Here is a 109086-nt window from a genome sequence, read left to right as displayed (position 1 = left end):
GATTTTAATTCCAAATTATTTTTTTAGCTTTGTTTCAAAGAGACTTAGGCAAAACATGCTTTGCTTCCCCAGAACCTCTTCCACTCCCATTGCCCTCTCTGTTCACGGGACCCAATGCCTGGAAAACGAATAAAGATGTATCGTGCCCAGCCGTTCGGTTTAACCACCTGCTTCAAATACCTGGCCGAGGCTCAGCTCCGGCGCAGCTCCCACTTTACCAGTTCTAATCACGTCACAGGGGCACGTGGTTCCAGAGACCTCGCCACCTCCCACTCAGGGGCGGATTGTTGACAACCTCCGTCGGCGGGTCACGTGACCTTACGTCATTCCACCTCCAGCGCCTGAAATCTCCAGCCCCGCCTGCGCCCCCCTCTCCCAACTCAGCCGGATCTAACCTAGCGGGAGGGGACGCAGCAGGGTATGTTTCGGTTTTGTCGCCTCTTGGCCCACACTATCTCGTCTGAGCCCAGAGAATACTACTTTTCCAGTTAGCTCAGGGAGCCCAGATGGCAGGGCCTTGCTGAAAAGCCACCGCAGGAGCTCCCCCGCGTGCCCGCCCGCTTCCCCCCACCCCTCGCGCCGTGGTAGCGGCGGAGGGCGGAGGGATCCGGAGGCGGCGGAGGGAGACGTCATTGCGGGTTGTTTGTGCAGCCTCCGTGGCGGTGACCCGCAGTGATTCGGCCGCCGTGCCGGGGGTGGGGGGGGCCGCGCGGGACTCTTTTCTTTCAGACGGACCGCGGGGCAGCTGTGGAGCATGTCGACCCCCGCCCGGAGGAGGCTCATGCGGGATTTCAAGCGGTAAGGCCCTTCCCCTCCTCCGCCCGGACGGCGGCTCCTCCCCCCAGCTGCGGGCCGGCCGGACCGGACAGGGATCCGGGACGCCTTCCTCTGGGGAGTCTCAGAGGGCCGGCTGTGGGCCCCGGGGAGCGACCGAAAGCCAGTTCTGACTCTGCCCCCGACCCCCAAGCCGTCCACACTCCCTCATTCTTGTTTTCTCACTCCGACACCCCTTCCCTCCCCAAATGTAAAAAAAAAAAAAAAAAAAAAAGGCTATGGACACCTCAGATTCCCCACTGCCCGCTTGGGCCAGCTGCTTGACTTGTCGCCTGCCGTTGAATCCTTACCCCCGCCCCTGAACCCTGCGGCACCCCTTCTCTCCACCCCAAAAGGGAACCCTTGCGGGAGCTTCTTCCTCGCTGACTCCACCAATGAGCTTTGTTCCGCGGGCCTGCGGTCCGCTCGGAGGGGCAGGGTGGAGGCGAAAAGCACAGCCCCCCCCCCCCCCCCTTTCTGCAGAGAGGGTGGGTCTGCCCCGCGAGGTCCGGAGGTGGTTAACCCCATTCTCCGAAACCTGACTCTCCCCCCCCCCCCCAACCCCCCGCACCCTCCCTCCCCCGCCCGCCTGCAAGGACCTTGAGAACTGGCTTAGCCCTGGGACTCGAGCTGGCACCTCTGGCTGCCAGGACCTTCTGGAACTCCGCTCCGGGGCCTGGGGTAGAAAGCCCTATCTATAGTCTCCCAGGTCTGGAAGAGTGCCTTCCCCAGGCCGGCGCTAACCCGATACTCCCAGGGCCTCCTGCTGTAAAGTAGGGTTTTGTGAGGAGATGGAAGGGGTGGTGAGGAGGAAGTGACTTTTTTTTTTTTTTTTTCAGTTGTTTACCTTTTACCTTGAACTATGGTGGCGGAAAAGGAATAGAAAACTTAGCATTGCAGTCCTCTGTTTTGCCCTGATTGAGACGAAATGTGTATAGTATAAAAACTTAAATCAGCGACTCAGGAAGTGACCTCTCAACTTCGCCATTGTAAAGTCGTTAGTGAGACTTTGGAAGCCATTGTTTTGGGCTGTGACCAGTTTATCATTGAATCTATTTGTAACTTAGCCGGTTACCTTTGGTGGGCATCAAGCATCATCATTCCTTGAGGCTGACTAAAATAACTGTTTTTATGTGGACTAATTTGAAAGTGTGCCACATGACAAGAACTGCATATAGAGAGAGAGTATAGCGTTTATTTTTTTACTGAGTCTTTGAAAGGAGATGCCCTATTTCATGTAAAAGTCGTCTTCAAAAGCTTAAAATCAGCAATTTCAAATTAGCTGAAATTCAGATGAGTGAAATTCAAATAATAAAACTTCCAGTTCGTGCCTCTTGTTACCCTGATTTGCTGTGATTTTCTGCTTTATTCTGAATTGAATACAGGTTACCTTTGGTAGTTTTCCAAGGGTCTTCAGGTTGCAAGAATTTGACTGACAAATGTTGGAAGATAGTTTTGTATTGAGTCTCCTGTTCTCAGATAGTTTTAGTGTTAGTGCAGAGCCTTTAAAATGAGGATCGACGGAAAACCAAACAATCTTTGATTACTCTAAAAGCCATTGCTAATTGAAGCAAATGGATAAAGTAGCTCTCCTGCCTGAAACTACTTTCCTAATGAAATTTAATCAAGTGTTTTCAGTCCTTTAGTGGTCACACTAAGGGTTTTTTTGTTTTCAGGAGGAGGAGGTTTGGTGGCCATGTTGCACAAATAGCCATTCTTAGCACTCACACAGTCTGCATTACAGCAGCAAAATTGATGGTTCTGTTCAAATATTTTTGCACTTGAGGTTTTTTAGTTTTGGTTGAGGGCAGTCAGTCTTACCTATCTATCTATCTTTCTATACACACACACACACACTAGTTCTTGAAAAATATCTTAATCTTGATGGTAATTGAAGAGGGATACTCCCAAGTCCTTTAGTATTTTAGGTGATTTGTAGTAGTATCTAATAAGTATGTACCTGGGCAATTTTTTATTTCTTATTGTGAGATGGTTTATTCCAGCTCAGCACAAGAGCAAGGAAATAGGTTTTGTTTGTGTCTTAAAGCAGAGAGTATAGAGTCTATAGGTGTTTTATTTGGCTGCCTTAGTGGCCCAAATGTTCAACTTTTAAAATTACTGCTACGGATTTCTAGATTGCAAGAGGACCCACCTGTGGGTGTCAGTGGCGCACCATCTGAAAACAACATCATGCAGTGGAATGCAGTTATATTTGGGTAAGTTGAAAGATAAAACAACTGATAGGCGGGGCGAGTTTTTAAAAACGTGCAACTAGGAAAAGAGACTGAGGAGAAATGGGGACCTTACAGAAACTGCAAGGTAAATTAGAAAAAACATTCCCATAAAAGTTTTGTCGGTTACATAAAACTTATTTGCATTTTGGTGTTAATACATGAGATTTTATAGCCCTAGTTGTTTTACTCAGTGGATAGAGCATCAGCCTGTGGATTCAAGGGTCCCGGGTTCAATTCCAGTCTGGACACATGCCCAGGTTGTTGGCTCATCCCCGTTAGGGGGCGTGCAGGAGGCAGCCAATGATTCTCTGTCATTGGTGTTTCTATCTCTCTCTCTCCCTTCCTCTCTGAAATCAATGAAAATATATTTTTAAAAATACATAAGATTTTATAATAACTTTGGGTTTTGCCTTATAAAAATACCATTTGAAACTAAAGGAGAAGAGATAAATGAATGATTTTATACAAAATATGCTAAGTAAGTGTTTATATTGTATTCTATTGGAACCATAAAAAGGCTAAGAACAAAAATCATTGAGAACTTACACAATGGCAAGATTTTAAATGAAAAATGTTTCATAGCCCAATATAAAATACAGGCATACCTCAGATATAGTGTGTGTATGGTTCCAGACTACCACAATAAAGAAAAATTTTTTTTCTTGGCTGGTAGAGGTCCTTCCTTTTAATTAATAAAAAAGGCAATGCCGAAACCGGTTTGTCTCAGTAGATAGAGCGTCGGCCTGTGGACTGAAAGGTCCCAGGTTTTATCCCGTCAAGGGCATGTACCTTGGTTGCGGGCACATCCCCAGTAGGGGGTGTGCAAGAGGCAGCTGATTGATGATTCTCTCTCATCGATGTTTCTGACTCTATCCCTCTCTCTTCCTCTCTGTAAAAAAAAAATCAATAAAATAAATATATTAAAAAAAAGGCAATATCTGTGAAGTGCAATAAGTATGCCTGTAGCTGAATGAAGCCTTACATTCTACATATATATTGCATACATGCTTTTTATTTTAAAATTTCCTTATGCCTTTTCTTTGGTTTTCCCAGAATTTATCTTTTTTCTTATTTCACTCTTTTTTAAAAACTAGAATTTTGTGTTAAAACTTTAATTTTAAAGGGGAATCTTTTCATAAATAATTCTGAGTTGCCTCTGAATTAGTTACAAGTAAGGGTCTACCTTAAAAAATAGTGGGAAAAAGAAGGCAATTCTCCTTCTAAAGTGATTATTTTAAATCCAGGCTGTAAACATATTTCTTTGAGACCTGAATATGCCTTGCAAGTAAACTTCATGCTGCTGCTTAGGAAAAATGAAATTGGGGTATATAGGCAAGGAAAAGATTTGAGCAAAAGAAACTGGCTTTCTTGATTTAGTTATATCTATCTATTTTGAACTAGAAACGCTCTGTTGAAAAATAGAACACACCTGCTCTGGCAGAGCGGGTCAGAGCTCATCCAATACATAACAGGTTTGGGTTTGATTCCCAGTCAGGGTACATACCTAGGTTTCAGGTTTGATCCCCAGTCAAGGCTCTTGTAAGGCCCGGTCAATCAAAGTTCCTCTCTCACATTAATGCGTATGTCTTTTCTCCCTTCCTCACTAAGATTGATGAACATTGTATCCTTGGGTGAGGATTTTTTTAAAAAGCAGAACATGCTGCTTTGTTAACATGATTAAACTAAAGGGTATTGATTTCCATCTTACTAAATTAAAATAGGACCTTTTCTCTTAAGAATGCACATATTTACAAAATAACTTGTTAGTATTTAGGAACTGGGTTCTTTTTGTGCTAAAATCATGTTTTTTATTTTTGTATGTGTGTTTTTTGTTGTTGTTTTGTTTTTGTTTGTTTTCTTTTAAAGCTACCCTAAAAGGAAAACTTAGAAAATAAAAGTTACCTTTTATGCCTACATCGGTAAAAATGTAGGCCTAAGTTGATACTAAATTAACACTATCTTAAAAACTCCACGAATTGTCAGGATGAGCCCCTCCTTTTATTTGCATTTATCCTTTCCACTCTTGAAAAATCAGGAAAGAGCAGAATGAAAGAATGAAAAACGTGTTTTAATCAGAAATCTTCTTGTTTTCAGACCAGAAGGCACACCCTTTGAAGATGGTAAGTCATTCTCCTTATTTTTTCTACAGTGTTAAGAGGTTTCTTAGAAATAGGAAATTAGGCCCTAATTGGTTTGGCTCGGCCTGCAGACTGAAGGGTCCCGGGTTTGATTTCGATCAGAAGCACATACCGTGGTTGCAGACTCCCTGGGCCTGGCCCTGGTCGGGACTCTTGCAGGAGGCAACCAATAGATGTGTTTCTCTCACATCCATGTTTTTCTCTTTCCCTTTATCTCCCACTTTCCCTAAAAATCAGTGGGAAAATATTCTTGGGTGAGGAGTATCAACAACAAAGTAGGAAATTGTAACACCAATGTATCTACTTAAAACTATTTTCTACTTGATCTATTGTTAATAGGTCAAATTAAAATTAAATACTGATACATAGTTTACAAGACTTTCTCCTCTGTACTAAGTGGTACTTCTTGTATTTTAAAAAATGCCATTTAATCTCTTGGTGAAAAAGTGGAAATTATTAATATTATTAAATTCTGACCCTTAAGTATACATCCTTTTAATATTCTGTGTGATGAAGTGGTAAGTATGTATACAGCACTTTTCTTGTATACCAAATATGACTATCTGGAGGAAAAACACTTATGCAGTTGCTTAAGTTGCAACTTGAACTGCTTTTTTTTCTTTTTTTAAATATATTTTATTGATTTTTTACAGAGAGGAAGAGAGAGGGATAGAGAGAAACATCGATGAGAGAGAATCATCGATCAGCTGCTGCTTGCACACTTCCTACTGGGGATGTGCCTGCAACCAAGGTACATGCCCTTGACTGGCATTGAACCTGGGACCCCTCAGTCCTCAGGCTGATGCTCTATCCACTAAGCCAAACCGGTTTTGGCAAACTGCTTTTTTCATGGAACATTCTTACTTGAAAGAATGACTGACAAACTGATTATTTAGGTTTGAGTATTTGGCAGGTATATTCTCAAAAGTGACCTGAGTGAGCTGTTAGGTCAATGAGAGCAACTGGACAGTGAACCAATATTTTCCAAATGTGAATGATATAAAACTTCATAGATATGGTTTCAGATTCTACATTGCAACTAACCTTTAAAAACTTACCATTTCTTTGGTGTAATATAAAAAAATACCTAGTTATCTGAAAAGGCTATGAAAATACTCCTTTTCATTTACATAATTGTGTGATGCCTGATCTTCATGTTCCTCAACCAAAACAGCATATTGCAACAGATTGAATACAGAAGAAGAAGAGAGAATCCAGCTGTCTTCTGTTAAGACAGTCATTAAAGAGATTTGCAAAATATGTAAAACAATACTTCACTTCTCACTAACTTGGTGAGAAGATACTTGTTTTTTCTCATTAAATGTTACTTAGCTAAATGTGTAATGAATTTATAGTTCTTAATGATATATATATTAAGATTTTTTCTGAGTTATAATTCTAATATAACACATTGATAGTTACAGCCAGTGGTGTACTGGGGGCAGCTTATACTGATTTGTGAGAACAGATTGTTAAAAGTTTTGGGAACTTATTAGAGAGCTAATATTTAAAATGAAATTATTTTTTGTTTTTGGTGTAGATACCATAAAATGGTATGCTATTGCATGCATCTCTTTCCAGCTTCACATTAGTGACTTCACATTGAAGCTTGGTGGAATGAGAACGTAAAAAGGGTCCTGAGCCCTAGCCGGTTTAGCTCAGTGGATAGAGCCTGCTGACTGAAGGATCCCTTTCAGTCGGGGTTTGGCCAAGGTCATGTACCTCTGTTGCAAGGCTGGATCCCCAGTCTGGTCAGGGCCAGTGTGGGAGGCAACCAACCAATTGATGTATGTCTGTCTCACATCAGTGTTTTAATTTATATAATTAGGTGATTGTCTCTTCCATTCTAAATTTCATTGGAAAAATAACTTCAAGTGAAGGTCAATAAAAAAAGGGGGGGGGGGTGCCGAAACCGGTTTGGGTCAGCGGATAGAGCGTCACCCTGCGGTCTGAAGGGTCCCAGGTTCGATTCCGGTCAAGGGCATGTACCTTGGTTGCAGGCACATCCCCAGTAGGGGGTGTGCAGGAGGCAGCTGATCAATGATTCTCTCTCATTGATGTTTCTAACTCTCCCTCTCTTTTCCTCTCTGTAAAAAATGAATAAAATATATTTTTAAAAAAAGGGGGGGGGGGCCCTCCAGAGATCCCATAATAGGGGGAGAACTTAAAAATAGCTATTTCATATTTGTGTTTGCTTGAGATTTTTACATAGTACATTTTTGTAATTAAAGAGAATTAAAATGTAAGCTTTAAAAATACATATGTATAAGGTTATCTTCACTAATTAACTATACATTTCATAGTACCTATATTAATATATCAAAATATGAAGTAGATACCACCTTTTATTTTGCTTATATCTTTGGCCTCCCTAATTCCAAATTTCCAAACAAAAAATTATAAAGAGGTAGAATTGGAGTATCAAATATGATGAAGATAAAAAAGAAAATATTTACTAAATACATGCCTCTTAGGTTAGTAAACTGAAGCCAGGATCTTAGAATTGAGGTTAAGGTTTTTGTTGTTTAGATTATTTTTAAAATATTTTTTAGTATATTATTTTTAAATTTTAATTTTTTAGTTATAGTTGGCATTTAAAAAAATAGCATTGATAACATAAGGGAAAGAACTTTGTAGAGACACTTGGAATGGTTTAAGCTTACATTGACTCAGGAATAAGTTTTTCCAGTGGGTTTTAGTTGGAGAACCTCACTAATTACTCACTTTTTTATATATATATATATATATATATATATATATATATATATATATATATATATGTATATTTTTTATTGATTTTTCACAGAGAGGAAGAGAGAGGGATAGAGTGTCAGAAACATCAATGAGAGAGAATCATCAATCAGCTGCCTCTTGCACACCCCCCCACTGGGGATGTGCCTGCAACCAACATACATGCCCTTGACCTGAATCGAACTTGGGACCTTTCTGTCCGCAGGCTGATGCTCTATCCACTGAGCCAAACCAGTTTTGGCTAATTACTCACTTTTAAGGTGAGTATCCTCAAAATAAAAAGACTTTGGATAGTGAATAAACACAAAAGAAGTCTAAAAAAACAACAACCCTAAAACCACTAGTAGTGTTATTTCTGTGAAATGGATTTGGAATTAGAGTTGAGAGTTCTTAACTTTTCTGTTCACTATGAAGAGATTTACTTTGTTAAAATGCATAATTTAAAAAAGTGCCTATGCTTCTATTGACCAAAAAATACTGATATAGACTGACCAAAATATACTGTGTTGATCTATAACCAACAATAGTAGTTACACTTATGCTTTCCAGTACTGATTCTTGGCATATTTAAGTGAAGGGATTCTTATGGGACAGAACAGACCTTTCACATTAGCTCCCATGTTTCCAATCTGAGTCCTTTGTTATGTGGTAATCACCAACTCTCAAAAATCCTCTGGGCATCCTCCCCCTTCTAAACTATAATGTCTCCAAATGTGCATTTTAAATTTAGTAGCTAGAACTAAATTGCCTTTTTAAAATGTAACAGTTGTTATTCCCACCAATAGTATGTGAAAGTGTTAGTTTCCTATGCTTGCCATTACTGTGTGTTACCATACCAGTCTGACATAAGTATATTAGTATGTTTCATATGCTGAGCCAAAATTCACATGAATTTTTATGTGGTGCAAAAACTAATATGGGTTGAAAATTCATTGATGAAGAGATTTAAAAGTTATGCTTGTCTGTACTATAATTACTTTGGTTTGTTTTCTATCTAGGTACTTTCAAACTAGTAATAGAATTTTCTGAAGAATATCCAAATAAACCACCAACTGTTAGGTTTTTATCCAAAATGTTTCATCCAAATGGTAAGTCACAATTTTGTTTGACTTTGCAAATGATAAAAGGGAGAGGAAAAAGGCTTGTTTTCTTCGTTCTAGGTCTTACCCCATAGTTCTCACATTAAGGGCCCACTTGCAGATGTTTCCAAATCAGTATTAGTCACAAATCTTACCAAGGTTCCAAATTTGAGATAAATTTGTTTTTGTTTTAATAACTTCTGATTTTAAAATAATATCTATTTGTAGAACTGTGAAAGGTGTTGAAAAGAATTTGTCACTTAAAATTTAGCTTTTAAAAATATAAATAAATGATTTTACAAAATTGGTATATTCTGAATAAAGTTTAAGTACCTAATTTTTTATATACTATGAACATTTTCCCTTATTAAATATTTCCACACCAATTTTAGTGGCTACAAAATGTTCTGAGTTTTAACTTACCTAATCAGTGTCCAGTTGTTGGTTTTCAACATTTTTTATGTTCTTGAAAATAAATCTTCTCAAATACTACTCCTAATATTTCTTTAGAATAAGTTTTTAGAAGTGGTATTATTGGACCAAAGGTTTGTGTTTTTTTAAGGCTTTTTAAAATACAGTTTTAGCCGAAACCGGTCTGGCTCAATGGATAGAGTGTCGGCTTGGGGACTGAAGGGTCCCGGGTTCGATTCCGGTCAAGGGCATGTACCTTGGTTGCGGGCATATCCCCAGTACGGGGTGTGCAAGAGGCAGCTGATCAATGACTCTCTCTCATCGATGTTTCTAACTCTCTATCTCTCTCCCTTTTTATTGATATTTTAAAAATCAATAAAATATATTAAAATAAAATAAAATACAGTTTTACATTTTTTTCTCATTCCTGTTTTCACTTTGAGAAGTTTATTATTTTTCATAAGTGATTGCTGAGGGACCCTTTTGTAGTTAAATTTGTTCTTCCCTGACTTTATGATTATAAATTACTGTCTGAAAGACTTATTTTCCAAAACATTTAAGCTCTCTTTTTGTAACCTTTTGCTCATTTCAATGTGATCTTCCCCATCAGTTAACTTCTTTTCAGGAGGCACATATTCAGACGTCTTTCTGATTGCATCTAGTCTAGTACTGCAAACTGCATGAGTGGGCTATAGGCAAGTGGAGCTCCCTACTTAGAGGAGTGTTATGTTTGTGTATCTTAAACCAGTGTGACTGCCCAATAATAGATTTAATTTCTTTTGCATTTTCCTTCCAGCTGCCGTTTTTTTTCTTTTAAAGCTAAGACAGGTTTAATTTTAATTTTTGTTTCTATTTTGGGGAAATTCCCAAGTTGCTTACTATTCTGCTGTTGCTTTATCCTGGCTTAGACTTTATATTGAATCAACCCAAATTATAGAAGGGGGCTCTGTAAATAAAGGTGGAATAGACTATAGAATATACAGGGAGTATATGTTTATGAGTATAGGATTAATAGGCTTATGGGGAAACTATATTATTATTTTTGATCATTTAATATTAATAGCATCATTTCCCTTTTTTCTGCGATCAGTACTTTTTTATTGTTAACTTCCTGGTTTACTTTATTAACATTTTTATTGAAATATAATTCATGTACCATGCTCTTCACCCATTTAAAATATACAGTTTAGTGTTTGTTTTAATAATTTTTATTGATTTCAGAGAGGAAAGGAGAGGGAGAGAGAGAAACATCATTGATGAGAGAGAATCATTGATTAACTGCCTCCTGCATGCCCCCTACTGGGAATGGAGACTGCAACCCAGGCATGTGCCCTTGAGCGGAAATCGAACTGTGATCTCCTGGTTCATAGGTCAGTGCTCAACCACTGAGCCATGTGGCTGGGCCAATTTTAGAACTTTTTTTATAACTCTCCCCAAAAAATTCCATGGCTGTTAGCAATCCACAGACTTATTTTTTGTTTCTATAGATTTACCTATTCTGGAGATTTTATATAAATTGAATCATGTAATATAATTGGTTCTTTGTGACTTACTTCAAAGCAAGCTAGTGTTTGGGTTTCGTCTATGTTGTAACATAATTACTTCATTTTCTACTTTTTAAAATATATTTTTATTGCTTTTCAAAGAGAAGGGAGAGGGAGAAAGAGAGAGAAGCACCAATGATGAGAGAGGATCATTGATAGGCTGCCTCCTGCAATGCCTCTTACTGGGGATTGAGCCTGAAACCTAGGCATGTGCCCTGACTGGGAAGTGAACCCAGGACCTTTCAGTCTGCAGGACGATGCTTGATCCACTGAGCCAAACCAGCTAGGGCTTCATTTTCTTTTATGATGAATGATATTCCATTGTATGGATATAGTACACTTTATTTATTCATCGGTCCCTAGGTTTCTTGTTCACTTTTGATTACTTCTCAAAAATAGTTACTAGTTCAAAACTTAATCATTTAAACTTCCATGGGATTTACAAAGGTGTGATGATGATAAATCATTTTATACTTCAATGGGATTTACAGAGGTGTGATAATACTTGCTCTGGGTTTCCTAAATGTGATGTTGCTTTGGATTTATAGTAAGTAAATGGACTTGTTTTTAAGGTGAGTTTTAGAATGGATGGTAATGGATAAGAAGGATAGAAGCGAGGACAGAGCCCTGTGGAATGACAGCATTTAAGTATACTTTGCCCGTCTTCCTCCCTCTCTCCTACCCCCCAAAGAAAGCTGCATTGTTTTTATATAAAGTGATCTGGCTTTCTCTAAAGACTTCTAAAATTTGTTAATTACTGTTATTTTTTAATTATAAAAGGAATGTATACTCATTGCAAAAACAATTCAAAAAATACGAGAAAAGGTAAAATAAGATCTTTCATAATCCTATTATCTACAGATATTTAAGTTTCACTTTGACATTGAATCGCAACTGTGTATACCTCAAATTAAGATATTTATAATTTTTTACTATAAATGGAATTATGTTATCCTGTGTAAATAATTGGAAAATTACGGTATTAAGGTAATATACGTATTGTAGATGTCTTTCTACATTAGTTAACATAGGGCAGATGTGTATCATTTCTGTTGACTAATGTGGTAATGGTTATATGAATGTAGCATTTTTTTTTAATTATTTTTTTAATATATTTTATTGATTTTATGCAGAGTGGAAGGGAGAGAGAGAGAGAGTTAGAAACATCGATGAGAGAGAGTCATTGATCAGCTGCCTCTTGCACACCCCCCACTGGGGATATGCCCGCAACCAAGGTACATGCCCTTGACCGGAATCGAACCCGGGACCCTTCAGTCCCCAAGCCGACGCTCTATCCACCGAGCCGAACCGGTCCCGGCTGAATGTAGCATTTAGCAGGTCCCCTCTTTATGGGCCACAAGGTAGTCTCCAATTTTTCACTCTTATAAAGAGTGTTATAGTGAACATCTATAAGTAAAACTTTGTATGTTCATGATTATTTCTTTTAGAGTAATTTCTTGGAGTGAAGTTGCTGTGTTAAAAAATAAACTTTCCCTAGCCGGTGTGGTTCCGTGGCTAGAGCGTCAGCCTTTGGACTGAAGGGTGGGTCCCAGGTTCGATTACTGGTCTGGGCACATGCCTGGGTTATGGACTCAATTCCCAGTGTGGGTGGGGTGTGCCGGAGGTAGCTGATCAATGATTCTCGCTCATCATTGATGCTTTTCTCTCTCTCTCCCTTCCTCTTTGAAATCAATAAAATATATTTTTTAAATAAATACTCTCCCCACCCTCAAAGCTTAATTTAAGAATATTTAGAAATAGGGAATTTAAACAGATTTGCTGTATGGAGTGTTCAAAAGTTTTAACTCCCACCCAGCCTCCTCATGAGAAGGTACAAAATAAGAGACCTTATTTAGGACTGGTTTTCCTGTGAGAATGGAGTTTAGTTATTGCCTAATATTCAAAACTTCTGTCTGGGCCAAGCATTCTATTTGTGGTAAAGATTTCTCTTAATAGTTATGACAAAGTTAATATGTAACCAGTTTTAGTGTTGTCTTTGCAGTGTATGCTGATGGTAGCATATGTTTAGATATCCTTCAGAATCGATGGAGTCCAACATATGATGTATCTTCTATTTTAACCTCAATTCAGGTAAGTGTATATTAAGATGCATCATAATTTTTCAAGACTCTGTGGTATCCAATCAGCTCTTTTAGGCATAATCTAAAGACCAAGTGAGCAAACTAACTTTCCCAACACTGAGGTGGCAAAGCTCAGACGAAAAGCCTATGATTTTCAGATGACTGGTCTGTTTTTTCATTTGAGACCACCTTAGATCAAATCCACAATTATTTTCCTGTTTATGTGTAAGTTAATGTTTTCACAGGCCAAGTATTATTTGTGCCCATGAAGTATAGCCAGAGATTGTGGAGAAGAATAAAAATATCTCGGGGAAAGATAAAAGATTATTGCTGCCCTGGCTGGTTTGACTCAGTGGATAGGGCATCGGCCTGCAGACTGAAGGGTTTCAGGTTCGATTCCGGTCAGGGGCATGTACCTTGGTTGCGGGCATATTTCCAATAAGGGGTGTGCAGGAGACAACTCATTGATGTTTCTCATCAATGTTTCTAACTCTATCTTTCTCACTTCCTCTCTGTAAAAAAGAGTCAATAAAATATATTAAATAAATAAAATAAAATAAAAAGATGATTGCTGGAAAAAAAAAAAACAAACCATAGGGACCTCAAAAACCTGCCAAGTGCCGGGAATTGAGAATACTGCCCCATCTAAGAAATTATCAATACTGAAATAGGGTAATATGCTAATTAGACAGGACATCCTCCAGATATCCTTCTGGACAAAGCCACAGTGGTGGGGGCTGAGGTGGAGGCAGAGGCAGAGGCAGAGGCTGTTAGGGGCAATGAGGCCGGCAGGCAGAATGGTAACTATTTGCCAAACACTCTGGCAGAATGTTTCACAGTGGACCTTGAATTATAGTTTCCTGAATGGGGGGAAAGAGGTATGTTTTAGTTATGTGAATTTGAGAGGAGCAGAAGTAATGTTTTGGTTTGTGAGTTTTTAAAACTTTGCTTTAAATGGGGTCATCTTTTTTTTTTTTTTTTTTTTTTTTTAGTATATTTTATTGATTTTTAACAGAGAAAGGGGAGAGAGAGAGAGAGAGCTAGAAATGTCGATGAGAGAGAAACATCGACCAGCCGCCTCCTGCACACCCCCCACTGGGGATGTGTCCGCAAGCAAGGTACATGCCCTTGACTGGAATCGAACCTGGGACCTTTCAGACCGCAGACCAACGCTCTACCACTGAGCCAAACTGGCTTCGGCATTGGGGTCATCTTATAAACATTGCTTTTAACCTTCCTATTCATCCCTTTGCTGCTAGCTAGATATGTTTTATTGATTATAGGAAACAAGATTAACTAACTTATAGTAAGACATTTGCCAAATAACTACAATAATAGAGCTTAACGTTGGAAAAGGTTTGTTGCTAAGCTATTTATAGGTGTTGTATATTAACCAAATCAAACTACTTGCTTCCTATTTAATGTTAGTAGGCTGAAGAAGATATTCTTTTCCAATTTATTCCAAAGGTCTTAAGGCATTGAGATTGATGTTTTAGAAGCTTTTCTCTAGCAGTAGGTATCTTCTCACTGTATTTATTAGGCCATATCTGAAAAGTATTTAGACGTAAAAATATATATGACATACTAATTTCTGCCATTTTATATAACTTTTGTGCTCCTTATCTGACCCGTTAATGCAAAGAACAACTCTGCAAATTTTTTTTTTCTCTTTCCTTTTAGTCTCTGCTGGATGAACCCAATCCAAACAGTCCAGCTAATAGCCAGGCAGCACAACTTTATCAGGAAAACAAACGGGAATATGAGAAAAGAGTTTCAGCCATTGTTGAACAAAGCTGGAATGATTCATAATAGACAACTGGTCTGTTAATCTTTTTCATCATTGTTGTGTATAACTTACCTCTCAGTAGAAAGGCTAACAAATTTTAAGTGCCACCAGTTTTAAGGATTCTGCAGAAGAAGAAAAGTCCTTCAGTTTAGAACCTATAAAAGCTTGTGTATCTTGATTAATGTACTTTTTATTGCATGGTGTGAACTAAGTTATTGCTTACATAAATTTGTAATATATCCTGTTTGTATTTTTTTCCAAGTGTATAATGTTGGTGTGGAGTTTTCATGACAGAATATACACATTTTGTAAATCTGTACTTTTTTCAAATATTGAATGCCTTATTTTTGAATTCTTTAGATTTTTAAATTGGAGAAAAGCACTTAAAGTTTTTTATATATGAATATTACATGTAAAGCTGTTAAAATACATAACTTCAAGAGACTTTGTCACTTATTTCCGTATCTATGTAGGAGGGGTTAATAAGTCTCTAGCTCTCCATCAATTGATAGTTTCATTCCAATTTCAAAAGAACAGATTTATATTTTATCAAGAAATTCTTCAAATTTGATTCTAAACACTTATCTCAAACTTTATTTTGAATGCACTGTATTGGTTTCAATTGAGCAATTATAAATTGGTTTGTTCTGTCCAACTCTGTACTTAGGCCACTTGTTACTGTTTTTTCATGCTCTACTTACTGTTAAACTGTACCTCTTGTGATTGCACAATTTGCACCTCTACCACGAGGAATTAGCACCTTTACCTTTAATGAGCAGAGAGCTGGTGCAACTTACTTGCTGCTTGATAGCACTTTAAAAGTCTTGATAATAAAGAGAGTAAAACCATAAACATTTACCAAACATCCGTACCCCCACTATTAGCAATGAATAATTAGTTGCAGTGGACGAGCAGGACAAACATTTTTTAATCTCCTAAATTGTATAAAAGTTGTACTGCATCTAGTTTACTGGATGCATTTAAAACACGGTATTGTAGAAAGCTAATACAAAGCCATCCTATGCCTTCAGGTAGGATAGAAAATGAAAAATATAGAAGTAAATTCTGTTGAACCACTGTGTAGTCTTTCTAGTAGTTAAAACGGCCATTTCAATAATCCCAAGAGTTGTCTTGTTATATTCCTACCAGTTTAGTAAGCTCAGAGCTTTTTCTCTATTAGAAGACTAAGATGGCAATATCTATAGCTTTTAGTAAACAAAGTTTAACATTGGAAGGATAAGTGCTGATCGTTTCTTTTAAAGTTATTAGTGGCAAATTTGGGGGTAAGTGTATGGTTTTATAAAGTATTTTGATATAAGGGAGAGTTCACTCACTGGAATTAATGGCCAAAAAGGGGGGAAAGGTACTTTATTTTAAGATACTTTTTGGTCATTTTAAATGTGGGATGCTTTTATATTCGGCTCGAAAATTAGACTTTCAATAGACATTTATTCTAGTGAGGGAGGTGACTGATAAACACACAGTAGCAATGAGAGTCTTCCATCTCACTTCATAACATATTATTTAGATACTGCTTTGAAATCTATTTTTATCTTTAACCTGTTTTCCTTTACCTATTTTAAACTGAAACATTTCAAGTATCGATAGAAAATTATAAGGGAAATTATTGAAGAAAATACGTGCATGGGTAGGGTATCTAGGCATGGCTAGCTATCAGGGCTGATCAGGGCCTTCCTGCTGCTCGCTTGGGCCTTCCTTCAGGTTGCAGGCCAGGGCCTTCCTTTGTTTTGCACCACCCCTTGGTGGTCAGCGCATGTCATAGCGAGTGATCTAACTCTCTAGTGGACACTTTGCATGTTAGCCTTATATAGAAATTATATCTTACTTGGCAAGGAGTCAACTCTGACTCCTAAATTCAGTGCATACAACTCACACCTAGTCTACATTTCCATTGGAGAAAATTCTTGGGAACGGTCTCTGAATTACTCCTAGTTTTTTCTTTCAATTTAGGAAGCAGCTTATGCTAATGAGGACAGTGCAGCAGCTAACTACTGTTTGTGCATGGCTAAAGATGGTGGTGATTTTATAGCATCCTGGGCATTTCACATCCATGAAGTGGGAATTGGGCTCCGTACCAGGCATTTTTCTTGTTTTTTCCTTTTGGAGAGGGATGTCATGGGGAAGTTGTCACTGCTAGAAAGGCCAGATTTCTATTTCTTTGGTTGAGAATCAGATGTAAACCTTCAATTTACAAGGTTAAGTCATATTAAAAAGAATTTACTTTTAAACTAAACACAAATTTTATAAATTTTGTATGGCAGGAGGCTAGGATTATTTGTTTAGGTATGAAGGTGGATTCATGTTAAATTTAAATACATTTGTGATGAAATTCCTCTTTAACAATACATAACACTCTACAAGATGCTATTCTAAGAATTCTGACATACTTGCATCTCAGAGTCAGTAATCCTGAGGTGTAAGTATCAAAGATTAGCAAACTAGGTACAAAGAGATTGACTAGCTCTAGATCAACTAACTAGCTAGTGATAGAGTTGGGATTTGAATTTAAATATTCCATCCCAATTTAAGAAAATACTTTTGTTGATGGTTGATTTAGAGGTATGTACAGATTGGTATCTGTCCAATGCAAAGGTTTTCCTGACCACCATTTTCTACCTCTTTTTCTAGTATAAAGTCTTTATACAGGGATATTTTCAGTTCTGTGCTATAAAGGACTATATCAATAGACCAAAATTTTTTTCCTTCCTAGAAATATCCTTAATCTGTACAGCCCCTAAAACATAAGATCCATTAATAGGATTAACTTCTAGAACTGATCTAAAAATTATTAATATAGGTGAAGGTAGTAGGAGGAAAAAGTTATCAAAGGTACCTTATTTAGTAATATCTTTTGTGCTTAATGAATAAGGCACCTAAGTTTATTAATTTAGTACTCTTTTAAAGAAAGAACTCAGGCTTATTGCACAATTTAATTACATCTAAGGCATTTTGATCTCTGAATTCTTCCATGTTTCAAGAGCAGAAACCAAGTTTTTAGGTCTTGGTGGTGGTTATTACAATTTCTTTATATTGCATTCAGCAATGCAAAGTCCCAAAGAAATCTGTTGTGGGGATTATGTATGTTAATAGAAAAGTCAATGAAGTTGTTAAAGGTAAATGAAGTTGTGCATAGGATTGGGTCCTTGTGCCAAGATGTGCCCTCTTCAATTCCCACGTAGTTAGGGAAAACAGCTGTTGTCAAATAAGGGGAAAGATGACTTACCAGTTATTCTAGTATAAAACAGCAAAGATATGTTGAAGGAATTGACAGTTTTCCTCTATCCTTTCAAAAAGAATACAGAAATATATGCCATTCTTTCAGTAGTTTCTCTACACCATCACTACAGCTTTTTAAAAAAATTTTTATTACCTTTTATTATAGAAACAGGAATAAAAGAAGTTAGAAAATATATTGTCCTTCCCATAGGTTCATCATCCAGGTTCACATTTTTCTTTTTCCATTTTCTTTTTTTTCTACCTGACTTTTTTCTTTCCATCAACATGTATCCTTTATGGCCTCTTCCTTCTCCACCCAAACCCTCAGACCTCCCAAATCACCACACTGTTGTCCATATCCATGAGTTCTCTCTCTTTTTTTTTCTTTTTCTTTTTTACTTCACCTCTACACCACACCCCACCACCACCACCAGACAAAGAAACCATATGATTTCACTCATATGTGGCATTTAATGAACAACTACCAAGCAAAATATAGACAGCATTATAGCTAGGGAACAGTCTACTACTTTTTAAAAATTGTCTCAAAGATCCTTAAACCTCAACACGGCAAACCAGATTTTCTAATCAGCATTTCCAGCCATGACCCCTCAATTGAGGTCATCTGTACTTTTTCCCTTCTTGCTGCTCATAGTCAATATCCTCAACCATACACTCATAAACCATGAGTGATATGGATCACTTAATTTCTCCTTGGTTCTTACATATGTTGGTCATTTTCTCATCCAGCCGGTTTAGGAGGTATAGAACCCTTACTCTGAATTCTCTTGACATATTGCTTGCCTCTTATTTAGTTTATTTTCTAAAGGGCGATTCCTCCTTTCCTTTGGGGGTTTCCCTAAATGGGGTTTGTCTCCACATTTTTGCTCTCTTTCTGGCCCTGGGCTCCCTGCTTGAGACCCAAGGGGTTGAAGCCCCTAGTGGTGCAATGATCTGGCACTTGCTAGACCAAACGCTGGGTCTGCCTTGAGTTGCACACTTTTATTGTCTGCTGAGTTGTACCTCTCTCCGCTGGCTCGGGTCCCTCAGTTGTCCAAATTCTCACGGTGGGCAGGGGCGTGTGCATAGTTTGTCTGGTGTGCAACTTCCTGTGATGGCCCAGAGCCCTCTGGCATGCAATTCACAGTGTGACCCCGGCACCCAAGACAGGATGACGCCTTAGAAACCCCTGGCAGCGCACATGCAGCATGGTCCTGTGACCTGTGGCTGGGCATACCAGGTTGGACCAGCAGCTCTGACCGGGGCCAGGGGTAGAGCATGGGCCAGTTGACAGCTCCACAATTTGAATAGAAAAAGCATGCCCTTCTGTAGCCCTGGGTATGGAACCTGGTCCAATGGGGTAATTGTGGGTGCTCATTTTTTCTTTTCATGTATATGTAAGTTAGTTGAGACATTTCATATATTCCCAGGTTGGCCTCAAAGGTAAAACAGGGCAGGAATGAAGTGAGAGTTCACTAAGTGCTAGGTGCTTTCACAGACAGTTTTTCCACTGAATCCTTCAATAAAGATTAAAGGATCAGCCCCACTTTGCTGATCGCTACCCTGAAGTGAAATAACTTCAGAAGCATCTCCTAATTCTTATCTATGAGGTTCAGTTAATAAAAAAAAAAATGTCAAAGGGAAAGGAAAATGCAGCCCTAGAGGATGAGATTTTGGTGTTAGCATTCACATCAAAGCAAAGACTTTCAGCTCACACAGTTCAAGGTTGACCTTACTACCCTTCACTAAACCAGCAGAGTACCAAGACTTGCCTTAGGCCCATAACTGCATCTTCCTGTCAAGCAAATAGGTTGGAGGGCCATAGTCAAGGATATTTTTGGTTCATTAGCCTACTTTTCCTAAGCAGAGAAGGAAAGATGGGGCTTGGGCTACAACTAGTACTAGCGTTACATTTTAAAGAGGCATCCTTTTCTGACAGCACCATTGGAAAGAAGCTCTGGTTCACATGATCTAAAACAGATAATTAACTCCTTCAAATGGGAGCTTAATAATTTCAGTTTTCACTGTGATTTCCAAGGACATCTGTTCAGATGGTTACCCCAACTCCTCAGCTGGTCCTCTTATCCAAAGGCCAGGCTTCAAGCCCACCTCCACGTCACAGGAACACATACAAAGGACTCTGCCCTTACGGCTGGCGTTGTGCGAAAGCCCAAACCAGAAGAGGGCAGTCAATACTGCCGTCCTAGCCCTGGGAGTCAGGACTTTGAAGGGACAAACTTTTTTTGCTTTTCACTTAAATAAAAAATAAACAGGCATTATCACTTGCTCTCTATTTTAATGAAAAGCGAGCCACGAGATTCTGTTTCTCCACCAAAGAATTTGTGTGTGTGTCCATGACAGCAGAGAATTTTAATTTTTCTTACTATATTTTTATTGGCCAGAGAGGAAGAGAGCGAGAGACAGAAACATCAATGATGAGAATCATTGATTAGCTGCCTCCTGCACAACTCCCACTTGGGATCGAGCCTGCAACCTGGGCATGTGCCCTGACTGGGAATCAAAACTGGGACCCTTCAGTCCACAGGCCAACACTCTATTAACTGAGCCAAGCCAACTAGGGCACAAAGAACTTTTTTAGTGTGCACTCTATTTGTTGAATGAAACAATATCCATTATGAACACAATTCCGCTTAACTTCTAAAACATTTGCCTCTTAAGATTTGACTTTAGCCCTAGCTGGTTTGGCTTAGTAGGTAGAGCGTTAGCCGGTGGACTGAAGGGTCCCAGGTTCAATTCCGGTCAAGGGCGCATGCCCGGTTGCAAGCTTGGTCCCCAGTGGGAGGCTTGCAGGAGGCAGCAGATCAATGATTCTCATCATCGATGTTTCTACCTCTCCCTCTTCCTTCCTTTCTGAACTCAATAAAAATATATATATTTTTAAAAAGATTTGTGTTTACTTTTATTCCTACAGAACCAAAAGGTGTCCCTAAACTGATCAAGAATGACCAGATGACAGAACTCCGACCTAGAAGTTGACAATCTCCTTTCAGACATGAGTACCCAGCAGAGAATTTAGAGCTGGACAGCGGGCAAACACTGTTATTTGACATACGGGGTAATATAAACCTCATTTCAGATACAACAGTGTATTTTCATTTACTACTACAGATAGCAAAGCATCAGGGTGGTGATAGTGTTATTCCTCCCAATGCCTGTGGAATAGGTAAGCCACAGATCCAAGTGGATCCTGGAAAAGTTCAGAGGAAATCTTTCCCCTGCAAAGGTAGAGGATTTATCAGGTGGGCCACAGACTCCAAGGATTCCAAAAGCAATTTTCTGGATAACATGAAAGGGTATCACTATTAACTGAGCTCCCTAAACTGTCCTTGTGCTTCTCACAAGGTATTGAGATTTTTGTCTTTCACAGAAAAGATCCTCTTAGTCATTATTTGAATGTAATATTACACTATGTATCTTCCTAAGATATCACTTGACCCTCACCCCGTCTAGGGGAAGACTATATATAAATATGAAGAAGCCAATATCTCGTAGCTTATACCTGGTGCGAGCTCCTGTTTGAAAGCTAAGAGTGGACCATTTTACCTACACCACAGGAGTGCTGTGATGCAAAAGACGATTCCAATACCAGAAAAATATGAGGATAAAATTATAAAATCTTATTTAATTTTATAGGTAAGATAGCGATGGAAGTCATAAAGACGAGAAGAAAAAGAAGTTGCTTAAAGTGAAATAATGAAAAACATGCAAAATGGTATTAGAAAATTTGATTTTGGTTAACTAGAGAAGTCTTCAAAAATAAACTGATGGGGATGGGGTGGAGAAGTTTATCAGTCAGTACACAACTTAAGCTTGCTGTATGCAAGATATATTCCTGATGGATATTATTAATTTATTGAGACATTATATCTTTTACAGAAAAAAGAATCCATCATGAAAAACCCAAGGAAAATGCATTTTAAAAGTGAATAATCAGCCCTGGCTGGTGTGGCTCAGTTGGCTGAGTGTCATCCTGTGCACCGTGAGGTCATCAGGTTCGATTACCAGTCAGGGCACAAGCTCAGGTTGTGGATTCGAGCTCCAGTAGGGGGTGTGCAGGTGGCAGCCAATTGATATTTCTCTCTCCTTTCCCTTCTTCAAAATCAACAAAGACAGTTTTAAAAAGTGATAACCACACTCTGATTTTCCCACTTTATAATTAGATTTCCTTAAGCCTCACAAATTTGTGCAAATCAGAACGAGAGAGACTAGGCTACATTTAAGGAAAAGAAGAGGTTAAGGCTTATTAAGCATGTGCTTGGCCCTCCATCTTAATCCTTGCCATAGCTCTGGTAGTAATTTCTATTATCTCCATTTTTTCAGATAAGGCTGGGGAAGAGAAGTGGCTTTTCCAGAGTTAAAGATCAGAGATCATTTCTTCCAACTGGTCCACTCTAGTGGTTACTAGAGATGAGCTCAAAGTTGCACAAAGATGACTCCCATCCAAGGAGTGCTGCCTGGCCTTAAGCCATGGCAAGGGTCATCCCATTTCTCTGCCACCAGACACCATGGTCCCACAGTCCGCTCTCGTTAGCGCTTCTGGTTGTTCAAGTACCAGGGTTTTTCAGTAGGTTATGCTAAAGCAGGATCCACTGTCTTATTTACTACTATTCTCAGGACCAAGCACCCTAATGAGTGAATCCTGCTGTGATTGGCTATTACACTGCTGTCTCCTAAATGATGCCCCTCTCTCAGTATTTATGCTTAGAATAAATACTTAATGGTGGATACTAAATAGGAAAAAGGAACAGGAGAGGGATAAAGAATAGATACATTAATTAAAAGGGAGAAATTAATAACAAAATTTCAGTGCAGAGCAGCACTGCAATAAAGAATTTATTTGTGCTTGGCAATTCCTCAAGTCTAGTAGAAGATAAGAGCATAAGGCTCCCTCCAGAAAAAAAAGTGTGGCCTTTACTCAGCAGCTGGGAAACCTAGAGAATCTATAGATCAACTGGCTACCTGGACTCAACTTTGGAATCTTGTCAGTTTTAAAATTAAGATTAGATGCTCTTTTGTAGGCTGCCTCTTCCCATGAGCTGATGGGTACTTAAAACCTATGGTTTGATTCTCTTATCTCTTTAAAAAAGATGAGTGTGTGTGACAGTGGAGTATACGGATGGTGTAAACTTCAGATAGGAATAGGAAGTAAAGGTCTGGTTTGTGAGGGGGAAAAAAGGACCATAAGACCAGAATCACTCTCAAAGGTACATTGTTGAGAAATCCAAAGTGTAAAATCCATTACCTGCCATTATTACATCAACATAGAAAAATATGCATTATAACAAAGAATTTGATATTCAAGAACAAAATAAAAAAGCATGATTTATAAATACATAAATATCCATGCATACTTTTACAATGATAGCTACTGGGAGATGAGACCTTTTAAAATACCACTTTCATCCCAACTGCCTCTTTCCTACATGCTGGTAATATCAGGAGTCGTAAGAGAGCTTCTGTGGTCAAAGCCACATTCCTCCTTTCTAGCCTGCAGCTGATAATGAAAATGTGATGGATCTTCTGTCTTAGCTTTGACGCTGGGGGGAAAAAAGGAAAAGGTTATGTAGTTATGTAGTCCAGTGAATCAGATTCATAAAATATAGCAGTGATGCAATATTTATGTACTACCCAGATAGTAAGTAGACTCAAATTATTAATATTTTACTACACACAAAAAAATTCAGAACTATGACCATACCATCCATTTGGAAGCCAGAACCTAATTTTATTTTGTCATTTGTGATCTGTAAATGTTCACAATTTAATGTGATAATGGAAATACTTAAAATATAACTTTTTTTTCCTGGCATGCGTTGCAATGAAAGGCTCTAAAAGCAGAATCACATAAACACTTATTGTTCTACATTTAAAATCTGCTAAATCCAGATAGTAATTCACAACATTCCATATTTAGTCAGGATATTTAGGAAATGTGAAGGTTAAGGTTATGTATTTCTGGATTTCACACTATTAGAAATTGTCTTGAAATAATGGCGAAATGAAGCAGACATTATTTCTGGGTACTCTCTAGCACCTTTGGTAAATTTTAACATGGCTATAGATAACTTTTAAGCAGGTGTGAAGAAATCATTTTGGCTGTCACCCTGTATTTGAATGGATTTCCTTAACATTTAGCAGTGTGAATGAATCAATCTAAGAGTGTCTTTTTAGTAATCAGAGTTTTCAAGGTATGACCTATATCCTAGCTAAGCCTATCGTATCAGTCTTTTTGAGTAACTTAAAAGCAGCAAAATTCCTCAGCAAAAACAAAAAATATAAGAAGTCTTTCTTCTTTTAGGAGAATGAAATATCACCTAAAGAAACTAACTTCAAAGGGAAGGAGATTATTCTCTAAATTGTCTCTCAGATTTCTGATAAGCCCAAGACAACAACACCATAACAGTTGCCATTGGCTTTGGTTGCTGCAAGTCTGGTCTTTGACACAAAGTGTTGATATGTGATCCACTCATCCTTGGTACCAGACAACAGGCTGGCCTATGGGGTCAGGCAGAGCTTTTCTGGCTTCTTGTAGCAGATAAAGGGGAAAAGGTAGCTCCACTGAGCATTTATCTTGGTGATGCAAGACAAAACTGATTTAACTAATCTGACAGTGTGTGTGTGTGTGTGTGTGTGTGTGTGTGTGTGTGTGGAAAAAAAAAAATTATATATATATATATTCACACACAAATACTCACCACCTTAGAATCATATCTCCCTCCTTCCACCAAGCGGCTGCTCCATTACCCTACAGCTTGCTAAGACTGTACATAATGCACAAAAAAAGAACCTCTTGAAAAGCAGATACACTCATTTTTCTAACTTCTTTTTCACTTTCATTCTGCCATTTTCCCTCATGGATAAAAATGTTTTCAGGGGAAATGGACAAGTAATTACAATGACAAATTCTTTCTTTTAGTCAATAATGACAGCTTCCTAGTCAATCACTCCTCTTTCTCCTTAAGACAATGCATTTGGAAATATTAATCCTGACAGTCATAGTAATGACACCCTTTCTGAGTAAGCTGCTGCTCATTTGTTAATTATTGCTTATGAATGGATAAAGCTGGTCAACCACAAAGCTGCCAGTAGGTGCCTAGGGATGATTGTTAAATGATTACTTGCTCAATATATTTGTGTTTTAATCTTCCTCTTTCAAAAGAAAAATTATATATTGCAACTGTTTGACAAGTATCATCAGTAGACCAGACACTCTTACCATTGAGCAAAACCGGCCAGGACCATAAGTGTTTTTAAAATCTTACTTTAAAGAGCTATGTCCATAAGTCATCTTCACTAAGTCCTAGGATAACAATGCCAGGCTATTCCTTTCCACCTGCTAGCTAGCTTTAAGACTCAACTAAACTCTAATTTTAGAGGTAGGGGTCAGTTGTGGGCAGAACTACAACAGATGTGTTCAGGTGCACGGCTCAACATCAATGTTTTCTTTTGTTCTGGGCTGGCAATGTTGCTAAAGGTTTGCCAGTCTCTATTACATGCAAACACCTCAGGGAAGAGAAAAAAGTCCCGAAGGCTCTTTCCAGTGGACTCTCAAGGTGGCCCTCGATGGAGAGGGGACAGCTTCAGCAGCAAGGCTGTTAGGCACACATGCCGGGGTTGCAGGCTCCATCCCCAGTAGGAAGCGAGCAGGAGGAGGCAGCCGATTGATGATTCTCATCACTGATGTTTCCCTCCCTCCCTCCCTGCCTCCTTCCCTCCCTCCCTCTCTCTCTCCACCCCCCTTTCTCTCTGAAATCAACAAAAAATTTTAAGAAATATTTAGAAAAAGAAAAACAAGTATTGAAGGAAATTGAAATACGCATAATCCAAAAAACGCTACAGAAGTATAGGCTCCCTGCAGGCTTCTTCCAGGTAGCCAGATGCTAAGGATTAGTTTGATAGCAAAGCTGGTTTCTAGGGTGCCAGGTTCATGCCCGAGAACTATATATTAACTAGAGGCTAACAGTGTGCAATGATAGCATTAAAAAAATGGACATCCCAGGACAGAGCTCCCTACATTAAAAAAAAAAAAAATTGTTTTTTACAGAGAGGAAGGGAGAGAGTTAGAAACATTGATCAGCTGCCTCTGGCACACCCCCTACTGGGGATGTGCTCACAACCAAGGTACATTGGCCAGAATCAAACTTGGAACCCTTCAGTCCGCAGGCTGATGGTCTATCCACTGAGCCAAACCAGTTAGAGCACTCTCTACATTTTTAAAAATATATATATTTTATTGATTTTTTACAGAGAGGAAGAGAGAGGGATAGAGAGTTAAAACATCGATGAGAGAGAATCATCGATCAGCTGCCTCTTGCACACTCCCTACTGGGGATGTGCCCACAACCAAGGTACATGCCCTTAACCGGAATCGAACCCGGGACCTTTCAGTTCGCAGGCCGATGCTCTATCCACTGAGCCAAACCTGCCTCGGCTCCCTACATTTTTGATGCTCCTTTACAATGTGTAACAGTTTAGAGAGACCTTCCCCCAACACACACACACACTTCACTCTGGTCTATGGGTAATGTTAGGGACGTGCGTGTCAATTACAAAACTTCCTTAGTCTCTCCTGGGGGCTGCAACCCAAATATGAAGTGGTCTGATCTCTAATAGCCTGGCATGACAAAATACAGCTCCATACAGTAGAGGAGAGTATATTACAAAAGAAAATTGATGTGAAAGGTCTTAGGGAGGGCAGAATACCTCTTAGGAGCAACAAGCCAGGAGAGAATCTGCCACAAGCAGTTAGGAAGTAAAAGGTTCACCCCATTCAGAAAACAGTATATATTCTAATACAGCACTATAAACTTTATACCATTTCAAATGCACTTGGAAAGCCTGTTTACCTTTTTCATTAACTCACTTCTGGTGGTAAATTGTGGCAGGTCTTCCACTTCAATCCCATCAGCCATTTCCATCACCTTATCTAAAAGGTCCTTGTTGTAACTGCACAATAAAAAGCAGTAAGGTTAAAAACCTTGGAAATATTGCTTGTCAGTATGGGGCTAACAAGAAACTGCAGGTAAAGGGACTGTAAACTCAATTCACCAAGGACTGATTTGATACTACAGGGGAAATCAATACATGTTCAACAGCAAGTTAGTTAACAGTTCTCCCTGTTGGGAATACAGAAGTGGCTCTAGGAATGCCAATAGAGCAAGTATTTCAAAACAAATTTACAAAACAAGCAAAACATTTACAAAAATAGAGGCACTGTGCATCTGGCAGTACATATTCATGGATATGGAACGAGAGCCAAAAACTTTGTAGTTTTTGAACACAGGGAATGTTGGTCTAATGAAAATAAAATTATTTGTTCATTTATCCAACTTGCTGACATTTGCTGAATCTTGGATCCTGTTAACCAGGATTTCCCAGGGGCGACTAGAAGGCAGAGAAAAGAGATGGTGTAACTGGCAAGATTTGCTTCCCCGAATCTTGTTCTAATAACCCCCACTATCTGAAAGCAAAATCAAGTGGTTTAGGGCCAAGTGACAAGAGTCAGGCAATCAGGAGTAAGCTGTCATTTTATCATAACATAATTTCAGGAAACGCTAAAATAAAAGGAGATGGAGCCTCAAGACCTGTCACCTTCTTCATGGCTGCGGGGAGGGGGATGCAAGACTTCTGTGACTTTCATAAGAGGAAAGGCAATCTGGCTCGGGGTAAAGCAGATCGGGGAGTAAGAAGATAGAGGGACACAGATTACATCCTGCCAGAAGCTGCAAGGCCCTAAGTATGTCACCTCCTGTCTCTCAGCTTCATAAGTAAATTGGGGGCCTCAGTTTTCGTCTCTGCATTTGCCATGTGGGTGAAAGGAGCTAATGGACTTGAAATGCACTCTGTAAAGGTGATGGTTGGAGCTAATAGTAGCAATACAAACAGCAAGGCAATGTTAGAGTCCAGCATGTATTGAGCTCTTGCTAGATGGCAGCCTGTGTGCTAAGTGCTTTTCACCCTTCAATATTGTAATCTTTTTTTAAAAAATATATATATTTTATTGATATTTTACAGAGAGGAAAGGAAAGGGAGAGTAAGAAACATCAATAGAGAGAAATATCAATCAGCTGCCTCCTGCACGCCCCCTACTGAGGATGTGCCTGCAACCAAGGTACATGCCCTTGACCGGAATCCAACCTGAGACCCGTCAGTCTGCAGGCCAACGCTCTATCCACCGAGTCAAACCGGTTAGGGCCAATACTGTCATCTTCACAACTCATTTTCCAAATGAAGAAACTGAGGCCCAGAGAGGCCATACATATCTTTCCAAGGCCAAGGGTGGGAATCGGACAGACGTAGGCCTGGCCAGTGCGGTTGGAGGTTGGGGGCGGGGTCAGCCTGGGCCAGAGCTGCGGTTCGGAAGGCCGGGGACGGGGCCATCCAGCCGGCAGGGGACCGCACCTGCAACCCAGGAAGAGGTGGTTGGCCCAGACCATGGAGAGGGACAGCAGCTGGTCCAGGCAGCCGCCGCCGTCCGGCGGGTCGCGGTAGTCGGGCAGATGGCGCAGGATGAACTCCATGCGGGCCTTCCATTGCTTCTCGCTCTCCGAGTAGGAGCGGAACTGCTCGGCGAAGTCGGTCGCCTGCCGTACCCCCGACACCAGCTCCTCCACCGCTGAGGCGGCATCACCACCCACCATGGCGCCCTCCGCCGCCGAGGGCCAGCCCCGCCCGCCGCCTTCCCGACACGCACCGCGCCGCGCCCCGGCGGCTAGAGGGGCCCGCGCGGCGCGCGCCTGCGCCGGAGGCCCGGCCTGGAGCGCCCTCGCCGGGCGCGGCGGCCTCACCGGCCCCGCGACTCAGGTTCCGCAGCCCTGGGCTCTCGGTGGACCCCTTGCCTTTGGGGAACCGGTAGGGACACGGAGGCCCCCAGGCACAGATCAGGCGTCGCTTTCTCTCCTTCGGCGCTGGATGCCGGCCGGCAGTGGGCCGTGTCCTTGCCCTGAGGGCTCCCTGGGCGTGCGGCTCGCGGACGCATTTCCTCAGTCCGGAGGGAGGACTTGTCTGGGCAGCTGCTCCGGCTCCGTCTGTGATTCCCCGGGGGCCCCACGCCGCGCCCGGATGGTGGGTGACCCGCCTTCCTTCATCCGGTGAACGGCCTGCCAGGCCCTTTGCAATGAGAGCACACCCAGAGCCCTGCTTTCATGAACTCTATCACCTACCGACGGAGCCATTGGTGAAATGCCTAATGGTTCCAGTGAACATTTCCAACGGTGACACATTTTAATAAGGAAGGAAGAGGTCCAGAGTGCTAGGAGTATGAATGAGCAAGAGCCTGATCCAGACCTGGGGGGTCGAGGAAGTGATGCTGGACGCTGAGAGAGGAGCAGGCGTCAACTGCGTAAAGAGGAGCAGGCCATGGCCGCAGAGAGCCTGGCCTGGTAAGAGAACAGCAAGAGCTGTGTGGCAAGGTCCGAGACTGGAGGACAGTGGAGGAGGCGGGGCCACAGAGACCCACAAGGACAGCACGCCACGGGAGAGGCTGTGGTCTAGGTCCTCAGAGGGATGGGGAGCCACTGAAGGATTTTAACCAAAATAGGGACACGCGTGTTTCCAAAAGATGGGAGGAGGAGCCAGAATGTATGTGTCCAGAGGAGATGAGCAGGTGAGCTGGCATGACTCCGCTGTCTGCCCTAGGATCACATAGCAGACCTCCTGAGAGATAGGAGAGCTTCGTTGCTAGTGGGAATTTCCCACCCCTGACAGCATTCCACGACAGTACCAGGGAAATCACTTGAGCCAACATCAGCCTTGAGAGATTATTGACCCGATAGGCTTTTCCATCATCCCCTTCAAGATGTGGGATAGGGTACAGAACCGCCCTAGAATCCAGGATTAAGGGCTCCAGTGAAGGTCCTGTGTTGTGAGCAGGGGCCAGGGGCAGAGTCAACCATGTGCTGTCTGCTGCTTCTGATGAGAAATCAGCTGCATACCTCCCCCACCCCCCAGGCAGAAACCGCATACAGAATGGAAATACCAGGCAGTCTTAGGAGTATACTGTCCCTGCAGACCCAACACCAGATGCGGTGACATCTCAGTTACGGTTAACAATATGGAGGCATGCTGCTCTCACCCTGTGAAAAAGGAGAGAGTGGGCAGGGCTGTGAAGCCAAAGACAGACTCCGCTTCTCCACAGCCATTGGGAATAGATGCCCAGAGTGGGCCAGGCTAACTGAGAGCAGATCACATCTTCTGAGGGGCTTGTTAAAACCGCATTCCCAGGCCCATCACCAGATTCTCAGAGTCAAGGACCTAGGTAATTAATTCTACCTGTGACTGACCAAACTTAACGCTGCTAAGGGTTTGCTGAATAAAATTCTTTGTCGCCTGATTCTAAGGTGGGAGGGCTGACCCACAAACAGGAACCTGGGCTCTGTGACCAGCAGCTGCAGCTACACAGCCATGTGAGCCACAGGGGCGTGAAAAAGCTAAGGGGTCATCCAGCAACTAGCTTATTTAGCACCATCTTTGATAATGATGGGATAGATGCATACATACGTACCTATATACAAACATTCTCAGACATGTGTGTAGGTTATAAGAATCCAAAAGTGGCCGAAACCGGTTTGGCTCAGTGGTAGAGCGTCGGTCTGCGAATTGAAAGGGCATGTACCTGGGTTGCGGGCACATCCCCAGTAGGGGGTGTGCAAGAGGCAGCTGGTCGATGTTTCTCTCTCATCGACGTTTCTAGCTCTCTCTCTCCCTTCCTCTCTGTTAAAAAAAAAAAAAGTGCACAACTGGGTATTCTATATAATATATATATATATATATATATATATATATATATATATATATATATAATTGATTTCAGAGAGTTAGGGAGAGAGAGAGATAGAAACATCAATGATGAGAATCATTGATTGGCTGCCTCCTGCACGCCCCCTAGTGGGCACATGCCTTTGACCGGAATCCAACCCAGGTCCCTTCAGTCCTCAGGCTGACACTGCATCCACTGAGCCAAACCTGCTAAGGCTCTCTTGCCCCCCCCCCCCTTTTTTAATTGTTTTAATTGATTTTAGAGAGAGAGGAAGAGAAAGGGAGAGAGAAACAGAGAAATATTGATCAGCAATAATTGATTGGCTGCCTCTTGCACACTCCCCATCAGGAATTGAGCCTGCAGCCTGGGCATGTGCCCTGACACTGAATCGTGGTGCAGGGGACAATGCTTAACCAAGTAAGCCACACTGGCCAGGGCAGATCTCTTGTCCGTTTTTTTTAATGGACTTTATTCTTAGAGAAATTTTATGCAGCAAAATTGAGTGGAAAATATTGAGAGTTTCCATATGTTCTCCCCTATACATCACCACCTCCACTATCAACTTCTCCCACCAGCGCAGTATATTTTGTTACATCATTATCATCCAAAGTCCATAGTTTACCATAGTTTTCACTCTTGGTGTTGTACATCCTATGAGCTTTAACAAATGTATAAGGACATGCATTCACCATTAGAGTTACATACAGAATAGTCTTACTGCCCTGACAACCCAAAGTGTCATTTGAAGAGCAAAGTTTTTATTTTGATGAAATTCAGTTTCTTTTTTTTTTCTTTTATGAGTCATGCCTTTTAGTCTTATATAAGAAATCTTTGTCTAACCCAATGACATAAAGATTTCCTGTTTTCTTCTGGAAGTTTTTGGTTTTTTATTTAGTCTATGATTCATTTCAAGTAAATTTTTGCATATAATGCAAGGTATGGTTTGTCATGAGCAATAAAGGATATAAGATTTTATCCTACTTGCAAGTTAACAAGTTGCCCTGCCACAATTTCACTGGATGCTGACAAGAGACATAGGACTCCTAAGAAGGAAACAAAGAACTTTATTGCAGCCCAGCCAGCTGTGAGCTGCATGTTTGCCTTGGTTCCCCATTCCCCCAGGCCTCTCAGGGGCTGTGCCAGGAGACCCAGGTGGGTGAAGTACAAACAGGCACACAGAGAGGGTTTGGACCACAGCTCAGCAACTCCAAGCTCAGGGAACGCCAGACTTTTATAAAGGACTGCAAACAGAACAATACATTATCTTTTTATCTGAACAATTAAAAAAAAAAAAAAAAAGAAAGCTCTTTGCTCTGAAGGTAGACACTATCTCCAGACTGTTTCATGGACAAACATCCTTGGAAAGACAGTCTGGAACAGAAGGAGTTGAATCTTCCAATTCATAATTCTGATGTATCTCTTCAATTATTTAGATCTTATTTTTGTGGTATATTTTAAAATCTGGTGAAACATTAGACTTATACACACTTTTATCACTTTACTTGTTTTTCATCCCTTCTCTATCTCCTACAATCTGGTTTCATGTCTAACTTTTGAGATGTGAAGATGCATGAGAGACCCATGGAGAATTGTCTCCCAACATAGGTTGAGATTCTTATTTACTTTTTAAAAAAAGCATATTTATTGATTTCACAGAGGAAGGGAGAGAGAGATAGACACATTAATGATGAGAGAGAATCATTGATCAGCTGCCTCCTGCATGCCCCACATTTGGGATCAAGCCCACAACCTAGGCATGTGCCCTGACTGGCAATCGAACCGTGAACCACACTGTCTGGGCTTTTTTATTTTTATTTTTACCTTTTTTCCTCCCTCCCTCCCTTCCTTTCTTTCGTTTTTAATTTTTAAAAATTGGTTTTGAGCCCGGCCATTGTGACTCAATGGTTGAGCATTGATTGACCTATGAACCAGGACGTCCAGGAGGTTACAGTTCAATTCCTGTCAGGGTAAAGGCCCAGGTTGTGGGCTCGATCCCCAGTATGGGGCGTGCAGGAAGCAACCAATCAATGATTCTCTCTCATCATTGTTGTTTCTATCTTTCTCTCTCTCTCCCTTCCTCTATGAAATCAATAAAAATATATTTTTAAAAATTGAATTTGAGCGAAAGAAAGATTTATTGTTCCACTTATTTATGCATTCATTGGTTGATTCTTGTATGTGTTCTGACTGGGGATCAAACCTGCAACCTTTGTGTATTGGGTCAAGGTTCCAACTAACTAAACTATTCGGCCAAGGCCAAATGTGTTCTTCTACAAAATCGTTTTCACTATTTTATGCTATTGTTTTTTGATACAAATTTTATCATTAGTTTGCCAATTTCTAGAAAAATAGGTTGCTGGGCTTTTAATTGGAATTGTATTGAATCTATAGATCAATTTGGGAAGAACTAACATTTAACAGAATTGAATCTTCCAATTCATAATTCTGATATATCTCTCCACTTATTTAGATTTTATTCTTGTGGTATATTTTAAAACCCGATGAAACATTAGATATATACACACATTTATCACTTTACTTGTTCTTCATTCCTTCTCTATCTCTTACAATCTGGTTTCATTTTCCTTCTACATGAAAAATTTGTTTGCATTTTCTTTACTATAGGTCTGCTTGTGGCACTTTTTATCAACCTGAAAATGACTTTATTTTGCCTTCTGTATTAGTTATATGGCTGCATAACAAATTACTCCAAAACTTAGTGACTCAAAGCAGTAAACACTATCTCACAGTTTCTGTAAGTTAGGAATGCAGGGGACCTCATCGGGGTAGTTCAGGCTCAGCATCTCTGATGAGGCTCAGAACATTATTGACTGATGCTTTGTGTATGAGAAGGCTTGTTAGTGCCAGAGGAGCCACCTCTAAGATGGCTCACGCATATAGCTGTTTGCCTCAGATCCAGTTTCTCACATATGGACCTCTCCGCAGGGCTGCTTGAGTGTCCTCATATGGCAGGGGTCTTCCTTCAGAGTAAGTGAATCAAGAAAGAGCAAGGTAGAAGCTACAATATCTTTCATGACATGGATTTCTAGGTCATGTAACATAATTTCTGACTTATTCATTAGTCACTAAGTCCAGTACACATTCAGGGGCATGAGAATTAGGTTCCATATTTTGACCCCACCAATGTGTCTCAGTGGTTCAACATTGACCTATGCACCAGGATGTCACCAGTTCAGAGCACATGCTAGATTATGGGTTTAATCCTTATTGGGACCATGCAGTAGGCAGCTGATCAATGTTGATATTTTCCCTCTCATCGATCGATGTTTCTATCTCTCCCTCTCCCTTCCTCTCTCTCTCTCTCAAGTCAATAAAAACATTTTAAAAAGATAGGCTCTACATTTAGGATGGAGTGTCAAATGTATTCAAACCATCAAATCTTTCCATTTTTTCCTCCTCTTTTTGGTCCTCCTCTTTTCTTCACCTACTAATACTATCTTGAACATTCCTCTCCAATCCTTTTGGGCTGGAAACCTTAAGAGAATTATAGAGGATACACTAGAAAATAATCTAGAATGTTTTTTTTCAATTCTTTTACCACTAATTTGTTTCTCATGCCTATAATGCATTAGTTACTAAGTCTAACATATCCTATATATTAGTCTCTAGCATTTTCCTGATAAACAAACTGTTGCTTTTCTGCTAAGAATTTTTTTTTCATTTTGAGGAAGTATCCATTAATTCCTATTTTACTAAGTGTTTTAAATCAAGAATAAGTATTTATCAAATGCATTTTCAGTATTTACAAAGCTACCCATGAATTTCTATTTAAAACTATTAATATGACACCACTGGTTTGACTCAGTGGTTCAGTAGTTCATAATATGATGATTTATATTAGCTTTTCTAATATTGAACCTTATTTCCATTCCTAGAATAAACTCTATTTGGTCCTATTTAAAAAAAACAAACAACTTATTTATTTATTTTTAAATATGTTTTTATTGTTTTCAGAGAGAGGTAGGGAGAGGGATAGAAACATCAATGATGCAAGAGAATCATTGATTAGCTACCTCTTACACACCCCCTACTGGATGGAGGTCAAGACCAGAACCCAGGCATGTGCCCTGACAGGGAATCGAACTGTGACCTCCTGGTTCATGGGTCAATGCTCAATCACTGAGCCACACTGACCAGCTGGTCGTAATATATTATTCTTTCAGTGTGCTTTTGGATTCTGAATTTTATTAAAAATTTTATTTAGGAGTTTTGTATTGATATTTTAAAATGAGATTGGCCTATTTTTCTTTATTGTTACAATTGTTATTATATTTTGATATCAATGTACTTATATTTTCTTTTTGAAAATAGTTTGTTCTTTTTCTAGGCTATGGAGCATTTTAAAAAATCACTGGAATCATTTGTTCTTTAAAGGTTAGTAGAGTTGTTAAATTCCCCTATAAAACAATGAATCTGATGTTTCTTAGGTTTTTTGGGGGAAGGGAGAAGGGTGTTTGACAAATTTTATCAAATTATTTTGACAAAATTATTTCTTAAAATTTTTATTGTAACTTATTAGCATTATGTCTATATGTTATATTATGCATAATATTATATTCAAATTATTTTGGAAAATTTATTGGTCTATTTTGGTTTTCTATCTTTAGTTTCTGATGAAATTATATATTTCATATAGCTTTTCAAATTTATCTGCATAAAATTGTATAAGATATTCTTGTTTTGTTTTTTACTTTCTAAGGTGACTATTTTCCATTTGTAATTTCTTATTTTGGATTTTAGTGCATTTCCTTCATTATGATTAACTTTGCTTGCGACTTACCTAATTTATTGAATTTTTTAAAAGAATAAGCCTATTTATAAATTCTACTATAATTTGTTGGATTAACTGATTAATTTCTGTATTTATCTTTATTTATTTTTTCTTGTTTCTTAAGCCAGCTGTTTATTCATTTATTTTTCTTTTGTTTATGTAAATATACTTATTTAAGGCGGTGAATTTTTCCTTGAGTACTACTTTAACTATACCCCTAGGTCCTTTTATATGTGCTAATTATTATTGTTTACTAGAAAGTCTGCAGTTTTGAATTTGTATTTTCCATTTGATTATAGATTTACTTAATATATACCCACACACACATCCAAATTGAGGGGTACTTTCTGTTTGTTTTCTAAATATGTTACAAATGTCAATGTTTATTGTGTTGTTATAATAGAATGCTACCTATATTATTTTTACTGTGATGATTTAATGAGATTTGGTTTATGGCCTAACATATTCTTTTGTGTGTACAAATATTTCAGACCACTTGATAAGAAAGTATATTTTCTATTCTCAGGGCACAATGTTTGATACATATCAGTAACATCTACCTTATTGATTATATTATTTGGACTTCTAAACTCTCATTTCATTTTGACCACTTGATTTGTTTGGAATTGGGCAAGGCAAATCAAAGTCTTCTATTATTAGTGTGTCTTTGTCTAAATCTCCTTGCATTTCTACAGTTTCTATTATATGAAAGTTCCTGCTGAACATTTTGTGCATACGGTATATACTCATATCTTGTTTTTATGGTAAATTGTAGCCTTTAGCATTAAAAACTACTTCTCTTTATTTTGTTAAAGCTTTTTGTACTGAATTCTATGTTGACAGATATTAAGAGTTTTAAAGTTTTATTTTTCTTGAATGCTTTTCTTTGCTCATCCTTTCATTATTAAGCTTTCTGAATTATTTTGTCTTATATGTATATGGACTATAGTTGGATTGGGCTTTGCAATCTATTTTATTTATTTATTTTAAAAATATATTTTATTGATTTTTTTTACAGAGAGGAAGGAGAGAGGGATAGAGAGCTAGAAACATCAATGAGAGAGACATTGATCAGCTGCCTCCTGCACTCTCCCCACCGGGGATGTGCCTGCAACCAAGGTACATGCCCTTGACCGGAATCGAACCTGGGACCTTTCTGTCCCCAGGCCAACGCTCTATCCACTGAGACAAACCAGTTTCGGCTGCAATCTATTTTAAAAACTATTTTTAAAGTAGGTGAGTTAGCCCAGCTGGGTGGCTCAGCTAGTTGGAGCATTCTCCATACCCATAAAGCTGTGGGTTTGATTGCTGGTCAGGATACATACCGAGGCGACAGGTTCTTATCCCTGGTAGGGGTGCATTTGTTTCTCTCTCACATCGATGTTTCTTTGTCTCTCTCTCTGTCTCTCTCTGTCCCTCTTCTCTCTCTCTCTCTCTCTCTCTCTCTCTCTCTCTCTCTCTCTCTTTCTCTCTCTCTCTCTCTCTCTCTCCTTTTTCTCTTTCTTTCTTCTCCCCTCTAAAAAAGTAATAAAAATATATCCTCAAGTGAGAATTAAAAACTACAAATAAATAAAATGGATGAGATGAACTCATTTATATTTATTGAGATAACATATATTTGGTCTCAATTCTGTACTTTTAATGTTGTGTTTTCATTATGTAATTGCCCTTTTCTTAATGTGGTTCTGATATTTAATAAGGTTTGTATTTTTGTTCTAGAAGTTACCTTTATAAAATACTGTTGATACACTCTTTTTAGGGACTGTACCTTTAAATACCTACCATGAATCATAAAATTATCTTGTAATTATCTTGTATCTCCCCCTGACCCTTCCACCATCATACAATCAACAGAATTGTCAATCCTTAGTGTTTATATTAAATATGCTTAAGCTTCTACTTTATTTTGAATCTTTAAATACTATCCTTTGAATCAATTAATTTGAGGTGATCCGTGAGCTTACTCTTTTTTTAAAATACGTTTTTATTAATTTCAAAGAGAAAGGGAGCTGGGGAGAGAGAGAGAAACATCAGTGATTCGAGAGAATCATTGATGGGCTGCCTCCTGTACACTTCATACTGGCGATTGAGTCTGCAACCTGGGCATGTGCCCTGACCTGGAATTGAACCCATGACCTCCAGATTCATAAGTCAATGTTCAAACATTGAGTCATGCTGGCCAGGCACTGAGCTTATTCTTATTCCTATCTTTTCTCTCTCTTCTTCAGTTTTTTATTAGTGATGAGAAATTTCTACCATATTAAGGAATGCAACATCTGCATTCTGATCTGTCATCCTAACCTCTGTATTGGTTTTACTCTCATTTCTGTAGTCAAATACATTTCATGCTCAAGGAGGGGCCTTTTATCTGGATTTCCTCAGACTCCCTCAGTAGTACTGAGACTGCTGTTCTATGGTTCTCGTAGATTCCTCAGAAAAGGTTCATGATATTTCCTGATTTTTTACAGGTTTCAATATGTTTGTCTATAGGCTTTATACCTAAACTTTACTTTTCTTCCATTGAGTGTCATTGCTCCACTGTTGTGTGCCCTGAACAAGTGTTGGAGGGGTGGGAAAGTGTGGCCAGGGGAGCTCTCTTTGTTGCCACAGTGACAAACTTCAAACATGATCTTTATGAGTAGTCACCTCTTCTCTGGATTTCAAAGCATGGTTGGTGAGAGCTTCTCTGTCCAACTCTCTTTCCCAGATTTATTTTTGTTTCTAAGAGAAGGTGCCCACTTTTCTTTTTCCAGTGCTTTCCATTGTCCCTAGCAATCTTTCTTTGTATGATTTAGGACTTGTTTTCATAGTTCCCTTTCAAAGTGGGGCTTTCCCATTCTGGAAGAAATAATAATAATAGTAATAATAATAATAATAATAATAATAGCTTTCTAAACTCTCTGAGAGTCTACATCCCCTTCTCACTCAAGGTTTTTCACCAGGTTTCCTACTCTTTCTCACCTTTGGCAGCTCCTCACAAAACTTTGGAGGCTGCAGCTGGTTTCTCTATTTGTTGTTGTTCCTGTTGAGTGTGAGTCAATTCAGAGCTAAACTACTGCTTTAAAACAAAATATTCTTCTAGTTAATTATAATTTAAAAAATGTAATAAATGCCACTGTGACTTGTCCTTTCAACTAAACTTCCAGGGACATCTAAGTTTTATTTTACTCCTGATAAACTCCTAGAAGTGGAATTCTTGGTTCAAAGAACTGCACACTTTTAAAGCTTTTACTATGTTTTGCCAAAGTACCTTCTAGAAAGTTTGGTTCTAAGTTTCCATGCCTACCAGCTGCAGGCTTCCTCTTTAAAGTGGGTAAATTGTGCAAGACTGCAATGAGTGCTCTCACATTTTTTAATTCCCTTGTTAGCATCATAATTAGCTAATTAATATTAATAAAAGGAAGAGAGCACGTACTTGAAGAAGCCATCGATGTTTCTCTCTCAGACTGATGTTTCTGTCTTTCTTTTCCTCTCTCTCTAAAATCAATAAATATCCTTGGGTGAGGATTTATATATATAAATCCCAGGTAATGTGGGAACAGAGGACACAGTTGGTATTTCTGTTTCAAAAGGCATGAATGTTTAGCCTGTTGTAAATGTACTTAAAGTGTTTTCTTTTAAAATGAATGAAACAAGTCCTCTCTCTGCCAGAAACCTTGAAATTGATGTTCTTATAACAGCAGTCAAGAGGCTACTTTTACCTAACTGAATTGATGTTCAGCATTCAGGATCACAGAAAGTTATAGTTCTTCACTATTTTGTACGTCTCGGGCCATACCAGGAGAAGTTCAGTCTGAGTGCCTTATTTTAAGCACAGCATTGATGAACTAAAGTGCTCAAAAGGAGGGAAGGAGAAGGGGAGCTGGAGATCAGGTAATGTGGGAGCAGAGGACACAGTTGGAGAGGCCCTATGCCTATCTTCAGATCTTTGAAGAGCTGTTTTGTAGAAGATGGTTTATTTTCTGCTTTTCAAGGCAGGCATAGGTCCAAAGAGTGAGAGCTATATATAGTAAAGTCAAATTTCATCTTTAAATAGAAGAACTTTAAATCATTAGAGCTGTCTGAAAAATACTACAATAGATACCCCTTGGGTTGAACTGAGCCCCTGGTCATATCACATCTATAATAGATTCATGATTGAACTAGATAACTAAAATATTTTACAATAATATATATATATATCTTTGTTTTTAGAAAGTCTCTTTTGTTATTCTGACCAGTAGTTTTATAGAATAAGATCCTATGGCTACTCATCTTAATCCCAGTTTGATTTCTGAAACCTGTTGCCTGCCTAGCTGCTGTTAACTTCTATTCACATAAGGTATAAATAATAGCAAAGCAACAAAAATGCTTTATGTTTGTGTTCATCCTCATTTTAAAATATCCATATTTTAATTGTTTTTATCTATTGATTTGAGAGAGAGAGAGAGAGAGAGAGAGAGAGAGAGAGAGAGAGAGAAATATCAATGAAGAGAGAGAATCATTGATCAGCTGCCTCCTGCACGGCCCCTACTGGGGAGCAAGTCCACAACCTGGACATGTGCCCATGACTGGAATAGAACCTGGGACCCTTCAGCTTGCAGGCTGACGCTGTATTCACTGAGCAAAACGAGCTAGGGCTAATTGTTTCTCTTTGTACATTGTCTATGTGTATTGTCAAATTGCATATTTACATATTCCGGGGGTAAATTTAGCTTTCAGGAGGACTCATATCCCTAGTCTTAATTCTATTAACTACAAAGAATAATTTTCCCAGCACAAAAGGGAGAAATTGATTACATTCCTACCATTAGTTAGTGGTAGAGAATCTCCTCACACAATACAACCACAAAATTCTCCTTTGAGAGTGAAACTTGTAGTAAGCACATTGTAGACAAGATTAGGAACTCATGTAAATTTGCTTAAAGAGATAGTTTTTAAATAAAAAGCAAGAGTTGGTGACATGGGTGTGGTCCCCTGTCATCCTGCTTTTGCTCTCTCTCAGAAGAGAAAATGCAGCCCAGGGACCTCTATGCCCTGCAGGAGCCTTTGGGCATAGAGATAGAGCCCTCAGGCAAACCCACCTTCCAGTCCCAGGGTAAGTATAGCACTCCTGTAGGTATCCTCTGGGCTCACAGAGGCTGGCAAGGAGCTGCTGGCACCACGCCACACATATCTTGACTAGATACCAAATCACTGCTCAGCATCTGACCAGGAAGTTTTGTCAGCCTCTATACACATCTCCCACACTATGAATATTAATTGCAGAACTTTCTGGTTCCATTATCTCTTTAGCCATAGACCTAGACTGTGGGGGTCTATATTTTAGGGTGCCAGATTTAGCAAATTAAATAGGCTAAATTTGAATGTATTTTCTCTGGCAACCCTACCACATTTTCCAATCAACATTTAAGATTTTGAGAGAAAATAAGTGAATGAATGACTAAGTGAATGGATAAATGGAGAGGACGATCAACAGAAACAATTCAGAGCTGTGATTGATGAGTAACTAATAATTTAAAAATTTTGGTTTTGTCCATGTAAGATATTTTCTATTGACTTTCTTTTTTAATTTTAAATTTATTTTTAATGAAAATTATACACACACACACACACACACACACACACAAATTTTAAAGTCTAATAGTACTAAAGGCATACGGTGAAGAACAGCAGTCCCCTACCCCACCCAACATCAAGCCCCAGCCTGATCCCCAGAGGTACCCAGGTAAACATTTTCAGCTATTTTGCCCAGTTTTAAACTCCTCCCCCATATTGTCCAATAATATACTTATAGTGCCAATTTGTTGATTTGTCAATTTTAGATATTACTATTTTCTTGCCATTATGAAAGATGAAGGTTTATTTCTTTAGCCATCTCCTGCATCTTCCTTCCTTTTCCCCAGCTCCCCAACCTGTTTCATAGTCTTTGGTTAAATCCATTATCTTTTTTTTACATTGTTACGGTTATGTAAATTTTTTGGTGTTGCATTTATTTTCTTTTGCAGTTTATGTGTTGTAATTTTTCTGTAGGTAGTAATTGCCTCACATTTTTTAATTTACTCAGTTTTTTTTATGAACTTGTTATTAATTCTCTCAATCTTCTAATAACCCCTCAACAAAACTTCCCACCTAGTGTCACCTGTCAGGTAATCCTCTGGCCCATCTCTGACCTAAAACCCTCTATTTTCTGGCTCAGAAGGCACTCCTGTCCCGCTGTCACCCAGGCCTCCTTTGACCTCTCCTGGGCAAGCCTTCCTCATTGTTGGATTATACTCTTGTTTGGGAGGACAATCTCCTGAGAAAGGCAGATTATTTGTGATCTCTCATGTCTGAACGCATCTTTTATTCTACCACTGTTCTTAATAATTTGGGTTTAGAATTCTAAACCATTAATAAGTCTCACTCAGAATTCTGAAAATTTCACTTGATTGTCTTTCAGCTTCTAGTGCTGCTGCTGCGAAGTCTAGTGCCATTCTGATTCCTGATCCTTTCAATTGACCTGTTTTTCTTTCCTGAGTCCTTTTAGGGTCTCTTCATTATTCCCTGTGTTCTGACATTTCATGATAATGAACCATGAGTTATAAATCTTATTTTTCCTCCCTGAGGATGTTAGAGTATTTTTAAAGCTTTCTTCTCCTCCCTGAACTTATGCATTCCCTTCCCACTCACCCTTACTCCCTCATACCTGTCTGTCATGTCTGAGGCTTTCTTTAAAAGACTAGGGATCTTGCCGAAGCTGGTTTGGCTCAGTGGTAGAGCATTGGTCTGCGGACTGAAGGTTCCCAGGTTTGATTCCGGGCAAGGGCATGTACCTTAGTTGCGGGCACATCCTCAGTGGGGGGTGTGCAAGAGGCAGCTGGTCGATGTTTTTCTCTCATCGACGTTTCTGGCTCTCTACCTCTCTCCCTTCCTCTCTGTGAAAAATCAATAAAATATATTAAAAATAATTATAAATAAAAGTCTAGGGATCTTGCTAGTTAGAGCATTGTCCCAATATGCCAAGGTTGTGGATTCGAGCCCGGGTCAGGGCACATAGGAGTCAACCAATGAATGCATAAATAAGTAGAATAATACTTTTTTTTTTTTTTTTTTTTTTTTTTAAGTTTGAGGATCTTGACCCTCCACTCATATTTTGCCTGTGTGGAGCTTTTCTAATGGTGGACTTCCCTGTAGTGGGCGTTGGTCATAAATTGGCTTTTGCAGTGGGGATCCCAAATGTCTGCATTAGGAGGTCTTCCCCTTGAGTCTTCTCAGTTCCTACAGAAAAGGGTTCTTTAGTCTTCAACTAAGGGTAGGAGGTGTGCCTGCCTGCCAGGCTGTCAGGAAGCAGGGTGAGGAAAAGGAGCTGGGACTTAACCTTTTCGTATCTAGATTTCCATTTAGTCCCCATATTTTCAGTTCTGCACTTCATACAGTTCCTCCACAGTTCCTCATGTGCTGATGCAAATTCCCCACTGAGCCCTGTGGGAGTGGGCAAGGGGTGGCGACTCCACTGCCCGGGGGGACTGTGTTCTCTCGGAGGCTCCATCAGTCCCATTTGCAGCTCTGCCCTTCCCTGCAGCTTGGCTGCTTCTCACCTTCTCACAGGGAACCCCTCTGCAGGCATCAGGCCTCCTGCCTCCCCCATGCTGCCATGTGACTCACTGCTTCTTCCTCTGCTTCCCACACTCCCAAAATGTGCTGGCATCCTTCATCTGCTGCCACCTCCTATTCTCATAGACCTTACAGATTTGCAACTCTTTTTATTCCTTTCCCGTTGTTTTCGGGAGGGAGCGGAGATTCACGAGAGGCTCTTCTGCCGCATTTAACAAGAGCTTCTTTAGGGTCTGTTTTCCCTCTGAAGCACTTGGGAACAATTTCCAGGCCCCATTCTCATGCTGTCAGTCAACACAGTCATTTTTTTGTTTGATTATGAAGTAGGTGTTTCTTTATGGGAAATAGAGCAAAGTCCAAACACACACACTGTTCAATAGTCTTAATAAAACACTCTTGATCTTTTGAACAAGATTCAAATATGTTTCTCTGCTTTTGTCTAAGGACGGGGGACAAAAAAAGCACAAGGGGCACTTTGAAATGTGGCCCAAGCCCCGGTGCTTACCAGACCTGCTCTGTCTTCTGGGTTTGAATAAAAGCAAGGAGAATGCCGAAATACCATCTCCTTTGAATTAATCATGAGCCCCACCTCTCCTGCTCTCCTGTGTTTACACATTGCTGCCATTGTGTTGTATCTACAGGCGGATCTCCTTTCATCTGCAGGCCACACAAAACCCTCTCCATTTAAAGCTACACATGTGGCTCTTGAATTAAGAGGGGGCATTTCAACAATAATTTCTCATTCCTCTTTTGGAAGGGTTCAGTGTCTCAAGGAAAGCTCCCTGCTCTTTCTGTGTGCTCTGCTGTGCCCAGCCAACATTTAAAGTCTGGAAAAGCTGCCGAAACCGGTTTGGCTCAATGGATAGAGCATCGGCTTGGGGACTGAAGAGTCCCGGGTTCTATTCCAGTCAAGGGCATGCACCTTGGTTGCGGGCATATCCCCAGTAGGGGGTGTGCAAGAGGCAGCTGATTGATGACTCTCTCTCATTGATGTTTCTAACTCTCTATCCCTCTCCCTTCCTCTCTGAACAAAACCAATAAAATATATTTTTTTAAAAATAAAAAATAAAGTCTGGAAAAGCTAAGGAGAGGGAGCAGGGCCAGGAGGCTGTCACAGGAAAAGGTGGGTCTGTTGGGGTGGGGCAGAGGGTAAGCAGTGGACCAAGATGGAGCGGGCCTTGAATGTCACATTAAGGGCTTTACTTCACTTATTTTTTTTTAATGTGATTTAAAAAAAAAATCCTCACCTGAAGATATTTTCTATTGATTTTTATAGAGTGGAAGAAATAGGGAAAGACAGAGAGAAATATCTATGTTAGAGAAGCACACGGATTGGTTGCCTCCTACATGCACCCCGACCAGGGCCTAGGCCAGGAAGGAGCCTACAATCGAGGAATGTATGTGCCCTTGACTGAAATTTATCCCAGGACCCTTCCGTCTGCAGGCTGACACCACTGAGCTAAACCAGCTAGGGCCACACTAAGGGCTTTTTATACTTTCCTGCAAGCAGTGGGGAGCTACCCGAGGTCCTTAAACAGGAGAGTGACATGAGATCAATTGTGCTTTAACAAAATTAAGCTGATAATTGTGGGTGGGAGGGTTTAGAACAGAGAGAGGCTAGAATCTAGGAGGCCAATTAAATGAAGTGGTTCTTAACCTTGGCTACCAAGATCACTGGAAGAGCTTTGTAAAAATCCAGACCCTGGCCTCTACCCTGCAAAACTTTGTTTCAGGTGATCTGGTGATGGGGTTAAGAATCTGTGTTCTTAAAACATTCCTCAGATGCAGCACCGAGCTGGAAGGCTACTGTGACAAGCCAATAAAAGGGACCGGACCTGAAACACGGGGCTGTGCTCTGAGAGGGAGAGGAAACAGATTGGAGAGAGGCTGCCAAGGGAGGTGGTGGAGTCTCACCTGATCTCTGCCTGTTTCAGAGCCCGGAGGAAGGAGGCCGGACGATCATTGAGCTGGGCCAAATGAAGGCTAGTGCTCTCCCTGCAGAAGAGCTAGATTATCGGATGTGAGAGACGGTGGTGACAGGGGAACGGACATGCAGGATGCCAAAGGGGCCTGAGACTTGGGGAAAGATAAATCTGTGAGCCCCTGGCTCCTATATACAGTCATGGAGTGCATGGAGCTGAAGACTGCAGTTCAAATCCCTTTGGTTGCACACACACACGTGGACACATGCATGGACACATGTGGACACACACAGCCTTGTTCTGCAGGAGCTCAGTGTTTGTGTGACACTGGACCCACAGTGTCCTCGCTACAGAAAGCTGCTGATGCTAGCATTAACTCAATATGGCTGTTGTGATGACTTGATGAGATACAGCGTGCAAAGGCTGGGCACAGAGCCTGGCACGCAGGGAGCACTCCGTAAATGGTAGCTGTGAGTAATACTGAAAAATGCGATCTCATTTCTGAAGCCAGTGAGCCATAAAGCATTTCATTCAGTGTTAGGAGACATGTCCACAGGAAGGCATGAAACCTTTCATTTGTTGCTACTCACTCTAGGTGGCTTTCTCTGGGTGTGTGTTTGGTGAGAAACACACACCCAGAGAAATGACAGTCTTTTATTTCTAGGACTTTTAGAGAAATGACAGTCCCTTGCTGCTGCGTTTAATTGGAAAGGAGCTCAGAGACTTGAGATTACAATTATGACGTCTTAAATGTTAAGCTCTTCAAAAGCCTGCCATTGCCCTCACTGTCACCCTGAACACATCTGGAAACTCAACCCCTGCAGCGCCCCAGAGCATGCACTGGGCCTCAGCCAGGCTTCACCTGGGAAATCTGAGTGAGTGCCGTGCAGGCAGCAGGAAGATACACAATAAACCGAAGAGCCTGTGATGAGCTCAGAGGAGGTGAGCTGATAATCTGCTATTTATAGCCCCACTAAGAGGCTCTGGCCACCAGCTCCATGTGAGGCTGGATAGAAACGATGCCTTCACAGAGCTGAGACACAAAATGAAATTGGTGATTCATGGGCAGCAGCCACTTGGAATACAAACACGTCTGCACCCCAGCCCCACTGGCCTTTCAGATGCCCACTGTGGTGGAAGCATGTTGCACAGAGTTGCTAGCCTGCTGCCTCCTTCTCTGCATGCGTTTGGACAGGATGTGAGGATAGGCAGGTTCAGCTCCAACAAGGGGCCTCAGAAGGGCAGCAGCACTCCTTGGAGAACCCCAAGAGCCTGAGCCTGCCCCTCTCAGAGACTCAGCCAGAGCCCAGGTCAGGGTGAGTAAAAGGCAGGCCCTGGACTCCGGAGCCCACCTTCAGGTGCTGGGGCCTCGGAGAGCCTGCTGTCCAGAGAGAAAGGACAGTTCACTCTTGCCAGCTGCACTGCCTCCATCACATTCCTCTCAGAGACTCAGTTTCCTAATCAGTAAAATGGGAATAATAACAGAATCTGCCTCACTGGGTGCAACGAAGATGAAAAGAAGGAACATATGTAAAGTGGTCAGCACGTCCCTGGCCCATCGAAGGCTCAGTGAGTGGGAGCTGCTGCCTCTGCTGCTGTTTTTGTTAGTGTCCTGGTCCCCACACTGATACTCCTTCTTTGTCACAACCTGTGGCCCTGAGGCTCCTCATGGAGGTGTGCCCTGGGGCCTGCACAGAGACCCTCTGCCTAACTCAAGCACACCCCACACCAGGCTACCCAGCATAATGGACTACTCCCTTTGACTCTTTGCTTTGCCTGTCTTTGCCTTTATCTAGAAATTAAGTGCCCGTCCCTCTGGGTTGGGTCTTGCCTGGGCTGGGCCACCCTATTCTTCTGTTCCTCTGATATGTGGGATGGCCCAAGGGGGGCATTAACTATCACCATCCAGTGGTGGGCTTCAGCTAAGAGGCCCTAGTGCTAACTTGAGGTCTGTAGCTAGCACTCTGTCCACCAAAGGAGGGCTGGACAACTGGCAGGGTGGCCCACCCCACCTACCAGCTGGACACAAAGCGCAAACTGCTGATTCATGGAGGCTCATGAGGTCTTGGCTGTTTGTGTATTCTCTCAGCTCCAGCTGTCGGCCAAAACATAATTGTAGCTGTCACTTTGGCAGCGAGATGCTGCGAAGTGTCCTAATACAACTGCCTCTGCTCCCCGGCAGTGAGCTTTGGGGAGGTGGGAGCAAGCTGCAGCTGCTTCTGTGGAGAGAGCCGTTCTGGAAAGTGGCCTGTGTGCTGCTCACCCAGGTGCAGCTGCTGGAAGGGTGTTAGCAGCAGGGTAAGGCCTTGCATTAGAACAGGCACTGGCATGCCTGCGTTTGCATAGATAGTAATGTAATTTTGATGATACCAATTAATACCAAAGAGTCTGCTGCTGAAATGAGGCTTTGGGGGCAGCTATGAGGACTTGCAAAACAGCCTTTAAACCTATGCACAAGTTGGACAAGATGCATGGGGTGAATGAGTGGTTAGACAGTAGGGCACATGGTATGGAGAGATGGTGCTAGTGATATGGCTGGGGCCACATTGGAAGCATGGGACTTGAAGGCCAACCATGGAGCTTGGCCTTGATTCTGGAGGTAATGGGGCACTAATGAAGCACTTTAGGGAGAGAGTGGTAAGGTCAGACAACATTGGGATCTAAGCTCAAACATCCTCAAGAAGTGTCACTAAGGGTAAAGCTCTCCTTCCCCACAATAGTCTATAAGAAGTGTTGTTCTGCCCTGGCCAGGTAGCTCATTTGTTTAGACCACTGTTCTGATAGACCAAGGTTATGGGTTCAATCCCAGTCAGGGCACATAGAAGAATCAACCAATGAATGCATACACAAGTGGAAAACAAATCGATGTTTCTCTCTCTCTCTCTCTCTCTCTCTCTCTCTCTCTCTCTCTCTCCTCACCCCACCCCTTCCTCTCTCTCTGTAACATCAATAAATAAATACATGAATTTTAAGATTAAAAAAACTAAAAATAAGTAATGTGATGCTTGGGATTGTGTTCTGCAGCATCAGCTCTAGAATTCAGGAGTGGCTGTGGCACTGTGCTTAGTGGGGAGGTCTGGCCCTCGTCAGACCAGCTGAGCGTGTAAAGTGAGTGAAAGGAGACAGCAGTCTCACGCTTTCCTTCTTCCTGGGTTCTCCTCGGCCAGAGTTCACTAATGAAGCATCTGCTTGCAGATGTGCCCAATGCATGGGACTGCACACACTTGTGCTAAAGGTCAGGGGAGGCCCCTGGAGCTGAGAGATGGTCCTGCTGCCTGTTGGTGTTCCTCCACCACCACATTAGGAAAACAGCAGAGCTGTGGCTCTGAGGTTGAGCGTCAACTTATGAACCCGGTGAACCAGGAGGTTCAGTTCTGGTCAGGGCACATGCCCAGGTTGTGGGCTCGATCCCCAGTAGGGAGTGTGCAGGAGGCAGCCAATAAATTATTTTTCTCTCATCGTTGATGTTTCTATCTCTCTCTCCTTCTCCCTTCCTCTCAGAAACAAATAATAACGCTATATTTTTTAAAAAAGAAAACAGCAGAAACAATTATCTAAGTTTGGTTGATGGAGGAATTCCTAGAAGGAAGGGTCTATCCTCGTGTGCTTAAAGGAATACTGACTTGTAGGTTGGCTAAGGAAGAAGGAAGAATAGAAAGTGTTGAGAGTCATACTAGGAGGCGAAGCTTGAAAGTAGAGCACATCGGGTCCATCATGTAAGTTAGGAGGAAGACAGGATTCAATTGACGGAAATTTTGTGTGCCCTTCTCAGAAGTGCATTGTTGCACAACAGTGGTTTGGCAGTGACTTTCCCTGTTCAGCTGCAAGCCAGAGAGGGCAGCATGCCTCTCAGGTTGTCTGTCAGAGGAGGTGGGCAGGAGGGAAGATCATCCTGGCATGATCTCCCATCAGCGTTCCCTGAGGGGGGCTGCCAGGGGTGCTGGAGGGCGGAGAGCCAGCAGGTGTTGAACAGGGAGGGAGGCTCCTCACCTGGCAGCTCCCGACACAAGTGGGTGTACTGGGTGACTGGAACCATTTGGCCTATGGGTGGGGCCTGAACTTTATGCTAGTCCCTGAGGGCAGTAGCATGTCCTAACTACCTCCTGGCTGCCCATGGCTGGCTTGGAGCAGTAGATCAAGATGTAGTTTATTTGGTTTGCTTTTCCCCTTGAAATTTAACAAAATTTAATGACAAAGTATATCCGGTTTTTAAATTTGTATTTAAAAATATAACACAGGTACAGCTTAAAGCAAATGCTTTTTAAAAATAAATATAGAAAAGTATAAAGAAGAAAACAAATGACCCTTATATATTTGTCTGGACAACTTCCACTGAAATTATTTTAGCATACAAAAATGAAAAGCGCCTCCTTCTTTCTCCCGCCCCCCCACCCCCCCACAACAAGTAACCATTAACAGTTTCTGTGTATCCTTCTAAAATGTTTTTCTCTGTACCACAAATGTTTCTAAAATGCGTATGTGATCATATAGGCTTTGTCTATATTTAATGATAAATTATAAAAGAGGATGCAATTGCTTCCCTCCTAAGATATAAAATTAACATGTGGTAAGATTTAACTCATTAATTAATGAGATAACTGCTAAAATGTTACAACCGCCCTAGCCAGTTTGGCTCAGTGGATAGAACATTGGCCTGAAGACTGAAGGGTCCCAGGTTCAATTCCAGCCAAGGGCACATGCCTGGGTTGTGAGCTTGATTCCCCCCAATAGGGGGTGTACAGGAGGCAGCCAATCAATGATTCTCTCTCATCATTGATGTATCTATCTATCTATCCCTCTCCCTTCCTCTCTAAAATCAATAAAAATATATTTAAAAATAAAAAAGTGTTACAACCAAATCAAAGGAGAATTCAATGTATGGCAATGATAGATAAGCAATGCTGAAATGGTTTTAGAAATTGTGGAATACGACTATTATGGCAGTAATAGTATTCCACAATTTGCATTTCCGTGAACAGGAATTATTTTCATTGCTATCAGGTTTTTACAACTTACCTTCCATCTTTAGAGCTGAGAAATGTCTAGTCAAAGACAATGAAAGGCAGAGATAACCCCAGTGGGTATGTTCTTCAGGACACCCACAAAATTTCAACATTTTTCACAGTTTTTCCATACACTTATAATCGGGTCCCTCCCTCCTAGGATTTCCCCGTCACAACCCCTGTTGCCCATTTTTTTGTCACAGCTGACCCAACCCCTCTACCCAGGTTCCAGATGATGGGTTGGGGCTCAAAGCCTGACCTGAGAGAGCCAGCCATCACCTAGGGTGATCCAAACAGGTGCTCCCCAGGCTCTGACACCTCACTTCTATGGTGGTGGGCCCTGACGTTGTGAGTCAGGGGACTCAGGGCTGGTGATCATGTTGGGCCTTGTAAAAGATGGTCAAAGGTTTGGTGAAAAGAAGAACAGATTATAAATACAGAGAAATAAGACTTGTGGTCAGCACAAAAGACAAAAAGGCTGTCTAATGAGTTTCTAATTTCTGGGATGGCTTTGTGAATTTGGATTCCATGAGAGTCCCCCTTTACTCATGAGTCAGCTGGGGTGGGCGTTTGTCCCAGTAATTCCCCAACCCAAGAGAATAGCTGGAATGTAAAATGTACAGTATTATGACCGAAGGGTAGTGTCTCAGTCCTCCTGGTCTGGGGCAGCTTCCCACAGATCGCAAAGTCTGTGTTGGCACCATGGGGCTTGATGTCAGGCCCAGAGGGCTGGGGCAGAGTGGTCTGTGATACAGCGGAAAAGAACAAGTATTTCACTCGCTCTGCACCCTTTGGCAGTCATCTCCTATGAACAGGTTTTCTTATCTTAAAAATGAGGGACAGTGCTACTTTTTGTCTTGCCTCTTAATGCTGCTATGGGGGTCCAGTAAGAGGCATGGGTGTGAATCTATTGCCAAGTCCAGTCACGTGGTGGGGACTGAGCCTACAGCTCTGGCAGGACAGAAGAGCTTGGCCTCTCTGTGCAAAGTGCTTTGGGAGGAGAGGTTTTATGCAAATGACCAGTCATGATTAATTGATGGGGAGGCTCTCAGGCAAAGGATCAGATTTCACACATATATATATAGAAAGAGAGTTTGGCTCTCCTGAGAAGGAAATGTTCATTTAACATAAGGCAAGTCTATCTAAATAAAGATTTTTCATATCTTCAATGGATACCTTCTCACCATCTTCATTCATTCAATGAGCATGTATTGAGCGCCTACTGTATTGAGCGCCTACATGTATTGAGCACTGCACTGTCCCAGGCACTGAGATAGTGAGATAAAGGGAGCTAGCTCCTGCCCTAGTGGTGCTGGGAGGCAGACATACAAAAAGAGCTTTACCAAGGAGTGTGATAAGCACAGGCAAAGGATATTCTGGCAGCACCAAGGAGGGGCTCCCACCTATGACCCCAATGTGGCATCAAGGACCCACAGGTCATGTACAGAGGAATGCCTGGTATTGCTGGAGTGTCAGGGGAGTTGAGGGGCAGCTGAAGCAGGGATGGGGATCAAATTTGTACCATGAAACAGTCACTCTGGCTGCCTGTGGGGAACAGATTATAGGGGAACAGACTAGAGGCACAAAGACCCATTGGGAGGTGGTTATAGGCATCCAAGCAAGAAATGATCTGAGCTAAGGAAAGGGATGGAAGGAATTGATTCAAGAAATGTTTTGGCCAAGATTTAACCTGGGAAATGAGGCAATGATGACCCTCAGGGTTTCACTGTGGATGACCATGTGGCTAGGGTTCACCATCATAGGTTAAAGAAAGCACAGGAGGAGAAGCAGGCTTGGGGGAAGGGGCTGGTCTGGGCAATGATGAGTTGCATCACAAACGTAGTGAGTATGAAAGACCTATGGGCATCCAGCTGGAAGAATCCAGTGAGCAGGTGGATACACAGGTCTGAAAGCTAGGAAGTTGTGAGGCTGTGATGCCAGGAAGAGGAAGCTGAAGTAAATGTGAGCATAGGCAAGTTTATATGAGAGTGGGGAGGGGTGGGGAGAGCAGGGGAAGAAGTGAAGGTACATCGTGCCCTTTGGCCCTAAAATTCTCATTTGGTGAGAATAAGGGTGAGGGAGGGGCTAAGGGCAAGGAAAGGATACTTGGAACTCTTTATATGAGACATAGGAGAGAATCTGACCCAGGCCTACCAACATAGGGCCCTGGTGGAGGTTATAAGTTTGCATTGCTATGAATCTGTCCACCTCAGCTTTTCTCCAGAATGTAGAAGCTGGAAAGGCAGGTAGGCTTATAGTGCCACATTGTGGTCTTGCTAGGAGGGTGTGGCAAAAGGAAGGAAGGAGTGTGTACTAGAGAGAGCTAACAGTTCACACACACACACACACACACACACACACACACACACACACAAATAGTCCCCACCCTCCCATAGAAAAGAGGGTAGGAAGGAGCTTCCCAGCAGAGACTACATTTCCCAGTACACCCCTCCCCTCACACCTATTAGATCTGAGAGGAGGTAAGTGACTTGTTCTTGCCAATGGAATGTTAATCAGAGATGACGTGTGTCATTTCCAGTCCAAGATTGTTAAAACACAGTTGTGCCTTCTGCACCCTTCCTCTCCCCTTCTTTCAGTTTGATGCCCCCTTGGAAACCATGTCAGAGAGGGAAGAGGCACAGGGTGGCAGTATCCTGGTCACTGAATCATCAGAGGGAGACCACTGATCAGAAACAGCCATTTGGGGGTTTTATGATCAGGAAATTAACTATGTTATTTGAGCTGGTACACATTTTGGAATTTTTTTGTTATAACATTTATCATTACCCTAACTAATACAGGGCTTAAAAAAATTGATGGTTATTCAGATGATTCAGATGGGCCAGGTTGGGGAAACAATAGAGGCCTCTAAAGACAGAAGATCTCTGTTAAAGTCCAAGAACATCATGGAGAGAGGACTAGAAAAGTCTAAGAAGCAGGATGTCAAGGCCTTTGGTAGACTTTAGGAGGCTAAGAATTTCAAGAGAAGTTATCGCATGTTGTGCCAAGTGGGAGAAGGTGAGGAATATTAAGCAGGTCCAGGAATTTGATGCTGGGAGTCAGAAACTGTGTTAGCTGGTTAGTGCACTCAGATGTGATAGTCTGTGATGGATTTGAATGTGGGTGGAGAGGAAGCCTCAGAGGACTGGCCATTGTCCTGCAACCAGGGTACCAGGAAGGAGTGCTTTAGTATAAAGAATAAACCAACAGGACTGCCATGACTGAATAGAACCAAGCAGGGCATCTCACTACTGTTAAGGACTTGCTCAATAGGCCACATAAGATGCACACTAAAAGCTGGTCCATGAAAGGGGTATCTGTAAATGCTGATGTAGGCTACCTCCATCTAGAAACAGCCAGACCCACAGCAAAAGAGCTCTCTTCAGTTGATAGAGTCACTTGAAATCTCCAAAACACTTATTTACAAACCAGAGGCTGGGTCCCTAGGCATGGCCAGCCATCAGGGCTGATCAGGTTCCCCACCTCTCTGCCTCTCTGCCTGCTTCCTCCTTCCCTTGCTTCCTCCTTCCCTTGCTCCCTCAGCATGCTGTCGCCACCACTGGTCGCCACCATGTTCTGTGCCACCCCCTGGTAGTCAGTGCACATCATCATGAGTGATCAAACTCTTGGTCAAACTCCCAAGGAGACAATTTGCAAATTAGCCTTTTATTATATAGGATGTTTGAACATCATGGAAATTCCAGCGAGAACCATGAGAAGATGGTGTCTCTGTGCCTGGTAAAGTCACCAGAGCATTAAGTGCGATCTCACAGGAGGGGGGTGGAACCAGGGTCTCTTGATCATTGGCCTGTAGTTCTCATTATAAAATTCCGCTTATAGACATTTTAAAATATTAACTTCTCATCATCTTAGAAATATTTAGGCATCAGCATGCCATTGGCAGCAGCAATGACTGAGATGGCCTCCAAACACACTTTCAGCTAGTGAGTCTGAGAAGAATTTCTGAGTGAATAGTGCCAAAACAGGGATGGGAGTAGAAGTGACAGAAAACTCAAGATAATAGTTGTGAAAATAAGAGAAGTTTATTTCTCTTTTGCAAAAATAAAGTAGGTGTCAAGGGTTGTGATGGCCCTCCACAATTTCAGGGGGAAAGGCCCTTCTATTTTGATGTTCTCCTCTGCTGTTGTGTAGTAAATTATTTCAAAACTCAGTTGCTTAAAACGATGGTAAACATTTATCTCATTCTTTCTGTATGTCTTAAAATGACTTAAGGGGGGGTTCTGTCTAGGTCTCTCTCACGAGATTACAGTCGGGTATCACAAGGATCTGTGGTCATATGGAGGCTTGACTGGGACTACAATATTGCTGGCTGTAGGCAGGAAGCCTAAGTTCCTCACCACCTATAATTCTCCATAGAATTCCTTGAATGGCTTACAACACAACAGCTGGCTTCCTTCCACTAGCCTAGAGCGAGTGATCTGAGAGAGAGAGAGTAAGGCAGAAGCTACAATCTTTTATGATGTAGTCTCAGAAGTCATACTATCATTTCTGCAATATCCTATTAATCTCACAGGTCAGCCCTATTTAATATGGGAGAAAACTAATCAAGACCTGAATACTAGAAGTTGAGAATCATCAGAGGCCCTCTCAGAAGTTGGCCCACCTCATCTGCCATCCTCAAAGTGTGGCTTTATCCTCATGGTCCAAGGTGCCGCTCTAACTCAAGCTATCACACCTTCTAGCTAGCATGAAGAAGGAAGAAAGGAGGAAGGGCGTGCCTTTTCCTTTTAAGGATGCTTTCCAGAAGTCGAATACATTATCCTACTTCTATCTCATTGATCAGAACTTAGTCACATAGCTGGAAAGAAGGCTGGGAAATTTGGATGGTGATGTGCTCAGCTAGACCAGATACTACGGCCAGCTGGCACTCTCTGCCACATCAACAGTGTTCCTGTGTAGATTTCAAAAGATGGGGATGGGGGAAGTGAGCGTAGAGAACATAACTCACTTGGGTTACTGATCTGGCTAAAGACTTATGACCCATCTTGTCTAGGAAATAATTGTGTGTATGTGTTGCAGGGATGGGGGAGGAGTGCAGATTAGTGCTTTACCCTGTAATTAGTGAATCTCATTGTAAAAAGAAAATAGTCCTTAGAAGAGCTCAGGAGACAAATGAGCATTAAAAACAGACCTAGTCCAGATAATAGATCAACCGAAGGACTTTTATACATGCATATAAGTACAACCAATGGACACAAAACTCTGGGGAGGGAGGGGGGCAAAAAAAATAAATAAAATATATTAAAAAAACAAACAAACAGACCTAGTCCTAGAATTCCAACCAAGGGTGGTCTCAAGAATTAAGATGATCCAGGAAATGAGAAGATCATCCCAGGACTCATCGTGAGGGCAGCTTCATTCTGCACCCAGACCTGCAGATCTAAATAAACTTTTAGTAGCCCGATTTCCTGATTCAAATGAAGAAGCACAGATGGGCAATTCTACCAGCTGTGTTTTTAAAGGATCATATGATTCCTGATCAATGAACCGAAGAGACCAAATACAGAAGTGTTTCTAGTTGAGCTGCAGATTTGTGAGAGACCTCTGAGAGACCAGAGCCATGGCTTGAGCAGCCAGCTGAGTGCTGACTCAAGCTGGGGGTGAGGGGGCAGGGAGAGTGATCTTGGGCATTGGAAACTGGCTAAGCAGATGAGCCATAAGTCTTGAGAAGCCCACAGAAAAGCTGCTGTAGCAGAAGGAGGGCAAGGCTCTGGTTTAGCCAAGTGGCCAGTGAGAAGAGGCACTGTCATCCTGGAGAAATGCAAGAAGCCTGGGACTAGAGCACCCAAGGGGACAGCAGGTACTGCCAAAGCCTTGTGGCAGGGGCTGGCTTTCTCTTTTATGCCACAGCTTGCTTGGACATAGATCCTTATCATGAGAGTGGAAGAGAGTCGACTGAGGATTCAGAGGTTCTTGATTCATGGAGGATGTCTGGGGGTCTCTTACTTGCCTGGCTGGTCTCACATACCCTACCTATAGTCCAAGCTGGATAATGTCCTAGGACCTGAGTCCATACCTGGCCATCTCCAGATGGGATAGCAAGGATACCCTGGGCAGCCAGTATGCTCACTCATTCAGCCTACAGCCCATAAGGTTGTCAATCATCACCATATTGCTGCTGCACCAAGGTCATTTTCCAGAGCAGTGAGGGGATCAGCAAAACTCCCAGCCTTCCCCACTCTGCCTTGGCCTCAGTCCCAAGTTCATCAAGAAACTGGGAAACCTCCACAGATTTTGAGGACCCTTTCAAAAGAGACACCTTCAGGGGGTTACTGAGTTTGGTCTCCAAACTTGGGCAAAGGATGATGTCCCTGGGGACAAAGTTGGACTGGTAGGGGGTAAGATGGGGCAAAGTATCCTCAAGTAGCCTGAAATTGGCTTGGGAAATCTGGGACTCGGTTTCATAGCTCTGTTGTACAAAGCTTAGTGAGCACCCACTCATTGGGACAGCATAGGCTACGCCCTGGGGGTACAGAGCAGAGAAAGGCTCATATGATATCACTCCAGACAAACAATTAAAGCAAAAGAGCTGAGGGTGCAACATGCAGTGATGGGTTAAGTACAAGGTACAGAAATAAAGGAGGAGGGTGAGTAGAGAACAGAATGGTAAAGGAAAGCTTTACTGAAGAAGTGATACCTTCAAGGAGGAATGGGGTTCCTCAAACAGCAAATGGGCCAGATGAGGAAAGGTTTCCAAGAAGAGGGAACAGTAAGGCCCCAGAGTTCTGAGCTGTGAGACCTCCTGGGTAGAGGAAGGGAGTTTGTTTGCCTGAAGTTTCTGGGCCTGTTCAGGGTGCAGTGTGGCCTTGATCTCTTTCCACTAAGCAACTCAGAGGAATCAGAGGGGGGAAAGGTGCTCCCTTGCTGCAGAGGTATCTGGTCATGATAGTGGAAGTACCATAATTAGGAAGGGGAAAAGTGTCCTCTGGTTTTGGAGAACCTACCCAAGACCCAGTCCTTCTCCATGTAGGTCCCTTAGGTATCACAGTCCCCCACAGTTTCTGATGGAGCAGAAGGCAGGGTTGGGAGGTTCTCTGGGTGGGGCATGCTGGCTTCCCCTTCCTGTTGTCAGATCCTCCCCCTCCAGGTCGCTGGTGCTTTCCAGAGCCCATGGGAACCCCCAGTATTGCCAAAGTACTCATCCTGCCTCTTGCAACCAGCACCACAGTAAAAGAAAATCATCTGGTTCATATTGATAAACCTCATCATTTTTTTGTGTAGTACACAAGCTTGCTTTTCCTTCAGGACCCAGGAAAATGTGATATGCAAATGAATCACCAGGTGATCCAAAAACAAACAGTAGCTCTGGAGCAGAAGGAGCCAAAGGCCCTAGAGGTTCAGTGGGCACCACCTCCTCTCTGGGTCAAAGTGGGCAAGTAGTCCTGAACCAGAGCCATGCTGGGATGTCACCTGTCTTCATCTACAAGTGGACCGGAGCCTCTGGCACAGAGCTGCAGGTGCCACAGCAAGGCTATGGGAGAGTTTGTGGTGCAGATAGAGGGTAGGCCCTGCCCTCGGTATCAGTGTCCTCGCCAGCCCAGCTCCTTTATCCAGGAACTCCTTTCCCCTGATTATTGCTCTTCTCACTGGGATATGCAAACAGCCTCCTGACAGCTCTGGCTTCTCTCTCATCTTTGCTAGCTCCAACCCCAAGGCCTAGCTCAGGTCACATCCCTCTGGCTCTACAATTAATTCCCTTAATTACAAACTCCTTGGCCTGGCATTCAAGGCTCTACTCACTACAGTACTAACTCACCTCTCACAAATCTTCCTTACACTCCTCCATCTTTTTTACACTTCTGCCTGCAAAGCTCTCCCAGCCTTGGGCCCTGGATCTTGCCTTTATCTGGTGTAAGTGCCCCCTTGTTGCTGCGGTAGACACCACCTTTCTGACCATGTCTAGCTCCAGTACTGTCTCACCTATTAAGTCTTCCTGTCACCCACTGCCCTCTGAACCTATGGCCTTAGGGATGAAGCTTTTTACTAGATTTGCATCTTTAATTACAGGAGTCTCACTTGCTTACAGAAACGTTTTCACATTACAGAAGCATACACAATGAAAACGAGCATGTCATCCCAACTTGCCTGTCTCTAGAACTTGCCCCAGTTAACAGTCAGGCATACACATAGGTACACATTTTACCCAGCACAAGAGGGACCAAAACCACTTGACATGACAGGAGCAAAATTGGGGTTGGGAAAAGCAGAGACCTATTGACTTTGAAATAAAATTCTCAAAATCGGTCTGTGGGACCTTTGATTTCTTTCAAAGAACAGAACCCCAGGGAGACATTTCTAATTTGTATGGGAATATTTATTCTGTTCATCCAAGAGCCAGAAACTCAAATTCAAAAAAGCATCTAGAGCCTAGCCGGTGGTTCATTTGGTTGAGGGTCATCCCATGTACCAAGAGTTTGCCGGTTCAATTCCCGGTCAGGACATTATGCCTGGGTTTCAGGCTTGATCCCCAGTAGAGGGCATGCAGGAGATAGCCAAATGATGTTTCTCTCTCATAGTTGTTTCTATCTCTCTCTCCCTCTTCCTTCTTCTCTCTTTAACATCAATAAAAACATTAAAAAAATAAAAAAGCAACTAGGCCTCTGGAGAATACTCTTGACCTAGCGCAACCTCCACCACAAGCCCTGGCTGAGCTGAACAAGAAATCTGGCAGCCTTGATGACATGGTCACTCAGTTTGATAAAGCGAGATGAGGTTTGAACCCTGGCCTTTCCTTCTCTAGCCTAGGCCTTTGCCTGGCCCAGTGTTCTGGCTGGGCAGCCTGGAGCCCCACTACCCTCTGGGTGATTCTCTTTATAGCATGATCCAAGAGAAGAATGCACCCTAGGGACTAAATGGTTCCTGTCCACCTTAGATAGGATCTGTGTTGGCATTTCAAGGGGGAAGTGCTGGCATTTCCTTCTCCCGGGACTCTGGCTAATGTTGTGAGGCAGTTGAGGGCAGGGGGCAGATATCTTCCCCAAAGAACCACATCTCTCCAATTTAAATAAATATTTAAGTAGGGAGAAAGGACTGGAGTGCACTAGTTGGGAACACCTAACCCCAACTTAAGTATGTCAAGGAAGGCTCCAAGGTATTGGCATCCAAACTGATACCTGAAAATAAGCAGGCGGGGGCAGGTGAAGGTGAGAACAGCATTCCTTGCAGAGGGAACACCACGGGCAAAGGCCTGACTTTGGAGAAACTGAAATTCACTGTTGCTAAGTTTAGTGTGTGAGGGAATGCTCAGGGGTGTGGTTGGAGAGGTAAACTGCACGTGCAAACTTCCAGCTTTGTCCAGATGGCCGAGGTTTGCTACATAGACTATGAACTGGAGGTGAAGTGAATGTCTTTGGGTGAACAATATGGTGGCCTGGACTAGGGCAGACACAACAGAATATGAGAAGAGATTGTATTCAGCACAGCATGTCAAGGTGAGGGAGAGGAAGAGGACCCTGCCTTAAATGTTGAGGACATATATTCCTGATCAACAGTTGCATTTAAGAAACAACTTTTAAATGGTTTGGACTCAGCTTTAGCCGGTTTGGCTCATTGGATAGTGTTGGCCTGTGGACCGAAGGGTCCCACATTCAATTACCAGGTCAAGGGCACATGCCTGGGTTGCAGGATCAACCCTCCAGTGTGGGGTATGCAGGAAGCAGCTGTTCAATAATTCTCTCTTATCATTAATGTTTCTCTCTCTCTCTCCCTTTCCTTTCCTCTCTGAAATCTAAATTTAAAATAAAATAAAGTAAATGGTTTGGACTCAGGGTGTGGGGAGCTGGGGGTCCTCACATCCTTTTATAATTTATAAAGAACTGAAGGCCAGTGGTAAGTGATAAGCCCCAATCTGGCCATCTAGCCTCCTGACAGTGAAAACCTGATTGTATACCCAAATCTTGTTTGAGTATGTCTGTGGCTAGACAACATAATCCTGAAGCAGATAGATACCTCCAGCCAACAAGGCACTCACCTGGCCTTTAAGCCTGATGTCCCAGTCACTCAACAAAATTTAGTAACTTTGCTTTTTAAATACAGTACAGAGATAGTTCCTGACCAGCCCTATTTCTCTCCCTTCCCCAGCCCTGCGCCTAGGCTCTCTGCTGGAATAGTCTCTGTATTTGGTAGTAAACTTTTTCTACTCAGCACTCAACTTCGATGTCTCGTCTTAACTCAAGCCAGAGGTTCCCACCAGGCACAAGGGCCTGAAGGGGCTTCAGCAAAGTTGGACCCACCCTATTTGTTCTTTGCACAATTCTGGTATGTTGCACTCTGTGGTTTATCTTTGAGTTCTCCTGGACGCCTGGGGGTACAGTGAAAGGCCCCAGTAGGGGCTGCCTGAGGCATGAAGCTTGAAGGTGGTGGACTGTGGGCTATGGTAAAAGAATCTAGGTAGGAATCTCAAAGCCTCAGTCAGGTCTTCAGCTCCTCAGTGTCCTCTCCTCTCTGGGCCTGTTGCCTCCACCCTGACCCCAGCTCCCAGGCCTTTGCACTTGTTGTTCCTTCTGCCTGGAATACTCTTTCCCTTCTTTGTCTGTTTGGTTCATCCTTCAGATCTCAGTTTTCTCAGGTAACACCTCACTGACTTCTTGGTCCAGGTCAGGGTCCTTAGTTAAATATTCTGATAGACCAGTGTTTCATTATTCACCCCCCCCCCCCTTTATTAGAGGTTTTCTTTATTTGCTACCATCTGCCTTAATCGGGATGAGAGGACCAGTCTCTGCCTTTCAGAGAGAGAGAGGTCCTGCCTGTCCCACTGCTGTATTCCCAAACCCCTGGCAAGAGAAGTGTCCAGGAGTAGGCACTGACTGAGTGGATGAATTAATGAATGAGCAGACAGCTGGATAGATTTCACTTGGTAAAACAAAAAACTCAATTGGACAAGATCCTTCCTAGAAGCATTAATATACTTTCCTGGCCTCTATTGTTTTATCTCTGAAATAAGAGGAATGTTCTCTGCTTGCTGCTTTTCTTCTGTATCTAACATGGCTCAAGTCAGCCTGATAAAGTTTGGGGAGATAAAAAAACAAACAAACCAACAACACAACTTAAATAAAGGATCCCATTTGGCACACAATTTGTCACATAGGTGGACAGTAATGCTATTTTCTGAGACCTAACCACTGGAACAATAGCTTAAAGGGCGTTTGGTTGCTGGGAGCTGAGTGATCAGTTCACCTTTTCCCACCTTTGTTGGTTAGTCATCACACGGCTCACTCAAGGACCTTATTTTTCTGACACCCAGTCACGTACTAGTATTTGTGAACCTTGGGATAGGAATTCAGGCTGTGCCTGAAAATACAGGTCTCTCTCAGAGCTGGATGTCAGTCTTCAGCTCCCCGGGCAGGGCAGGATGAGTTTCCAGAGGCCCCAGACATGCCTCCAGAATTAGGGCAGTAATACTCTTCTGTATCTCCATGGCCAGGCAGGGAGGGTGGGTGAATGTCCCAGCACAGAACTGGGGATTGTGCCCCATGAGGGGCCCAACTCTTCTGCTCCTTTATCCATCTCTCTAAATCAGTGATGGACTGAGTGCAGGAGTTTTTCTGAAGCAGAGCCAGAGGTCTGGCTTAGGGCCTGGTGAGTTATCTCCCAAGATTCTAGGCTGCATAGACTGCCTTTGCTGTTACTGCAGCAGGTGGGCCTCACCTACTGAGGTCTGGGCCTCATTTTAAGATGCACAAGGATGAGGAGACCATCTGTATAATCTTCACCAACTGATTTTCCCCAGCCATCTTCTCCCTGATGGCCTGGAGCTTCCCTTTCCTATTCCCCCTAGTCCTGAGGAAACAGAGAAGGGATAGCTGGCTGGATGGAGGGATGACCTGTCCAGGGGTAGGAGTGAGACAGACTCCCAGCCACATCAGGAAGCCATGGGGCACACAGAATGAGGTCACTTATGCTCCTAAGAACCAGGATAGGGAGTACCAACAAGTCAACAAAGGACATAGAAGAGCTGAAAACTCTAAATGAAGGAAAGGAGAAGGCATTTTATTCTGGAGGAATCTTTTCGGTGCTTAAGAACTGAATGCCCACCCAGCCGATGTGCCTCAGTGGTTGAACAGCAGTCTATGAACCAGGAGGTCAGGGTTCAATTCCTGATAAGGGCACATACCCAGGTTTCGGCTCGGTCACCAGTGTGGGGCATGCAGGAGGCATCCAGTCAATAATTCTCTTTCATCTCTCTCTCTCCCTTCCTCTTTCTAAAATCAATAAAAACATGTCTTTGGGTGAGGACTTAAAAAGGAAGAAAAAGAGGCCAGGGATATGGGAGAGTCATAAGGAAGCTAAGGGCACACAAAATGAGGTCACTGTGGCTGAGCTATGGTCAAGGTAGCAGGAGATGGGCCTGGAGCCAGTCTGGGCAGGACCTTTATCCAAAGGGATCACAGCCTCCTGGAGTGTGTGCAGCAGCAGAGAGTCCTGTTTGACTTACATTTGGAGAAGCTCACGCTGGCTGTAGGGTGGAGAATGGACAGCAGGGGGCATGGGTAGGAGCAGGCAGGCAGTGAGAAGCTGCTGTAGGCATCTAGAAGAGAGATGTTGGGGACTCTTCCTGGGTGGAAATGAGGGCTAATACTGTTCCTTCTGCCTGGAATGCGCAGGTCCTGGAGGTGTTTTGGCGGAAGAAAGGCCAAGGCCTGTGGCTGGGTTGGCCATGGGGTTGGGGGGCTTTGTCACATAGGTGGGCAGTAATGCAATTTTCTGAGATCTAACCACTGGAACAATAGCTTAAAGGGCACTTGGTTGCTGGGAGCTAAGTGATCAGTTCACCTTTTCCCACCTTTGTTGGTTAAACATCACAGCTCACTCAGAAAGTTCTTTGAGTTTAACCCTGAACTTCCAGCTGCAATTTGAGCTCAAGCCTTTCCAAACTTGCCCTTGATGAGTGTGTTGGGTACTGAGGGGCAGGGGGACTTGAGGCATGGGCTCAGGTCCAAGGGCTTGGATGGCAGGCATGCTTCCTGCATGATCACTGTCAAACATACCAACCCCTGGTGCTCGTCAGACTCAGACCCAGTGAGCTTGTGCCAAGTGCGTGGGCCAGAGGACCCAGTACAGGATCTTACTGCCCCAAGGCATTCAGGCCTGCACATGCCCCTCATCCTGCCTCTGGAGCCCTCCCTCAGATCTGAAGCATCCCCCAGGGTCCTCGAGAAAGGATCTTCTTTGTGGTTCTTTCAGAGGTAGGAGGTGGAGAGCAAAACCTCTGATCTTGATGCCAGACTCCAAGAAATTACTCACCAGAGGGCAAAGCTTCAGAAACCCAGGCAAGGTGCCCTGCCCAGGTCTGATCAGTGTGACTGTTTAGCAGGCGCTGTGGTATTGGGGGACTTTCAGGGATGGGTCCAGGGCCCAGCACAGCACAGCTCCTTCCAGGCCTGGGCTGGCCTATACCTCATCTTACCAAACTGCGAGAGGGGACCAGGGAATCATACCCTACCCCCCTTGGGATAAGTCCCTCTAGCTGACCAATTGGGACCCTCAAAGCCCCCAGACCTACTCAAGATTGATTTGCCATGTATTCTGGAGTCCCATCAGTGGCTTTATCATTTCTCCTCCCTATGGTACCCTTCTGGAAAGTGTCAATCAGCACCATCTTGGTACCATCCTGGAAACCTGCTCGCTGACACTCTCAGGAAAGTGCCCCAGTCTTGGCCTTTCATGAGCTTCCCATCTCTAGGAGCTGGGATCAGATGACCAGCCTGCTCAGATGTCCTTCTTCTACCCAGGTTTCCTGGGCCTGGCTCAAAGCCAAAGGGTAAAGGGACTGTCACTGGGATGGGAGTCAGGTGCCCTGGGGTCCAGCTGTCTGGAATAGAGCCAGATGTTGTCCCAGCAGAGGTGGCATTTTGGGAGTCATTAAATCTGGAGGGGCAGGATGAATTCACAAGGGTGATCTCCCCACTCTCCCCTGAGCAGAAGCTTGTCTGATATTGTTTTGAGAGGCAGGCCTCTAGGGAAATAGTCCTGTGATGGACACTCTGTCCCCACAACCTCCTGTCCTGTGCTTTTGCAGCTTGAGTGGTAAGGACACCTTCCTAATAGGAGCAGGGTCTCCAAGGTTTTTAGTCAGGCCTGGCTCTGCCCCGAAGTCACACAGAAAACACCTGCCCTTGATCCTTCCACACACAACCCTGTGAACTCCCCCAAACTACCCTCTCCTGGCTGGACTGATGAATTTGCTCCAGAGGGCTGAATGGGGTTAAAGGGACCTCAGAAAGTGTCCAGGGTCAACTTCAGGCAGAGGTTGGATCTGGCTGTGTAAGAAATGGGGACTGCTGAGGCTGGTCAAGGCAAGTTGTAAGGGTGAGGCCTGCTGGGGACCAGTGAAGGTGCTAAGAGAGGGGCTAATGGCTACCAGGTTAGGATCTGGGGGAGTTTCATCCATACTGTGCTCCCCAGCAGCCACCTCTGTTCTAGCCATGGAGTTCTCAAAGATGGCTTCAAGGACTTCCTCAAATCCCATAGTCCCCTCCCTCTCCATTCTCAGCCATTGTCAAGAGCAGTAGACTCTTCGAGGGTAAGCCAGCAGATGAGCTAGCTAAGTCAGGACTGCCCACTCCCTTCTACCATTCTTCTGCCCCATGTTCTAGGTACGAGACAGAAGTGCCCATCCCTGCTTGCCATCCTACTCTGTGTGGTAAACAATGCAACCTGCATTCCAGGCTCCTCCTGCTCAGTATAGCTTGTCAACCCACTCTAAAACTGGATGGTGGGCAGCCTCCTTTGGGGCCTGAGGGACCCTCTCTCTCCCAAAGGAGACTGATCTTTGTTGAGTCCTGCAAATAAAAGAGCCTGGTTCAGCCGAAACTGGTTTTGCTCAGTGGATAGAGCGTCAGCCTGCGGACTGGAAGGTCCCAGGTTTGATTCCAGTCAAGGGCATGTACCTTGGTTGCGGGCACATCCCCAGTAGGGGGAGTGCAAGAAGCAGCTGATCGATGATTCTCTATCATTGATGTCTCTAACTCTCTATCCCTCTCTCTTCCTCTCTGTAAAAAAAAATCAATAAAATATATTTAAAAAAAAAGAAAAAAAAAAGAGCCTGGTTCAGCTTCCCACACTGCTGTTAGAAGAGCCCTTAGGGAGTGGAAGTGGCACTATGGGTCTCGGTCACCCTGGCTATTTACCAAAGCTTCATGAGCTTCTGCCATTTTCTGGGCCTCAGTTTCTGCATCTGTTAAATAGGTATCAGTCTAAGGATTCAAAAGGGGTCTATTTTATTCTCAAAATATCTCCTCCATTCTCTGCCTGCCATTCATTTCAAATGCCCACTTTCCTTAGTAAGTTTTGGTTAGACATTGCCCTGGTCAGGTATTGCTCTTGAAAGGTGGTGAGGGCACAATGATTTTCTCATCTTTGAAGAGACACATTTTTTCTGATACTATCATTCCTCCATCCTCTTCCCCCAGATCTGGCCATGCCCCATAAATTGAGACCTCTGGGTAACACCCTTGTCTGCAGCCCCCTGTGCTATGCCCAGATGATCCCAATCTCATGGACTGAAGCCTGGGCAAAGATGTCAACACAACATTGCTTTGCTAATGGGAGCCGAGTTGTCATTGACCTAAACAGGACTCTGACACTTAGTCAAGCCACCCTCTATTTCAACTGATACCTGTTGGCTGAACCCTTATTTTGTGTCAGGCACATGGGCTCAGAGGCAGGAGTGGGTAGAGAGAAAGGTTAGCCATTCCACTGCCCCCATTGCATCCTCACAGATGTGGCACCGAGGTTCTACTCTAGCAAAATCCTCAGAGAGGGGCCTTGTCCCCAGGAACCAGGTAAGGAGGGCAGAGAGGGCTCAGCCAGGTCCTCAGGCCCTCTAACACCCTTAATGAGATGGCAGTGCCATGCGATATCTGGTCCAGCAGGCTGACCAGAGGGCACAGTCCTCTCATGTTTAAAGGAAAGTAGGATGTTGGGTTTGCTATCAGGCTCAAAGCAGGGAGCTGGCAATAAATCAAGAACTGAAAAGCGATGTCACTGCTTCAAAGTAAATTTCCAAGCCTGGGAAACAATTGTGCATTAAAATCCATTGGAGGAAAAAAAATCTATTAAAACTTCAGGAGAAATGCTTTGCTATAAATTAGATTTTTCTGCCAACCAAGATAATTCAATAATTTCCCCTTGACATTCTTGAGATTGCTCTTTGGGGGGAATTATGATGCTTTGAAGTTGGGAGCAATTTGTTTCCAAGGAAAGATGAAGAGACGACTGGGAGTGGAGGTGAGAGGGCAAGTAGGGGCCCTTCCAGCTAAAGGGAGAGGGGCCCCATTTGGGGGTTCAGTGTCACTCGACAGAGGTTTTCCATAATGGCCACAAGGACTGCAATGCAGGTTTTGACCAGGGGCTGCCTCAGGCCAGACCATGACTCTGACAGGAAAATGGCAGGGGCTTGGGGAAGGCTTTGGGGTCCTCCAGTATCACTTTACAGTTAGGGCAGCCTCGGTCTCAGTTTCCCTGAATCTCTCCTCAGCCCTATGGAACCAGAACTGGTCTCGAGTAATGAGGTGACTATAGTCTCCTCCTCCTCCTCCTCCTCCTCCTCCTCCTCCTCCTCTCTCCTCCTCCTCCTCCTCTTTTTTTTTTTTTTTTAACAATTGATCTCATAGGGTAGAGGAGCGGAAGAGAGAAATAGAAACCTCAATGATGAGAAATAATCATTGATCGGCTGCCTCCTACACGTACCCTGCTGGAGATCAAGCCCACAACCTGAGCATGTGCCCTGATGGGGCATCTGTGAAGCTCAACCACTGAGCCACTCCCACTGGGCCTGTCGTCACTTCTTAATTCCAAATGCAGGGAGGGTGTGGTGGCTGCCTACCGCCTAGTCTTCCTCTCTTCCTTTCTGTGATGTGATCCTAGCTCTTGTCAGCCCAAGTCCTTCTGCATAAGGTCCAACCCAGACATGATGCCAACTCTCTCTGGTTAGCCAAACCTTCTCTGGCTGGACAGGGCAGCTGGCAGAGGGAGGGTGCCAAACAAGGGATGGGATCTTGGAGAGCTGGGCACCATCTGCCTGGCCACTGGGTACCAGCATCCAAGACAACTGTGGGAGCAGGGAAACACTGAAGTCAGGACTTGAGCAGGGCAGGGCTCCAGAGTCAGCCTGCCTGGCTGTGAATCCTGACTCCTCCACTGGCAGGCAAGTCACTTAACCTGTCTCTAAACCTTGATTTTGCTATCTATAAAATGGGGGTAATAATAGTACCTGCCTGATAGATAGAACTATATGTAACAATATGCACGAAGCACCTAGCAGCAGCCTGGCACTCAGAAATGGTACTTAGATCTTTCAGACACAGGACCCCTGACCATAGGCTTTCCCATCTCAGGATACCCATCCCTTGCAGCCCCTACTCAGGCCCCTTCCTCTCCCCCACCCACACTGCCCTGCCACGCCACAAAGGGTGATGTCTGCCTGCAGAGCTGGGCTGCCCACTGGGCACTGTCACATGATTGTGCTGGAGAAGACCTCATCCACTGTGGTCACTCATTGTTGCTACTACCAACAGTCCTCCCAGGAAGGTGGCTGCTTAGAGTGCTCTCATTTCACTGAGGCTCTGGGAGGTGAAATGACATTGTCAAGGTCACATACCTAGAGGAAGAAGTTGGAACTGGGACTGGGACCCAAGTTAAACCAACTCAACCACAGAGGCAGACTCTCATCTCAAGATCCCTTCCTTCCTCCCTCCCTTTCTTCTGCCTTCCTTTCTTCCTTCCCTCCAAGGAGCCAGAGCCTCCCAGAGCCCACAGGGTGGCCAGAGCAGCAAGTTGAGGCAGGGGCATGTGAGAGTGATCTTCCCCACATTCTCCGCATCCTCGGGAGGAAGATCATAGGGCCCGGCAAAAAGAGGTTAAAGGGGAAGGAAGTGGGGGAGTCTGGGAATGTTTCCATTTAAACAGCTGTCAGAACAAGCCATTCACTCGGACACTGCCTGACTCATAGGACAGAGGAATTTGGGGTTGAAAGGTCATCTCCACTCACCTTCCTTTTGAGTAATTTCTTCCACAGGTGCCCCCCACCCTCAGACAGCAGGGATCTCACGACTTCCCAGGGCAGCCCCAGGGAACAGGTTGCTCTTGCTTCTCTGACCCCTTCTGGGGCTCAGGCTTGTCTTCCTGTGGCACTGCCCTGCCCCCGGCCAACGGGCAGGAGACAGCAGCAGGGGGATGGTGTGTGCCCACTGCTTCTCACTTGGCATGACTCCAGGTTTTAGGCGCTAATCTGTGAGCAAGGCAGGGGCTTTCTGATGGCTGCCTCTTGCCAAAGGACAGGGCTGGGTGCTGGTGGGGTACTATTCCCTGTGGGCCCAGCCCTGTGCTCAGGAGTTTCCCTCTGAGTGAGGATGGAGGGGAAACTCAGGGCTGGGGAACTTTGCCACCACCTGAAACCAGGCTGGGAGTTAAGCAACACCTAATCAATACCACTGGATTTGCCTTAAAATGACAAATACTTATATTGAATTAGCCCCCAGGCCAGGGGATGTCCAGATTCCTCAAAAGACCTGCTAGCACCTGGAAGGGCAGGACTTGGAGGCTGGAGAGGGGCAGGAAGGATCTGGGGGTTTTGAAACTGTGGCTCTTACTATCCAGCCTCTGAATGAAGTTAACAGTGTTGTACGCTTTAGAGCCTTGTGGGAGGCAACAAAAGACAGGATGCCCGCGAAGTGCCCAGCAATGAGTGGGTTCTCCTAGGTGCTAGAGTCTGTTACTATTTGCAGGAGGCGGGGGAAACCCGTGGGAAATCCGGGCGCCTCTGGGAAGTTGGGGGTGGTGGGCTGGCCTTCCCGGACCCAGGGGGCGTGGCGGGGGCGTGACGTCCCAGGTAGGGCCCCGCCTCCCCTGCCGGGAGGCCCACTGAGCTCTCCTGCAGCCGAAAGCAGCTGAGTCACTGTGGCCCGGCCGGCCAGCCGGCCGTTGGCTTAATCTCAACACGTCGCTTCCCCCGAAAGCCCCCAGCCTGCACGTGGGGTGACCTCTAATGTGTGCCAAGTCCCTCCAGCAACTCCGAAAAGACATGCAGGGGCCTGGGGTCCCAAGGAAAGAGGGAGCCTCCTTCCCAGCTGTCTGGAGGGAGGTATCCAGTAAGCCCCTTTCCTAGAAAATCCCCCCTCCCCCCGCCGCCTGCTGGCACAGTGCCTATCTCTCCACCACTAGTTAAACCCTCCTTGGGAATAACAATCGTCTTCTGCAGATTTCTCTTTTAAGATGCTTTGTAGGGGAAACAAGAAGGCTGGAAAACAGGGGCTGAGGGACCCTCTGAGCCAAGAAGGGGAGAAGGGGAGGAGGACTGAGGGATAGGCCCAGGACCGGGCTGCCTCCTGGGCTCCCTCTGGCCCCGCCTGTCCCCTCCCCTCCCCTCCCCAGGACTCCAGGGGAAGTGGTGGGTGGGGGAGGGGAGCAGAGCTGACATTCTGTAAACAGAGCCGATTTGGGCCCCAGCCAAGGACGGGGTGTCCTGGCCCAGCCTGGGTGTGAGGCCTTCACTCGGCTCTCCAGGACTCCCCGCCCTGCCTGGCTGCCCCAGGGGTTCCCGGCCCACTGCCAGCTCCGGCCAGGATGTGTCTTGAGTTTTGGGAAGTGGCCAGTTCCCTTGTGGGTACTGTGTCCTGGCCTAGGGGGACAAGGTGGGGGCTTGGGGACCAGCCTACAGTCCCACTGCCTCTCTAAGAACTATCGTTGTTTGCTCATTCACCGAGTGCCAGGCTCAGGCACGCAGACAGCCTCTGGTCCCTGTCCGTGGGAGAAGCTGCTTCTGCGTTGTTGCCACTCCCATCTTCACCTCCCATTCCCCTGCCCTGCCCGCTGGCTGCCTGAGGCAGTTCCTGTGGGCAGAGAAGCTGCAGGGGGAGGTGGAGGTCAGTTTTTGAGAACACTTCAGGGCCCAGTCCTGCTCCCTTGGCTTGTTGCCAAGTGTGGAATTCCATGCCCATGGCTTCACAGGGGTTAACTCAGAGCAGCAAGGAATGACCTGGAAAGGAGGAAGGGAAAGGCCAGGCATCCAGGGACACTCAAGGATACTCCATGTTGGAAGCAATAGCCAGCTGTGGGTTTAAGGTGGCTAGAAGGGTCTTGGGTGTTTAGGGGAACAGGTGGCTCAGAGATCCTGGCACCACAGCGGGTGGAGACAGCTGTAGGCTATGCCATGGATGAGAATGGGTTAGATACGGAGAGGATCCTGTGGCAGGAGAGGAGAGAGGTTGGCAGCGAGACTGTAGGCTGGTCCCCAAGTCCCAGTCACAGATTTTAGACTTTATTGTTGAGGCAATGTGCTCCTTGGTGATAGTGGGTGGGGTGGACAAAAAAGGATCCCATAGACAAATACGTTTGGGAAACACTGTTCAAAAAAGCTAAACACACCCAGCCAATGTGGCTCAGTGGTTGAGCATCAATCCATGAAGGGCACATCCCTGGGTTCGTGGTTCAGGTCAGGTCAGGGCACATGCCTGGCTTGCAGACTCAATCCCCAGTAGTGGGGTTGCAGTAGGCAGCTGATCAATGATTTTTCTCTCTCTCCCTCTCCCTTCCTCTCTCTGAAATTAATGAAAACACGTTTTGTTTTGTTTGTTTTTAAAAAGCTATTTATTGCAAGCTTTATCAGAGCCTTTATTTCACATGCTAATTAATGAACACCTTCGTTCTCCAGGAGGGGGACTGGGTATACAGAAGTTTCCCTCCCACCTTAAGCCCAGCCTCACAGGACTTGTGCTGTTCTGAAAACATTGGTGCCCAAGGATTAATAAATGTGTCTCACTTGCTGGTTCTGGCCCGGGTGGAATGGATGTGCACGCATAGGCACCAAAGAAAACAGCTTTCCTAGAAACCCAGATTCAGTTACCATCTTCTCAAAGGAGGCCAGTCTGCAGAAGCACGGGCAGGGGGTGATGGTCATAGAGAATATCACATGAATGAGCTTGGCAGACTCAAGGGTCCAGGTCCCAGGCTCCAAGCAATCTCCTACCTCTCAAATCAGGCCCACAGCTCAGCATTAGTGAATCTGGGATACCTGGTCATGGTTGGGGAATCCCATGGCCTTCACAGAGAACATACTGGCTAGAGGTTATAGATTGTGGCCGAGGTTGGGGCTTGAGGCTGTGGTCAGTGTGATTCCTCAAAGTAGGACATATCCTGAGCTGAGCCTCCTATGGCCTCATATCTAAGTCCACAGAAAGCACTGGAACAAAGCCAGTCCTTAAAAATGGGTTTCTCATTGCTTTGGTAAAGAGGTTGCATCCAAGTTGTGCTAGTCAGTGACCCCTTTGACAAAGAAAGACCTGCAAAACAGCAGAGGAAAGAGACTGCAGACCCTGCATGGCATCTCCAGAGCATTCCCTGGGGCTCCCAGACATCCCGGGGCACCAAGCAGGGAGCTGCAGAGGCTCTGCTTGAGCAGGTGGCTGATAGATACATAGGCTGGAATAGATAGTCTGGAACCTCACAGGCTGGGGAAGCAGTGTGTGTGTGTGCCTACATCTTCCTCCTACTTGCAAGCTGCTCCCATAAACTGTAAGATAGGTATGGTGATGACATCTTGTATGCAGTGTGAAAGCAAACTGAAAAGGGAGAGGTCATTGGGAGCTGGCATCTCCAGGGAAGGGCTCCAAAATGAGGAAGGGCGTGGTGAGCCTTTCTAGGTGGCTAAGTCTTAGAGGTATAGAGAAGAAAGGACTGGCCTGGCCGGTCTGGCCAGCATCAGGAGAGAAGGCTGGAGAGGCTGAGAATCAGTTTCGCCAGCTTCTCTGAGGAGCTGATTCTCAGGCTGAGCAAAAGAATGTCTTATGGGGACCTGAAGAATCCACACCCACAAGCCTCCCTTCCACCAAGTCTCACTCCTGCCTTCATGGCCAGATGAGCCTCTGAAGTCTTCTTCATGTATTTTCCTTGCTTGAATAACTCCTGCAACTTTGCAATACCCCATTATAGTGCTGAAATGGCTTTGGCTGTGGATCATCCAGAGTCCTCTTGACTGTCATAGCCATTGAATTAAAACAACAACAACAACAACAACAAAAACAGCTTGATTGAAATATAATTCTGTTATTCACTTCTTTAAACTATACAATTCAATGGTTTTTAGTATATTCAGAGTTGTGCAAGGATTGCCATAATCAATTTTAAAACATTTCATCACCCTTCTCAGTAAGTCATACACATTAGGAGTCATTGTCTTTTCCCTAATCTACTTTCTGTCTTTATGGATTTGTTTATTCTGGATATTTACTTAAATATAATCACACAAAATGTGGTCTTTTGTTACTAGCTTCTTTTCCTTATATTATGCTTCCAAGGTGCATCCATGTTGTAGCATATATTAGAACTTTATTTCTTTTTATGGCTGGATAATATTTCCTTGTATGAATATACTTCCATTCATCAGTTCATGGTCATTAGGGCTGTTTCTACTTTTTTATTTTATTTTAAATATTATGAATACTGCTGCTATGGACACTAATGTACAAGTTTGTGTATGTACATATGTCTTTATTTCTCTTGAACTATCCATAGTAGAAGTGCTGGGTCATATGATAATTCAATATGTAACATTGGGGGAACTGTCAGATTGTTTTCCAAAGCAGCTGCACTACTTACTTTACATTCCTACCAGTAATGTATGAGGGTTCCAATTTCTCCATATCCTTGCCAACATTTGCTATAATCTGTTCTTTGGATTATAGCCATTCTAGTGATATAATGTAGTATTTCACTATGGTTTGATTTACTTTTTTTCCTGATGGGTAATGTTGAGTGTTTGTTTGTTTTTTTTCATGTGCTTATTGCTTATTTGTATATGATTTTTGGAGAAATGTATATTCAGATCCTTTGTCCATTTTTAAAAATGGTATTTGTCTATTATTAGTTGTAAGAGTCCTTTATATATATGATTTGTAATAATTTTCTGTCATCCTCTAGGTGTTTTTATACTTTCTTGACTGATACTCTCTGTGGCACACAATTTTTAATTTTGATGAAATTCAATTAATTAATCTATTTCTTCTTTGGCTGTTTGTGCTTTTGATTTCATAGCTAAGAAACCACTGCCTATTCCAAGTAACAAATATTTACACCTATGTTTTCTTTTAAGAGTTTTAGAGTTTTGCCTCTTATATTTAGGTCATTGATGTATTTTGAGTTATTTTTCCCATATGGTGTGAGATAAGAGTCCAACTTCATCCTTCTGCATGTGAATAGCCACTTGTCTTAGCACTATTTGTTGAGATTACTCCTCTCATTGAATTGCTTTGATACTCTTGTCAAAAGTCAGTTGACCTTACCTATAAGGGTTTATTTAAGATTTTTTAGCTCTCATATTGATCTGTATGTCTAATCCTTATGCCAGTATCACACAATCTTGATTATGGCAGCTTTATAGTAAGTTTTGAAAGTGGGTCATGTGAGTTCTCCAACATTATCCACCCAGAATTGTTTTGGTTTGTTTGGTTCCCTTGTACTTCCACAAAAATTTTAGAATCAGCTTGTCAGTTTCTGCAAAGAAGCTCATTAGAATTTGATGGAGATTGCATTGAATCTGTATGTCTTCTGATTTATGAATATTGGATGTTTTTCTGTTTATTTAGGTCTTCTTTAATTTCTTTCAAAAATGTTTTGCAGCCCTAGTTGGTTTGGTTCAGTGGTTGCAACACTGGTCTGCTGATTGAAAGGTCCTAGGTTTGATTCTGGTCCAGGGCACATACCTTGGTTACTGGCTCAGTCCCTGGCCCCAGATGGGGCATGTGCAGGAGGGAACCAATTGATGTGTCTCTCTCAGGTCGATGTTTCCCTCCTTTCCAGATGTTTCCCTCTGTCTCTACTCCTCCTTTTCACCCATATAAAAAATATCCTCAGGTAAGAATTAACAACAACAACAAAAAAAGAAAACAATGTTTTGCAGTTTTCATTGTGTAAATCTTAAAGTTCTTGTTTAAATTATCCTGCAGTATTTTATTCTTTGTAAATTGTTTTTTAAATTTGTTTTTGGGTTATATTGCTAGTATATAGACATATAATTGATTTTTGTATATTAATCTTGTATCTCGTAAACCTATTAGTATGCTGGACTTACTAGTTCTAATAATTGTTTAGTGGATTTCTCAGGATTTTTTATGTACAAAATCACGCCATCTGTGAATAAACAATAGTTTTACTTCTTTTCTAGTCTGTCTTTTATTTATTTTTCTTGTCTAATTGCTCTGACTAGAACTTCATTAGAGTGTTGAATAGAAATGATGAGAGTGGATATTTTGCTTATTCCTGATATTAGGAGGAATTCAGTCTCTCATTAATAGGATGTTAAGGGGTTTTGTAGATGTCCTTTATCATGCTGAGAAAGTTCCTTTCTATTCCTAGATTGTTGAGTGTTTTTATCATGAAGAGCTGTTGAAGTTTATCAAAGGCTACTCAGATGATCATGTGATTTTTGTTCTTTATTCTACTGATATGGTGTATTACATACATTGATTTTAAGATGTTAAACAAACTGGTGTTCCTGGAATAAATCACACTTTGTGATGGTGTATAAACCTTTTTATATGTTGTTGGATTTGTTTTTCTAGTATTCTGTTGAGGATTATTATATCTATATTCTTAAGATATATTAGTCTAAAGTTTTATTTTCTTATATCCTTATCTGTTTTTGATACTGGGATAATACTGACCTCATAGAATTATCTGGGAAGTGTTCCCTCCTGTTTATCTCTTTCAATGACTTACTTTTCATATTGTAAAAATAAGAAGATATAGAAAAGTATAACTAAAATTAAAATGACTAGTAATTCCACTATACAGAGGTAAGCACTATTAGTATTAGGTGAATTTTCTTCCCATTTTTCTATGCTTCTACATGTTAAAATACAAAATAGACATCAGACTCTATATGGATTGTGTGGTATGCTGTTTTGCTTTGTTTGATGTTAAAATTATATTTGTGAGCTACAATGAAATATTATCCTACCTAATAAAAGAGTAATATGCAAATTAACCTTCATTCTGCTACACGCACAAGCCACGCCCATTGCCACTCCCACCAGCCAATCAGAGCAAGTATGTAAGTAAACCCAACCAAGATGGCTACCAGAAGGGAGGCTTGGGTTTCCCAGGCAACAGAAGAAGCCAAGCTTTCCACACACTCTGGCAGACCCAGGCCTCCACTCAAGGATACAAAGTTTCAATTGTAGAAGGTAAACAAATCCAAACAGAAATGGCTGCAGCCACAGATTGAGCAGCAGGCTTGGCTCTGCTCCAGGCTATAAAGTTTGATTGTAGAAGGTAAATAAATTCCAGATACCAGGGCCTCCCCTTGGGTCGACAGGGGGAGTGACTGGCCTGCAAACCACCATAGGCCCCTCGCCCAGGCTGCCTCATGCCCCAAGGGAACCCCACCCTGATCCAGGACATCCTTCAGGACAAACCAGCTGGTCCCCACCCATGCACCAGGCCTCTATCCTATCTAATAAAAGAGTAATATACAGATTGACCATCACTCCAATACACAAGATCAAGATAGCTGCCCCTGTGTGGTCAAAGTGTTTGAACTGCAGTTATATGCAATTTTTTCAAAACACATAGTAATGTAAATGTATTTCTCTCCCTTATGATTTTCTTAATAACATGTCCTTTTCTCTAGTTTGCTTTATTATAAGAACACACTATATGATACATATAATATACAAAATATGTGTTAATCTACTGTTTATGTTATTAGTAAGGCTTTGAAACAACAGTAAGCTATTAGTTTTGGGGAGTCAAAAGTTTTATGTGGATTCTTTTTGCTCTGGCAGGATAGCTCAGTTGGTTAGAGCATCATTGTGGTACACCAAAATTGCAGGTTTGATCCCAGGGCAGGACACATACAATGAGCAACCAATGAATGCATCAATAAATGGAACAACAAGTCAATATTTCTCTCTCTTTCTCTCTCTCAAATTCAATATTTTTTTTTTAAAAAAGAACAAAAGTGGGGACTCTTTCCCCCTCCCCTTGTGAGAGTCTGTGTTGTGAGATTCATATATATATATATATGAACAAAACTTATATGTGGATTTTTGTTGTTCAAGGGTTGACTGTGATTAGTAAATGGCTTGGATCCAGAATATATAAAGAACTTCCTAAATTCATAAGAAAAAGAACTGAATATAAAAATTTCTGAGTGTGGCTAAGATAGAGTTTAGGAAAATTTATAGCATTAAATGTATGTATTTAAGAAGAAATTATGAGCCAAGGATGCATTTCAGGAAGTTATTTTCAAAGAAAGTAGAAAAATTAAAAAATAAGAATTTTGCCCTATCCAGTTTGGCTCAGTGGATAGAGCGTCAGCCTGTGGACTGAAAGGTCCCAGGTTCTATTCTGGTCAAGGGCATGTATCTTGGTTGCGGGCACATCCCCAATAGGAAGTTTGCAGGAGGCAGTGATTGATGTTTCTCTCTCATCGATGTTTCTAACTCTCTATCCCTCTCCCTTCCTCTCTGTAAAAAACAACAACAATAAAATATATATTTTTAAAAATAAGAATTTTAATGAAATAAAAATTAAGCATATAATAGAGAGAATTTTTTTTTTATTGATTTCAGAGAGGGAGAGAGAGAGAGAAACATCAATGATGAGAGAGTCATTGATTAGCTGCCTCCTGCACACCCTCAACCAGAGATTGAGCCCAAAACTTGGACATGTGCCCTGACCAGGAATCGAACTGGTGACCTCTTGATGCATGGGTTGACCCTCAACCACTGAGCTGGGCTCATTATTCTTTTTGAAGAACAAGTTAGTATTAAAAATTGTCTCTATTAACCTGGCAATGTTTTCACCTCCCTTTCTCTCTCTCTCGCTAAAATCAATAAAAACATATATAAAAGAATAGAAATTGATAAAACTCTGATGAGAGTAATAAAGAAAAAAATAGATGAACAATTAATAGTAAGAATGAAGAAGGGGACATTACTAGATGTCTTGGAGACATCTAAAAGATACTAAGAAAATTTGAACAACTTAATGCTAATAATGTAAAAAGTTTAAATGAAATGGGAAAAATCCCTAGAAATAGTAATTGAGGGAAATCCCTAGAAATAATAATTTACCAAAAGTGATTAATGAAGAAATGGAAAATCTGAATAGTTCCATTACAATTATAGAAATTGAGTCAGTAATTTAAAATCTTCCCACAAAAAAATCTCCAAGTCCAGTAGCTTTACCTGTGAATTATACTGAAAATTTGAGAAAAATAAAAATCCATTTATATAGAAACTCTTCTAGAAGTTTAGAAGCATTGACTCCCAAAGAACCAGGTGTCTTTCTTACCTTATTTCACAAAATTAATATGACCCTGACCCTCAAATCTAGAAATATTAAAGGCCTATCTCACTTATTAACATAGATATAAAAACTCTAAATAAAGTACCGTGGAACCTGATTTCTTGAACTTAATTCATTTCGGAAGGCTGTTCCAGAAGATATTTGTTTTATAATTTTCCCCCATTAGGAATAATGTAAATTGAATTAATACATTCCAGTCCCCCAAATGATTCCCTATTTTAACCTTTTTATATATAGTACATATCTAATGTACAATTTATAAGTGAACACTTCTTAAAATTATTGAACCACCCTCTAATAGCCTTAAGTAAACTTTTCATGTATCACAGCCTCGGAAATGCTGTCACTGGCTAACTGCTTTTGGTTTATCCAATCAACAATAGTTTTTCTACCTACTCAATTGCCTGTGATTGTTGTTTTGTGAGCACCCTTAGGAACATTAGCACTTTAAAAAAAATTTTAAATTTTTTATTGTTTAAAGTATTACATATGTCTCCTTTTCCCCCCATTGACCTCTCCCCAGGCCATTCCTATCCCCCAGCACATGCCCTCACCCCCCTACTGTCTGTGTCCATTGGTTATGTTTATATGCACGCATACAAGTCCTCTGGTTGCTCTTTTACCCCACCCTCACCCTCCCTGCCTTCCCTTCGAGATTGGAGGGTCTATCTATGCTTTTATGTCTCTAGATCTATTTTTGTTCGTCAGTTTATGTTGTTCATTATAACATTAGCACTCTTGATGGCCTCTTTATGTTTTAAAATTGTGCTAATCTTCAATTTCACCAGCAACAAAAGCATTCTCTCCTTTGTTGCCTGAGACACTTTCGGTCTTGCTGAGGTACCAGCATGAAAGGGCTGTCAGATTGATAACTGGAGTTTTGGTCTACAACTGAGATTTTTTATTTCTGTGAACAACTTGGTTGAGAATAGAATTCTTTGGAGATGTAAGATGTTCAACAAACAAGGTTTGATTATATTATTAAACAAAATTTAATATCATATAAAAAGGATAGTGCAGAAGTGTGGGAAAGATCTTTGGGTTGAGGAGTTAAGCAGGGGTGGGAGGTGTTAGAATAAAGGGGACAGCTGTAATACTTTCAACAATAAAGATAAAATTTTTTAAAATATATTTTTATTGATTTTTTTACAGAGGGGAAGAGAGAGGGATAGAGTTAGAAACATTGATGAGAGAGAAATATCAATCAGCTGCCTCCTGCACACTTCCTACTGGGGATGTGCCCACAACCAAGATACATGCCTTTGACCGGAATCGACCCTGGGACCCCTCAGTCCGCAGGCCATCGCTCTATCACTGAGCCAAACCGGTCAGGGCTAAAGATAAATTTTTTAAAAAAGGATAGTGCATATGATCAAATTATATATAATCCCAGGAATGTAAGATTTGTTTAATATTCAAAATCCAGTTCATGTTATTTATCACACTAACCAATTAAAGAAGGAAAAATCTTATGGTTTTTCTCAAGCATTTGATAAAATTTAACTCCCATTGAACTAAATGGATTTGATAAAATTTAACTCCCATTTGATAAAAGTTAACTCCCATTGAACTAAATGGATACATAATTTTAAAAAATAACTTTGCCAAATTGGAACTTCCTTAATTTTGTAAACACTAGTTTAAAAAAAAAAATAGCCAATGCAAGTATCATACTCAGTGGTGAAACATTGTAAGTTTTCCCTTTGAAAACTGGAATGAAACAAAGATACCCAGTACTAATACGTATATTCAGCACTGAACTGAAGGTCCTGGCTGGCTCAGTGAGGGAAAGAAATAAGGATTGGAAAAGGAAGAAACAAAACTGCCATTAGTTATAGATAATATAATAGTGGAAATAAAAAATAATCTACATGTAATTAGAATAATTAAGAGAGTTCACCAAGTTTCCGGACTTAAAGAAAATCAATAAAGAAAAATCACTGTATTAAACAACAACAAAGAGGAAAAAAATATTTTAAATGGGTAGCATTTGTAATAATAGAAATTTATTAATATTCCAATGCAAAAAATATTGAAAGCATTATTGACAAAGATTAAAGAGCTAAATAATTGGATATATGGTATTCATGGATTAGCAGACACAATGTTACAAAGATTGTCAGTTCTTCCCAAAGTGATCTATAGATTCAGTTTTATTCCTAATAAAAACTCAGCATGTTTTATGGAACTTGATAAGGTGATTCTTAAATTTATATGAGCATGCAAAAGGCCAAGAATAACTAAGTCACTCTAGACTCTAGAGTCTAGAGAAAGAATGAGGTTAGAAGAGTTGCTATACCAGATTAATCTAAAGCTATAGTAGTTAGAGAGTGTGGCATTATTTGGGAATAGACAGTTCAATGAAAGAGCTGAGTCTACAGAAACAGACCTTCACACATCTGGACATTTGATTTCAGACTGAGATGACAGTGCATAGCAGTGGCAAAAAGACAGATTCTCAATACACTTCGCTGGAATCCACTAAGGAAAAGAATAAAATTGGAACCCTACCTCACACCAAATTCTTCCTTGAGGTGGCATCTGGGTGGCACATCTTTGCATCTGCCACAAGCCCAAACTGGCAATAACCCAAATGTCTTATCAATTGAAGAAAGGTTAAACTCTGCTGTGTTCATGTGACATACCCATACTTCCCCAATGTTTCCTCATGCATTTTTATGATCTATCCGTCCTAGGGCACTGATCTTGCTAATAGTTGATTTGGTCAATCTTTAAATTCTAGTCCTTCTAGTGGATGTGCAGTTTTAATTTGTATTTCCCTAATGGCAATGATGTTGAATATCTTCTCATGTGTTTATTATCTAAATGTCTTCTCTGGTAAAATCTTCTTCAAGTCTTTTGCCCGTTTTAAAATTGGATTGTATATAGTTTTTGTATGACATTTGCATATGTAATTTTGTGTATGGCTCATACATATAGGCCTATAATCCATATCAAGTTAATTTTTGTGTATGGTTAATGGTGTAAGAGTCACAGGTCACTACGTTGCATGTGGCTATCCAATAGTTCCAGCACTATTTGTTGGAAAGATTGTCTGTTACCCCTTGAATTGCCTTGGTACTGTTTGTTGAAAATCAATTGATCATGTACATGTGGGTCTATTTCTATTTTTAGACTAAAATCACATTTTTTTACACTAGCTTTTCAATTTGACCTGAATTCATTTAGTATAAGATCTAAGGTATAGTCTGGATTTATGTTTTCTCAAATAGTTAATCAATTGTCCTTGGGGGGCAAATCATGCTTTTTATCTCTACTGTTTGAGGCCCAAGCTTATTACAGATAAATTTATTATGCTATATATAAAAGTCTATTTCTGGGCAATTCTGTTTCATTGGCATGTCTGTGGTTTTAGTATCACTTGTGTGGAGAATGTTTTGATTAATATTTCTACCTGGAATGAAGAGGAAGCCCAGAGCTCCATCTGCTCTGGGAAGACTGTCTCTCCTTCCCATCCCCCCCACCCCCCCTCAGATCTCCAGTCCACCATCAGCAGGAGTGAAGAGAGCTCCTGACAAGTACAGTCTCCTCTTCCTTCCTCCCAACAAACCCACCCTGGCCACCACCCTCTGGCTTGGGCCCCTCAGGACCTCATCAGACTTTTAATCAGAACCCACAAGAGGCCTAGAATTCTCTGGACATCCCTCATTCCAGGACTCTAAGCCCCAAATGGCTCTGTATTTCCCTTTTCTGACTTCATGGCCCACCCTACTCCTTGTCCAGAAATCCTTTCACTGGATTCTAAAACTCATGGTGTTATATCAACAAATTCCCCAATATCCTGGATGTCATTTCAGAATGTCCTGGTTGCTTTCTGGCTCTAATGGAAAACTACCTCCCTGCAAGGACTCTGCCTCCCCAGCAGCCCCTCAAGTGCTTGTCGTCACCATATTCCTGGATCTAGGGATGAGAGGTGCCCATTTTGCCCCCCAGTGCCATTTCTGTTTGCCCTCCTCCTTACAAACACCCATATTTGAATGCCAGGTGATCAGTCATGACCACCCATCTCTCCCTCCTTTTGCAGTCATTCACAGACCTCCTGTCACTTGCCCTCATTCCTTGAAAACTTTAGATTCTGACCCATAGTAACCTTCTCCAAGCCCCCTACTACCTTTTCATTGGTTTGTTTGTTTGTTTCATCAGTCATGTGGATGAACAAGCCTCTCATCCCCTTGGCTCTCTCTTCAAGGTCTTGGCTTCTGCAATATTTCGGCATCTCACTACCAATTGCCAGACTTAGAACTAGTTGTTATCTTAAGGCAATTCCTTCTTCATCTCGATATCATGTATCCCACTCTGTAAAAAGCACTGCCTTTCTCTCCAGTTCACTCCCTGAAGTATCCCCATTCCAACAATTATTCCTGGAGCCTACTGATCCAAGAAAAAGTCATTATCTCCCACCCCTTGAGTCCCACTTCCCTCTTCACTCAGCTCAGTATATAGTCACCTGGCAAAACCACGACCCAGGTTAAACTCAACCCTCTACCCACTCTGCACCTGCACCCACAAGCTGCCCAGGACTGACTAAAAACCTACAGTGTACTAACCAGTCTCACTCTACTGACAACCTCGTCCTAGTTTGGTAAAAAAAAAACTAGAAGCCCTGGGAAGAGCAGTTCCATGGCCTCCTCCACGGCTTCCCCACCCACCTGCACCTGTGTTAACCAACTCCGCCTTCCATGTCCCTAATATGGATGAAGCGTCCATGTTCCTATTCAAGGACAGCCCCCTTTTTGGGCACCAGATGCTGTCTCCATCTGTCTACTCAAGGACTCCACTCCAACACTTATCCCCTTTCTCACCCACATCATCAAAACACACCTCTCTGCTGGAGTATTCCTAACACATACAGATACTTTTTTCCATCTTAAAGAGAAACCTTGCCCTGGCCAGTTTGGCTCAGTGGCTAGAGCATTGGCCCTCAAACTGAAGGGTCCCAGGTTCAATTCCTGTCAAGGGCACGTACCTCAGTTGCAGGCTCGACCCCTGGCCCTCGTTCAGGGTTCATGTGGGAGGCAACCAATCGATGTGTCTCTCTCACATGGATGTTTCTCTATGTCTCTTCCCCTCCCTTCTACTCTCTCTTTTAAAAAGAAAATCAATGGAAAAAAATATCCTCAGATGAGGATTAACAAAATAAAATAAAATAAAAAATCAATTAAAAAATGTTTTAAAAAGAGAAACCTCCTCTTGGCCTTATATTCCCCTCAGGTTCCCACCTGATCCTCTCTATGGCACAGCTCTTAGAAGGAATGGACTCTTCTTACCGCCTTCAGGTCCTCGCCTTCCTTTCTTTCTCCCTTCTACTACTCCCATCAGGCTTTAGCCCCCATACCACAGCAAGACTGCCTTTGCCAAGGACTTTGCACGTTGTTAAAGCTCAGGCTTCACCTTCCTTGCCTCTCCGTAGCATGTAAGAGTTCATCTCTCCTTACCTGGTGCCCAGGTCAGCACCACCCTCTCCTGGTTCCCCTTCTACCTCTCTGGTTGCTCCTCTTCTATCTCCTTTATTGGCACTTCATCTCTAAGGCTCCACCCTTGGACATCTTTTCTTTTCTTTTCTTTTCTTTTTTATTAACATATTTTTATTGATCTCAGAGAGGAAGGAAGAGGGATAGAGAGACAGAAACATCAATGATGAGAGAGAATCATTGATTGGCTGCCTCCTGCATGCCCCACAGTGGGTCTAGAGCCCAAACCCACAACCTGGGTATGTGCCCTGACCAGAATCGAACTGTGACCTCCTGGTTCATAGGTCAATGCTCAACTACAGAGCCATGCCTATTGGGCAGCCCTTGGACCTCTTTTCATCTCTTGACTACACTAACTCCCTTGATAATCTTCTACAGTGTCATGGTTTTAATTACCATTCAGTTGCTGATGACTTCCAAATTTATATATCTGGCCTAAGCCTTTTTTTGAATTCTACCTCATCTTGTCTCTCTAGGCAGTCCCCTGAATCTGAATTGTGGCCACACAACTTCAATTAGGCCCAAGTCGCAAGTTCTGTGAAGTGAGGGCAGCTGGAATGGGGGCCAATGATTCAGTGAACATTGCCAGCGGGTAGATTCAGTCTGCACTCTGGGCTGGCTGAGCAGCTAGGTGTGAAGCACTCTTAGCTGGGGCAAGGTGGCCTCTTGTAGCTGCATCTCCTAGGCATACAGATGCCTGCCCCGGTACACTCTGCCTGCTGGGTCTCCTTCCTGCCTGCCTTCAAGCCACAGCGATCTTTCAGGAGGATACTGCCAAAGGTCTAGCCCTGGGGATATTGCCCATTCTTCTTGTGGCCTCCATACCAAGCTGAGATTGTTTCTCCACTGGACTTCATTACTCTCATGGATCCCACAGGGTCCAGGCCAAGTGAGAAATTCTGTAAAACCCCTCTAAGTTTCTCTCTCATCTTCCGGGCTCACTGCTCTGGAACCACACCATACCTGAAGAACCCAGGTAGGCTTTCAAGGTGGGTTATGTCACCTGGGCCCAGTACACACAAATGGAAAGCCAAAAGCCCTACTCATTGCAGCAGGGGGCCTGGAAGCCTCCTGAGTGAGCTTCTCCGCAACAGATGGGACATAGGGCAGTCTTCTCCCCACAACACTCAAGGCTGCAATTTTGCAAACCAAGAATTAAAGACTGGAACATTCAATGCCCTGCGGTCTCGAAAAGTGGGAGGACCCTAAAGGAAGATCAACTTCCCTTAGAAGCCAGGCATGTTGGCAGGAGGTGTCCGGGTAAACAAGCGATCTTGGGGCAATGCTCATCTGCTCTTTCCTCTTCTTCAGAGTGTCTGGTCAGGTCTAGATTGAATTATTAATATAGTCCTGTGTACCTGTGTCATTTTTCCAGACAACTCACCCACGGTCAATTTCAACATGTAATTTGCAATGAAATTTGACTGATCAGCAATACCATAATCAGTTGCAAATGTCTGTGTTTGTGTTTGTTTGGCATAGGGTCTTTTTCTTTAAAGTGAGGGAGGCCAATAAATGCCATGACCCTGTTCTGAGACACTGACTAACCAGAAGTTGTTTCTTGGGTCGGAGATGGACTGGATGGTGAAGAAAATAGATTGTGGGGACTTGAAGCTGCAGCATGTGGAATTGTGTTTTCACCTTAACATATTTATGTTCATAAAAGAGTAATCTGAGTTGCATAGATGATAACACATGTAACCCATAAGGAAGAAGGGAGCTGGCGCTACCTTGCCTGGCTTCACTCTTTAATCTCTTCAGATCTACCTCCACACCTCCAGTGACAGGGGCTTCTGACCTGGTGAGGCAGTTCTACTTCTGAGAAACTTTTTTGCCTGGACTCCCATCTGCTAGTTGTAGGTCTGTTCCACCTAGTTCAGGGTTCTGGTCTCAACTCAGAAATTGTCACATTGCATGAGCTTGGGTCAGTCTCTAAGCCTCAATTTGTCCACCTGAAAATAGGGAACCCAGCTTTCCTGTCTCAAGGATTATAACAGAGCTTCTAGCTGTAAGCAACAGAAATTGACTCTTAAGCAGATTGACTCAGTTGACATAAGCAGAAAAGTAATAAGGATATTGAGCAGCTCAGAGATCTCTGGGGAGAGCAGGGAAGCAGCCCCAGAGGCCACACAGCCACAAGCAGGGCCCAAGATTATGCTGCAGAACTGGCTCCATCAAGACCTTGCTGCTATCGCTGTCCCTACCACCACTCTGCACTAAGCTCTGCTGACTGGGCTGCAGCTTCCTGTCCATGCCCTCAAGTGCCACCAGCTCCACTGTTCTATGAAAGCTGGTCTATTGCACCCACAATGACCACCAAGGAGAACTCTCTGTGGTTCCTGCTTTTTTGGTCCACTAGCTCCCAGGTCACAGTCTGGAGCCACATGTCTGATTATCAGAGTGTAGGTCATGGGCTCCTACCCTGCCACAGAGAGACTGGGAAAAGCGTGTACGTGGTACTTTCTATGGTGGAAGTGGCTCTACCTCAAAATAAGGGGAATTCCCCACCACAGGAAGAGGGTTCAGATCCTGGGTAGCCAAAAAGAAGAACAGAGAATCAAATAAGAATAGATGTTAAAAGAGTTTTGAAAAGGTATCAAGTTCTACCCACCTGCCAAAGGTTATTCATTTTATAACTATGTCTGCAGCTACGGGGGGGAATGTTGCGGTTCCTGTCCTCAGAGACAGCACAGTACCCTCAGGGAGTAGGGGGTCTGGGCTGGATGACTCCTGTTTCTGGCAGGGGCTGGTGGCCTTGGTGGATTTCAGGGTGCCCAGATCGTATGCTGATTAACTACGAAGTTCTAAGTCCCAGAGGGGAGGGCAATATCTGAGGCTTCTCAGGCAACCCAGTGCTTGCTTGGAGGTGGGTGGTGTCTTGTATTATCACTGTATCTGGGGCTGTGTATCAGTCCACTGAAGTCTGATGCAGACTCAGAGCTGAGGAATTCTGCCTCTCTCCATTGAGAGAACTGTGTCCATGAGGTAGCTAGAGGGCCCATGTAGAAGGCCTCCAAAGGGCCCACCGCAGCCTTGTGTGAGCAAACCAAGCAGACCACTGCAAGTGCAGAGCCAAGGCTCAGGAAGGTCCACACTGAGGTCAGCTCCCCACAAGCCTCCGCTCCTCTAGCTCTCTGGGAGAAAAAGGAGAGTGTATCTTGTTGTAGGGCTAGATAGGGCAGAGGGGCCAAATTAAGGTTCATTTTAGACTTGCCATTGGGTCCCAATTGTACTAGAGTCTTCCTACATTGTTTAAGCTCTCCGAGATTGTTGGCTGCCTGTGGGCTCAGCTCAACAGCACATCACAGAACATGGCCTGGCACCTGAGAAGTTTATAGTCATTTTACCTAAGGAGCAGGGGTCATAGGGCTAATGGCCCCACTGCACCTTCTCTCAAGGAGGAGAGCTTCCCGCCTCAGATGTCTGGATAAAAGGAAAGAGGAGATCATTGGACCATTCCAATGTTAGGAGGCCCTAAGAGTGCTTTGCACACAGTAGGTGCTTCTTGTCCCTGAATAGAATAGAGTTTCCAGTCCTTGGAGCAGGATCTGGGCCTGCCCTAAAGCCAGCCAGGTACCCACTCTATGGATTGGAGAAGTCTCAGGGCTGGGCCCAGAGGTAGCAGGACCTGCCCTAGGTAACACAGAAGTCCCCTAGAGTGGTGGACTTGAGTTATTGGAGAGGACATTGTCAGCTTGGAAGACTAGGCACTGAAGTCAAAGAAAAGCAGAGCCTGCCTTCCTCCACCCCACTGTACAGATGGGCAAACTGAGTCTTTAAAAAATTAGTGCCTTGTCCCTACCTCACAGCTCATCTGTTGTCATGCCCACTTATTTCCTCTCTCGCCTTCTCCAGTTCTGAAGGAGGAGTACTGAAAAGCATCATGGCCATACTTGGCCCAGGTCAGGCACCCCACCTTTTGCCTTCCTCTAGAACAGGGGCTAGCAAACTATGTAAAGGGCCATACAGTAAATATTTTAGACTTTGAGGTCCATGGGCCAATATAGCTCCCTGTTGCAGCTACTCACCTCCGCCTTGGAAGGTGAAAGCAGCCAGAGATAATATGTAAATGAATGGGCCTGGCTGTGCTCCTTTGTTTATGAACACTAAAAAATTTGAATTTCATATCATTTCATGAAATATTATTCTTTAATTTTGTTTTAACCATTAGAAAATATTAAAAAACAAAACAAAAAAAAAACTATTCTTAGCTCAAGGGCTGTGCAAAAATAGGCAGAGAGCCAGATCAGGCCTTCAGGCCATAGTTTGCCAATTCCCTGTTCTAGAATGTGCTGTCCTGGGGCCTAGATTTCCAGAGTCACCGAGGCAGTAAGTCATGTCATACCAAAATATGGGTGGCAATAGAGTGACGAACCATTCTGGTTTTCCCAGGACTGAATGAAGGGTTTCCTGGGATAATGAAATAATTGATGCTCCAAGCAGGACAGTCCCAGGCAAACCAGGACAGTTGGTCACCCTCGCTGGTAATCATTAACCCAAAGAGACAGACTGCAGGCCAGGATACTGGTGTGGCCCCACGGGCCTGCCCCGTGCACTGCCTGGTGCTGTGGTTTGTGGTAGGGCCTCTCCCGCTCTGCCTAGCCCTCAGCAAGGATATGCCCCCTCCTCCAAGCAAGAAACCTCTGTGGTCTGGGCGCTCTTAAAAGGCAGGAAGTTGAATCATCAACTCCGGTAACGTCTCAGTCAGCCTGTGGGTCTGCCCTGGGAGCTCAGGGCTCCAGGCCCAGGGAGCTGGCTCCACACTTTGTTTGCTGCTCTTTCCGACCAGAAAAGCTCAAGAGGAAGGCTTCCAGGGAGGCTTCCGAAGAAACGAGAGCCGTGGAGTCAAGTGGGGAGGAGAGAGGATGGCAGGCTCTCACGGGCTCTGTCCTGAGCTTGCTGAGTGGCCTTTAGTGACTCCCTCATCCTCCCTGTTGCCTGGCTTTGGTTTCTACCACAGAAACACTGGTTCTTGAAATCCCCTTGAATTAGGAATGTGGACGATGACCAAAGTGAGAGCATCCTGGATCTCTGAATGCTTTACGACCAGAGATGCAGGATGCTCAGACACACATCCCTGTCTCCTGCTCACCAGGGAGCAGAACCTGACCAGCTGTCCCAGTTCAGACTGCAGAGGCTTTAGAAGGGCAACAGGTCTGGACTGAGAGAGCTGGAGGAGAGGGGCAGAGAGGAGAAGTAGGTTAAAGAGGAATCCTTACCAAGAATAACAATGTTATTCGTGCCATCTGTTGTTTATTAAGCTCTCACTCTGTGCCAGCCCCTGGGTAATCTCAGCTGATCCTCACAACGACCCTTTAAGATCAGAACTGTTAGTATTATTCTTTCTGTTGTATATGCGAGGCAAAGGAAGCCCAGAGAGGGTAAGCACCTTGCCCATGGTCAAACAGCTACCAGGTGGCGGAGCAGGCACTAACCATTTGTTAGACTATAGCTTCGGGGCTCAGGTGCTCAGGTGGCACAGGGGAGGAATGAGCTCCTCCGAGAAGTCAAGGATAGAGTTGGGGAGAAAGTGTTCTTCCTTTCTGGTGCGCACAAGGACCTCCAGAAAATACTTAGAAGTGCGGGGCTTGCTGGGTGGGGTCGTGCCCCTGATAAAGCAGATCACGCCTCACACATTGCCCAGGTTGTCTCTGAGGAAACATGGACACACAGCAGGATTAATGAGGAAAGTGGACACACAGCAGGATTCTGCTGCAGAGCAGGACCTTTTTTGAGCAAAGGCAGCCACACCTGCTCCAGAGGTGTCCTTGGGGGTTTCTGCCTGTTCCTTCCTGCCCCAGCATTGGTGCCACACTCAGGAGTCAGACTGTGGGCCACAAGCCCCATGCCATGCCCTGCAGGGCCTCCCTCTGCCCCTGTAAAGGAGGGGGCAGTGAGGGCAGAGGCCTACGCCCAAGAGGGGCCCATGGAGTCACTAGCAGGGTGTGCTTCTTGGCGTGGAGGCTGCCGCCAACTTAGCTGTCCTCAGTAACCAAGCGGAGAGACCGTTCTGGGGAAAGAAGCCAACCCAGCTACCCAGACCACTGACTGAACCCCCAGCATAGGCTCAGGCTGGGCCTGGAGATGCCGTCTCTCCTCTGAGCAGCGAGTTCAAAGCCAGGCTTAGCCAAACCCCTAAGCATTTCTCATCTTTTCTGGGGCACCATGAAATGTTCATCTAAAAAGGATTGTGTTCATGTCTGCTATGTGGGCATTGACTGGATTGGTAAAAGTGGGGGTTTTAGAGGGCTCATTGTCTAAAGACGTACGAGGGGCCCGGCCTGGACTGAAGCCTTGAGGAGGTGGTAGGGGGCCTGGAATGTGGGTGCAGTAGCTGAAGCCACCCTGCTGACCCCAACCTGGGCCTGCACTGGACCCTCAGGCCTCAGGAGCCAAACCATCTTTGCAGACACTTGGATTCTGTTACCTGACTATTTGGGGCAGCCCTGAGCTAGACTTGATTATGGCAAACTGAAATAGTTCCTTATTAGATGTGGCTGGCTCTCCCCTCCAAATGAGCCTTTTGGAGACCCTTGGGGTTTTGTGGTGAGCACAGCCCCCATCCTACCCTCCAGTTCTTCTGGCAGGAAAGGAAGAGCAGCCCAGGGAGCTTCTGTCCAGAGTGTGGGCCTGAGTGCCAGGGGCGGCTCAATGCCTCCCTCCAGGTGTGGGCCCCGCCCCTTCCCTGTCCCCAGCCCCTTCCCCTTGGAGGAAGGCACAACAGGAATGGCTGGGTGAGGACACTGTGGGACTGTGCCCAGGGAATGACAGTCCTGGGCCTCTCCCTACTCCCTGTGAGTGTCAGCCTGGCTGTGGGCCCCCGGGAGGCCCCAGTCTTTCCCTAGTCCAAAGGCCACTAACAGCCCAGCTGCTGGGAGTATGTGGAGGGGGGTTCTCTGCCAGGAGGTGCAGAACAAAGGAGGGCGGGTGGGAGAGAAGGAAGAGGCTGAGCTTAGTGCATATCCTGGCGCCTGAGTGCATCTCTGTCTGGGCAGGACTGGGCCACTGGGCCTGCCCTCAGCTTCCCCTGCCACGCAGCCTGCAGCCTGGACAAGGCTCTGCAGAACAGCCTGTCTTCTTTGGCCCCTCCTGCTCCTGAGAGGCAAGTTTCCTATAGGACTTGAGTGAAATAGCACCAGATTGCCAGGCTCCGGAGGCAAGTCCCTATCCAGCTACTTCTGGCAGAGTCTCCCCTCAGGGACATTTGCCTTTATCAGGGGTAGGTGCTATCAAACGTGCCAGTGGTGGAATTTCTGACCCAGAGTGGTGGGTGAGGGAGATGATTTGGGTCAAGGGCCCTTTGCAAGCCATTCAAATGGTCTCAGGTTGGCAATGCTCCATTGTAGCATTGGTCACTGGTGGGACCAAGTGGACTCAATAGGGCCCCAAATGTTGGGAGCAGGGAGACAGGGAGCTCCTGGGGCATACAGTGTGGCTAAAGCAAGAGGGACCAGCACTCAGAGCTGTTGATGAGTGCCTATCATGGGCACATCCAGGCACAGTGAGAAGGCTGGGCAGGCATGGTGTGGACAAGGGGACTGTGGGAGCAAGGGTTGGGCGGTGGGAACATGCCAGGCAGATGTAAGGACAAGTGAGTCACCCAGGGAAAATGTATACAAAGGCTGTGAACAATTAGGTAGCAAACGATGGAGAGCTCTGGCCCAGAGCTCCATGCCTTCCAAGCCTTTGCCAACTGTTAGGGGTTGAATTGTATCCCTACAAAAAGATATGTGGAAGCGCTAATACCTCTCATTTGAATGTGACCTTATTTGGACCTAGGGTATTTGCAGATTTAATTGTGTTAAAATGAGGCCATGGGGTGGCCCTAATCCAGTTCGACTGAATTCTTGTAAGAAGAGGGACACTTGGACACAGACACAGGTGCACGTGAAGAACGCTGCATGGAGACACAAGGACCACAGACAAAAAAGGAAGGTGGCCATGTGAAGATGGAGGCAGAGATTGGAGTTACGCTTCCACAAGCCAAGGAATGCCCAGTGTCACCAGAAGCTGGAAGAGGCAAGAAAGGAATCTCCCCTAGAGGCTTTGGAGGGAACATGGCCCTGCCAACTCCTTGATTTTGGACTTCCAGTCTCCAGCACTGTGAGAGAACACATTTCTGTTATTTTTAAGCCACCCAGTTTGTGGTACATACTGTGTTATGGCAGCCGCAGGAGTCTACCACACCAGGCTGGCTCTGCTGCCTGGAACACCCTTCTGCCTGGTTCCTTCCAGCGAGCCCTCTCACCACCTCCAGTCCCTTCACCTGCTCCAGGAGTCGGAGTTGAGTGCGATTTCTCTGTGTAACCTCATGCTGAGCCCTTGTTTCAGTAGATCTGTAAGGTTTGATGGCCAGCCTACATCCCTGACTAGACTGTAAGCTCCTCAAGGCGGGGCCTGACCTCCAGTAGGGCAGCACAGACCTGGTCCACCATGGGTGCTCAGTCAGTGTGAGGTAAATGGAGGAGTAGTCGAGAGTGCCAAGGCCCTCTCAGTCTAGGATGAGCCATCTCCTCCTCCACGGCCTGGCCTATCTGGGATGGGCACAGAGCCAACCAAAGAGAGGTAACAGCACCCTCCACACAGGCCACTCCCCACTCCTCCACTCTCTAGTCCCCTCCTCGCCTTATGTGAGTCTGAATGACTTGGGGAAATTCCTAACCTTCCCTTTCAATTGGGTCATTGGCCCTGTGCGTTTGCCACAACATAATTGCTCAGGTCTCTCCAACAAGGGGACTGTGTCTGTGGCTTGATGACTCATGCACGCTGCTCCATCCCACAGCCTTGGGTGGGAACCAGGGCTGGGGATAGTGCCAGCCAGGCCAGGCTAGGAGCTTGGACATCCCATTGCCCCAACCCAGGCCCCAGAACAGAGTGTACTTAAGGCTTCAGGACAAAAATCTGGAAGCAGGGAGGCAACTCTCACTTGAAGTGAGATCTGAGTGATAAAAAGGAACAGACTGAGGAAACAGTGAGTTCAAAGGCCCTGAGGTAGGAATGAGCTTGGTATGATCAAGAACTGAAGAGAAGGCAGGGAGACTGGACCACTGTGAAAAAGGGGTCCGTGGGGCCCTAGCCAGTTTTTCTCAGTGGACAGAACGTCCTGGGTTCAATTCCAGTCAAGGGCACGTACCTGGGTCGCAGGCTGGCCCTGGTCAGGGTGTGTGCAAGGGGCAACCAATGGGTGTGTCTCTCTTACATCGAATTTCTCTCTGTGTGTCTCTCTCCCTTCCTTTCACTCTAAAAATCAAGGGAAAAATAACCTCAGGTGGGAATTAACAAAAAACAAAAAAAGAGGTCAGTGGTAGGACCTGAGATTAGATTGAGTCCACCTGGATAACTGGGATAATCTCTCTATCTCAACATCCTTAAATTGATCCTCTCTGCAAAGCCTCTGTTGCTGTATGTAAGCATAACATATTCCAGGTTCTGGGGAGCACAGATATGCTGGGGGGGACATTATTCTGTCTACCTCAGTGTCTCTCTCATCCTTACCTTTCTCTCCCATGCTACTGCTACATTTCTGTTTTCCTATCTACCTATATGATCTATTGACCTGTCATCTGGCCACAATTTATCTCTCTTCCTACCTCTTCATCAAGTCTCAACAAGTTATCAATCTACCATTCTTCAATAGCTTTAATCTTTCATTTTGAAAATTAAATCTCCCTTCAGCCCTGCAGCTAATAAACTGACTTTTAAATTCAATCTCAATCCTGGCCGGTATTGTTCACTTGTTAGAGCATTGTCCTGTGCACGGAAGGGTTTTGGGTTCCAATCCCAGTCAGGGCACATACCCAGGTTGTGTATTTAATCCCAAATTGGGGCACATGCATGAGGCCAACTGGTCGATGTTTCTCTCTCTCTTCTTCTCTTTTCCTCTTCCTCCAGAACAAATGAAAAGCATATCCTCAGGTGAGGATTTAAAAAAAGATACTTCAGTCTCTCATTACAAATTATCAATCATCAAGCTTCATATTTTCACATGTGTCACATTAGTGAACATTCTTTTTTAATGTCTCCAAATAAATTAAGGAAATACTTTACTTAATTTATTTGTACTTGCCATGTGCCCAATTCTATGTTATGTGGGTGAGATAAAAGGCTGATGACACCCCAACTAGCCATATTGGGTCCTTTTTCATCATCATCATCATCATCATCATCACCATCAATGCCATCTCTGCCAATCTATGCATACTTCCATATAGGGACCATTTTTATATGAACTTTCCAGCCAAATCTGGGCTGTTCTAGTCTGCCTTTTGCTTACTAGTCATCCTGCGTGTGCATAAATAATGTAGGCTCATTTTAACTCAATCTTAGATAAAGTGTGGGTACAAAAGTATATTTGCTAGGCAAGCCTCTTCTACATCAAGTAACAAATCCTAAAGTTAAATGGAATTATTTTTAGGTTGACTGGACAGGTAGCACAGAAGATGGGCCTCCAGAGATGTGATATCCAGCATGTGTGGATACATGTAGACACACCACACACACACACACACACACACACACACACACGTAGGTACACACAAAATGCACAAGTGCACATACAAGCATATTTGTGCCCTCTCTTTTCCCTCTTCCCCCACATAGTGTCTCCTTCCCGGCTCCCTCATTTCCTCCCCCAATCCCATCCCCAAGGCCAAAGCAGACACTTCAGCACTGACTCATGGTCTCCCTCATCTTTTTTCCAGCCTAGGAATCTCACCTCCTCACCTTGGCTGTGAGGTCTTCTGAGGCAAGAATGCCTGTTCTTTCTTGGGCTTGTCCTCCAAGCCTGGCCAGCCAGAGGACTGGACACCTAAGAGCTGCTGGCCTTTCCTTGAACTCTGCGGGCTGCTGGGGAACAGAGAGGTAAGAGGTTAGATGCCCAATAATAGAGGTTCTCCAGAGAAGCTCCCTCTGCCCCCCAGGGAATCTGCCTATCCTGACCCAGCTGGATGCCAGAGTAATGAGGGTTTTCTCCTTTAGTAGAAGTCTCTTAAAGGTACTGTGCTAGGTGGGTAATCTGCCTGGAGCTGGCTTAGTGGGGATCAGCTCAACAAGAATTTCCTTGTTTCCAAGCATCTCCATTGCACAAGCATCCAGCGCCAGTTCCTGTCCAAGCCTCTCCCTGGGGCCTGGCTGGAGACCCAGCACATTTGGAAGCAGTTTGCCATCAGCCAGAGCTGCAGGTCTTGGATGTCCAGCAGTTACATGCCCAAGGCCAGCCCAGGCTCACAAGTCACTTTGTCCACAGCCGTAAGGGAGGAACAGCTTGCACCCCAGTGTCTGCAGGAGGCTCCCAAGCAACCACCTTGCACCCTGGAGCCCTTCCCAGCAGTGGGAGGCTGGACAAGGCCAGGACCCCATTAAGGAAGCCCTGACTGGGGTGAGGAATCTTGGGGCCAGCTGGCCTTGCTGCTTCTGGTTCCACACTGAGCCTGGATCCTATCCACTTACTATCCAAAGCCAATGTATGCCCCTCTCCTGTCCTGTGATATCCCAGGGCAGAGGCCTCATACTAGTACAACACATCTCTGTAGCCTGACTAGCTCAGAGCAACCATAGGAATTGTATGCAGAACAGATCTGCACCTGTGCACAGCTCACACCAACATCCCTAGGCCCAGAGCCCAAGCCCAGGCCTATCTCCTCCAGCTCAGAACCCTCACTTAGTGCTAAGTTTCATTAACTGTTTAGAGCCCATCAGGTCATAAGTTATCCCTTTAGTTGCTCCCTAAAGGAGCCAGGCTGGGCCAGATATCCTCAAGCGGAATGTGTTGGGGAGAAATGGTACTCCCCTGTCAGAGGAGGGAGCCCCCACAGGAGGCCATACTGGGAAACTCCTCTCCTCCCACATGGTTCCCAATCCCTGCATGGCCCAATACTAAGTCCCAGCAGACAAAAGTGGGGCTTTTCCATGCCATGCTGGATCTCAGCCTCCATGAGAAGGCTCTGGAAGGACTAAGAATCTTGAGCTGGGCCAGCCAGATAAGCCCAGAGGGACCAAACGTCTCCAGGCCATTCAGTCAGCATTGGGCTGAACCAGATGGCAGCCTTCTTGCCCCTGCCCTCCAGGATGGCACTCCAGCCCATCTTTGGGCTCAGGGAGCATATCCCTCCCTCACCCCAACAATGCTTCTGTTCCAGGAGAAGTCTGAGCACCCGTGGGGCAACCAGCACTGCCCAACTGCAAAGGGCTTCTGGGGGCCCCTCCAACAGCTACCGTGAGCTCTTCCCCTCCATCTCTACAGCCCCACTCCAGCCCCTCACCCCTTCCCAACCCCACTCCTCCACCTCCAACGCAGGCAACCAGGCATCAATCTGATGGCTATATTTCCAAACACTTTGCTTTTTCTATGAAATTATATATCTCTGTGTGTCCATGTTGAGATAAAAATGTAGGCTTTTGTAGATATTTTTTAAACGTGGATGGGATTATATTGTGCATATTAGCTTGAAACTTGCTTTATCATCAGGTGTACAATAAAGCGATTCAATATTCGTGTATTCTGAAATGTGCTTTTTCACTTCACACTTTTATTAGGGCTCTTTATACATCAGACACACAAAGCAACACAATTCTTTTTTGTCTTCTTTTTTGCATGGGTTTATTTAGCCCGTTTTCTAGTGATGGACATTCAAGCTGTTTCCACTGTTACAGTGATCTACTGATGTTCTCAAACCTTCTTGTGCCATATCAGAGGGTCCCTCCACGCAGATTCCTGAAAGTAGACTGCACGCTCTCATCTTCCCCTTCAACTTGGGGAACTTCAGGGCTCACTTTCACCCACAGGCAGCGTACTAGTATACATTCCTGTACAAAGGGCAGTTCCCTCTTCAGGAAACACCGAGCACCAGCTCTTAGCCCTGTGTTCCATACCCCACTGCCCTGTTGCGGACCTCGCAGACATCACCATCTCCCTGGGTCATCCCCACCCTCCATCTCTCCTGAACTGTGTCTATGGCAGTGGTCGGCAAACTGCTCTGTTGACCAATGAGTTTGCTGACCACTGGTCTGTGGTATATGCAGGTCCATCAATGTTCTTCTCAAGAAACTCCCTAACTATTCCACCCACGAGCTCCCAAGATGGCTTGCTTTACCTTGACTATCCTGCATATGCTTAAGGAATTATCTTCCTAAATGGGCCTAAGTCCCTGAAGACAAATCTTCCCCTAAGATAGAGCTTGTTTGTGTAGGTGCTTGTTAAATGTGTCCTATCCTATGTAATAAAAGCCTAATATGCAAATTGTCCCCTTGGGCAGTTGTTCCACCAGTTCAACTGGGAGACCGGGAGTTTGACCACTTGCTATGATGTGTGCTGACCACCAGGGGTGGCATGGAACATGGCAGGTGTCAGCGATGTGGCACTGGCAGCGGGGTGGCCGTGGAGGCAATGCCAGCCCTGATAGGCCCTGATGAGAGCCAGACCACGGTGAGATGGTGTAGCAGATGAGTGGGCGGGCAGCATCAGGCCAAGGTGGGTGCAAGTAAGCCCAATCAGATCGCCCTGCAGACACAACCAGTGGTGGTGGCAGGGGGCAGGACCGCCACCCAGGATGGTGGAGCTGGTGATGGGTGGTGCCAGGCCAATGCAGGGTGCCAGGCAAGGCTGCGAGGCATGACTTGGTGCACTGGACCTCTGGTTTGTAATAAAACCAAGTTACTCTCAGTAAATGCACGGGAGCAGTCTCTGTAAGGTTGCTAGTCTGGGGGGTGGGGTGAGGGGGAGGATTTGCTTTGATTCATCAGAAACCCTGGGAAAGGATGAAAGATTTTTGCTTGAACTGTTTGTTCAATTTGACTTGGAGCCAGTGCCTTTGGTTCTTGGATTAGTCTGGGCCCCTCAGCGCTGAGTGGGGTGTCTCACACTTAGACTTTGGTCAAGCTGGCCTCTGACTTGGCTGGAGTTACTGTCTGCGGCCCGTTTCCGGGGAGGCATTTGGAAGCCCCAGGGAGCTGTATTGCCTTCTGCCATCTGTGGCCACTGGGCTGGGGCTGAGAGTCTGAGGAGAGACAGGTGGCCTGGCTGGCACGTCATCCAGACGTCTCCTGGTGCTGGTCCGTACCGTCTTAAACCAGTTGGCAACGACTGCAGAGGGGTGCCTCTCCCGGGCATGCATTTATAGTGCACCACAGAAAGAGCCAAGGCTGGGTCTTGCCAGGGCAGTGTCTTCGGTCACAGATACTGCCTGGGCAGCTTTTCTCTATCCCAAACCCCTGCTGCAGCCCCTGCCTGGAGCCTAGGAGGCAGAAGCTGCTGGATTAGTACTCTCCTGAATGCCAAAGTATGTTCTTTGCACAAAGGTTGGCATAGATAGGCAGCCAGCAAAAATTTACCAAGTGACCAACAGAATGAATATCTCCCTCCCTCAGAGGAGGCTGCCTAATGCCATTGACCATATGTGAGAGGGTAAGGACTGGATTCCAGAAACAGGAGACAGAAGAAAGTGTGAGCAAATCACACCTGCATCTGTGCAGTCTTCCTAGACTTCATGTTTTCCCTTCAGGATTCCCCAGATGACTACAGCGCTCTGATGTCGAGGGCAAGTGATCCAGTTTTCCTAACACTCTAAAACTGTGATATTTCAGGTGTGATTTGTGACCAGCAGCAGCAACAGCAGCAGCACCTGGGAGCTTATTAGAGATGCAGATTCTCATGTCCGACGCCAGACCTAATGAGTCGGAATCTGCACTTGAATAAGGTCCCAGGTAACTGTGTGCATGTTAACATTGAACAAGTACAACCTCGAGCAGCTAGTGATCAAACATAGCACTTTTCACGTGGCTGCTAGAACATGTGGCAGACTACATTTGGGGCTTCTACTTAACTGACAACTCAGACAAATTATTGAGTCACTTATTTTCTGTCTCCCCAGCCCTTGAATACTGTCAGGAACAAGCATGTCAAACTCAAAGGCTAACACGGGCCAAAGAAACAAGGTTTAAGTTTATGTTGGCCCCAAAAAGAACAAAAACTTCAATTTTCATAGAAACGTAGGTTCATTTCAATAGAGACATGCTGAGTACAAAGGGCTGAAATAAATGTGTAATCGTTAACATAATAGAACATTTTAATAAAAATTAATATTTTATCTTGAACATTAACTTAACAGACATTGAATAACTGCACAAATTAATAAATGTAACACAAATAACCTATTTTTCTTGTTCTCCAAAAGGGAAATATTTCCTGTTGCGCACACCAAACAAGTCAGTATAAGACTAATGACGTGGCAATCGGCTGCTAAAATATTCGCTGCTAGTATTAATGGAGAGAAATGGTGCACCTGCACACGTAAGGTGTGTAAGGGAAATGAATGCAACATAATTATAGTAATCAGTCATTATCAAACATTATAGTTATTGATAATGATGATGTATAACATTAAGTTATGAAATTTTAATTAAAATGTTTCTTACATACCGTTTTATTGGCTGGGCCACAAAAATATTCATTGTGGGCCACATGAGGCCCCTGGGCTGCGAGTTTGACATGCCTGGTCTAGAACATAGTAGGTACTCAGTAAATATTCCATGAATAAATATTGAACAATTCTGGTGCTCTTTTCTCAATGTAATGTGTTCAGGGTATGCTGGACTTCTGTTTCTGGACATCAATTGCAAGTTATTAGAAAGAATTTCTGCTCCCAGTGGAAGAACGGCTATTGTTAAATGAGCAATTATTGAGGGCCAGGCTGATGCCCTATCATGTGGATAAGTTCCTGGTCTTTTACAAAGTGTGGTTCAGGCCAAGGGCATCAAGCATGACCAGGTGCCTGTTTAAAAATCCCTGAGCCCTGCTCCACACCTGCCCATTGAGAACTTTTGGAGATGAGGCCCAGAGGTCCCCATTTTTAACAAACATCCCAGGCACACTAAAGTTTGGAAATTATACAGAGGAAACTAAGAAGCAGAGAGATTAACTGACTTGTGCAAAATCACAGAGCAGGTGAATGGTGGAGATAGGACTCAAAGCCAACACTGCCCAAATCCAGAATCCACAGCTTTAACCACATTGTCTATTTTGCTGGAAAAATTGATGCCCAGGCTGACTATATTTAGCCGTGTATATCATTTTGTGTGTATCTCATGTTTCCCCACCATTTGCTATATCATTCTTGTGGAATCTTAAAAGGCAGTGAATGTGTTTTATTTTTCTCAGTGTCTGTAGCATCCATTACCATGCCTAGAACCTGGGAGATGCTCAACAAAAGTTGTTTGAATTGGCTGAAACCAGTTTTGCTCAGTGGATAGAGCATCGGCCTGCAGACTGAAAGGTTCCAGGTTCGATTCCGGTTAAGGGCATGTACCTTAGTTGAGGGCACATCCCTGGTGGGGAGTGTGCAGGAGGCAGCTGATCGATGTTTCTAACTCTCTATCTCTCTAACTCTTCCTTCCTCTCTGTAAAAAATCAATAAAATATGTTTAAAAAATAATTTTAAAAAGTTGTTTAAATTGAATTTCTACAGATACCTAATTATTCATCTCTTTAACATAGATACACAGAGGACATCTCATTTTCAGGTGGACTCTTGGAACAAGCTATAACAACTATAAACTTTCCTACCTTCTCTTGAACCCACTCCAAACTTTTGCTCATGTCACTCCATTGACATAGCTATTGTCAAGATCACCAATAACTTCAACCTGGATGAACCTAATGATTAATAATTGTCGGCTCTTATCTCAGCTGACCCTTTGGCAGTTTTGGACATAGAACCTTTCCTTCCTCTTGAAACTCTCTTCATTTGGCTTCCAACCTCCCTTGATTCTTCCCCTCCTACTCCTCCTCCTCCTCCTCCTCCTCCTCCTCCTCCTCCTCCTCCTCCTCCTCCTCCTCCTCTTCTTCCTTCTCCTCCTCCTTCTACGCCACCCCTCCCCCAACCAAATTTTGTTATTGTGGTTAAATAGATATAACATAAATTGTATTACTGTAACTATTTTAAGTGTGCATTAAGAGATATTAAATATATTCACATTATTGTGCAACCATGACCACCATTCATCTTCAGAATTCTTGCATCTTGCAAAACTGAAACTGGACTCATTAAACAGTAATTCCCCATTTCTCCCTTTCTCCAGCCCCTGGCAACCACATTCTACTTTCTGTCTCTATGAATGTCACCACTCTAGATATCTCATACAAGGGGAATCACACAGAATTTAAGTTTTTGGACTGGCTTTTTCACTTAGCGTAAGAACCAAGGTTCATTAATGCTGATGCACACTGCAGAATTTCCTTCCTTTTTAAAGATGAATACACCACATTTTGCTCATCCATTCATCCATCAAATAGACACCTGGGTTGCTTCTACATTTTAGCTATTGTGAATAATGCTGTGAGTACGAGTATACAGATATCTCTTCAAGACTCTGCTTTCAATTTTGGGAGGACTATATCCAGAAATGGAATTGCTGGAACATAGGTAATTCTATTTTTTAATTTTTTGAGGAATGGTTATACCAGTGGTCAGCAAACTTCGTTAGTCAACAGAGCTAAATATCAGTACAATGATTTAAATTTCTTTTGAGAGCCAAAAGAAACTTAAACTTCTTCTTTTTTAAACTTAAACTTCTTCTAACGCCACTTCTTCAAAATAGTCTTTCCCAGGCCGTGGTATTTTATGGAAGAGCCACATTCAAGGGGCCGGAGAACCGCATGTGGCTCTTGAGCCACGGTTTGCTGACCACTGGGCTATTCTATTTCACATTCCCACCAGTAAATCACAAGGGTTCTAATTTCTCCAAATTCTCATAAACTCTTGTTTTCTGTGTTTCTGTTTTGTTTTATTCATTTGTTTTTATCTTAGCCATCCTGAGTATGAGGTGGTATCACACTGTAGTTTTGATTTGCATTTTCCTAGTGATTAGTAATGTGGAACATCTTTTTGTATGCTTATTGGCCATTTGTATCTCTTCTTTGGAGAAATGTCTGGATACTTCTTTTTTTAACATCTTGCTGATTTCTTCTAACCTTGCAGTGACCAAGGGTACAATCTGTGGACCACTTCTTTTTCTTTTCTTTTCTTTTCTTTTTATATATTTTTATTGATTTAAGAGAGGAAGGGAAAGAGAAAGAGAGATAGAAACATCAATGATGAGAGAGAATCATTGATTGGTTGCCTCCTGCACACCCCCTACTGGGGATTGAGCCCAAAAACCTAGGCTTGTGACCTTGACTGGATTCAAACCCTGGACCCTTCGGTCCACAGGCAATGCTCTATCCACTGAGCCAAACCAGCTAGGGCTATCTTTTTACTTTCTAAACAAATTGTGTAACCCTAATCAGTTTTGCTCAGTGGATAGAGCTTCGGCCTGAGGACTGAAGGGTTCTGGGTTTGATTCCATTCAAGGGCTTTTCCAGGTTATGGGCTCAATTCCCAGTAGGAGGCATGTAGGAGGCAGTCGATCAATGATTCTCTCTCATTATTGATGTTTCTATCTCTATTCTCAGCCTTCCTTCCTCTCTGAAATTAATTTTTAAAAAGTGTGTATTTTTAAAAGTAAACAAATTGTATATCTCCTTTCACTAGAAAGTTCCATGAGAGCAGGCATTTTTGTCTGTCATGGTAGTGCTGTGTCCCCAGCACCTAGAATGGAACCTGGCATACAGAAAGCACTCAATAAATATTTGTTGGGGGGAAAAAGAGTGATTACATCTCTAAGAACTCTATGTTTCTTCTCTTTTTTTTTTTCCTGTAAAAAGTTAATGATTTGTGAGGCTTTTAGTAAACATTAAAAAGTTATAATTAGCTTTATGGCTATCATTCTGTTAACATTTCCAAGGTTAACCTTAAACAGCAGAGAGCTGTAGGAACCCAAGGATTCCGATGGAGCTTCCAGTCCTAAATAAGCAGTGTCTTCCAAGGACCTTTCAGGGAACATGGGTCATACCCAAACTCAGGGAGTCAGTTCAGAATCAAGGTGCTGCACATAAAATTCTTACCCGCTATACAGCAATCAGGTCCCCATTCTCAATCAAACCATTAATACTAATACTTTTTATTTCTGACAGTGTGGAAAAATGGAAAACACACAGGCTTCAAGGTCAGCTGGACTAGGTGCCAATTCTGCTACCACTTGCTAGCCGCACGATTGTTGGTAAGTTACTAAACCTTTCAGAATAGGTAAGATGGGTTTTTGTGAGGATGAAACGGGATGGCATGTACAGTGTAGAGCACAGATAGGGCGCTGTATAGATGGTCATTCCCTCCCTCTTCTATCTCTCTAGGTCATTTTTTAAAAATATATTTTTGTATTGATTTTCAGAGAGGAAGAGAGATGGAGAATATAACAGAAACATCAATGATGAGAGAGAATCAATGATTGGCTGCCACCCGCACACCCTCACCTGGGAATCGGCCCATAACGCCCGGGCTTGATAAGAATCAAACCCGGGACCCTTCAGTCTGCAGGCCCACGCTCTATCCACTGAGCTAAACTAGCTAGGGCTCTCTAGATCATTTTTTAACTGCTTGCCAAGATTCATGGGGTCCTGATGGCTAAGAGGATGTCCAGTCTTCTCCTGCATGTAAACCCTCTGCAACTAGACCTGACCAGAGCAGTCCCCGTGGACCGTACCACTGTAAACTGATGCCTTCACTCCCACCTCAGATGTGTGGCTGAGACTGACATCTGGACCTTGATCACAAAGCCCACCATCTGTCACAGTTTCTTCTGGCTTTCCCTTTTGCCCACACTGGGAGATCGTGTATATGTCCTCACAGACTCTATGATGTAGAGTGTAAGACACAAATCACTGTCCCCAGTTTTTCACATTCAGTGCTTTTAGAGGGCACATTCACCCTTCCAAAAGGTAGGCACCAGAGTAAGTTCTAATGTGCACTTATGCTTTCTGAGCCAGGCCTTGCTTTACACATGTAGCATGTATATGTACATATATACGTGTATGTACATATATACATATGTGTACATGTGTGTATGTACAGATGGCCTTAGGAACCCTGCCACCACTCCATTCCACAGAAGAGGAAAAAGAGAACCAGAGAGATGAATTCACTTGCCCACATCAAGCAGCTTCTGAACTGAAGGGTCAGGATTAGAACCCAAGTATCTAACCATTGTGTTACATGCCCACAGCCTGCCACTGTGGGCAGGCACTGACTTGGGCTTTGGCAAATCCTACTAACTGACCACTGAGAGCTAAAGCCTGGTCTAAGTGGGAGGTGATACCCAGCCTGTCAATCATGCCAGACAAGCCCTCCCAGACTTTGTGAATGAAGGCCAAGGAGGAGAAATATGGAACTGACTCCCTTGAGCTCCTGTTCCTTTCTTGTTGCAAAAGTGCGTATTTCAGGATCCATCATCCCCCTCTCTGTTGTGTAGACAATCAATCCTATCAGAAGATTTGTGCTGTTATGAGTTTATTATTAGATTTCTTTCTCCTTTAAGAAATGTGTTCACAACATTTCATTGGGTAATCTTTTTAATTGTGACATAAATGTCACCTCATGTAAACTGAATATTTATCTTCCCCTGGCAGGGGGCAGAGGGGGGAAAAAGAAGAAACTATCTTCAGTCTTGGAGAGGGAAGGTGGTTCCTGACCCCCCAGTTCATTGCTCATCCATGTGCCTTCAAAGCCAAAGGTGAGCTAAAAAATTACTGGATCCTCTTTGAGGGGCGCCCAAAAGGTGGGTGAAGTAAAAGTTGGCCATGATGCTTTGGGGAAGTTGGGTCAGGCTCCCAGGTCTCCCTCCCCAAAACCCGCCTGAAACCAGACCACCTCCCCCCCAGCCGGGAGCAACGGGAGAAGGGGAGAAGGCTGCAGCTTGCCTCTCCCTCCTCCCCATCCAGGAGGCCAGCCCGGCTCCTTCCTCGAGAGAAGGTGAGCGCGGCGGGCACTATGGGCTGAGTGGGTGTGGCCCGCGGCTCTGGGAACCGACCCAAGGCCCCGCCACCGCTAGCAAGCCGCCTCACAGCCCGCCTGCCTGGCGAGCACAAGCTCTTCTTCCAGAAACTGCGAGGATCCGAGCGCACTGTTTGTGCACCACAAGGTCAAGTCGGGAAGTGGAGCCGGAGGAGGAGGGGCGAGGAGGCGAAGGGTGGGGAGAGGGGCGCCCCGCTTCCTCGCCAAGTGCCAACCCTTGGAAGTTGCCCCCTCTGATTTTAACCCTTTATGGGGAATGGGAAGGACAAGCAAGGGGAAGGGGATACCCGGGGGGCAGACTCCTCTAGGGCCAGGACCTGCAGCCAGCCAGCCAGCCACCCACCCATCACTACGTTCCCCACCCCCCGGAAATGCGGGGCAGAGCTGGGTGCCAGGAGGCACCCGGGCGGGAGGCGAGGGGGGGTCGGGGGGGGGGCGATGAGCCCCAGAGGGACCCTCTATGGACTGCCCCTCCTTCCTAGAGGTCGCCCACAATTTCAAGTTTTCCCCGCCCGGGATGGTAGTTTCCATCTGCGGGGGGTGGGGGAGGAGGGCCGCGCCCCCTCCCCCCGGCTCGCGCGCGCGCGCCCTCCCCTCGGCGCCTGCCAGCACTTTCTGCTCACTTCTGGCTGCAAAACGCCACGCGATTTATTCGATTCGCGTTTTTAAACCAGCGATTCCGGAGCAGGGCCTGGGGCGAGGGTCTCCCAGTGCCGGAGCCCCGGGAGGCGGGGTGCTCCGTGCAAACCTCGCTCTCTCCGCGAGTGTCGCCTTCAGGCTATTTGCAAAGAAACGTCTTTTTGACGCAGGGAGAAATGGCAAATTTTAAGTACGTCATTAATATGGCGCCAAAAGATTTTTTTAAGTATAAGCCTGCCCTTTTTTTTTTTTTTTTTTTTTTTAAAGGTTGCGGGGGGCACCGCCCGGGTCTGGGGCGAGAAGGGGGCGGGGTGTGAGCAGAAAGTGTGAGTGAGAGCGGAGGGGCGGGGTGTGCGGGTGAGTGTGTGAAGTGTGAGCAGACCTGATGGGACTTGCTCGGGCGCAGCCGCCGCTCGGGCCCGGCCCCGGGGACCGGGCGGGCTGGGGGCGCCCCGGAGTCCGCGGGGAGCCCGGGCTGGAGGTGCAGGCAGCCCGGCAGCCGGCAGCCCGGCAGGGCACCCTCCCTCCTGAGGCCTGCAGCGCTACCTGGACCCGTTTCTGAAGCCAAACAACTGGGCGCAGGGGGGTGGGGAGTGGGGGGCGGGCTACGGAGGGGGGGGGGTGTCAGGAGTGGAGCTCGGACCGAATAAGAAAAAAAAAGTGGCTACTCCCCCTCCCTTGCTCCTCCCGCCCGCCCCCAACCACCCCACCCCCACCACAACACATTTTTTTTTTTTTTCTAAAGAGATCACAAGGAAGTCTTGGTTTAAAAAGAAACAGAAACATACACAGGGGGGTTGGTGAATGGTCCCGGCCGCGGCCATCGCCGTTGGGAGCTGTTTTTTGGTGAGGGTGAGCAGTGTCCATGGAGTTACTTTGCGCCCACGGCTAGAAGGCAGGGGCTCGGGTCCCTCGGGCCGAACGGCCCCTGGCAGAGGCGCGGGGCTGGGGCCGCCGCGGGCCCCGCCGCCTCCCTCGCCGCGACCCCGGATGGATGCGCGCCCCCCGCCCGCCCGCGCCGGCCCCGGGAGCTCCGGGTTTCGGGAGCATCCTTCCCGCGCCGGTCCCCGCCGCCGCGGCGCGTAGCCGAGGGCAGCGCCCCTCGGGAGGGCACCACGGAGCAAGGTAAGACCCAGCCCCCGGCCATGGGCCCTGCGCATCTATCTCCACAGCGTTATTTTGTGTGTGTGTGTGTGTGTGTGTGTGTGTGTGTGTGTGTGTGTGTGTTTGCAACCGATCTGCCAGCGCTCCTCGCTCTGTCTCCAGCTCGCTCGCTCCCTCTCTCTCCTGCTGGCTGCCTGTTCTAGGAAGCCGGCGCGCGGGGGGAGGGGGGATGCACAGCTCAGGGAAGAGAGATTGCGCATGTTGGTCAGCCGTGTTTTAAAGAGTACATTTCGGGGAGGCTGAGAGGGGCGCATGCTACCACAACTTTTGGAAGGGTGAGTTTGGCGACCTCCTTTATTAATGACTGCGGCAGGGAGCCCCCGGGCAGACTAGGGGGCGCGGGCGGGCGGGCGGGGGCGCACGGGGGCTGCAACTTGCCCCGTGGCTCGAGCTGGGCGGAGGGGCTGCAGCGGGAGACCTGTGCCAAGGGGAGATCGAGCGGCCAGGGGGGGGGGGGGGCGACGAGGGCTCGGAGGACCCAGAGTTAACTGCCCTCCTGTCGCCCCGAGTTTCATTTTGTTAGTACGCAGCACGTCCGGGCGGCGAACTGGGTTGAGCCGGTGCACATGACCCCGCGCTGGGCTCACGTGCAGCCTGCCGGGTCCCAGACACCTTCCGGGGGTCACTGCCTCCGCCCTGTCGCCCCCTCCCCGGGCTGGGTGCACGCGGGCGCTGCACGCGGGGGCAGCGTGCTCGGCTCCCGGGCGCCGGGGCTCTGCACACATTAAGCACAGTTATTTGGAGGGGTGGGGGACGCCCTTCCCAGGTGAGTGCAGAGGGTGCGCTGCCCCGGCGCGGGGGGAGCGGGCTGGGCCGGGGGCAGCTCCCCCCTCCCGGGCTGCGCGGGAGTCCGGCGGGGGAGCGGCGCTGGGAGAGTGGAAATGTACCCGCGGCGGCGGCCGGAGCCGCGGGTGCGCGCCCGCGGGGCGACGGCAGGGGGCGTGGCCCTTGTTTACCTTCTCCCAACTCAGCGGGTTCGCGTCCCGCTCTGGGGTAGGTTCTGCAGTCCCCGGCCCTCCACCTCCGCCCCTGCGCCCTGGGTGGTACCGGGAAGACGGAGGCTGGTGGCAGCCCCAGCCCGGGGCTCACATAGCCGACCCCCCAAATGAGTGACACTGCAGCCCCCGCCCCCGCCGAGCGCCGCTGCAGTCCCTCTCCCCACTCCCCGGCCCGGCCCCGCCCCCCAGGCAGTGGCATCTTCCCGGCCTCACCTCCTTCCTCTCTTCCTCCCGCTCTCCCTCCCTCCCTCCTTCCCACCCACTCGCCTGCGCCTGCGGAGCGGCTCCCTCCCGCCTCTTCCCCGCCTGTGTGCAGACTTGTGGCTCCCTCCGGTCCCTTCCCGCCTCTCCCGGGGCCCCGAGACACCCTCTAATCCAGGCCGAGGCAGGAGACGGGGGTCAGCTTCGCGATCAGAAGGATGGGGGTGTCAGCAAAGCCGGAAGGCTTCCCTGTGCCACCCAGAGGCCTAAGACCCCCCTCTCCCGCCACACACACACACACACACACACACACACACACACACTACCCCACAACTGCTCCCTCCACAAGGGGCGCGGGGCCATTCACCGCTTCACCCAACCCCTCCCCCAGCCCGGGCGCCCAGTCCGCCCCCCGTCGCCACCCCCGGCCTGCACCGCCTCTTGCCCTTCCTCTGCCTGGGCCAGAGCCCCCCGCGGCCACCTCCGGCTCCTCCTCCCGGCTCCCGCGGTCGGAATCACGCCGGCGCGCCTCCAGCCTGCGGTCCCGCGGACGGCCTCCAGGGGCAGACTGGAGGCGCGTGCCAGCCCACTACCCCCACCCCCACCCTCACCCTCCTAAGACTCTGCCACCCGCCAGGGCACTTGACTTTTTATATTTTTCTTACTATCTTCGCCGCAAGTCTCCTGCCCAGGGCTGGTGGGAGCGGGAAGAGCCATGTTTCCCTTTGCCCAGTGCCAAGGGCACACTGCAGCCGGTCACTCTGGTCTCTGCAGATTTCCAAACCTTGCCCCTGCACTTAGCGCCCCCCCCCCGCGTCCCCTCCCCTTGCTCATCTGCAGGATTCTGAGACAAAGTTTCACCCACAGGCTGAGTTTGCAGGGGGTCATCAGGGGGCATCATGTTTGCACTCAGCATTGCCAAAGGGATGGGGAGGGACTGAGTGGGCAAGCCTGACCTGCCATCTCACCTTTATTGATAAGGGGAAGAGCCCTGAGCTTTGAGCCCAGGCAAGCTGTCAGGAGGTCCCTTTAACTGTTCTGGGCCCTGATTCCTGGGTCCCGGTGGTGGTAGGGCCACCCGCCCCCTCCTCCCAGGGTGGCATTAAGTCCCTTCACTGGTAAAATTCCCAGTAGGACATTTGGCAAAAGGACCGGCCAGGGAACTGCCAACCAGGCCTGGCCCTGTTTCCTGGGTTCTCAGGGAGCTGGCTTCTCCCCTACCCTGACTTCCCTGCTCACCTTAGGACCCCAAGCGAAGTACCACCCCTTCGGTCCCGTTCTCCCGGGGCAGGTTGGAACTGGCAGAGCCATCTAATAAGCAGAGGAGGAAAATAACAACAGAATAACTGTAAGGGGAAGGAATGAGTAATAAAGCTGACCCAGGCAGGGAGGAGGGCTTTCATGTTTAAGAGTTGCTATTTGCTTTTTAGGTCACAGGCTGCAAAAACAGGCTTTGATCCGAAGTGGGCGAATAATTTATTGAGAAAGTTTGCATGGTAGAAAAAAAAAAAAGGGATGTTTGTTTGATCTGGAGCCCTCTCAGTTGTCCCAAGTGCTGTTGGCTGTTGTTTAGAGTGGAAAAGCATTTGGTTCCACAGCAAATGCCTCACAGAGGGAAGTCTTTGCCCCAGGCAGCAGGACTTGCAGTGAATGCTGGATTTGAAACTCTTTGGCCAGGGGTCTCCCCAGCACTTTTGGAGATGAAGTGTTTAAGGATAAAGTTGTTTGGGCTTGAGATGCAGCAAATATTTCCCACCCAACATGCTTTTCCCTTCCCTAAGTTGCCTGGCTAAACAGCCAGTAATACTAATCTAAGATGCTCTCATAAGTCTCCACTTAGCTTTCATTGACAAGTGAAGTGGGGCTGCTGGTCCCCAGCCCCAGGGGCAGCCCAGAGTCAAGGTTAGGCATTTAACATTGACTTCCATGTCCTTGAAGTTGGGGGGCAGGGTGTCCTGGTTACCGGGTGTACCTGTTAACAGGGAGATAGTTGTCTTATACTCAAGACTCAAGTCAGAGGCTTCCAGTCTAAATTCTTCATAGTTCATCCAGCAGGCTCTTTGTGGGCCTCAAAATTCTCCTCTAGGTTCTCTGAGGGAAGACCAGGTCAGAGTTGTGAGGAGGGGAGGACCCCTGGCTTTCTCTGCCCTCCTAGGATCCTTACCATGTGGCTCAAAGCTTAGGAACCCAGAAAGGTGCCCATAGGAATCGGGAGTATCTCAGCCACACTCAGGAGGTGTAG

At 44.5% G+C, this 109086-nt stretch overlaps 2 protein-coding genes and 2 long non-coding RNA genes across 7 annotated transcripts; 2 read left to right on the top strand and 2 right to left on the bottom strand.

Moving 5' to 3' along the window:
- Positions 1-620: 620 nt before the first annotated feature.
- UBE2B (ubiquitin conjugating enzyme E2 B) lies at positions 621-21667 on the top strand. 2 transcript variants are annotated; one of them, XM_045576690.1, is made up of 7 exons: positions 621-798; positions 2949-3029; positions 5142-5167; positions 8935-9024; positions 12973-13061; positions 14732-14870; positions 21007-21667. In XM_045576690.1, the coding sequence occupies exons 1-6, from the start codon at positions 755-757 to the stop codon at positions 14858-14860; spliced, it is 459 nt and encodes a 152-aa protein (XP_045432646.1). In that variant the 5' UTR covers positions 621-754; the 3' UTR covers positions 14861-14870; positions 21007-21667. The 2 variants fall into 2 exon arrangements, with proteins under 2 accessions (XP_045432646.1, XP_036281289.1); XM_036425396.2 differs by lacking the exon at positions 21007-21667 and having other exon boundaries at positions 623-798; positions 14732-15281.
- Positions 21668-23287: 1620 nt separating this feature from the next.
- Positions 23288-28800, bottom strand: CDKN2AIPNL (CDKN2A interacting protein N-terminal like). 2 transcript variants are annotated; one of them, XM_036425394.2, is made up of 3 exons: positions 28497-28800; positions 26959-27041; positions 23288-23632 (listed from the first exon to the last, which is right to left on the bottom strand). In XM_036425394.2, exons 1-3 carry the CDS (start codon positions 28733-28735, stop codon positions 23481-23483), a joined length of 474 nt encoding a protein of 157 aa, XP_036281287.1. In that variant the 5' UTR covers positions 28736-28800; the 3' UTR covers positions 23288-23480. The 2 variants fall into 2 exon arrangements, with proteins under 2 accessions (XP_036281287.1, XP_036281288.1); XM_036425395.2 differs by having other exon boundaries at positions 26942-27041; positions 28497-28797.
- A 113-nt stretch (positions 28801-28913) lies between these two features.
- On the top strand, positions 28914-95972 carry LOC118711897. Its single transcript, XR_006740704.1, has 4 exons — positions 28914-29700; positions 35201-35247; positions 93664-93823; positions 94209-95972. It is a non-coding gene; the product is annotated as an uncharacterized LOC118711897 (long non-coding RNA).
- A 9949-nt stretch (positions 95973-105921) lies between these two features.
- Positions 105922-107386, bottom strand: LOC118711896. Of its 2 annotated transcripts, XR_006740723.1 has the most exons (3): positions 107326-107386; positions 106602-106681; positions 105922-106360 (listed from the first exon to the last, which is right to left on the bottom strand). It is a non-coding gene; the product is annotated as an uncharacterized LOC118711896 (long non-coding RNA). The 2 variants fall into 2 exon arrangements; XR_004985858.2 differs by lacking the exon at positions 107326-107386 and having other exon boundaries at positions 106602-106820.
- Between the last annotated feature and the right edge of the window lie 1700 nt (positions 107387-109086).

The sequence above is a fragment of the Pipistrellus kuhlii genome, unplaced genomic scaffold (assembly GCF_014108245.1).
Source record: "Pipistrellus kuhlii isolate mPipKuh1 unplaced genomic scaffold, mPipKuh1.p scaffold_m20_p_8, whole genome shotgun sequence".
NCBI classification, from domain to species: Eukaryota; Metazoa; Chordata; class Mammalia; order Chiroptera; family Vespertilionidae; genus Pipistrellus; species Pipistrellus kuhlii.
This window is presented reverse-complemented; position numbering and strand designations above follow the sequence as displayed.

Coding starts and splice junctions, on each gene's coding strand:
- UBE2B (XM_045576690.1), top strand. CDS start 755: ATGTCGACCCCCGCCCGGAGGAGGCTCATGCGGGATTTCAAGCG. Junction 799..2,948: donor CTCATGCGGGATTTCAAGCG/GTAAGGCCCTTC, acceptor ACGGATTTCTAG/ATTGCAAGAGGACCCACCTG. Junction 5,168..8,934: donor AGGCACACCCTTTGAAGATG/GTAAGTCATTCT, acceptor TTTTCTATCTAG/GTACTTTCAAACTAGTAATA.
- CDKN2AIPNL (XM_036425394.2), bottom strand. CDS start 28,735: ATGGTGGGTGGTGATGCCGCCTCAGCGGTGGAGGAGCTGGTGTCGGGG. Junction 27,042..28,496: donor CACCTCTTCCTGGGTTGCAG/GTGCGGTCCCCT, acceptor TTTATTGTGCAG/TTACAACAAGGACCTTTTAG. Junction 23,633..26,958: donor GCCACAATTTACCACCAGAA/GTGAGTTAATGA, acceptor TTTTCCCCCCAG/CGTCAAAGCTAAGACAGAAG.